At 39.5% G+C, this 106,385-nt stretch overlaps 9 protein-coding genes and 1 pseudogene across 13 annotated transcripts; 6 read left to right on the forward strand and 4 right to left on the reverse strand.

The window, feature by feature from the left end:
• Positions 1–1,809: 1,809 nt before the first annotated feature.
• LOC122786106 (1-phosphatidylinositol phosphodiesterase-like) lies at positions 1,810–4,836 on the forward strand. 2 transcript variants are annotated; one of them, XM_044052138.1, is made up of 4 exons: positions 1,810–2,111; positions 2,980–3,084; positions 3,655–4,225; positions 4,347–4,836. In XM_044052138.1, exons 2-4 carry the CDS (start codon positions 3,008–3,010, stop codon positions 4,683–4,685), a joined length of 987 nt encoding a protein of 328 aa, XP_043908073.1. In that variant the 5' UTR covers positions 1,810–2,111; positions 2,980–3,007; the 3' UTR covers positions 4,686–4,836. The 2 variants fall into 2 exon arrangements, with proteins under 2 accessions (XP_043908073.1, XP_043908072.1); XM_044052137.1 differs by having other exon boundaries at positions 1,811–2,095.
• A 1,261-nt stretch (positions 4,837–6,097) lies between these two features.
• LOC122786187 (transmembrane protein 272-like) lies at positions 6,098–8,490 on the forward strand. 2 transcript variants are annotated; one of them, XM_044052273.1, is made up of 5 exons: positions 6,098–6,182; positions 6,258–6,320; positions 6,405–6,455; positions 6,545–6,736; positions 7,824–8,490. In XM_044052273.1, the coding sequence occupies exons 2-5, from the start codon at positions 6,260–6,262 to the stop codon at positions 8,084–8,086; spliced, it is 567 nt and encodes a 188-aa protein (XP_043908208.1). In that variant the 5' UTR covers positions 6,098–6,182; positions 6,258–6,259; the 3' UTR covers positions 8,087–8,490. The 2 variants fall into 2 exon arrangements, with proteins under 2 accessions (XP_043908208.1, XP_043908209.1); XM_044052274.1 differs by having other exon boundaries at positions 6,101–6,182; positions 6,255–6,320.
• On the reverse strand, positions 8,491–10,957 carry LOC122786184 (annotated as a pseudogene).
• A 487-nt stretch (positions 10,958–11,444) lies between these two features.
• Positions 11,445–14,525, reverse strand: LOC122786183 (zinc finger protein OZF-like). The gene is made up of 2 exons (XM_044052270.1): positions 14,427–14,525; positions 11,445–13,662 (listed from the first exon to the last, which is right to left on the reverse strand). Exons 1-2 carry the CDS (start codon positions 14,509–14,511, stop codon positions 12,227–12,229), a joined length of 1,521 nt encoding a protein of 506 aa, XP_043908205.1. The 5' UTR covers positions 14,512–14,525; the 3' UTR covers positions 11,445–12,226.
• Positions 14,526–15,053: 528 nt separating this feature from the next.
• On the forward strand, positions 15,054–17,761 carry mrpl9 (mitochondrial ribosomal protein L9). The gene is made up of 7 exons (XM_044052272.1): positions 15,054–15,328; positions 15,936–16,095; positions 16,401–16,525; positions 16,621–16,674; positions 16,791–16,892; positions 16,977–17,060; positions 17,323–17,761. The coding sequence occupies exons 1-7, from the start codon at positions 15,242–15,244 to the stop codon at positions 17,617–17,619; spliced, it is 909 nt and encodes a 302-aa protein (XP_043908207.1). The 5' UTR covers positions 15,054–15,241; the 3' UTR covers positions 17,620–17,761.
• On the reverse strand, positions 17,659–22,562 carry prcc (proline rich mitotic checkpoint control factor). Its single transcript, XM_044052271.1, has 7 exons — positions 21,779–22,562; positions 21,644–21,691; positions 20,639–21,127; positions 20,199–20,294; positions 19,870–20,016; positions 19,536–19,601; positions 17,659–18,918 (listed from the first exon to the last, which is right to left on the reverse strand). Exons 1-7 carry the CDS (start codon positions 22,094–22,096, stop codon positions 18,832–18,834), a joined length of 1,251 nt encoding a protein of 416 aa, XP_043908206.1. The 5' UTR covers positions 22,097–22,562; the 3' UTR covers positions 17,659–18,831.
• Positions 22,563–24,574: 2,012 nt separating this feature from the next.
• LOC122786646 (hepatoma-derived growth factor-like) lies at positions 24,575–31,195 on the forward strand. The gene is made up of 6 exons (XM_044053096.1): positions 24,575–24,974; positions 27,434–27,510; positions 27,764–27,902; positions 27,986–28,144; positions 28,236–28,424; positions 29,406–31,195. The coding sequence occupies exons 1-6, from the start codon at positions 24,888–24,890 to the stop codon at positions 29,424–29,426; spliced, it is 672 nt and encodes a 223-aa protein (XP_043909031.1). The 5' UTR covers positions 24,575–24,887; the 3' UTR covers positions 29,427–31,195.
• A 1,207-nt stretch (positions 31,196–32,402) lies between these two features.
• mrpl24 (mitochondrial ribosomal protein L24) lies at positions 32,403–36,000 on the forward strand. The gene is made up of 6 exons (XM_044052010.1): positions 32,403–32,480; positions 32,734–32,920; positions 34,085–34,180; positions 34,585–34,688; positions 35,112–35,242; positions 35,579–36,000. The coding sequence occupies exons 2-6, from the start codon at positions 32,738–32,740 to the stop codon at positions 35,713–35,715; spliced, it is 651 nt and encodes a 216-aa protein (XP_043907945.1). The 5' UTR covers positions 32,403–32,480; positions 32,734–32,737; the 3' UTR covers positions 35,716–36,000.
• Positions 36,001–41,925: 5,925 nt separating this feature from the next.
• Positions 41,926–59,899, forward strand: LOC122786343 (brevican core protein-like). Its single transcript, XM_044052584.1, has 14 exons — positions 41,926–42,217; positions 49,722–49,795; positions 49,950–50,327; positions 51,112–51,286; positions 51,496–51,623; positions 51,718–52,011; positions 52,108–52,986; positions 53,531–55,063; positions 57,173–57,280; positions 57,396–57,554; positions 57,650–57,732; positions 58,189–58,333; positions 58,502–58,684; positions 59,128–59,899. Exons 1-14 carry the CDS (start codon positions 42,198–42,200, stop codon positions 59,250–59,252), a joined length of 4,284 nt encoding a protein of 1,427 aa, XP_043908519.1. The 5' UTR covers positions 41,926–42,197; the 3' UTR covers positions 59,253–59,899.
• A 16,000-nt stretch (positions 59,900–75,899) lies between these two features.
• Positions 75,900–106,379, reverse strand: LOC122786344 (rho GTPase-activating protein 9-like). 3 transcript variants are annotated; one of them, XM_044052585.1, is made up of 21 exons: positions 106,171–106,379; positions 99,511–99,578; positions 95,607–95,933; positions 94,712–94,907; positions 94,173–94,567; positions 91,388–91,642; positions 90,844–90,933; positions 87,077–87,142; positions 85,001–85,147; positions 84,720–84,818; positions 84,279–84,340; positions 84,072–84,159; positions 83,338–83,433; positions 82,883–82,981; positions 82,400–82,505; positions 81,888–82,007; positions 79,947–80,045; positions 79,265–79,342; positions 79,017–79,070; positions 78,163–78,297; positions 75,900–76,688 (listed from the first exon to the last, which is right to left on the reverse strand). In XM_044052585.1, exons 3-21 carry the CDS (start codon positions 95,826–95,828, stop codon positions 76,579–76,581), a joined length of 2,517 nt encoding a protein of 838 aa, XP_043908520.1. In that variant the 5' UTR covers positions 95,829–95,933; positions 99,511–99,578; positions 106,171–106,379; the 3' UTR covers positions 75,900–76,578. The 3 variants fall into 3 exon arrangements, with proteins under 3 accessions (XP_043908520.1, XP_043908522.1, XP_043908521.1); XM_044052587.1 differs by lacking the exon at positions 90,844–90,933; XM_044052586.1 differs by lacking the exon at positions 79,017–79,070.
• Positions 106,380–106,385: the final 6 nt, after the last annotated feature.

Consider the following 106,385-nt stretch of genomic DNA (forward strand, 5'->3'; position numbering starts at 1 on the left):
TTTTATAAACAAAGGACATAGATTTGATTTGGATGCATATTCATTTTACTGCTCATTTTATAACCAGCAATGGTTTTCATAATATTCCATGGTTTTGAAAAAGAGATCAATATTTGAAATAACACATTATGATATTATTGGTATCATGGACCATATATCGTGTATCATATCAAATTGTGACTGTGATTCTCCTACTGCAAAAATATAAAAATAAAAATGTAATTTGCCTTTATTTCTTATTTGGTCTGGAATCATCTCCTCCAACCTCTTCTAGGTGTCCTCCGCTCACTTGCTCCACTCCTGAATGTGGCCCCACAGGCACAGTTACCATGGCAACACAAGGTAAGCTGATTTATAGGCCACCTGTTAAATATGATTTAATTTAAATTCACATACCCAATATTTAATGCATCTGTTTAAGTATTTCCAAAGTAAATGTACTGTGTGTGTATAAAGACTTCAGCATCATCTAGTGGTAATTTTAAGAGTAACACTGTGGCAAACAGTAATGCATGCTCCCAAACTGTGCCTTTTTTTATTGTGTGTTTGTTCCTATTTGCAACTAATTAAATATTGATTATCGGGACAAGGACAAGCCTGTTGTGTAATGTTTGATTTCCAAGTTATTTGAGACAAAATGGGAAAACATCTGCAGCTTTTTCCATGTACTATATCTCTCTCTCTATCTCTCTCTCTCTCTCTCTCTCTCTCTCTCTCTCTCTCTCTCTCTCTCGGGGCCTTCGGCTTGTGTCTCAAACTGACACAAGGTGAATTAATCTGTGTCATGCTTATTCTAGACTGGATTCAAGAATGTTAATTTAATTCAAATTTGCAATTTGCAACAACACACAGTGTAGAATTCTGAGATGTGTTCCTCTCCTGCGTTTATTCTGATTCAGGAGGTGTTTGACATGCAGATGTTGTGACCTTTGACCCATTTGAATGATACATTATGTGTTTACATATTTTAATTTGTTACGTTTGCCTTTAATTAAAAACAATAAATGTGAGATTTGTGTGTGCCCTTATCCTTTTTGCATGACACAAGAAAGAACCCCAACCTTGTAACCAATGTAACTTTAAACAAGGTACTTTTTTACTTTAACTTGAGTACATTTTTAGACCAGTACTTTTACTTGTAAAGTAAAGTAAAATGTTATCAAAGTAGTGCTAATTTTACTTGAGTAGAATATTTCAGTACTCTTTCCACCTCTGTTGACCTGTGGATCACAGATGAAAGCTGTTCTCACAAGAGGTAAGGCAGTTTAATTTATAGAGCATTTAGCAAAATCTGTCTTTTATCAAAGACAGATTTAAGGAGCAGCATAGAAACATACATTTTAAAAAAAGATCTTCAGATTTTGTTTGATTCATTGAGTTTTGTAAACGTGTGTGAGTGTGTTCATGACCAAACCAATTGAATAGGAATGTCAGGACTAACTGGAACACTCTCAACGTCTTTGAGACACTTCATATTCTCAATGTTGGATGTTTCTGGTTTTTAGTTCATATAAATGTAGTATAGTCACAAATGTGTGAACCATGTTTTATGTCAACATTATATCTTACATGTGTCTTACATCATATTTATACTTAACCATGTCAATATTGAGCCTAATTTGGGACTTTTCACTGATAAGAAACACTGTGGGAAGTTGTTCAGCTGCAGTTGCGGTGTATTTTAGGCTGTGAGAAAGAAATGTCAGTGCATACCCTGAACAGATTCAGTTTTTATTTTAAATCATTTTTCACTTTATTTTGATTACATTATTATTTTTAATGTTTCCAGATTCCTTGATTTGATACAGGAAGACCCAGATACATTCTATAGAGCAACCCACGATGTATCAGAGAAGTGACCAGAGGAATGACCTCTCACACACAAACACACCCCTCTACCTGCACCCCAGTGTGATAACAGAGAGCTCAGCTCCTCTGTGGCGTTTCCCACAATAACATCCCAGTTCAACACACTCACTCTGTCATTTAGTCTCTGACCCTCGTTCTCCCTCTTTCTCTCTTGTCCGTCTCTCTCTGTCCATCATCCCCCGGATCTCCGGACCAGACTGAGGACAAACACCTCCAGGTTTTTCAGGTATGAACCAAAGCAGGTGAGAACTGCACATGAACAAATCAGCAGGTTTAACACAGAACCAGCAGATGGTTTGGTTCTGGTGTGGGATTAGAAAGTGCTGATCCTGCCATTGTATCAGCCTGGGCGTGTGAGCAGATGTCAGCCTCAGCCTGCGTTAGAAACGAAAATGTTTCCACTGTCTGTTTTCCCAAAAGGTCAGTGGTGCTAACGTCAAAGTCACGATAACAAGAGTAGAAGACTATACGCAATATGTTAACTTGAATACAAATCATTCTTTTTTTGTTAGTTTATTAGTTTTACAATGATTTCTAAGGTCAATGTTAAAATCTCTTTTGTTTTTTAGCAACATTTAAACTGATGTTGTGACCTTTGACCCATTTGAATGATACATTTTGTGTTTACATATTTTATTTTGACGGCACTTTAATTTGTAAAGGTTTGCCTTTAATTACAAACAATTAATGTGAAATAATGGAAAATAAAATTATCAGTCATTAGCTGCAGAACAAAGCTCATCAGGACAGGGTCAACGAAAAACTAACAAAGGACCTGTAATTTAAATAAAAAAGATGGTGATTACACCTGCCCCAAAAAGAGCTTTGCACCCACTCAGAAACAGATAAAAAGTAAAGCATGCATTAAAGTGTATGTATGGACCTGACATAAAAGTCTGAAACCCCAAATAATGTAAAAAAAAAGAAATTAGAAACTAGAAAACTAATTTGCTGAGTGTGCAAAGAAATTCCTCCCAATATTGAGTATTTTACTGAATAAAGTTATAAGGTGGATATTTGCTGTACTGCTCTTGGTTGTAAGACTATTAATAGATGTTTACAGTAATTTAATTATATTTTTCTTATCTTGTCTACCTCTGATGGTCACAGACCCTGTCATCAGAACTGAGAAATCGACATGACAAACATCAGATCGGATCGGAGATGCCTGGTGAAAAAGCAGGGAATGCTCAAGGAGCTGATTTTCCTGCTGGGGTGAGAATTTCACAGATGACTCGACACGAAATCCTGCCAAACTGATTCCCAGAGTATTTAATACTTCCACTGAAGGAAAAAAAACACCCATATCAACAAATACACACACTGAAGAGTGAAAAACACAAACATTCAAATATTTTGAGCTTAAAATATACATACACACATTTATAAACATGAGAAATCCAAAAATATTCAAGATAACTATAATTGCCAGTAAATAAGTGCTGCCAGTTTTCTTTACTCGGACAGACTATTATTACCATTTAACATGGTATCAGTGAAATTTAAAGGTACAGTGTGTGGGATTAAGCAACATCTGCTGCTTAAGTTAAGTTACACGTTGTAACTGAACATCCTTCTGAACATGTAGAACCTATGGTACCACTTCTGATGTAAATATAAAGCGCTCATTCTATAGTAATGAAAACAGCAATTCATAAATGCAGGTGATTGCGCAACAAAATAATATTAGTATCATTATTTTATGTCTCATTTCTGCCAAATTTTACCTACATTTAACACAGGCCTTTAAGACCAAATACAAAGCCAGCATCTCTATAATTTCAGATTGATTGGGTTGAGTTACGGTGCCATTCAGAGACCTGATTATGATGATACACCCAACCCAGCATTCCTAAACCCGTCCTGGATGGCCAGTATCTCTGATGATCAGCTGCTGTCTGAGGTCACCATGCCTGGGACCCACAATGCCATGGCCCTGTATGGCGGCGTGTACGCTGAGTGTCAGACCTGGAGCCTGGCCCTGCAGCTCCAGGCAGGTGTCCGCTTTCTGGACGTCCGTGTACGTCACGTGAACGGGAACCTCACCATCCATCATGGGGTGTCATACCAGCGGGCACACTTTGGCCAAGTGCTGAAGGGTGTTGCTGACTTCCTGCGAGAGTATCCCAGTGAGACTGTGCTGATGCGTGTGAAGGAGGAGTTCAGTGAGACGAATAACATCTATGGCGCTGTGGTCGATTTCATCCACCGCTACGCTCACTGGGACATGCTGTGGCACAGCCGGCTTGTACCAACCATGAAAGAGGCCAGAGGGAAACTCATTATCCTGCAGAACTTTTCTGGGCCAGATTTGGGGATGCGCTATGGATCCCTGGACATTGCAGATGACTGGAAGGTAAGGTGTTTAAATACAGTATTTTGTTGTTATTGATGTTATTATTCTGGAAATAATTTAACAATATTTGTATGCTGCATCCATTTCAATTCTTCAATTCAATGTTTGCCATTCCATATAGGTTCCTACACTTGGGCACTTGGAGGAGAAGTGGCGGAGTGTCTATGAACATCTGGAGGCTGCGCCTGGAGGGAACATGGCTCAGATCTTTCTCACCTACAGCAGTGGAGCTGGTGTGTTTGCACACCCCAGAGCCGTCGCTCAGCCCATCAATGCACAACTGTACGACTACCTGAGGGCCAAGACAGACCTGAACCAGCGCCTTGGGATCATATGCATGGACTTTCCTGCTGCTCCCATTATTCAAATGATCATAGACTTCCAGCTGAGAGATAGAGATAGACCTTTAATCCAGTTTGAAAAATACAGTTTCTTCACTGAGAAAGAAGATCAACAATAATGTCTGAGTAACCGTACCAATCCTCTATAACTCTTGTGATTTAAATTCAAATAACATTTGTTATAGTTTTATCAACCATAGATACTGGAGAAAAAATAGACGTGGCAACATGTGATGAATCTGTGCAGTAATAAACTGCTGTGAAAACCAATAAAGTGAATTATAATTCTTGTCCAGCATTAGTCAGGTAGATTTGAAGCTGTGTTGTGGCGCTCCTACAGTGACATGTGTTGGTATTTCCATCCTTTTCTGTCTTACTGGTGGCTAAGAGGAACATGAATGTGTCAGACTTTGCAACACAAACTCACTTCAACTGTCATACTGCTCTTGTCACTACGATTTCCTCAGATTGAGCCACATTAAAGCAGAAATCTAATTTCACTTTTAAGTAATTGTTCAGTATTTCTCTAAAGCGCCGGTGTGGAACCTCTATCGCCCCCCTGTGGACTTTGTTATGACCTAGTTTTTGCTCCCCCACTCATATCCACTCTCATACATAGAGTAGAGACAGAGAGAGAGAAGCAGTGCTGTCTCCTATTCTATATATCTGTCATCTAACGTAGCGTTTATCAAGACTGCATCAAAGACATTTAATGGGAACAGTTGTGATTGACACACGCAGTCAGGCAGCTGTTTTCAACATTTTTCAACTGCGATAGTGATTAAAATACAATTGTGAAGTAGGAAATAGGTTTAATCAGCAAAATATAAACTGTGAAGGAGGACATGAGGACAGTTGGTGTAACAGAAGAGGACATAACGGATAGGGCAAGATGGAGGCAGATGGTCTGAGGTGGCGATCCCTAAAGGGAGAAGCCGAAAGACGAAGTTTGAGTGTAGCAGACATTTATTTATATTTAAAAGTTACCCTCTACAACTTTAAAAAACATATTTGTATTAGTTAACACTCCTCAAGTGCAACAGCAGATGTGAACAGTGATATAAATCCTATAGTGTGGCACCAGAGGAAGGAGAAGCTCTGCACATTGTGATCAAATGTACTTAAGTAACCTCATTTGAGTCAATGCAGACTGTGACAGACTAATAAATACTATTACTACTAAATAAATAACAAATATGAATAAGAATAAAATAATAATAAGTGGTTTTAGTGTGCAGGTGCTGGACAGAAAACATCAGACGACATAGTTTGCGATAAAAATGCTCCCTATGTATTTACTGTCACAATGACGAGATCTGAGCCACGATGTTTAATGAACTGCAAAATGAAAATGTTCATAATATATCAGTTTTGAGTGATATCATATTAATAAGTTGTGGCTCAACACACACTTGCATGCATATTGCTTTTACCACACCACAGTAAACTGATTTTTATCACCATTTCCTCTCAGAGGGTTTTGCGAAACAGTTGAGACACTTTGGCTTATATCATTGTGTCTTCACATCCTGCAAGGTGTTTACTTCGGCAACAAGCGGTAGTGTTCCTCATTTATAGAACACTTGAAGAAGAAAAAGGGCTTTAAAGCTGGACAGGTACAGTAAAACACTTCTGCTGCTGCTCAGCTTGTTGATATTTTATGACATATGCCTCTTCTTTCTCTGCAGTAGATATGGAACCATCTCCGCAAGAGGAATTCACACCTCAAGTTGCTGTGGCTATTGCAGCACTTGGTTAGAACATTGTTGTCAGTCACATTCATACTTTTCTCTTGTATGTTTTTATGTTTGACTGTTGGCTCTCTCCCTCTTTCTTAGCTGTGTTGGCCATTATGTGGTGGATGGTGATGATTGCTGCCATCGGACTGGGTATGTTTGAAAATGTTGTTATTTTTGGCATTAAGAAGTATGATTTTGGTCCAAATTTGAGTATCTCACTCCGCACTGCTGCATCTTAGGGGCCATGCATCTGAGCTATTGTCCAGTACAACCCAACATCCCCATCTTCCTGATAGTGTTTGGAGCAGCCAGCCTCCTCACTCTTTGTCTCACCTCCACCAAACGCACCTGGAAAGATGGCGCTGTCTTCATGCTGTGGTCGACATTCACAACCTTGTTACACGTCTTCTGTTTCTGCTGGTTCATTGCAGGTGGGAGAAAATCAGACATCAGACAGATGTTTCAGTTTCAATTTTAACTGTTAAAATGATCAGACAAAGTTTTAGTTTTCAGTGTGGTCAAATGGTCAAAATAAAAACCCTTAAAAACGTGTTTTGAAATCATAAATTATCTTGTTGCTAGAGGAGATGATATTACATAATTTCCTCTGATAGCTAGCACAGGTGCCATCATTAAAAAGCTTGGTAAGATAAAGGTTTTCAGTGTCTTAGATTAATTAATTTCAAGTTCCAAGTTTTTTAACCGTAGTTGTAAGAGGTATTTGCACACAGTAAGTGCTGTGTGACGCTTGTTCTCACTGTAACCATAGGACAAGAGGATTTTCAAATCCGACTTGGTTTTAAAAACTTTAGAGACCAGACACAACGAACTTTGCAACCAATTTTCAATATTTTAATCCTGAGAAAGCACAGACTAGACGATGCAGTCAAGTCACAGGCCCACCCACTTGGTGTTAAATCAAATGATTTCAGGGAGGAGATTCCAGGGATTTGGGATCTCACAGAAACTCACATGATTTAACGTAACTTCAGAATATAAACAGACATGTCAGCATCGTCAGTTAATAGCTGTTGTGTGTGTGTGTGATGTTTTGTGCTGAGAAATGCAAAAAAAACTGCATTAAGTCGTGGCTGAGAACACAGAATCCACTTGATTTGTACAAGTTATGGTTCTTAACAAAAGTACCCAACATCCGTTATTGCGGGTTTTTTAGTTAGTTCATTGGTTATTCAATCGCTGTTCCGTCGTAAAGATGTAAATATCTAACTGATTTATACTCATGATCTGAAACCAGGAAGACTCTGATGCGTCTGCTGCATCAGAGTCTGTTAATCCCTCACACTACAGGATAATTTGGCCAGATAATCCGTTCAAACCAGCCTAAAAGTGTGTGTTAGTCCGACTTTATAAATCTGGTTTAAGTCTCACTAACACAATAAATGTTTGTTTTTCTAATATCATGTAAACGTACTGACTGTTGTTTATGTGCTAATACTTCTACAACCATACAACCAAACCTGAACTATCCCTTTAATATGTGCTATCTGTCTCCCGTAGGCTCCGTCTGGGTGTACTCTGTATACCCCCCCAGCTACACACCAGGAGAAGATCAATACTGTCACAAGATAACCTTCCAGTTTGCCTTTGCTGTTATTACCTTCACGTGGGTCTTTCTGTCTCTTGTAATTGTCTCTAGCTGCTGTGTCGCTGTACTGATGTGCTGTACAACCATAACGGCAAGTCAGCACCTCATACCCAACCGTAATTCTTCCTATGGTGCAACAAGTCATTCTGCAGAACCTGTCGCTGGTGATGTGTGATTTAAATCGTGGTCTGTGATCTTTCAGTGGATTTTAAAAGAGTGAAACTTGTCACTATTTATCACTGTGGTGATATGGATTCTGCTGTTGACGGTTACTTTAATGTCTGGTAGTAGATAAGTAGAACACGGTAGCTCTTAAAACTGCTCAAAGAAAGACGCAAGTGTAGCAGCTTGACTGAACATTAGCTTCTCAACACATTTGAAGCAGTAGAAGATAAAATGTGCAACAGTGAAAGCTAATATTCATCTAGTATTGAGAGGAATTCTACACAGATAGTATTCTTTGTATTTTTATTGCAGTTTGGTAATGTGTGAGATGTATCAAGTATTCTCTGGTCTTTACCACCAGTAATGTGCAGTAATGAGATGAACACAGCGTGAATAAAGAAATACTAGCTTAAATGTTTGTCTTAGTCTTTTGTTTTAATAGTGAGCAACTGCAAAACAATACTTAGCAGAAACAGTTTCAACCACAAATGTTAAACCTGATAGTCTTTTGGTCTCTGTTGTCTTGTCCACAGTAAGTAAGTTATAAATGTGTATCAAACATTGGGTTCTTGGTTCTTCTGGTCCACCTGAGTTCTCTCTGTGCTTTTTAAATCAGTTGTAAGGCGTTAACTTCAGAGAAATCTGGGTCCAGGTGTTTTCCATTCCCATATGGAAATCACAGTGGAAGAGCGTCTGAGTCAGACATGTTCCCAACAACAGGACAATGTCCAGAACATCCAGGATCACTGTGAATTAGGGCTGTTGGAACGAATTTCTGGAGTCGAATATAATTAGAATATTAAAAATAATAAGGAATGAAATTCGAATGGAAAATTGACAGCCCTACTATTAATTATTGTAAGCTTTGGATTTCATGCTACGTTTTCACATGGGCTTTTGTAACAACAATCTTTTACAAAATATCTTTTTGTTTTGTCTTTTAGTTCTGCCTCTTTTTTAAAAAAAGAATTTACTGTCATGCATGTACTAATTGTCACATGTCTAACCATTTCTTCTTTTGGATAATCCACATTTTGAGCAACTAAATGGTTTCTCCTCTGTGTGATCTTTTTTCATGTACCCTCAGAGTTTGCTTATGTGTAAAGCTTTTACCACACTCGGAGCAACTAAATGGTTTTTCTCCCGTATGAATTCTGACGTGTGCTTTCAGCAAGCGCCTAAAGCGATATCTCTTACCACATGCAACACAACTAAACGGTTTCTCCTCTGTATGACTTTTTTCATGTTCCTTAAGTTGGGACCTATCTTTAAATCTTTTGCCACACTCGGAGCAACTAAACGGCTTTTCTCCTGTATGAATTCTCACGTGTGACTTCAGCACATACTTAAAGAGGAAGCTCTTACCACACACAATGCAACTAAATGGTTTCTCTCCCGTATGACTTTTTTCATGCACCTTCAATTGAGAACTTTGTTTAAATTTTTTACCACACTTGGAGCAACTAAATGGTTTCTCTCCTGTGTGTGTTCTCATGTGTCTCTGCATATCTCCTATTCCACTGAATCTCTTCGTACACACTGTGCAACTATAGGGTTTCTCTCCTGTATGAGTTCTCATGTGTATCTTGAGAGGTGTTTTGGAAATAAATCCATGACCACACTCACAACAGATGTATGGTTTCTCTCCCGTATGAATTAGCATGTGTGTTTGCATGTCTTCCTTTCGGCTAAATCTTTTGCCACACTGTGAGCAACTAAAACGTTTCTCTCCCGTGTGAGTCCTCATGTGTCTGTACAGGTTGCCATTTTGGGTAAATCCTTTACCACACTCGTCACATTTGTAGGGTCTCTCGCCTGTATGAACTAACATATGTCTTAGCAGTTGTATCTCCCAGTTAAATCTTTTATCACACTCAAGGCAACTCAATGGTTTCTTGTGATTTTTTGCATTTAAACCAGTCGGCTGGTAACTGTTCTCATTCCAATCATCCTCTTTGACTTCAGTTTTAACTGCAACAGATTCAGAAGCATGGCCTAAACGTCTTTCACAGTCCTTTCTGTTCTTCTTAGTGCGACTTTGATGAAGTTGTGAAGATTCAGGCTCCTCTTCAACATCTTCATTCTTCACAGTGACAGGATTGAATGGAAACTTTATGACGTCAGCGTCCTCCAAACCTTGAAGCTTATATTCCTCCTGATTGGTCCATAGTTCTTCCTGTTCCTCTTTAATACAGAGGGACTCCGGGTTTTCACAGGAGCTCCTCTCCTGCTGCTCATGGGGGACGTCTTGTTTACTCACCAACTGTTGCTGAGCACCTGTGGGAGAGAGGAGACAGACTATCGTAGTATGGTTTATGGTTTTTGTCAAATCATTTATTTGTCGTTTATTCCGCAGAGGAAACAACAAAGGCCAAACAAACTCCTTCAGACGTCGCTTTATTTTTGTTTTGTTTGTTCTAAACCCCGCCTGTACATGTAACGCGAACTCCGGTTGCCGCAGTCAGAAATTCATCTCAAACGCGCCTTCAAATCATGGGCATTCATTTGCATAATCAAATGATGGCTCATATTCCCTTTTCAATGCTTGCATGTAAGCACGTCTCACATTACCGCACACGGTTTACATTTGATCACAACGTACTTTTGTATTTGTTGTAGGGATTGAATATTTCAATAAAGTTATTTAAAAAAGGTAGTAACAGCTAGCATCTATAGCTACCAAAGCCGTAGTCGGTTTCGGTCAGTTACACAAAGATGGATACGAGGGAGAGAGTTAAATACTGACCTGTGTCTTCGGGCTTCAGTCCAGTATTGAGCATCTTCCTCCGACCACAGATGTCCCGCTTTGACCGCTTCAAACTGTCCTCGCAACCCGCCATGTTTCCACAAAGCACCACTGTGAGGCCGCTTCCGGTACAGGGGAAAGTCACAGGACACGCCCCAAAGACTGTGACGTCAGACTGTTTTTTGTTTTTTAAAAACAAACTTTATTTCCGGACCCGGCACTCGAACACGGATTATAAAAATGCTTTGAAAAACAAATAAAAATATATACAATCTCTAGATTAACAAAACTAATATAATGGCAGAAAAAAGATAATTTACAAAGTAAAACATACAGTGAAACAAAAGAAACCCTTTCTTCTTCAGCTGTTGACATCCAGCTTTTGGTGCATTAGAGGAAAAATCCTGCTGAACAACCTTGTCTGACAGTAACTCAAGTTTGTGTTACTTTATAAACTACACATTCTCCTGCACCAGAGTCTATAGAGAATGTGTTTGTGTGACTTAGGTAAATCTGAATTAAGTATTTTAAAGTATCAAAATAACAGTTGACTTCACTAATGGAGAGAGCAGTGGATCAGAATCTCCTGTGTGATACATAAGTGCAAAAGAATAACACAAACTTCATTAAAAATGGCTGTTTAATGGCAAGATAATGCAAAGGACATTCATGATATAGCATACAATTAAACTGGGAGAGAGTTTATTGGGTGAGTATTTCTGTGTCTACAACATGTTTATTCTGGTTTCACAGCTGCCAGTCATGTATATTTCACTTTTGTTCCAATTTTATGACTCATACATTTTCTTTAACACTTTTAGATGTCAGTTTGTTTTTGAATAACTCAACCCCATGTAGTGTATCCAGCACAGAGTGGTTTGATGTTTTGGAAAAACTGACTTTACTCAGAGGTCTATTTCACAACAGAAATTAAGGAATTCAGGATTACAGAGAAAGCCAGACTTGACATAGTCACATCAGTCCATTCTGGTTCTATACATGACAAGTAGAAGTACAAGTAGAGCAAGCCAGGTTAGGACAAGCCGGGCTTAATTATTTCAGATGCACTTTTTTCACCACAGTTTTTTGTGTTATAGCACAAGCTACATTTTTGACGCTGTAATGTATTTAAAAAACCATAGCTCACTGATCATCCTCCATGTCATTTTGGTCTCATTACCTATTGTAAATATCAGTTAGAAACAGAGTTCCAATCTGGGTCTGGTCCTCTTCCCTCTCTGTTCTACTAAATTTCTTTTCAGACATGAACAATGGAAATTTGGCTGCAGACATATTGAAAATGGCTTGCTGTGAATAACCCATGGCTTTTCCTTCTGTGTTCTCACATGGACATTTGGAAAAAAACAATACATAAAAGAATTCATATTTTCTCTTCAGTATGACTCACCTGTTCATCCTCTCAGCTAAATCTTTCACCACATTTACTTTCTCTTCTGTATGAATTTTTTCATGTGCTCTCAGACAGTTCTTTTGTATAAAGCTTTTTCCACACTCAGAACAACTAAATGGCTTATCTCCTGTATGAATTCTTAAGTGTGACTTCAGCATGTACTTAAAGAAAAATCTCTTACCACATTCAATGCAACTAAATGGTTTGTCTCCTGTATGAAATTTCTCATGCACCTTCAGTTGTGCACTTTGCTTGAATCTTTTACCACACTCAGAGCAACGGAACGGTTTCTCACCTGTGTGAAGTCTCATATGTCTTTGCATATCTCCTATTCGATTGAACCTTTTACTACACACCGAGCAACTATATGGTTTCTCTCCTGTGTGCGTTCTCATGTGTATCTTCAGAAGGTTACTGTAGTTAAACCCTTGACCACACTCGTAACACATGAACGGTTTCTCATCTGTATGAATTAACATATGTCTCTGCACGTCTTCCTTTCGGCCAAATCTTTTGCCGCACTGTGAGCAACTAAAGGGCTTTTCTCCAGTGTGAGTTCTCGTATGTCTCTCTAAGTTGTTCTTTTGGGTGAATCGTTTACCACATTCAGCACATTTAAACGGTTTCTCTCCAGTATGAACTACCATGTGTCTCAGCAGTTCTCCTTTCAGGTTAAATCTATTGCCACATTCAGAGCAACTAAATGGTTTCTCTCCAGTGTGGTTTGTGACATGTCTCTTCAGAGTTTCCTTGCTGCTAAATTTTTTGCCACATGCAACACAATGAAATGGTTTCTCTCCTGTATGAGTCCTCTCATGTAACTTCAGATAAGCCTTTTGGCTGAACGTTTTACCACATACTGAGCAGCTGGGTTTCTCTCTTGTGTGAATTAACATGTGTCTGGTGAGTTGGAAATTGAAGCCAAATCTCTTATCACACTCAGAGCAACTAAATGGTTTCTTCTCGTTTGTACATGTCGTACCATTGACAGCAGGTAGGAGGTCCTTTTTCGTGTTTAAACCAGACTGAGGCTCACCTTTCTCCTTCCAATTACCCTCTTTGACTTCAGTTTTAACTGCAGACAATTCAGAAGCATGGCCTTCACTAAGTGGTCCTAAATGTCCATCTGGACATGAGTTCTTGGCTGATTCTGGTCCTCGACAGTCCTTTCTGTTCTCCCTGGTAAGACTTTGATGAGGGTGTGAAGATTCAGGCTCCTCTTCATCATCTTCATTCTTCACAGTGACAGGACTGAATATGAACTCAATAATATCACTGTCCTCCAGACCTTGAATCAGTGCCTCCTCCTGATTGGTGCACAGTTCTTCCTGTTCCTCTTTAATGTAGGTGGACTCCAGGTCTTCACCAGAGCTCCACTTCTGCTGCTGCACAGGAACCTCTTCTTTACTCACTGACAGCTGTCGGTTGCCTATGGATGAGAGTAGAGAAGACATAGATGTTTGTCTGTTTTTTTTTTTTAAAGATCTAGCTGTAGTGACATAGTCTGCTTCTTACATTTCGCTGACAGGGCTCTGCACGTGTGTTCGTCTGGCAGCTGTGTAATTTCTATTCCACTCTTTTATTTGAAATTCATAAAGTTCATAGTGGTCATAAAATGAAGAGTATCTTTCTTTTTCATTGGTTGGATGATGTTTTTATTTTTGTCTTTTCTTTAACCCATTTTAATGTAAGACAGGTAAGGGAGATATTAAATATGTGAGACCATGGAATAAGTGTAAAACATATTTTTGGTTGAAGTGGCAGATTGAATAGATAAGCCTGGTTTATGCATGTTAGCCTGGTCTCCATGGCAACATGTGCCACTGCTTCCATTAAATTGAGACATAACTAATCCAAGATAACTGGAAAATCACGGCTCAATCCACGTTTTGTGAAACAACGTTCATGTATGTTATATTGTGCATTTCCACAGAGGAAACAGTATGTGGTAGGACTGTTGACTGTTTAAGCCCCGCCCCTGCAGGCTACGGCAGGTCTAGTTGCCGCAGTAAGAGGATGAAATCCGTCTCGAATGTAACGGCATTCGTTGAATTAATATATACCTCCGTATGTTTCAGTGTTTGTCTGTAAAAAAATGTCCCGCATAGGTTATGTTTGTTTACTTAGTTCAAATATAGTTATTTTTATAACACGTATAGATCGATATGACGATACATAGAGAGAGACACTGACCGGTGCCTGTAGACTTCAGTCCAGAATCGAACAGCCTTCTCTGGACACAGATCTTCCGCTGCACTTTGTCCTCGTACTCCGCCATGTTTCGTTCCCCATCTCAGGCCACGCCCCCACAGACCTTAACGTCATACATTGAAAAAAAGAAAAAACTTTATTACAAGATGTTAACGTGTGAACAATGAAACTTAAGTGACTCGAATCAGTGTAGAAAAGATGTAAACCAACTAGAATAAAACCAGGGGAAAGATGCGATGTCCTTGCAATGCAATATGAATTTAACATTTAAATCCAACTTTTTATTTTGGTTTTGTTGATGTTTTTTATTTTTACAAGTGTGCTACAGTGTAAAGTGTTACATGTATGTGTTTGGTACACAAGTGTATTTAAAGGAAATGTAAAAGTAGTAGTAAACAACTAAACGAGGAAAAAGTAATCTAAAAAAGATGCGAAAGTAAAATCAAGATAATATATTTTTCTAAAATCTTCTTTCACTAACTCATCTCCAAATACAAAAAAACGGACAACACACTTTGAAACAAATCGTTGTATGATAGTGAAATCACTGCTTCCAACGTGATTATCTTTTAGTTCAGGCATCATGTTTTACCACTCTTGCAGCTGGTATGGTCCTTAGACGTCACTGCGACTCAGGTTAGCGTTAGCTAACATGCGTTTCCTCCAGCGGTGACCGAGGCTTTCAGAAATAAACTGTATTTTTTAGGTGTGCAGAGACCGTCTTTACGCCAGTGGACGTGGCGATTTGTTTGTACAAAGTACAGTTAAAGAGAATTTCAGTGGTGTTGTGTGTGAACATGTTGAGCTCAGGCCGGCGCGTCCTTCAAGATCTGCTGAAGCAGACTGCTGTCAACTGCAGGAGTTTGTCTCTGACTCCTACTCAGGTAACTACAGCCTCTGCCAATTAAACATTCATCACTCTTTAATGCTCTCATCCAAAACTGTTATTTATTAATACAGGATGTCGATGTCAGAGACGACACAGTTTAAGTTGTCTGATTTCCAGTATGGTAGTAGTCATAGATGTCATGAGCACAACCTAGTCAGTATTGTCCAGAACCTATGGACATTTTATTTGTTTTTATTGCATCTTACAGTGATTTAGAAAGTGGTAATATGAGACTTTTAATTCAAAAATGTTCTAATAATGTACAGTAAAAATGTCTATGTATGATAGTAGATATCAATGTGCTGAACACAACTTCATCACTCTTGTCCAGAACTTATAGATAATTATCTTAATACAGTTGCTTAAAGTCCAGTTATTCTCTGAAACTTATAGCTGTGAGGATTTTCATTATTCAAAGATGTTTGTAAATGATATTGTAAATGACTATCTAATTACTTGGAGATACACAATCCACTGCCAATTTATTAGACACACCTAGATACAGGGGTTGATTTGTACAGTGAGCCGTGTGTAAAGTTTATTGATTTTCTGTACAGTCTAGGAGCCTCTTTTGACTTTCTGGTTGCCTTTTATTTTCACAGAACACAGTTGTGGTGGAGCGATGGTGGCAGGTCCCTTTATCCAAAGAAGGTGAACCGCCAAAGCTTCACCCCCGAAGACACAGAATCTACAAGCTGGTTGAGGACACCAAACAGTCTCCCACAAAGAAAATGGAGCTCATCCTAACAGAGACAGTACCAAGTGAGAATGTTTTGTTGTGTTTAACATTTGAAACCAAACTAATTTTGTTGAAGGTGTTGGTGCACTGCTTCGTTCTTTCTTCTTCTACTCTTATCTCTTCACTTGCACTACTAGAACTGTCCTTTAATCTCGTACACTGTATAATGACAATAAAGGTGATTCTGATTCTGATTTACTTGCATCAGAATGTTTAGGGGCTAAAAATGGAGCTCCTGCTTTAGAGGGTGTAGTACAATGTATCGAACCACCACCTCGAATTATTGTCTCATTTCTCTGTGTGCCATTACATTTGTTTGTTCTGACAGAGCTTGGGGGGCGAGGAGACACTGTGTTTGTGAAAAAATCAGTTGGCCGGAACAAGCTGCTGCCCCTGGGTCTCGCAGTGTATCCGTCACCAGAAAACAAACAGATATTTGAGGAGGAGTTAAGAGTGTGTATCACACTATGTTTATCTGATATGTATGTTTAACTTCATATTACACAGCTGAGGTGAGCTATTTATTATTGTCACCTGTTTATTCACAGCTTTTGCGTGAGGGTAAGCCAGAGGATAGAATCCAAACCCGTACTGGACAACTAGTGAGTATTTGACTACTTTCAGCTTTCAAAGACTGCCCCTATTTCCAGACTTTTCCACCTTATTCAAATATGGAAGGAACTGCAGATGAACTGCCAGTTGTTGTTTTTTTTTACAGACTGTGGAGTTCCTTAAATGCTCCACACTAAAGATCCACAAAATGCCACCTAAAGAATTCCAGCTCACTAAAGAGGTTGTCTGTAGACAGTTTCTCAAGAAGGTTTGTCAGTTATCCTTTCCATCTGTGTTTACCCAACATGACAGCTGCTTCAGTAATCATTTCATTTCCATACATTTTTCTTAGCTGGGAGTTGTTGTGCCACCTCATGCACTGAGTCTTCCATTTGAGCCAATCAAGGATGTGGGTGACTATTGGTGTGACGTCACGGTAAGTGGTGTTTGTTCTGTGCATCACATGCATGTAGCTCCAAGCTGGAAGTGCCTTTTAGAATACTGAACAGCCAGTACTTGTGTTTGCAATAATATAGTAGCCAAAAATAAAACATTTTCTTTTGTAAACATGAGGATTCACTTTTTTTCATCACACTTGACTTAATCTGTATCTATCTAATATATAGAAAGCACACAAATCAGAAGCAAGTCTGGCCTTTGTTCAAGCAGAATGCCTATTGTCCATTTTTGTCTTGTAGATCAATGGAATAAACACAGTTCGAGTCCCAATGTCATTGTTGCCATATGAAGACCAGTCTGCAAGTTACCAGCGGCAGTTGAAAATACAAAAGCAACAGGCAGATGCTTGCATTTCAGAGGCAGTTGATAAAGATGCAGCTCTTGAGGAGGGAGTTTCCAGTGTAGAAACAGAGCCAGAGGCTGGTAAAGACTCAGTGAGTCTCTGTGGTGAAGTATCGGCTGCTAAGGACACATCCTCAGCTACACAAACACAAAACACAACAGCACCGCCAAGTGATGGCCCAAAAAAAGATTAAATGACTGCAAATCGAGACATCCACACAACTTCAGTTGACTATGTTTACCTGTAATACACATTTCACATGCATATACAGTTTATTGAAGTATTAAAATGTTGTACATCTGGCTTACAAAGAATAAATGTCATGTCATTTTGTCCTTCTGTTGGTTCAGGATGTACTATCAAACAAATGTAATATATACAATTGAAGGAGCACTTCAAGAGGTTATGTTGCCTCCAAGTATGGGTAAGGGAACTAAAAAAATGCATTGTGAATTTATTTATTTTTTACCATATGCAACAGCTGCATCATTATGATACAGGTGACAATTAAGAAAAACTCCTGTGGCATTAAAAGGTACCAAGTCAGAATAGGACCAGGTTTATTGATAATTTAAACTGCACCCATAACAAAAGAACAAGGTAAACAAAAGGTCTTTTTAAGCACTGCCCATATAATTAAACATTTCCCCTATTCAGCCATCCTAAAACATTCTGGCAACTGTAAGTGGGCAAACCACAAGCAGATTAGTATTCCTAATTCATTTTGACACCAGAAATTCCCTAAAACTGAAGCAACATGATAAGTGAAGTAACATAAAGAGATAAAATGAGCTATAATAAAACATCAGGATCTTGTGGCAGCACTGATTAAGAGTTAATTCAGGATACTGCCAAGTTGAGTTGTTGATTCTTAATGTATGTTATGTTTCACAGCTTTTTAATGACATCAGTTCCTATGTCTTACTAATATAAGAGACTGCTAGAAAGCCAAGTCTATTCTATAGGAACTTCAAAGTGAGTTGTACACTGATCAGATGAACAAGAAGCATACACATTTAAAAAGAAAATATGATTGGCCACTTCAGGGTCAAATTACACCCTCTCTACCACTGACCGACCAAAGGTAAATCAAAAACACTGTTGAACAGTTTGTAAATGAAGCAGCATTTTAGAAAATATTGAAATTGTTTATTTATAGTTACCTACTGTCAAAAGGAGAATGTCATGGCTGTAACTGGAGTTTAAATGTGGGAGTAACACATTACCAAACAGTTCAGATCAAAACAGCTATTAAATATTAACTGTTCAACACAAATGTAGGATGGAGAGCAAGAGGACAAATTTGTCTTACGTGTGTATATACTTATACTTCCCCTTTGTTTGGGAAATCTGCAAATCTCTACTTTCTGATCAGGTTTTTCTACACAAGTCCACACTGTGACAATCAGAAACCATATTTGGCCTGGGTCTGCCGGCGAGTTATCTTGTTTTCCGCCCAATTATTCTTCAGCTCCAGCTCACGTTCCTTGGCCTGTCAAGAAGACAATTTATAAAATAATGCCTTTCAAAAACATTCATATTTTTTAAATGTCACATCAATCCAGTGTTTAATCATGATTCAATTTGAAATGCTTGTCACCACTATGAGAGCTTATTCAAACACAGAATACTATTTATGGTGTGTATAAAAACATGTCACATTATTTGCTGAATAGTCAATGTATCTATAAAAGATACGCTGCTTTTTTAATGCTTAAAAGTTTTTGGAGCATATCTGGCAGAAGCAAAAGGGTTGTGGTTTACTCTGCACGAACCAAACATGAAGCTTGATGTGTTCAGACCTGTTGCAGAGCAGACTCCTGGTATATTGAGAGAAACTGACTGGCACCCTGCTCCAAATTAACTTTGAGACCATCTAAAGCTGAAAGTCAGCTCTGCACTTTAAGTGAAAATAAAGGAATTGTGTGGTTGTAGAAGAGTTTAGTAGCCATCACTGACTTCTGTTAATAGTGGCAGATAATTATCAGGCTAGAGAAATTAAATGATTGTGGTGGTATACCATTTACAAGATAATACTCCTTGAAATTCCTTGACAGACATGAGTTACATTACAGAGATGCAGACAGTATGAGGTTTAGCATCACTGACCTGATGAATGAGATATGTTATCTGGTGCTTGCGCCGCTGTTGTCCTGTAGGCTGTTCTCCCCTTTTCTGTAAAAGAGTAAAGACAAAATATTTACAACACAAAGCTATTGTTCCTGCTTATGCTGTAAGTATGTGAAGGTGTGTAGTAGCTTATATATTTAACCAGAGAAACCTATGTGCATGTTAGACCTGCATGACATTTTTAACAGCCTTGCTGCATTTTTTAGTTTGGCGTAAACTTCACAAGCCAAAAAACAATAAGTAATTTCTATCCTTGTAAATGCTCACATTAGAAAAACAAGTGTTGACAACAGTGACAGAGAGATCAGGTTACCTTGCTGAAGGACTGGCGGGTCTGCTTCTCCTCCGTCATGCTCTTTGTCATCCACTGCTGGTTACCACTCAGCTGGTCATCGCCCTTGATCTCCAGAAACTTGACTTCCTCTTTGCCTCTGTTCCTTTTCCCTTGCAGCCGCATGAACTAAATATAATGTAGGGAAAAAAATGATGAACTGATGAACTTGAACCACTGATATGAAACATATATACATGTGTATGAGAACTATGTAGGAGACAAACACAATGTTAACCATTTTAAGAAAACACACAGTTGTGAGACATAAACATGGAAGTATTAGAGAGAAAAGGCAGTGCACTTCTTACCGCTTCATCATCAAACATGGCAGATTGGCCAGGTTCTTCAGCCTCCTCTGACAATTCTGGGTTAGGATCTTGATAATATGACTCCTCATAATATTCCTGCCCAAGAAAACAGCATGGCTGTCATTTACGGATTATTCTCTTCAATATAAACTCTACAAAGTTATGAGGATAAAAAACATTCTTGTAGACCTGAATATGTCTTTTGTGAGCATTTTTGCATAAAAAGGGGCGCTTGTCATTTGAATGTATAACATTATCATCTGTGCAATGGGAATACATAAAAAGCAAGAAGTCAATGTTGCCACAAATGCACTCTATTCTTACACCAGTCTTATCAAAGACATGATTTGGTCTTGTTCTTAAAAGAAAAGCCTCAAAAGAAAGACTGATTTGACAAATCACATCATTAGATAATATGCAACTCTACAAGTTATGGTTACCTGAGGTAAAGCCTCTGGGCCCGTCATGGGCTGCTGATACTGAGACAATTGACCACCCCATGCTCCAGCTCCCTCTTGGTTGCCCCCAAAATCAAGGGGAGCGTCAGACAGACCAGGCTCATCAGCAGCTGTGATAGAAAGAGGCTCAGCAGGGGCTCTCGGCTCAGGATCTAAGCTTGGGAGTGTTGCAGGAAGGGGCGGGGAGCTTTCACCTAGGGAGAAGTAGTTCTGTGGGGTTATGTCCTCCTCATTATCTTGGTCATCAGCAGCTATTTGTTTAGCCAGCTGCAGAGCAGCTGATTTTGCTGCAGCTTTGATAGCAGAGGGAGATGCACTAGAACCAAGCCCAGACTGAGCAGGTGTTCCAGGCTTGGGTCCTTTAGGTTCTTGCCGTTTGGTGAGTGTGTGAGGAATCAGGACCCTGGCAGTCTCCTTCATTGTCAGGTTCCTGGGTTTTGGTAGAAGGGCAGACAGACCTGAACCTGCACCCTGGACGAGAAGAGATATGGACAGAAAGAGAAAGTGTGAATCCAGGGTATCACTTTAGAATGTTTCCTCTATTTTATGTTGTTGTTTTATGTTATTTTATTCTTGTTAATCGTCTTGTTAAAAGTGTGATCATTGTCAGTGCAGACATAAAAGAGGCAAATGTTTCACATTTCCATATGAAAAATGCACAGTAGGAGGATCTCCAGGATGATCCAGGTGTTGGGGTTGGCACCTGGATAGAAAATCCTGGAGGGAAGACAATCACTCATTCGCTCCCCGTGCATTACCCTGAGTTTCTCCAGCGGCACGTGCCATTTACTCCTAGTGTGTGTGACACTAGGGCTGCAACCCATGATCATTTTCTGTTGGTTATCAGTGAGCAGTGGTTCCTCAACCTTGAAATGAAGTCCTAAAATTCTCTGCTTTGTGACTGTGTTTAAAACAAGGGCAGGGACGACAGCTTAACACATGTGTAATATCTGAGTTACAGAATATTTCACACTCATTTTTTCTTACCTGGGGTGGTAATTTCTTCTTTGCTGGTTCATCGTCATCGGAGTCTGACTGAGGACAAGAATTGCGCAGATGTTTAATTACAAACTGACACACCACTGGACATATTATGGGTAAAAAAAAAATTAGTGGACTCACATCCTGTCTCTGGATCTGTGGTACAGTGATCCTGACAGGATCTGTTCGCTTTTTCGGCTTGGGCAGACTTGACAAAAACCCTCCTCTAGATGTTTTAAGATCGAGATCGTCGTTGGACGCGCTGTCTACCGCTGTTGAATGGCTTATTTTAGTCTCCTTGCCTGGTCCATCGTGTTTTCTGCCCCCAGCTCCTGTCTTTTTGGGAGCAGGTAGGCGTGAGAAAAGTCCTCCAGAGCTGAATTTGCTCTCCGGTGCAGCAGAGCGGGATGTTTCCTCGGTGTCGCTATCGTCACTGCTGCCATACGCGACTAAAGACATGACTGCTGATGTGATTAAGGATTGCTTTTCTGCAGTAGTTTGTGAACATGGACAACCACTTTAACTCGATGAGGTCTACAGGAGCAGGTCACACACTGGCGTCAATAACAGGTACGATAACCTTTCATTAACACAGCCGCTGATAACAATATGAATCCAGGTGAATGATGAGTAAGAACTGCTTACATCTATGGACTGTCCCAACTTAAAACAGTGTTAGCTGAAATGTTAGCTAGGCCGCGGCAGTGAACGGCATTGGCAAACCGACCTATTTTTTTCGTACGCTGAATAAATAAGGGTACAGTTGTCACTGCACGCTGGTTGTTGGTGCAGTGGGTGTATTTTCACGCCACAAAACAGCGACTTTCCTGTGTTGTTAGGTCAACAAATGTGTCCAGTTAGTCCCTCGACTCCATCAAAACATTCGCCTTCATAATTTATTCAAAGAGCCTACAACTGCGCATGTTTCTGCGCAGCATTTTCTTCTTTGTCTCTTTAACGGTAGTCAATAAGTATCTTCTTACCGCCCCCCAACGGAGCGTGCGTGTATCAAAATTATTAAAAAGGCCACTTGTTTCTGGAAAAAAATGCTGTCGTGCAGAGGTCTCAAACTAGTTCTCAAACTATGGCTTCATTGAAATTCATGTTTTTTTTGTTGTAGATTAATGTTGTATCATAAATAAAGTATTGCCCATATCAACACAGACACTTTTATTTTGAAATTATGCAAAATATTATGAAGCATTTCTGTGATATACAGTCATTTTAAGCACATATGAATAGTTTTTCACTTACTGGCCACACTCGAGTAAGGTGGAGTGGCTCAGTGGTTAAGACCGGTACCCTATGTGCGAAAAACATCATGGTCGCAATGGTCGCAAGTTCAAATCTACCCCTCGCTGACTGTATTCAATTCCATTGTAAGTCGCTTTGGATAAAAGCGTCTGCTAAATGACATGTAATGTAATGTAATGTAGATGTTTGGTGGCCTCAAGGTCATTTGAGTTTGAGACCCCTCTGCTGCAGTGTGTCATATTTGAATATAAACAAATGTCTCTTACATTCAAACTATTGTCAAATGAGTTCACACAATGGTCATTAAGCTTATCAGCTCCACACGGCTCTCTCTGCATTTGTCAGTGTCTCAATTTTCATGTCTGTGGTGACATTTCAGTGTTGCACACAGTGTTGTCGTCTTCTTGTCGACTTGTCATTGCTGTTTGCTGCGTGTTCTGCTGCTGAAGCTGTCCCCGTAAAAGGCAAATACACAGGATAAACCAAACAAGATAGCAGCTTCCATGATCCCACGCTGCTTCCCAACAAACTAGGTCTTTTGTTGACATTTTGATTGAGAGAACCCCAGCAGCAGAATATATCAAGTTGAATCAAGGAATAAAATATTTACATACTCATACATAAACACCTACACACCAATAATTACACACAATATAGTGTAAATATTTTAGAGATTGTAATATAAATTTAGCAAATATCTCTTTTATTATTTAATTACCTTTTACCAGATAGTGTTACAATCTTAGGGAATGTCAGTGTTGTAAACTGACCTTATTTTCGGCAAAAACATGTAAGTCTGCCATTATTTATGTGAGAGACTTCCGGTTTGGCATTTATGGTCAGTAATACAGTAATAGTGTAGCTTTACGCAGCAGACAGGACAACAACTTTGACAAATAATATTGCTTCTAGAAAAGAAGTAAGGTATCATGTGCAGTCAGGGCTTGCTATAACACCGGTTGAATGAGTGAAAGCCTATAAAGCAGAGGTCTCAAACATGCAGCCTGCCACTTAATATCAAGTTATAATGACTAATTTCTGTATGTTTATGTTTTATTAATAGACTAATTTTGTATCATAAATATGATTATATTGTGACATTTATCTTTCCACATCAAAACAAATAGTTTTATTTTTAAATACAATACATTTTATCTTTTTTTCACTTGATTGCCCCCCTACTGACCAAACCAGACACTCAGTGGTCATTTGAGTTTGAGACTCCTACTATAAAGAGTATTTGCACCATTGTCAAGAAAGTAGACTGCTCTATTGGCAGACACATGGAGGAAACTTGTAAGTACCACACATTAACAGGAAGTCAGACCCTTAGTTACTTCCTGCATTCAAAAATAAGGGGTAGATATTAATTTAGTTTACCTATTTTTTTATATACTTTTTTAGAAAAGCTTCCTAAATGTAGAACACTGAATCTGTTTCATGCTACTTTTATATGTTTAAAAAATGCATTGTCTCTACCAAAAACTACATACTGGGCATTTAAGGTGTAAAATTGTAGAGAAAAACTATATATTATTAGCCATTTGGACATAGGGTAAGCTATTGTCCAACTAAATTGTAATCGCAAATGTATTGACTGGTCCTTTAACACTGGCGTTGTACGTGAGACATTATGCCTTTAGGAGTCAACAGGGTGCGCTAAGTGTGTAACTCCATCAGGTGCTGGGGGCGCGTCCGCAGAGGGAAGCGGGTTACAATTTCAAACCCAAACAGTCAAAGAGGGACGAGCCAGTGCACGGCGGGATTATAACGTGTTGACCAAACAGTGTCGGTGTTTGATTTAGTACGTCGTTAGAACGTGCCGCGAAAAAAAGTCGCCCGCCGTTGCGTCTTTGCTCCAGTTCTCCGCGCCGTGCTGTATCTGGCAAACAGACGCTTGGCTTGTTTGTTACAAGTCTTCCCCAATTCGAACTCATTTGCAAATAAATTAAAAGCAGGCACTGCGTTTTAAATAGCAAACACTTTCTGCACGAAAATGCCCAGGACTAACAGGCAAAAGGAATACAAACCTGGTGATCTTGTGTTTGCTAAAATGAAGGGCTATCCACACTGGCCTGCGAGGGTAAGCACTCCAGTTAATGTTGCTTGTTTCGGTTTTACGCTTCTATTCGCTCCGAGTGTCTGCCCGCCTGTCACTGTTTACCTGAGAGGCCCAAACGCAGCTAGCTACCAAGAGTTAGCATAGCCCGCAATGTAGCCAAACCACTCAGCTAACCTGCTGTTGTTCTGTTGTCCTGTGAACAGTTAACAGTTAATTTTATTCCGCGTGGTTCATCGTAAAGGCAGACTCCTCATTACACTGAATTTGAATGTTTATACTAGATGCTCTGTTCACACCGGCATTGCTTTAATTCGCTGCTTCGGTGTCTGGATGCGGCCTGTTAACTGATGCTAATGGTAACTTTAAACGAAGCCGAGAGTGTTGTGGTCGGAGGATGTAGGTTCTCATGTCACTCAGAACCGTGAAGTCGCCCTGTAGCACACATCACTTAAACTATGCTACTTACAGGAAGCCATGTTATGACTTAGCTAAGGGTTAAGTTGTTGTTTTTTTTATGAATAAGCTGTTGCATTACGGCTACACATGGCTGCTTGTGTAGCTAATAAACAGTGGTTTACTCTGTAACATGTTTCCCCCACCTCCACACTCTCTGCGATAGATGACCGTGTGTGCGTTCCATTACTTCATTATTTGGCCCAGGCCAATTAAAACAGTGCTATAACTTAATAACGTCATGTCTGTCTCTTCCATTAACAGCACACAGGAGTCAACGTTTGTGTCAGTGTTTTCCTAATTCTTCGGGGTTGCATGTGCATCTTCAAGTATAGGTTGACCAGTAGCGTTCATTCTCATGGTCTGAGAATGGCCTATATCTGACAATGATTAGTTGTTTTTGTCTGTTTGTTTTCTTGAATAGCAAATATGCATAAAGTATTTTGTATCAGGTATTGGCACATTAGCAACCCTGATGTCACCATGTGCCACTTTTGTGAATCAGCCTGGGTTCTGGATGCTCGGTGACATGACTGCCAGCTGGGATAAAAGAAAAAGAGATATTGGTCAACTTACAAAAGGCCCACACATATATGTACATCTGATTAAGTCTTCAATATCTCTAGAATACGTGCCCCCACTTTTCAACTGTCTTTTCCTGTATTGAAACTGAAGTTGAGCTGCTCACCCTCCCCACCAAATCCATTGAGAAAATCAGCAATTTTACATTTGAGAACACAGGAGTTGCTAATGCTACTGCTGCTTCCATTTTAAATGTGTTATCTTGTGACATCAATATCAGAGATCATTTGTACAGATTTACCGAAGTAACACAAACATAACCAAAGGAGGCAGTTAGAAATGCAGATTTTCTCTATGGACTTCTATGGTGCAGAACAGTGACCAGTCAATGTGATGTAACAACACATTATACAAGAACTTTGCCAAACTTGAACTAAATCTGAATTCTGAAGGACTTAAAGTAGAGAAAAGCACTTACTGAGCACAACATCAACCAAGGCTGATCAGTTACAATAAAAGTTGAGTGCAAAAAATAACCAGAATTGTTTAAGAATTGCACTGAACCAAAATTACGACAGATAAATGTGGAAGCCAGGAAACAAATTTCCACCCTTGGCTGACCACCCCGAAAATGAAGCATTGGATTCCCTGCTAAGTCAGTGTTTAGTGTGCCTCTCAATGGCAACTACTGCATTTTTGCTATCATTCATAAATATTGAAGTGACCTTCAGCACCGGTCTGGGCTCTTTCCCTCCTTTTTGTCAGTATTATCAGCCTTGTCTCATCTCAGCTGGCTGCAGGCCGTGCCTCACCCATCCTGACACAGTTGCCCTATCTGGAAATGCCAAAAGCCCTGTCTGGCAGAGGCAAACATACGCCACACTTGGTCATCATAATAGTGCTTTCCTCTGCTTTCGTGCCCTTTTGTAATACAAATAAATGCATTCAGAGTGGTGGAGCCGAATGGTACACTACAAGGATGTTTCAAATGAAGGGAAGCGAAAAGCAGAGTGACTACTGCCCTCAATGGGCTCATTAGGAGTTAAAATAGAGTGGACTGAACAGGAGCCAGACAGATTTCATCAAGCTGAAATAACTGTTGGGCTGTGTGACTCCAGTTACACTGAGCTCAAAGATTGATTCATCAGTCATTTATGGAAAGTAATTGGCCAACGATTTTGACAATTAAGGAACAGTTTAAGTAATTTATTTAAGAAAAGTTCTAAATATTTTATGGTTCTAAGTATTTAAGTATATTTGCTGATCAGTCTTTTTTGTTATTGTAATTCTCTAACGCCTTTCCAATATTTCATATTTTCTTTATGATGGTGATCCTGATCTTCTGTACTTATCACTGTGTCTGTATTAGAATATAATTAAATTGTCATTTCACTGTCTAAAAGAGTTGGAAGGATTTGTGGATTCATTATTGCCTCGGGTACAAATAAAGTTTTTTGAATTGAATTAGCATCCCTTTTATAAGAGGCTATGTTTTTAATTCACAGATTGACGAGTTACCTGAAGGAGCAGTTAAGTCGACCTCTAACAAACTCCGGGTGTTCTTTTTTGGAACACACGAAACGTGAGTGTTTTAATTAATGGTGTGAACATCCTACTAGTTAGTTGTACATTTGTATAAAAATAAACCATAAGATGCTACAGTCACTTCAATTAATCGATAATGTAAGTAATCGATCAACATCTTTTGGTAACTATCGGCACAATTGCCATTGAATTCCTTATTGTAGAAGTAACTAGCTGGAATTGTCACAGAATAATTTTGTATGGTAAATATTAAGTAGATTAATTTATTTTTATTTTTAAACCTCCTAAAGGGCATTCCTGAGTGCCAAGGATTTGTTCTCCTATGATGAATATAAGGAGAAGTTTGGGAAACAGAACAAGAGGAAAGGCTTTGCTGAGGGACTGTGGGAGATTGAGAACAACCCCACTGTGACACATGAAGACTATGAGGTGGGTGAATTTTTAGAACTAAATTTAATGATCCGTCATTATTCTCTATTCATTTTCACTTCTCATTCATTATCTGCCTTAAGTCATCAAAGAAGGACAATGCTTCAGAAGGAGCAGGGGATACTGCTGGTTCAGAGAAAGCTGATGCAGAGGGCAGCAGTGATGAGGATGAAGGGGCCCTGGTCATCGACGAGAAGAACGAGAGGGGTGGCACCAAACGAAAAGCAGAGGAGTCCACAGAGGTGAGCTTGGAGCCTCTTATTTGTGTACACTTAAGGTGGACAGCTTCATTGTTGCTTCATTCTGGGCTGTCTGTCCTCATATATTTGGCAGGCATCTCCGAAGCGGCTGAAAGATACAGGAGCAGAAGCTGACTCTAAAGCAGACAACAATAAGTCTAACACAGACGCCAAGGTCAATGATGTGGCCGGACCCAAGGCAGTTGCTCTCTCTTCAGAGAGCGAGTCAAAACCAGAGGCCCAGGAAAATGCCCCAGCTGGAGGCCAACTAACAGCAGATAAGGTGATACAAAGCTCCCCTTTGTTGTGTATCATCAAAATGTTAGGACTTATTGGCTTAAAGCATCATGGTCTCCACTCACTGCATTACTTTTTTCGCTGGAGTAGCAAAATTATGTGGAAGTTTGTTTTAGATTAGTTAACGACACAGTGGATATTTCACAGGTTTGTGTGAAACCTTTGAGCATCATTAGAGCTGCAGTAGCTGACGTCACTCAGCCAAAGTAAGGGAAATGGTCAGCTACAACCTCCTTGTTTTCATCTTAACGAGCCGTCCTCTATGAACAGCAGGCTGCGATACGAGCTCACGGGGACCATCGACAAAACAAATGTCCAATATCTGTACAATAATACAGCGGTAGTGCCTTTTTAAAATGACCACACTAAGTCTAAATTATACTACAACACCTGTTTGGAAAAACATACTTTTTCATATTTTTTGCTAATTATTGGCTAAAATCATCACCATAATACAATGTAGCGTGTCCCTGTGTGCTCATGTCACAGCCAGCTGTTCATGCAGGACGACTTGTTCAGATAAAAACAAGGTTGTCACTGATTTTCTACCTTACTTTGGTAGGAAAAGTGTACCACTTGCGTCGCGATTGATTGCATGGTCATGAGTTGTGTATCTAGGTCCCTTGCGTTATTATTGGTCATATTTTTTTCCTCAATAGCTACGTTAAAACATCATACTGTAGAATTATAAAGGGAATGTATCTGCTACAATTTAATTGAAATGTTCTAATTTTTAAAATGGATGATGTGTGTTCATAAATTCAGTTTGGCCATTAATTTTATTTGTGAATAATTCAATATATTTACAGTGTATACTTGAAGGAGGCTTTGCTCAGACCCAATGGCAGAATGGATGTAGAGTTTGTAAAGAACGTGACAGCTGTAGATTGTTGAAGATCCTTAAATGCAACATTTTGACAGATTTTTATTCATTTCTAAATGTTATTCTTCACTCTTCTCTCTGCAGCCTGTGACAGATAGTGCTTAACATCAAATCACAGAAGAAACACAAGAAACTTTGACTCTTGGAACTGAAGTGTCACCATGGTTATCTGCAGGATGCCAGATTTCAACTGTTTAATTAATGAGAAAATTCAAAAAAAAAAAAAAAACCTTAAGTGTTTGTACTAAGAGAAAAGCAAATCTTCATTTGTCACTTTTGGGGTATCATATATCCCAGAAACAAAGTTTGCTAATCTGATTTCAAACAATTGAACTGAGCACTTTAGGGCTCATTTATATTGGGATTTTGGTGTATATATATTTTTTATTTCTAAGTGCAATTACATAATTACAAAGACTAAATGTTAGGTGTCAAAACATTTTTTTTTTCAGTTTAAAGGGAATAAACACTGAAAATATAGTAAAAAATAAATTTAAAAAATAAAACATTTAAGCAAAAAGATTTAAATTTATTTGACAAATGCTTCATTTTGATGGTTTTAAAACATGGATATTGTACAGGAAAAAAAAGAACAAAAATTCTCCCATGTTCTTAGCTTTAGTTCTTAAATGACAAGGTTTTACTTGCATTTGTTTCATCTAGCTTCTCATGTATTCACTCATAGAATGTGACTTGCACTTTCAGAGCCTTTTCTTCCCTGCCTAGTTCACGAGAATATTTTAATGCAGCAGGTTTGTTTGCATCGTAGAATGCTTATTTGCAGGTGACCAAATTACGTGATTAAATGCACATGATCCCAAATGTAGCCTGCTTGGCTTCTAAATTTATTGAATTAATGAAACCCATGTTTAATTGAACAGTTTTTAAGAAAACCCTCTGTAAATTTCGGTGTGTATTACAAAAAGCAGAAAGACATTCCTGAATGTTTTAGTGTGAAGTCAAGGTGGTGTAATGGCATTTTTTTTGAGAGGGAAATTAAAAAGTTAACTCTTTTGTCTGATGGATGTCTTTGGCAAACTCTAATCCATTAACTATGTTTCTTGTTGTGATTTCCAATTAAGGTCACATTAATCTGCCATTGCTTGATACTGGTGATGTAACTCCATTGAGCAAGTAATTGCATTCAGTAATGGATTGTACCAAAAACCTTTAAAATACATTGTTGACATTTTAATACCAACATGTGATAATCTCTTACTCATTATTTTTGTTTATATAAGAAAGAATCCACAGAGTGATCAGTCAGTTTTGTTTCTGCCCCTCCTAACTGGAATATGAGTCTGTTTTACTTCAGTGGTCTTATTTTTATTTTGGCTGTGAAGCAAAGTAGTGATGTTTTTAAAGATGTGTTTAATTCACATTTGTTGAATATGTTTGAACTTGATCATGTGTAAAGTGTGGTGTTGTCATTTTCTGCGCTATGTAATATCTAAGGTTCAAGTTTTTGTTGTTTCTTTTTAAAAAAAAAATACTTGACCGTGTCACAATGTTACTTGGATGTCCTTGTCATTGCTTCAGTGTTCTGTAATTGGCAACATGAGGCTACAGTTGATCAACTCAATAACCTTAGGGAAGTCACAACTCTTAAAAAAGAAAAGAAAAAAAAAAAAGTACTTTTGCTGTTGTGTCCAAGACGGTCACTTTCCCATCACCACACCACTGATTTCAAAATAACTACTTCAAATGTCCCTCTCAGACCTGTAGTTAATCCCAAGGGTATGATATGGTATTCAAGTGTAAATCTGGGGTTTAGCTTTCTGTGTTACTTTTGGAAGCTGCCACTCATCTTAATCTGCTGCTTAGTTTACTGTTGTAGTTGCCAGTCCATTTAATAAACCAGTTGATTACAAAAATCCATTGTTTCTGTCATGTTTCTAACCAATAAATCATTTATTTAAACACCTTAAGTAATCATGTCTTAGATTTTTGTTTGTGGTCAGTTTATAATTTAAAAAAGGGGAAAAACTAATACTGTTCAAACTAACCACTAATTCTACACATGCACTTTATCAAGTTCCCTTGTCTTGAATGATATGCTCCCAGGAGAAGCTTGCAGCACAGTTCGGGGCTCCAGGGTGTCGTAACTGAACTAGTTTTGGTGTTACACAATGTGTCCCGACATCTTTGACAATTTGTCATGGGGCTCAGTTGAGTTTTACACATGCAGTTTTTGAGCAGTGTCTGCTTGCTTATTTCCATGTTCTTAACATCCATGAGGAGATAAACTGGGTTTGTTGTGGTGATGGTAAATGCTCTCTGCTGCTGTTGGGATGTGTACTTCACAAGGTTACTAATCCCTTCTAATTTCATTAACGGTGACCTCTGAGTAAGGATTATATTAAATATCTTCCTGCTTTGTCACAGCACCAAAACAGTATTGTTATAACACTATATCACTGTATCTACCTCCATGAATGTCCAACCAGTTCACAGTTAAAGTGCATGCTGCCAGTATAACTCAAGATTTAACCAAGACAATGATTTCTAGGTAAAACTGCAAATGAGATTGAATTGGATTGTTATCAAAATGACAGCATTGATTAGCAGCATTAATCTTTTTGTGTTACAAATACAGCTTTCAGTGAGCTGGCTGTTTGGAAAGTAAATGAGAAAACCACAACACTATTCACACAGTGTCACTGTGAATTAAAGTATAATGCAAACTGTTGATATAACTAAGCATGTCTTTTTTTTCTCTAGTTGGGATTTCTTTTACAGGGTTTCAACATAACAGTGTGTATATCAAATTTCAGTGTTCCTTCTCCCTCTCTAAAGAGGCAGCATGTTGAATGCTATATACTTTATGTAACACACCCCCTGCTCAAAAAAACCTTGATGTTGTCCTTTCTATTTGTAAATGTATGTATTTTGAATTTAGACTGTGCCATTAACTGTACAAACGTTTAATGTTCCTCTGCTAATAACTTAATAAGATGTATACTGTATATATATAGATATTGTTACAGTTAGAGTGCAGCGAAAGCTGAATGTCATCGTTACCCTGCATTCTCTTTACAACTGCGCATGCGCTCATTCAGTACTGGCACTCCCGTCCAGCAGGGGGCACTGCCTGCTGTTGCTGAAGGTGGAAAGCGCAGCCAACTAAACTTCTGCATGTGACATTGACATCAACAGAGGGTAACATCGTTTTGCTTTTCTCTAACTCCGTTTTCTTTTAGTGATCTTATTTTCGTTAAAGATAAATATGTCTGTAATTTCTGTGTTTGTGCGCCAGGAAACAGTGGCGCATGTTTAGCTAAAGTTTCAGTGCGGTAATGAAAGCTCCTCCGCAAGTTAACGTTAGCATAGCCTAGCCTGGGCTGAGCGTTATCTGTGGAGACTGTGGCATCACTGACTAACCCACGAAACGTCATTCATTTTGTCCACGCAGCACCATGAGGCTGACCACTCTCCTGTCAATGGCAGTCAGGGTTATTATACCCAAGGACTACCGGTACGGCACCAACAGACCGTGGACTATGGCTGCTAAAAGGTTGAATCCAGCGGGGAAGAGGAGGAGAAAGGTGTTCGTGGAGCCTATGGCACCGGAAGACTGGACTGTCGTCAAAGGAGACAGGGTGAGAAACTCAGCTGCATCTTTTCTAAAATATGCATAGTGATTTTATTTAGATGTTAATTAGATGTTTGCTTTCATATTTATCAACACGTTGACAGTGTTGTTCTATAACGGTCTGCACCAACTTGTTAAATAATGATGTCCTAACATTAATTTAACTGTTTTGATAGTATGTACCAGCCACTTGTACTTAAAAAAAGTGTATTTTTCTTACTGTCCTTTATTTAAAGCTGTATTACTTGTAGGGGTGGGTCAAAATATCGATTTGGTTATATATCGTCATATTTACTTGTGCAATACTGGGGCAGAAGAAGAAGTTACCTGGCTGAAGAAGAGGGAGTTTACAGCGGGATACTGGCAGAGAAAGCTGCGTTAACAGATGCCCCATCCACGTTGAATACATAGAATTTATACACCTTACTATGTTGTGAATAAATCCTGTTTAGAGCTGTAACTAATGATATTTATTGAATCGATTAATCTGTCAATTATTTTCTCAATTTCATTTGGTCCATAAAATATAAGAAGACAATAAAAAATGTTGAGCGGTGTTCATCAAACCTGGAAATGATGATGTTCTCAAATGTCTTGTTTTGTCCACAAACCAAAATGATTCACTTTTAATGATTTCTTTGTTATCCAGAGCAAAGAAATTAAGAATATACTCAAATTTAAGAAGCGTAAACAATTGGAAATCTTGTTTTAATCATGAAAAAAGCTTTGAACAGATTTATCGATGATCTAAATAGTTGTTGATTAATTTAGTAATCGATTAATTTAGTAATCGATTAATAATCGATTAATTGATGAATTGTTTCAGCTCTAGTTTTGTTTTCATGATATTATTAGTATCTTGGACCGTGTATCGTGTATCGTATCATGTCGTGAGATATCTGTGATTCTCACCCTTAAGTCAAATGAGTTTACACAGTGCTGATTAAGCCTATCAGCTCCACACGACTCTGCTCGTTCTGTGCACTCCTTGTTGAGAGAGCGAAGGTAGCAATTGTAGTAATAGTAGCAACATACAATCTGATAATTGTTTCCCACCGATTGTGATAAAGCTGATGATAGTACTAGTATTGTATGTACAGTCAATTATGCATAGCCACAGCTGTGGTAATATCGTACAACATAAAGTTAAGTGTGTTTGTTTGTTTCTCAGGTAGAGATTCTTGCAGGGAAGGACAAAGGGAAGCAGGGAAAAGTGATCCAAGTCTTCAGACACAGAAACTGGGTTATCCTGGAGGGACTTAACATTGTAAGGAGGACATTTTTCTCTCAAACAGGACTCAACAGATATTGCCTTTTGAGTTTTTTTTACTTGGACATCACCCATGTCTAATGTTTTGTCAGTTTCTGATCAATGTACTCTTGTCTAATTAGAAGGTTAGATAAAGTTTTTGATACATTATTCAGTCTATGTGTTTTTGTTCTTCTATACAAATTATTGATGCTTCTACATCCATATTAAGGATCTCACATAGATGTCGTTGACACATTTTCATGATCCTTAATTATAATTACATGTATGAAATCCTATCCTTTTATGTATTTTTTTTAGCTCCACTAGATGGAGCCACATGTCTGTGGCCATGGTTGTTAGGGCACCAGGTTGCCACTGCTAAATTGGAGAACTGTTCCACTTATGTTTCTGTATGTTAGCATTACAGGTTCTTGGGACGAACTTCAGATTATCGTGGGACCTACATTGCCAGTGAGGCTCCCCTTCTGCTGCGCGATATCGCCCTCATTGACCCCTCCGACAGGTATGATAGTAATGCACAATTACAGGTCTTGACATTAGCAATAGCTAGAGGGCTAGACAGTCTTATCATTGTTCTCTGCAGCCCCTAAGTGCTGTTGGCTTGTGCTGTAGTTGTAGCTGTGATTAAATTATTTTGTTATTAAAAATCCAGGCCAACAATAAAACACAGTTTACATGTTTCAAAGTTTTGCATAACATCACTGTGTGCATCTGTGTTGATGTATGTTTGATTCTCTACATTACCTTTAAAACAGTCCAGTGTTAAGATAAATGCACCTGATGTTTGATATGTTTGAACCTGTGTGTCGCCTCATTTGTCCTCATTTCGTTTTTCCTTTCACAAACAGTCCAGTGTTAAGATAAATGCACCTGATGTTTGATATCTCAACGGACCACTTTTAACATACTGATGTTGATCCTCCAGGAAACCCACTGAAGTCGAGTGGAGATATACAGAAGAGGGTGAGAGAGTCAGAGTATCGGTGAGGACAAGTCGAATCATTCCTAAGCCTATCGTGGAGCGAAAAGACAGCATTGTGCCAGAGCAGTGGAAAGGTGTGTGCCATATGTGTTTTCATTAGACGCTTATTATTCTTACAGTGCAGTTTATTATGTGTATATGTAACAGTCAGCACATTAAACCATCTGTGTTTTTTTATTTAGTTTTTTCCCACCCTGTGCAGACCTACTTTCCAAAAATAGACTTCAGAGTGAGAGTTTTTGTGGGAAAAATATTATGAAGAACTTTTTCTTCCAACAACACATAATTTATGTTACTTATTGTGTCACATTCCTTTATCTTGACACGGCATAGAAGATATAAAATTGTTTTTACTTTTCATGATTTGTTCTGTTTTTAATTTGAGTTGTTTCCCCGCTCTACCCTCACAGATGGTCCCAAAGACACCAGTCCTTCAGACACTTTAGAAAAGACTTATGTACCATCTCTGAAAACACTGGAGGAAGAAGTCATGGAGAAGCTGGGTATTCAGGAGAACAGACGGCAAAGAACCTCATTCTGGTACTGAGCAGAGAAACACTCTGTCCCCTCGTTGATTCACAGAGTTTTCACAACATCACCGAAGATACCTTGTGTCAGCGAAAGTCGTGCTGAAGGACATTGTGTCAGAGTGGCATGAGTTAGACTTTTGGACAGTAAAATACTGGTGCAACACACAAAGTGTTGAGGAAACAGGTTTGTGAAAATCTCAGAGGTGAAACAGATGCAAACAAAGCTGACGACAAATGTGTAACTTAAATGTTTCTGAAAGTTGTGTCTTTACAATATAATAAATACATGTCACGTGAACCAATCATCCTACAGGTTTGTAGCCTCGTGGAGATACTTAGGGAATAACAAGCAAGAGCAATTGCAAACCTCACTTCCAAAGTGTTAATGCACTCAAAGTAATCACTGGATCACCACAAAAATCTGACAATTTTTTCCCTGGAACTTAAACTGTATCCCCAGAAAATATAATCTAAAAATGTTTCTAACTTACTGAGGTATGATGTCCAAAATCAGACAAACGGGACCAAACACAAAATCAATCATTATTGAGCTGCTGTGAAATGGTAGTATACAAGGAGTATGTGAGGATAACATGGACAAGTTGGATAATATAACTAACATCTGGAGAACATCAGTGAATTGTGGTTGACACTAATGTTCATGAACCAAAAAGAGAAGCTTCTGTCCCTGGGAGAGTGGATTACTTTGAAATGTTCAGTATTGTTTTAGAATACTGTAATACACGTACACACAGACCATAGGACAGCAAACTTATATGCTTTGTATTAGCAGGGATAAGAATGGCAATGGATGCAGTCTGTTTGAATCATTCATGAGGCTGAAAACACTGATTATTATTGTAAGAAACCCAGACTGAAAATCATTCGACAAATGAATCGTGTTTCCATGTCTGGGAAACAGTGAGCAGCAGCAAACGTCAGAGAGGGAGACTATACAGAAGGGATTGTTTCAACAAAGTTCTCATTGACCTCATCTGACTTTTTATACACTGGCACTTAGTCGCGTATTCCTGTGATCCTTAACTGGTTTTCACTGGGTTTCAAATATGAGCTCAGTGCTTATTTGAGGAAAAAGGCTTAATATGGGCAAAGGACATGGGAAATGAATATACATTTAGTAGGATTTAATATGTGTGATACAAAGTTATGATCCTTCAAACAGAAACGGGGTGGCAGTAGCTCATGACAGTGAATTCAATATAAAAGATTATGATAAAGAGTAGCACAATGTTGGTTGATGTAAACATAAGTCATTTGGTCATCATCAGTCAAGCCATAAGCCATTAGAGCTGAATGTCACACAAGTCACACAAGAAAAAATATGCACTGTTTTACAGAGTATGTAGACAAATACAATTTAAATCAGAAAGTACTCCTGGTAATGTGAAATAACATTGAGACAACCCAAGATTGGTGACTAAACTATATTTGGAAGATGGGATTCTACTGGAGGATTTGGATTCATTGGAGCCTCAGTATTTCCTAAATTTCTGATTAAATAGTCTTTTTTACTCAGTACAGCAAATCTCATTTCAAAAAAGCCACCACAGCCTTAAATATCTACTTTTATCTTCATCTTTTTAAAGCTCATTCTGTGCAGCTGTACTTTTATCAATGATATGTGATGGAGGCAGCCTGTGAGGTATATGAAGTCTCTTTTTCCTTGCTGGTTAACCACGGGTATTGATTTACATCACGTCTTAAGTTAACTCCAGATTTCCAGCTGCAGAAGCAACTACCCTCATTTCCAGACACTGACACAGAAAAAAATGATGTGTCACAATATAATTGAGTCAAAAATGCACAGTGGCTCTCCATACCCTAATTTCTGGTCAGCGCAGTAGCATCATGCAGAAAGCATGGCAGGCCGCTGGTTTGGTTGGTGAGCGGAGCAGCTTTCCCACACTCGCCTGTCCTCTGCCAGTTTGCCACTCTTCATCCAAAAGGGGCGAAAAAGCAGCCAGTCAGCGGAAACAGGCTTTTGAGGTTTTTACTTTTATAGGAGGAAAATGATTCAGAGGCTGTTCATCTTTCCTGTCGATGCCTGAATGTCGTATGGACTTCACTTCGGGATTTATTCCCAGGTGAAGTGTGATGCTGGGCGAAATGGAACCTGTGTGTCGCCTCATTTGTCCTGATTTCGTTTTTCCTTTCACACACAAAAAGCACAGAATTTATAGCCGTCTCAACGTGTGTGCAAGGTAGGCTAGGTTTTAAACACGTCTGCTTTGTGGCGAGTTGACAGTAATTGTGGTGATGCCATTAAACGGGACCACTGAACATGACTCAAGCAGAATTAAGACTGCATAAAAATAAAGTGCAGGCTGTGCTCTGTGTTTTAGCTGAGTCACGCTACGTGTCTCAGCCACGTGAACTAATGAATCCCACCTGGTGGTGTTGGCTGCATGTGTTAGTCACCTCAGCTCACAAAAGTGATATTGTTGAATTGTTGCACAAACATTCAAAAACATGATACCTGATGATAAGTGCCAAGTGTCATGTTCTCCGTGCACAAACGGAAGGATCTGTGACCCGTCAAATGTCTCCAGAGCATTTGAAGACACTTTAAACAAAATGTTTGGCGTTGCTCTCGTCTCAGTAAATGATCTAAGCTCAGCTACAATATAATGATAGTGCCTAATTATAGGCTGGTTGTTTGATGGCTGCTGGAAAATGTAACGTTAGCTTGTATGAAGGTCTGAGGCACGGCCTCCAAGCATGTTTTACTGTGTTTGGTCTAATTTAGTTGGCTCCCAACTGTTTTCTTATATAGACCTCAGTATGCTACATTTACAAGCTTAAAGGGACGAAACACTGCCCTGACTTATTCTACTGGGCTTTAATGTATTCACCCAAACATTTATGTTATGTTATGTTATAACATTGACATATAAATACATAGATGCCTCATGATCAGCAGCATCGGACATCATATTGTCTCTTAAAGGATAATGTACACGCTACATTATACATCGTCAGTGAGGCTTTTATTCTTGAATTGGTGTGAAAGTCAATCTTAAAATGTTTTATGAGAATACTGAACATGAAATTACAATTGTTTTCATGAAGATTAACTTGAAGGTACTTTCATATTTTTATAACTTGAAATCATATAGCAGTGAACAGCTGAATATATACAGTAGGCTATTAGGTATTTTCTGGATGTTGTTTGCTTTGGTCACAGCTGTATTGGGATTTTTGTTATTTGCCCATAGTTTTGTCCAGTGCATTATTTCGGCCCATCTCCGTGAGTACACCTTTTTTTTTATATTAAACAAGAACAATATTTATCATAAGTGTTTTGTCACTAATGTTAAGTCAGATTCACCGACTCCTTACCACATTTATGTCCAAGAGGAACAGCATAATCACAGGACACTAAATAAAATTAACTGTGTGCTTGATGTTGAAATCATTGTTGGAAATGTTAAAGATAATCTAAATATACAAGTTAGCATAATGTGTAAGAAGTTTCAAGTATAGGATTATGTTATGTGTGCACACACACACACACACACGCACACACACACAAACACAAGTTGGCACAGCTATCCATATTAGTATGCTGACCAACCAAATCATTATTCCTAACTTTAACCACAACCAGGTCATGTCTAATCCTAACCAGTACCTAACCACAATTCACACCTTGCTTCTTACCTCAACTAGGGCCACTTCCTCATTAGGACATGAAGTTGGACCCACACAAAGGTCCTCAATAGGCAATGTTGTAATATAACAAAGTACAAATACTTCATTACTGTACTTTACAGAATTCACGTATCTGTACTTTACTTTGTTATTTATTTTTCTTGCAACTTTTACTTTTACTCAACAACATTTCTTTGTTACTTGTTACAACAACAAATACAATCAGAAGAAGAAGAGTTGGTAATGTCTGTATTTATATAGAGCTTTTCTAATCTCGAGGAGCTGCTTGATTGACACGTCTTTCATACCCATTCACAAGCTGCAGCATGAGGTTAAGTGTCTTGCTCAAGGACACAGACTAGGAGAGCCAGGAATTGAACCCACAACTCACCCTACCACACTGAGCCACCATGGCTCAATCCATCACTCGTCACTTTCTTAATACTTTTATTTCTAAAAGACTGAAGTACGTTTTATATCAGAAAATTACTTTTGATATTTTGATACTTTTAAATTTCAAAGACTTTTACTTATGTAATATTATAAAAAGTGACTTCAACTTCTAACAAAGTCATTTTCCGGATACTTGTACACAAGTATCTCTTTAAAGTACTTTATATAAGACTGTCAATCGGTAGCAAAACTTTACACACACACACACACTGTACGTGTGTACTCAGTGACCTAATGCAGACCTGGACCTAACCCCATCTAAACCTAATTCTAATTCTAAGTCTGAAACAAATGCACCCACTTTGAATGGTCTATAATTCAAACTGGTCCTCACACAGATAAAAGTACAAGTACAGACACAGAGACATGGCACATAAATTATACACATTTACTATCGAAGTGTGACAGTTTAACCACAATGTCCATTCTGAAGCTGTTCCGCTGCCTTTCGTCGTAAAACACATCGTCTTCAGCAGCTGGAGTCTAGTTTTGTCTAGTCATTATGGAAATTTGGATGTTCAAATTTCCATGTTTTCATCCTGTGCATGTTAATGTCTTGTTGGACCCAAGTGAGACGACATCGGTTTGACTAAACAGGAGCAATTGGACGTAATTGCAGGTTCATGTCTTGAGCATTTGTGAGTCTGTTGCTTTAAAGATAGCATAGTGACATGATGGAGTCTTTAGAGGGAGGAACTTTGAAGACAAATGGCAGCAGGGAGGATGACGACGTCTTACAGTGAGCGAAACTGCTGACTGGACTTGATTCAATCACCATAGCTGCATGATGCTGGACCCGGAAAACACACGTCTGATCTCTGTCTACTTTGACGTTTCCTTCTCAGACAGTGCTGCTGGTATCTTGGTGTCAAATTCCTCAGGTGAGCAGCATCACCTGCTGCTGCCCGACCACAGGATGACGACTACAAAGCAGCATTCACTGTCTGCAGAGGCGCAGGGTCTTACTTCACTCAGCCTGGTCATCTTCTGTGTTTCTCTGTTGCATAGGACATTGCAGTTTTCACACTGAAATAATCATTCTCTGTTGTTCTTGTTGTGGCTTCTTTGAGTACAGAATCACACAGAGCTCCACATCTGTCTTTACATTCTTTGGCTTGATTATTCTCCATCGAACCTTGATCACTTTCTGTGGGCAACACCACATGCTGCCTCTGAGGAGACTGTCCAAAAGACTTATTCTGCTGCTCTGAAAGACGGCAGATTTCCTTTTGAAGGCGCTTTGTGTCACATCTACTGCAACATGGTGCATTTTTACTGAATGCTTTTTTTGTTCAGTGTCTTTTCTTGAAGATGACAGGACACATAAAGCCTGAAAATGGGGGGTGGAGGTGGGGCTAAAGCTCATTTTTGCAAAGGACAATCTGAACGTTTTCTTTTCAAATGCTTTCATATAAACCCGCCCCACCCCCACTTTAGATCACGTAAACTGGACAGTAACAAAAGCATAATGATAACTGATGTAGTAAACTTATATTTCTGTGTTTGTTGTTGTTTGGCACAGTCTGTGCTGGTAAATCAACGTTTGAGCCTTTTGAATTCCCTTGATTATTCCTGGATCAGCTGCAGTTGTAGTTCATGGATGTCAAATCGAATGTATGCATTAACATCATCAACACACCCTGCACAATAACTAAAGTTGTTGGTGATGAGCAGCTACTGTGTGGTCTGTCACACTGCAGGGCCTGGTCCTTTGATGCTGGAAACTGCTCATTACTCCAAACTTGTTCAGTGTTATTAAAAAAAAAGACCAAATGGAGTGATGTAGCAAGGAGAGAACTCCCTCCTCCTCCTCCTCATCCTCCTTCAGTGCAACTGCAAACACCAAGTCTGCAGCTGCAGCATCAGCAGCTCCTGCTGCTGCTGCACTGACTGTACTCAGGTTGACACTCACTACATTTGTCGTGTCCCTGCAGAGACACACAGGTCATCTTCTGGGTGCAGGCTTCACTCCGTAGCCTGTGTGACACTGTGTTTCTCCGGGTTCACCCTGCCCCCCCACCACCCCACCCCTCCCTTCTTTGACAGTCATGCGCCATTACTCCATCCCGGTAATTGGGTGAAAAAGTGGGCAGTTCAGGATTTCATATCTGCCTCCACTTTCTCTCAACTCCCTCTCTTTCTTTCCACGGAGCCTCGGAGTGAGTGTGTTGGGCCGGACTGCGCGCGCTCCCAGCCCCCACATACCTGCGCAGAGCATCCACGCCACAGACGCGTCTCCACTGACAGGACAGTCGCACTGCAGCAGCAAGCAGCGACAGACGAAAACAGAAATAAACATAAAGAGATAGTTAGATAAAGAAAATACTTTCCACAACCAAGAGGACCCCAGTCAGTCCGCCCTGCATCAGCTGAAATGCTGCTCAATAGAATCCGGTAGGTGTTAATCTATTTTTATTTACTTATTCATCAACAACGCAGTTTTTTTTATTATTATTATTATTTCAAAGATTTCAAATCATTAAGTCCTGTTATGTCATTTTCATGTAAGAGAGTGTCAATCATATAGTCAATCATTTTTCTTCAAAGTATATTTGAAGAAAAATGTTCTGTCCTCAAAGTCCTGGCATGTTATTAATGTTAATTTCATCAAAATGTTATTGTGTTAATTCAGTATAACTTTTTATCCTCATCTATATATCCATCGCTTTCACTTTTTCCTCTTCAGCCTCATCAGTGATCAATGAGGGGTGGGGTGTTTTTTTTACATGGGTGCATCAGCATTTCCATGGCAGTGACAAAAGTTTTGGAGTGGCTGCTGTTTCACATAGACAGCAGCTCTTTTACCGTCTTCTTTATGCTGCTGCTGCTGCTGCGTTTAAGCTCTGAAATGTCACTCATGTGCCCTGCAGGAGAAACAAGGAGTTGCTTTTGTCTTTTAAGTGCACATTAAGACTCTTCTCTTTCTTTTTTTTTTATCTCTGGGCTCATGTGGATGGATGGACAGGTGGAGGAATGACTGAGGGCAAACTGAATCATATCAGGTTCCTCTCTGTCCACTGGTCCTGTAAGGCTGTGACTACATGCAACATTTACAAAAAGAACATTAGAATGATTAGAAATGCCCATTATGATCCAACACTACCTGAAACTTGCTGCCCAGTGCAACAAAAGTAGACAGTAATTAAGTGTCACTTGGTTATTTGCTGCATCTTTGGCCACAACCTCATGCCTAAATTCACCCTGAATTTATAAAGAGCAAATCCTAGACCTCATACTTCCATCATATTGGTTATTTTGAGGTGTATAGATCCTTTCAGGGAAATCAATTGATTATAATAAGGGATATTGGGCTAATTTAAGAGTCAATACAATATGTGATATGTATATACATATGTATGTCACATATTGTTTTTGTTTGTTTGATTTGTTTGAAACAAAGTCCTGAAGTCAGCATCCACCTTTGCTTCTGGTGGGAGTATGAAGCAGATCTTTAATCTTTTACTGGGTTTATGATTGGTTTAGTAAATTAAAGAGTTTTTGACAGGAAAATAAAAAACTCAGAATTCAATTTATTGCCATGGTTTTATTGTCAACAACACATGACAGAGCTGTGGAGACAGGGACTTCACAAATGTCTCTGTGTGGTTTATGACAGGCTCATCATGGTCCTGCCATGGAGCTGTTGAGTCAGAACTAAGATCGGGGTTTTTGTTTGAAATGTCCTTTGACGCTGCTTTAGTTTCACTGGGTGGTGAAGCATCTGGTGGGTGGCTTTGCCAAAAGAGCTGTCATGTAATGGGAGACAGAACGTTGACTTGTTCGGTGACGATGTGGACTCGTTTGATGGTGAAGCTGTGTGTGGTGGGCGGAGTCTGAGGGGTGGTGCAAAGTGATGATTCTGACTCAGGGGGCTGACAGTGACAGACAAGATACTGAGGAGAATACTGCAGGTTCACCAGGTCCACAGAGCAGCTTGTTTCTCAACCACTTCCCTATAATCCCTCAACCTGTCGCACGTTTTAACTGCCGTGTCCATTAATGCAAAATCCATATGAACACTGCATTTATTTGACAGAGATGCAACTTGTGACAGAACAGATGAGAAAATGTGTTTTAGTTGGAAAATATTGGTAAAAGATGGGTAAATGGGATATTAAAAAGTGTAAATGTCCAGTGTCATGCCATCTTTCTTTTTTTTTGCCATAGCATGCAGCTCTACTCATTAGTCACTTTATTAGGTACAGAGGACATCAAATAATTCTCTGTTGTTGTCGATCTGTTTCAGGGTTTGATGGGTTGTGCTTTCAGAGATGAACCTCTGCACATCTTAGCTTTAATGAGTGGTTATTTGAATTACCATTATTTCAAACCAATCTGACCATTCTCTTCTGCCTGTGGCACCAATAAGCATACTGGATGTTTTCTGTAGTTGGTTAGCTGGTGGTCTTGACCATGTCATTGTGATTAGATATTTGCAGTGACAAGCAGTTGAACAAGTGTATCCAAAAAGTGGCAGATGAGTGTATAAAGGCGGTTTATACTACTTATCACAATCTTCTCTGGTCAATTCTCAGTTAAGAAGATGCATTTAATGGTTGACATATTCTTTTGTTTGACTCAGTGATCAGTTTGTCCACTGATTTAAGATCTGATGCCTAGATAATCAGGCAGTTATCATCAGCATATACTGTATGTGTGATTTTTTTGCTGATAATTGTGTAATCTGGTATTCATTGGTTTCATTTCTGCAGAAGTTGCTCAGGGTAATGGTAGTGCTGATCCTTGTGAGAGCCTGTTTTCTTATAATCTGTCAATGGCATTTTATTCACCAAAAATATGACACCATAATAACACGCGAGCAGAAATAACATGAAATGTGCTTTTTTTCCTTTAGCATTAGTCAGATTATACTGAAGAAAAGAAAACTAATTGTGGGTGATTTTCTTCTAAGAACAAAATAACAAACTTGACACTAATGTAAGTGGTTCGGTTGCAAAAAATGATCCAAGTTTGCCAGATGCTACATCAACCTCTGATTAGAATGTGCAATTGCCAATGTTATTATAGCAGCATAAGGTAAATGTTTGGTTTAAATTAAGTTCCCTATGAAGAACACTTCTTTTTATGCTGCACTGCATTCCTAGTATACTTTGTTTCAACTCGAGTCAACACATCTGAAATTTAAAAAAAAGATGAAAGGAGAGAGACAAAGCCACAATGAGAAACTTCGTCTACAGTATATTTTTTGCCTTGTAAAAACACAATTACTGTTCATTTCAGGAAACATCTGCTTTATTTTATCATAGAATCGTTGGTGCCAAAAGCTCAGCTCTCCACTCTTCACTTACATCTGTCATACCAGTGCTTCTGTAGGCTTGAACTGGCTGAACTGGAATCAGGAGTCTTTTTCCAGCTCACTGGTGGTAGAGGCGAGGTTTGCCTGAAGTGACCTCGAGGCAGTGCTGCTGCAGCGACCACCCACTGCTGTTAGTGCACCACTGATAGGGATATCTGCATCTGTCCTCACTACTATTACTACTATTTATATGCATAATTAAAGTATGCAATGTTATTTTTCATGTTTCTCTAAATATCGGTCGTCTCTTGCTCTCTTGTCAGTGTCTGCAGGGGGAGGAGACTGTATTAGTTCTGCTCGTGGATTATGCACCGGCTACAGTGTCTTGATGTGTAAATGCAGCGTGTGGAATTGATTTTAGCTTCACTTGCCTTCATTGTTAGCAATATTAAAAGGGAAGCTAAACTGCAGAACGCCTGGCTGTGGCAAGACCAGAGATCTTATACAGTGAAAATGTGATTTTATCTCCTCTGCACAAACTTATGTTGTAGGGCACACTAAAATGTAAACCAAATGTCTGAAAGTGGCCCTTCCCTTCCCTTTAAATGAAGCATGCTCATTCTTGGCGGTTTAAAACTTCCCTCCCTGAAAATAGAGTGTGTGTGTGTGTGTGTAAGGCACAGAGAGAAAGAGAAAAGCAAACGAGTGTGCCAGTGCCCTGGCCTTTAATTTCACTAGAAGCCTTTTGTAAGGGGGTCGGTGTGAAGTGAAAGCACAGTGTGCAGCTGCCCTCCTGGCCCACTGCTCCCTTTTGTGAGACATTTTCTTGTCAAGAATACTAATAGTGATACCAGCTCTGTGGAGTCCACCCAGCTGGTGAGGAAACAGACATCAATTATTCTTCCATCAAAGACAGCCATTTAATATGTCACAGTTTGGTGTGTTTGTGCGAACTCGTTACAAGAGAGATGTGTGATTTACAGATGCAGAAAAAAGTTTGACCTGCACTTCTTTCTCAGTCTAGAGGCTCTGACTGGGTCAGAATCAATAGCTGTCACATTACAGAAGAGGCAGCTACTATATTGTGGTGAACATATAATACAATACAATGCTAAATTTATGTAGGTGATACAGCTGCATTACTGTACTGTACCACATGGTGGGTACAAAGTTTTTATAAACAGTCTTCACCCTCAAGTCAAAATCCCACGTTTAAAGAATGCATTTTAGCAAATATGACAAATGCTGCAATGTAGGTTACACCTAGTCTAGTATAAAGTACCTTAAAGGGATACTTGAGTAAAAGTACAAGTATCTTATTGCAAAATGACTTTGGTGGAAGTTGAAGTCACTTTTTTCACAACATTACTTAAGTAAAAGTATATTTGCTGTGCTTAAGTGGTTATTTTAATGCAGGAGTCTCAAACTCAAATGACCTTGGGGCCACCGAGCATCTAGTCTGTCCAGTAGGTGGACGGTCAAGGGATAATCTATTGATGTGAGTTTAAAATTATATCACAAATGTCCTTCATGATATCACAGTGACAAAATAAAAGTGTCTGTGTTGATAAGGAGCAATATATAGTTTACAATAATGTTTTATTTATGATGCAACATTAATTTATTGCTAAAAACAACAAACCCACCACATGTATACAAATGTATACATCTGGTGGGCCACATGAAATGGGCTGGAGGGCTGCATGTGACCCACGGGCCACGATTTTGAGACCTCTGTTTTAATGGTATCTCATGTTGTAATGTCTATTACATTTTAAATCTATAATGCAGTGACTATTGAACTAAAGCTTGACTAAACAGTTGCAATGTTCAGCCCTTGTCCAGCCTTCACTTTCATATTTGAATTAACTGTCGGTACTGGTATTGTGTTTGTGGCAAATAAAGTACCTTTGTATATCCCTCAAATTCAGGAAAGAGGAACAGTCTTCTCCATAGACCATATTTAAGGAGTGGATGTAGTCTTCCTGTTCTCCCTACAAGACCAGTGCAAAAGTAAAAATATATATTGAATGGCCACCAGGGGGCCACTCTACCAGTTTGGGAAAAGAACTCTGAATGGAAGTCTATGGGAAAATGAGCCAACTCACTTGGTTTATGTCAGTAAACATTTTCAATTGCTATATTGAGGTCTTCTTCAAAGAACCTTTGGAAAATATAGTTGACACCAGCGTGTATAGTCTGTGAATTTCCTTGTGTTCCGTGTTGTTAAGATCATCTATTTGCATCTATTGGCGGCCTGTTTTCTTTCATGCTGTCTTCACAATCCTCGTCAGCTTGTTCCAGTCGATTAAAGTCAGGTGTCTTTCCTAAATAGAGACATTAGAAACAAGAACACACTCTAACAAACTAGTGTAGACTGATGCATCGTAGTGTGAGGTTCATAATGACACTGTGTGTGTTTTGTCTTGATACACACAGTGGCTCCTCTGTAGATTATCTTTTCAGCATTTGCACATCAAAAGTTTTGTTGTACTGTTGGTATCAGCAACAGGCAAACTCTGCTTTGTTACCAGTTTCTCTGGACACAGATACTGTATACCGACTCTGACAACAACACGAGCAAACCAGAAACCACTTTGTTGTATTCGCCGTCTCTTTCATTTGCTGTTCCACACACACACACACACACACAGCATTACACTCTCTCTGCTGTGTTCACACTGTGAAAGTGACAAATTATAGACAAAACTGTCAGCACGCAGATTAAAGAGCCTTCATTTTTGAGAGCGAGCGTTGCTTCATAATGCCATACATAAAGGAAATGGAGGCGTGGCTTTCAGCTGGAAGGAATTAAACGTAATTGCTCCGAGAGAACCAAGATCACCCCTGAAAAACAAAGGATCACTTTTATAATTTTGGGGTAACATTTTTAAGTATAACTGGTTACACTTGTCTATAATGGTAGATTAAGTAATACATGATGATGCCCATGTTTTTGGGACATAAGGGTAAAATGAATGTTAATGATTTTCTATATTAACTACAAAACTGTGTAATATGAAGTTTGTTTTGTAGCTCGGACAATGTGGTATATTCAAGGATGTAATATAGATTTACAGGTCAGATTCTAAAAATGTTCATTTTTGTCATAATTAGTTCATATGTAGAGGGTTTTCAATATTGTTGAACTCTAACAGCAACAGTTGATTGAATATAAAGGACGTGCTATAATAGCTGCGTTGTGGTGACAGTGGTTAAACGACCTGTGAAGAAATAAACACCTTAGTTACAAGTCAACATAGAAACTGTGCCACCGAAGAAAGACTCCTTAAACAGCCATGAAAAGTAACTTGGAGTACATGTTCTGCTTCCTAATGATTTGCAGCTTCATCACTGCTGCCTTGGAAGGTTGTGTGAGGTCAGTGCGAGCATCCTGCCATGCCTGCTGGGCTAATAACAGGGCCAGACTGATGACGGAGAGCTGGCTGGATGCCGCTGGGCCGAGACGCCGTGTCATTAGCTCCCGGATGTGATGAATGGCTTGTGGTCAGGAGTCTGTGCGCTCAGTTTCTCTTTTGAGAAGCAGAGCCGTTGGTCTTTTGTGCTGTATGAATGCGCTTTGAGAAACATTTTTCAGTACTTTGAGGGACCTGTATGTCAAAGTTTTACACAAAGATTGTGCTTCAGTGTTATTGAGCCTGTTTTGTCCAAGCCTGGAAGAGACTCCCTCTTTCCAACTCCCAAGAAACCACCATCAACACATTAAACAGACCATTTTAAAGGTTTAACATGCATGATGTCTGCCGGCATTCTGGCTCTGAGTGGTCCGAGGGAACTCCACTGCAGCTGGGATGGACCGGCCTCTTTTACTGGAACCTCCAGTGCAGGAATAATCAGCTCCCAGGATCCATCTACACACTCTGACACACACATTTATGCACATCCATCACGTACACATGAAGAGAGAGGGACACACACACACAGGTAAAGGAGAGCACAATCCTGCGGTCTTAACACCTATAAACGAATAACCCTCTTAGTAGTTTTTCTGCACTTGCTCAGTTGCCACTTTATTAGGAACAGCCACCCAAAACCATCACATCACAATTAAGGTTCTGCAAAGGTGTTGATTCACATTTCCTATCCTATATTCTTTTTTGGCATTATTTATGCAATTTCTTTAGACAAACCTTGATCTGTTAATGATTTCATCAATGAGAGTGGCCCCTTTCTTCGTTTTCACTGCATGTATCTTATGTATTCCCAGCTGTTAGATTCTTATCTTACTTCCAAAAGCCGCAAATCATGTTAAATGTGAATCATAATAAACAACTATGAGTCTAGCGGAGGTGACGTTTATTTATGCAGCACATTTCAAAAAGCCAGAAAACATAAATCATTAATGGATATGAGCTAAGCTATAAAACATATTTAAGTGTGATGCTGCATGGTCACATCTGTACACATGCCAGGAGGTGGATGCTGTAAAAGAAACTGGAATACAGATGTTTGCAGGTTCTGACCTTTAATGTTACTCTAATGGAACATGTTCCCCTGACCAGATACATGTGAGGAAATGAATTAATTCATCATTTTGGTTTCCATCCTCTTTACGAATTCATAATAAATCAGATTTTCTTGCTGTAATTTCTTTTGAATTTTAATTATTTTTCTCCACAGACATGTTCTTCCACTTCTCTGTGTAGTATGTCCCCTCACTCTGGCCTTCCCCACCCAAACACCATCACCACATGGTACGTTGACATTTTCCCACCATCTTTTTCTTTTCATGAAGATACTTGACTCTAAATATGGCACACACACACACACAAAAGCCCCTACAGTGAATTGACTTCTCTCTCTCTGCCCTCTCTATCACTCTCTATCTGTATGTTTTTCTCTCTGCAGATGATTTCCATTCCCTCCAGGTGAACATCCCCCACTCAGGCCCAGTTTCTGCTCTGCTGGGCAGCTCCATCTCCATCCCCTGCTTGGTGTCTCTCTCCTCCGCACCAACCACCGCTTCCTCTTCCCCCATCCTACCACGGGTCAAGTGGACCGTGGTGTCTGGTGGGGTGGAGACTCAGATCCTGGTGGCGCGCGGTCATAGAGTGAAGGTCAACGAGGCGTTCCGAAACCATGCCTCACTGTTGAACTACACATCGTCCCTCGATGACCTGTCACTGTGGCTCAGAAATTTGCGCTCCAGCGACTCGGGCCACTATCGCTGCGAGGTGCAGCAGGGGTTGGAGGACGCCAGTGATATTGTACAACTCAAGGTCAAAGGTAACAAATGACATGGGTCATCATAAAAGGCTTTTAAAGATTAAGAGAAATTAACCCACTCTTTAAAAATGGCAAGCTATTGTGACCAGTATAATGTTTTTGACTATTTTTATTGCCATTTCTTTAACATGACTACATTATCTTGAATAGGTATATATAAAATAATATTCACACATTAATAGCAACTTAACTTTTTTTTTAGGGATGTGATTTAAAACAAAAAAATATACATAGAGCTGGGCAATATGGCCAAAAACATTATCATATTAAAACATTTCAAATCAGTTGATTCAATTATTATTATGATAATATGACAGATAATTAAAGGTTTGGTCAGGAGTGAAAGTTGAAGTGAACCAGTTATCTGTTAATAAATATTTATGGTTAATAAAACACATTAAACGATATTTCAAAATGTGCCATGCATAACCATAATATTGATATATACTGAGTGTTTACTATATCAGTGTTGAGGAAAATTATATTTACCATACATATTGTTATTGATTTATTGCCCAGTCCTATATACACACATAAATCTTAAGTAAAGGGCCTCAGATTTGATTGGCAACTTAATAAATCTGCATGGAGCCAGTCCCAGGGTCCCAACCAAATATTGATTTTGTGTCACGATACAGTACAGTATACAATATAAACTCACAGTGGGCCTGTCATAATGTCACAGACAGTAAATTTGGTGACAAAGTCACATTTATTTTGTTATATTCTATTTTGAAACATAGTCATGATCTGCTGTCTGTGTGTCTGTGCTTATTGTGTGTAGGTGTCGTGTTTCACTACAGAGATGCGTTGGGTCGGTATCAGTTCTCCTTCCATCAGGCCCAAAGGGCTTGTGAGGCCATTGGAGCAGAAATGGCCACTGCTGACCAGCTGCTGGCAGCCTATTATAATGGATATGAGCAGTGTGACGCAGGCTGGCTGGCAGATCAGTCTGTCAGGTAAATAATTATCTCTCTATCTTCTGTAGGACACTCACACTCTGCCTCCACAAGCCCTGAGATTCTTGTATATAAGTCTACATACTGTGCATAGTTCCACCTGATGTATTTGCTGTTTATGAAATGAATAAATTGTAATTACTGACTTTTATCGTCGTACCAGCACAACCTGAAGGGGTAAAAACTGTAGATTGTTTCCATTCTTCTAGGTACCCAATTCAAACACCTCGTGAAGGTTGCTATGGAGACATGGATGGACAACCGGGAGTGAGAAACTACGGAACAATGGATGTAGATGATCTTTTTGATGTGTATTGTTATGTGGAACAAATTAATGGTATGAATAACTGATACTAGAAATATTTTAGGCCCATATACACAACTGTAAAATACTGTAAAATAAATGTATAATAATTGTCGTGTGTTTTTAGGAGAGGTGTTCCATGACTCCATCCCACAGCACTTATCATTTGCTGAAGCACAGACGTACTGCAGAGCTACAGGGGCAGAGCTGGCTACAACAGCACAGCTGTACTTAGCGTGGAGTGAAGGTCTGGATCGTTGCAGCCCCGGGTGGCTGTCTGATGGCAGTGTGCGCTTCCCAATCATAACCCCCAGAGAGCGCTGTGGAGGCCCTCAGGCAGGCGTTAAAACAATTTACCGCTTCAGCAACCAAACTGGATTCCCAGAGCCATCGAGCCTTCATGACGTATATTGTTTTAAAGGTTGGTGTTCTCTTATGAGCAAAAGAAAATTGTTGTGAATTGCTTTCTCACGTTACCTCTTTGGTCTGGTTTTTTATAACTGTGTGTCCTCTACAGATAACAGGAATGTTCCCACTGACTCACCTGTTGACCATGAAGCAACGGAGCCTGAAGATATTGGACAAGATGTTGTTATTCTTACAGAAAAAGACCAAGAGCTGCAGCTGAACCAATATGCAGAGCAAGTGGAGCGAGAGGCTCAAAGTCTGCTGGAATCTTTTGCCTATGTCTCACCTCTTTCCACTCAGAAAAATCTGTCTGATACTCAACCAACAAATGTATCAGACACAACAGAGTCTCCCCTCAACACCACATCTACACTGGACCTCCTTCAGCCATTTGATGAATCTTCATCCCCTACAGACATGAGCTCTCACTCCATGTACCCTTCAGAAGAACTGACATACAGCACAGCCAGCAGCAGAGAAACCTATGATGTCCCACAAAATACATCATTACTTCCCAGTGTTTACAATGAGACAGATTCCCCCCTGGACTTCAACCTCACCTCTCACCAATTTGAGCTTGAAAGAACCACTGAGTTTCCTGAAATATCAAATGAAACGTACAGCCATAACCAAACAGTTCCAGACTCTGACCCTGAAGAGCACACAGAACCATTAGAGACGCTGAAGGACTCCCAAGAAATTCAAGAGACTTACCTGGATGTTACCAGATCACAAGCTAATTACAGCGAAACAGACAGCAACTCTACACGAGGAGAGGAAAATGCTGTTGAGGCGAGTTCAGTAACCAGTGACAACATGCTCCAGGTGAAGTTTGAGGAGGCAACAGTCACAGGACCTGGACTAATGTCTCCATCAACTCAGTCACCAAGTGAGGAAGACGAGTTTAAAACACAAACTACCAAAGCTGGCAATGAAGACCTAACTACACCATGGCTCTCTATTGATGGATCTGGAGATATTTCTCAAGGTATGATTTAATATAATTAGAATCTTCTACAGCCATGCTAGAACATGTACTTACCTGAATACTAATGTCATCCTGACACATCAATGATGATGCTATGATAAGAAGTGGGTTTTAGTAATGTATTTATTTGAAAGAAATGCAGTATTAGTTTTAGAGGTCAAGTATTTGCTTACTTGTGTACTGGGTACATATAACTTCATAACTGTGCAATATTTTGTTGCAGTCTATCTAGTTGTGGTCTAGTTGCTAATATCCATAAATGTCAACCTCATGGTAAAATTAGAGGAAAAAACAGGAACTAATGAAAGCAAGTAATATTTGTAGTCTAAGGATCTGGAAGGTCAAAAAAATAAAAATCATCGTAATCCCTACAGTTTTTGAGATGTCAGTCAGTTGGTCCACTTTACTCCAACTGCAATGTGTGTCGAAAATGTTCAGTTTGTAACATTTATGTGGCTGTATTGGCAGAACTTGTTTCAGTTTAAGATACTTATACATTTACAGCTCCTAAAATCACGTGTCAATCTTTTTGTTTTTTCCTCAGAGAGGGATCTCGATGCTGAAACCGTCAGTTTCACCACCTCGTCCGATTCATCCGCCTCTGGGTTTACCACTCATCCATCCCCCCCTGCTTCAGCTAGCAGCGTTCCTGTTGAACCTTGGACTGGAATCCCACACCCGACGTCTTCGTCTGACACACAAAGCACTGAGAAACGTGCCTTCAGCATCGTCACCACGGTGGCACAGTTATGGGAGTCTTCCATTTCTAAACAGGAGGGAAGTACGAGCTTGGAATCAGAAGACTCAGTCACAATTGATACTGAGGAAGAACAACTGCATGTGACCAAGGCTGAAGACACCAGTTTTGCCACCACCAAGTCTTCAGAGAGGTCAAACAGTTCTCAGCTGCCTACTGATTCTACCACAGCACTGTATCGCACACCAGGGTCCAGAGGGTATTGGGGTACTGCGACTATTGCTTCTGAAGAGGCAAGTGGACTGGAACCTGGAACAGATACAGTTACTGCAGTCTTCGGAAAAGACAACAAAGTTGCTCCAACTGAGGAAATTAAAGTTTTTCCGACTGTTGAAGGTGAGGCTAAAGTTTCCTTTTCACTGGAACAGGGAGTTAAAGTTTCTCCAACTCCTGAAGAAGACATCGCAATTACTCTAACCTTTGAAGGGGAAATTTTACCAACCTTGGAAGAAGAGGCTAAAGGCTCCTTTTCACTGGACGAGGAAGTTACACTTTCCCCAGTGTATGAAAGAGAATTAAATGTTCACCCAACAACTGAAGAAAAAACTAATTTTTCCACTGCTATGAAAGAAGAAACGTACATTGCCAGAACACTTGATGTTAAAGTCACCCCAGTTCTTAAAGGGACAACTGTTTCCCCAACTTCAAAAGAAGAATATAATATTACTTCAACCATTGAAGATGATGTTGTCCCAATCCTTGAAAAGTTTGATGTTGGATCAACCATTGAAGAAGAAGCAAATGTTGTCCCAACCCCTGAACAACTTGATGTTGGTCTAACGTCTGGAGAACAAGCTAATGTTTCCCTACACTTAGAAGAGGAAGCTAATTTTACCACAGTCCTTGGAGAAGAATCTAAAATTGCTTCAACCTCAGAGGAAAATGTCAACTTTGCTCCTACAGTTGAGGAGGATTTCACCATCTATCCTCTCGATTCACAAAGTTCTAACTGGGCTCTGGTGACCACCACAACTGGACCCCAAGAATCTGTCAATGATCTCGAGTACAGCAGAAGAACCACTTCCCCCTCCTCAACAGCAGCTTCACGTTCCTCCACAAGTACAAAGCCCACCAGAGCTACAACAGGAACGACGAGCACCACCATCACAACCACCACACATTGGTCCAGACGCGCCTGGAGCCCGACCACATCGACGCCCAGAATTTTCCACAAGACAACAGGGCCTCAGAGGGTGACACACCACAAACCACCAGTGGATCAGGGTCTGGTGGATGTGGAGTTTAGTTCCACCCAGCCACCCACCCTGCTTATCTTGCCCAATGAGAGGGCAGCTGTAGGCAGTACAGGGAAAGCTTCAGGTAACGTTAAAGCCACTTTCTTCAGCTTAACAGTCCTCTTCTTGCTACTCGACGCAGTGATGCACTAAAATCCCCAAACCCACCTTTACCTCCATTTTCTGTAAAACTTTTCCCTTCCTTTTCAAACGATTACCTGTATTTGTTTCACTTGTCTCAAAAAGCCCACTCACCCCTTTGACTCCTTCCACCTCTCACTTCTGTCCTTGTGATTCCAATTCCCCTCAAGATACTCACACTGGGAAGTTTCCCGTTTGGCATTTGCCAACAATCCAGTCCTGCTGTGCATGACATTCTCCTCCCTATCCAAAGATTGACTTCTGTGAAGTACTGTGATATAGTGGTGTGCCTGAGTGAATGAGTGATTTAGTACTTCTTCTCATGAAGATTTTCTGCAAAAATCATGGTTAGCATTGGTTAACCTTCCACAGAACCATAATCAGTGGGTTTTGTTTTCTGAAAATTGAATCAAGTGCAAACTATTCACTACTCACTACTATTCTTTAACACTCACTGTGTGCCTTTTTTAATTTGCTTGTTTAAATGGACTCTTTGTTTCTCTTTTACAGCAATTGTGTAGAATGTAACAGCGCTAACAAGTGCAATCGCAATAATGTTTTATATTTAATCCATAACTGTCAGTTTACTAGTTCTATTGATATTTAAGACTACTACCAAAAGCACAGATTATTATTATGTTTATAAGCACAAATAATATCGTTGCACTTACTATCACATTAAGTGTCCTCTCTGGGTTGTTGTTTTCTGTTGTGTTTAGTCACTTCTTGTTCTGTTGCTTAATCTGTTGTTTTGTTATTTTTAGGTGTAATAATGATAAAGTCAATGTCATGTGTGTTAACTCCTCTTTCAGTCTCAAACATTACATTTTAGAATATTAAAGCCTCAGTTGTAAGGAAGCTGAAGAAAGAACTGCAATTAACTTAAGGATGCGGGTTCCATTTTATTATATTCTGTTTGATTGGGCACACTCTCAGTAGAAGATGTCTTAAGTTTGCCGAAAACGTTTTTTAACTTTTTTTAAAAGTTTAACTCTTTTACATTAGAGTTAAACTTTCCATGTTGAGCAGTTTATATTTGTTTTTTAACAAAACACATATGTAGATTAAATAAGTGAGAATTTGTGGTAGTAAGCAAACGGGGCAGCACGGCATCATTGTTTCATACTAAAAATGTGGTATGCCTGTGGTTCTGCCTGATCTAGATGTGGAATATTTAGCCAAACGGAATGATAGTTTTCCTTAGACTGCATATGATTCTCATTATGTGTAAGGCCGTTATTACCTTTTATACACACACTAACATAAAGAGAGCTCTCTAAATAAATAGCACTATATGAGTGCTTGGTATAATGACAGACACCACAGAGTTCCTGTTTATAGGGTGTCAAGGGAAACAAACCAGAGCCCTTGTAAAATGTTTAATTTTGGTCATGACACACATACCACCACTTTGCCTTCTTTCACAAATGTAGAAAATTAAAATGAAACTCCAATCCCTCGTTTTTCTTCAGGGCCTTGTGATGGTGACACACAAGAGAGAGATTCTTTTGTATGGTTTGATCATTCACAAAGGAGTTTGGCAACACGGCATCGGTTATCTTTTTTTTCCACAGTGTTTTGCTGTTTTCTTTCTCCTTTAGTTTAATTTAGTCCAACTCTGAATAGAATAGAGGTTTTTCGAGGCTGTTTGCGTAACAATTATACACCCTCGTGATTTACTTGTCATCAGAAGAAGGGTTTTCTCAATAGAGACCGAATGTCAGATGTCTCTTTAATGTGTCCTTTGGTGTATTTTTGTCCAGTGCACCATGTTTGTCGTCCTGCGAAACCCTAACATCTGAACAAAGCAGCATATACCACGTCACTGCTTTTTAACAAGAACATTGTTGGATCTTTTCCAAATAAATGTATGTGAACATGTACATTGATTCTTGTGCTTTACCATAGTTGTTATTCACCACCAAATACATCCTAATGTATCCTAATGTGTTCTTTTGTACCAGTAAAACACTGTAGGCTACCAGACTCTACCCTGAGTTCTCAGGTTAAAGCAACATTATAATCCACTAATAATTGGACCTTTGTGTTACAGACGCTTGTGTGGACAACCCTTGTCTCAATGGAGGCACCTGCACAGACCGAGACGGGCAGATTAAATGTCTCTGTTTGCCGACATATGGAGGCACCTTCTGTCAGACTGGTGAGTTCTCCTTTCTGTTGTGTGTTCTAAATAAGTTTTTCTAAATAAGTTGTACTTCACAGTTCACACTACTTCATTCCATTGTCCCCTTCTCGCCCTCTGTGTTTGCTGTCAGACATGGAGCGATGTGAACCAGGCTGGGACAAGTTCCACGGTTTCTGTTACCGACACTTCGGCCAGCGTCTGAGCTGGGAGGTGGCAGAGCAGCACTGTCGCATGCTGGGAGCTCACTTGGTGTCCATCATGACCCCAGAGGAACAGAGCTACATTAACAGTACGTCTACTGTGCCAGCTGCCTGCATACACAGGAAATTCACATGGTTTATTTATGCTTTCATTGAGACTCGTTGTTGTTATTCTCTTCCCCAGGTAACTATAAAGAATACCAGTGGACCGGTCTGAACGATAAGACAATTGAGGATGATTTCCGCTGGTCTGATGGGAACCCACTGGTGAGTGACCTTAGACATAAAGAGAAACAAATGCAAAAAAAATTGCAGTTTGGAACATTGCAGTTTGACAATAGCAAAGGCTACAATCTGTTTATTTGTTCTATTTTTGAATGGCCTGTGTGATAAGTAAATTAAAAATAAGTTGTCATCTTTGCATTAGAATCTAGAGTAGTTCATGTTTTCATTGTGTCATACATATATTAAGGCTCCATTATGTTTTAACTCTTATACTCTACCTATTATACAGTGCAATTGTAATTGAAATGAGACTTGACTACATTGCAAATCACAGTGTATGTTGGACGAGTTTTAAAATCTTCACAGAGTTTAGCTTTTGCCCTTTCAAGAGGAAGAAACATACAGAAACAAAGCAGAGATCTATTCTCTGTTACTCTCAGATATAGTTGTGAGATATAAACTGATAAAAACATGGACAGACATTTCTTTCTCTCACAGCTCTATGAGAACTGGTACAGAGGACAGCCAGACAGCTACTTCCTCTCTGGAGAAGACTGTGTGGTGATGGTGTGGCACGATGACGGACGCTGGAGTGACGTGCCCTGTAACTATCATCTGGCCTACACCTGCAAGAAAGGCACCTGTGAGTAATTAAAATGAGAATCACTATCCTTTAAAGCTCTTCATCAATGCACACGGCTCCCTCGTGTGGTTAATTCAGTCCATTACATAACCATACATCAGTGATATCATGCAATGATGCAAAGTTGTGAATAAAAATAAGATCTTCAGTGTTTGTCTCTTCCAACAGCCTCATGTGGTCCACCACCAAAGGTCCGAAACACCTCCATATTTGGAAAAGCTCGACAGCGATATGAAACCAATGCAGTTGTACGTTATCACTGTGCCAAAGGTTTCCAGCAGAGACTGAGTCCTCTGATCAGGTGTTTGCCTGGAGGCATGTGGGAGAGGCCGCAAATTATGTGCACCCCTGGTAAGATAATCCTGCCCTATAAGCCTGTCTTATGATAAAATTAACCATACTATGAAATTAAATGTTTTTATCAAATGCTTGACAGGCAGGACGATTATACCATCAAATTAGGAAAATATCAACTCTTAAGTGGCTTTCATGTGTATTTTTACTGCTACTTTTGTCAGTAGTAAGTGATATATTTTATCTGTTATTGGTGTAATTTCCATTACTATTGTCTGCACTATTGTCATTATCACATATTTACTTCACATACTTCAGAGCTGTATAATGTACAGCATATTTATTGATAGAACCATAATATTATTTATTAAAAATATGTAGTATATTTTAATGGTAAGTTTTGACAATAATAAAATGTAGGGGGTGTACGTTTATGCAATCTGTTCACATGGTTGAATAAAAATGAATCTAACAGTTGATATAAATCATTCATTTTTCAGAGGCTGGAGGTCCAACCCAGCAGCCCGAGCAGACGTCAGCAACCCACAACCTTGCAGCGATTCAAGATGAGTTTGAGGCTAAGGAAACTAAGAAGATGCCACAGTACTGGGACATCAAGTTTTAAGAGTCGGCTTTCCTTGTCTTGTTGTGTTTAACTCTGCTGCTGTGAGATGACACAAGAACTGAGTGCTTTTACCAATGACTGCTCAAACAGCACAGGACACACTGAACTCAACTTCCTCTTTTCCAAAGAACATGAGTGCACTTAAAGGCTCTGAATTCTTTTAAGGGGTACACTTTTTGCTAAAAAAACAAAACAACAACCAACATTTATATTTTACCAAGAATTTAAATGATAATGCAGTGACTGCCAGTAACAATAAGGCCAAGGTTAAAGTGATGACCTTACGAGTCACAGTAAATCTCTCTGCCAGCTTCAAATCTACATTAATAACTGTACTCTTTGTGGTTTTTGAAGAAACTATTTTTTTTAAATGGTGCTAATATTTTCAGATCTTTGTAGACAACAGAGATGTTTTTTTCCAGTGTCATGTAAAAGTGAGACACATCACTGCTTTTCCAATAATCTGCATCTCCAAAGCACAACGTCAGTAAATACTGTACATATGTTAGCGTTCACACCTGTGATTGCTGTCCGCATTCTGAAACCTCTGATTTTCCAGCCGACACAGTTTTGTTCGTCAGCTTTATGTTGTAATAAAGTTTTGTAGAACAAAGCAAAGAATAAATTGTTCTCTTATTTTACCCTCAGCACTGTTTTGTGGGCTTTATTTCACTATTTGATATTTGTTTCAACAGCACATGGAGTTTTTACAGATCATTGGGGTAAATGGATAGATAGATAGATAGATAGATAGATAGATAGATAGATAGATAGATAGATGGATGGATAGATAGATAGATAGATAGAGAGATGTGTAAAGGAGAATAAATTACATAAATTAAATATTAAGATGATATAAACAGCTAAACAAAGAACTCTCTTGCTTTTACTGCGTGTAGGCTACAAATATAAAAAAATATATAGAATGATTAAAGTTCACCGTAAAATAAATAAATAAAATAAAACAACATGTTTATGCCTTCATTAAAAGTTATGGCTACAACAGAACTAAAATCAAGGTGAGTTTGACCTCTCATTAAGCAGCTGTGCGCCCCGCCCACACACCTGTGCGCAATCAACAAACATTTTGCGTCACCTGTGTCGTCACTCCGTCGGAAGTGGAGGGTCACGAGGGAAAACAGAGCAACAGGAACATGACGTGAGTCAAAACATGTTTGTAAAAGTGTGTTTGTACAGAATGTTAAGGGACATGAATGTGAAAACATAATGAACATAACGCATTATAACACCTACGTAGGTGTTATAATGCGGACCTGGTGGAAGAACAAACACCTGGACACACGTGTGTCAGACAAGCTGCCGAAAACGTAAAAAACACGATCTGTTGTAACTGTTTATTGTTGTTTTTTTACTATTTACCGGAGAAAAATGTGTTTCTGTCTGAGGTGACCAGCAGGTGGTGTTATTTTATCCTCTCTGCAGTTTCAGAGCAGCGGTGTTTAATTCAACGACTCCAGATAGTTGACACACATTTCTGTCTGAGTGTTACTGCCTCCTCCACTAGGTGGCAGCATGATGACGTGAAAGTATTACCAAATCATGAGCAAACGCAGACATGTTTGATACCACAGCTGATCACCAATGTTATATATAAAATAAAAATAGAGAGACAGAAAAATTTAACTCAAAATATATAGTTTTGTTTGATTTGCTCACATTTGGTGCTGCATTTAGTCACGTCACTTAACAAGTGACCTATGCTAAATTTCCAATCTTTCTTGCTTAAAACCGAAGCACTGGGTGAAAGAGGAAATGCCTACAACCAACTGTGTTTATACCATGTAGAATCTGTTAAAAATATTGCACATTGATGAGTGAACATTGAAAGACAAATACTTCTAATCTTAAATTGTATTTATATGGTTTTAAATTATATATTTCTGTGATCACCTTTGGTTCTGGCAAGTCTTGACTCCTTAGTCTGTATAAGTCAAGACCCTGCATTCAAAGCTGTAACAAACGATATAACAAAGTATGAAAGTATGCATATTTTAAAGTGCCAAAGAAAAGGTTACACACAATTTTCGAATAATGTATGTCTGGATCCCACTGCATATGGAAAAGGTTTGTGTACTGAGGATTCCCCTGTGGATAAATGGATATGCTTTTAATCTGCTATAGATCATAATAATTTATTTGATTCAGAGATGTAAAGGTAGAAAGTGTGTTAGTACAATATTCACTAAATTTACTGATTTACAGTCCAGCAATTCTCAGATCTAATATTATATTTATGAACATGGTTAAACATGCCAAAAAACACACATTGCCAACATTTCCAGCATTATAATTTTGTCTGTGCATGTGAATGCGCCCATATGTGTGTTCTTACTAAACAATAATGATACAGGGATTTAGCCTGAAACAGATCCACATTAGTGCTGCTCAGTGGCCAAAAATACTGGCTTATAGTTGCACCCACAGCTCCCCCGGTGTGCAATATGTCGTGCAGTCCTCCTTCCTTGTGTTGCAGCTCAATTAAAAACACACATGCACATTATCAGGCCTGATGAAAGGGTGAAGTTGCATTGATGAAGCCGTGCGGATGTTCAGAGAAGGTGTGTGCCTGTGTGTCGGAGCAACTCTGCAGTTCTCAGGCCTTCAGTGGTGACACACAGTTCAGTGTGAATGCAGGGGGTTGGCGTCCGTCCCCTCCGTCACAGAGCTGATAACACGGTCCCAGATGGGAATGTATTGTGGCCCCATGACCCCGAGGTGACGGTGTCAGAGTGGAGTGAACAGAGGCCAGTCTTAAAGGACTCCTCGTGGAGTTCCTCTTTCTTCCAAAGGCGCGTGGCTCGCTAATTGAGGGCCCACCTCCCCAGACCCAGTGCGAGGTCCTTGACACTTGAAAATGACCAGTGGTGTGAACTGCAGGCCGAGGAGGGAACTGTAGGGAGTGAAAAGGCATGAGTAGTAATTATTTTTGGACGTGATGTTTGAGCTGCAGCCAGTGTTTCATTTTGTATTTATGATATAGTCTTTAGCCTTGTCAAAGATATTTTAGTCCATTAAATGTCAGCTGGGTTTGTTTGTTATCGATTATTCTACCTGAATTTTTTATTAATTAATCATGTAGTCTATAAAATGTAAGAAAACTGCATTTTAATCTCAATATTTGACACAAAACTCACAAAACTAAGACATTCTATAACTATAACATTTTTTAGGATATTTTCTTCATAAGTGATCTAAATAAAACATTTATCATCATATTGTTGGACATTAATCTTTCACCAACAGGCTAATTGGTCACTGCTTTTTGTTTTAGTACTGTGCCATTCCGTTTTCTAGCAAAGATACACTAATAACAAAACACATGCATTAAAGGTAGACTGCTGGTAGGTCCTCATAATTAGGAACATTTTTGGTCATTCTTAATAAGTGGCATCAGCCAATTGTTAATCTATGTAAATTACAACATTTTCAACTCAATAGATGCCAGTAAGTCTTTCACCTTTTTTTTTTCTGAATAGAGAATACATAATGGTTGACCTTTAATGAGCAGATAAAACTATTAGACACAACAATTATTTTACTCAGACTTAAGCAACTACAATTCTTTCCAGGTTGTCTGTCAGGCAGTTTTTCAATGTGAGCTGCCAGATTTTCAGAGGAATTGTGAAGACGAACATATTAGTAATATTTGAATAAATATTTCACGACTTCACCAGATTTGGTTCATGCGCACAATGAAAAGACAGACTGATGAGAAGTTGAAAAGATGTGCCAGGTCGGCTGGGAACCTCAGCAGTGAGCTTTACCCACAACCCTTCACCCCACCATCACTGCTCAGTGGGATACAAACAACCTTTGTGGGTTTTCTCTCTCTCTTTCTGTGCTGAATTCCAATTTGGATAAATGCAGAGTGTTTTTGTGATTTGGGGGTTGAAGCAGCATCCCCTTCTTCCTGTGGTATTACTACTACAATATTCAGGCTAACACTCAATTAAAATGTCTGTGTGCATACAGGCTTTTAGTCACAAAGTAAAATATTAGTTATTTCCCTTTAAAAAAAAAAGAAAAGGTAATGATATGCTAAATTATTTGAGTTTGAGAATTCCCCTTACTGTCACAAATCCCCTCACAGAGACTTATAAATACAAAAATCTGAACTTTAATAATGAAGTTATATCCTTTTGTCCTAGATCAGATTTTAAAATGTGGTTGGTTTAGTTTTCTTGGAGTGACAAATTTGGTCTGTGCTACGATGCCTGTGAAGATGAACATGTTCTGGTTTTACGTTCAAGTTTACTTTTAAAGATCTGCCCATTTTACAGTAATCAGTGTTCACATACTTTGAAGAGACACTAGGAAAAACCATACTGCTTAAATAATTTAAAGATGTACCCCAATGACCTTAGTTACTTTATTATTGATCGATAAATGTTAATATTCATGCTAATAACATGTTGAAAACACAATCAGTAACAATGCACCATTGTAATGCAATAGCTATATTCATCACATATAAGAATGGAACCATTTGGAAGCCATGATTATCCTGACTAGAATAATTGCGGCTCCCATTTTTTATTATTGTCATTGCAGTAATTGTAAAATATACTTTAATAATACATTTTAGATGATTGAATCTAAATTAACAGCCTTTTGTTCCTTATCTACCTTAATAGATATGTATGAACCAAAAAAGTGGAAAAATTATGAAACTAAATAAATCACTAGGAATGTATGCTGGCAAGCTAGACAGTCACTCACATGATTAACACTGACTAACAATTATCTCCTTTCACAATTATCTTATTAAAAAGTCTTCACAATCTGCTTGCTGTGAATGCTTATAGTGATGTGTGTCATAGCGTACATTGTCCATCGTTATAATTACAATATCTTATTGTGAACCGGGTTAAATGTCAAAGTATCTCATACTGATTAAGATTATTGTTTCTCGTGGTTCCTCAAACATTCTTGCTCTGCACTACAATTGCAAAAAAAAGAAGAAAGAAGCATTTTATGTGCAAACACTGCATCCATTCTGGGATCAAGTCATTAACAGGTTCATACACACTCTGTCAGGAGACGAGTGCTGTGCAAGAACTATCCTCGGAGAAGTGAGAGGACGAGGAAGCTGCGGCAGCTGAATGCAGCTCGGTTTCTCAGCAGGATAAAAAAAGTGTGGGCCGCCCGCAGTCAGCAACCCAGCTCTTAGATCAGCTCCACTGATATAATAGCTTCTTTAATCCGAGCCAATTAGACCCACTGGGTACAGGGAGTGGCTGTTTTCACACTGCACCAATTTGCGCTGGGGGTAGGAGGACTGATTGACAGGCAGTCGTGTGAAAATAGAGACAGAGAGACAAATAGGTTATAATTTGAACCCATAGAGAAGCAATATGGATGGTGCAGCCTGCATGGGCAGAGACGTGTAGTATCAATTAGTGATGGGCTTTCTCACTCTAGAATCCTTTAGTGGTGTTTGATCGAGAGCCATCACTGTGCTAGTTTGACCACACTTAGGTCCAACAGGAAGTAAACACACACTCACTCATTTTCAAATGTGTGTTCAAAGGACTGACGATACTGCATCTGACGTGTTTTCCCAGCACAATGATTCCCAACCTTCTAATCCTTTGTCTGTAAAAGCCAAGGGATTTTTAGACTGACAGATAGATAGATAGATACATGGATGGATTTACTTGGTATATCCCAGTAGTTAAGACATAAATAAACATCAACAATAAAAAAAACAACAACAGCAAGTCATTGGGCTAAAAACAGTTGGTATGCATTTGAATGATGACTCAGTGAACCAAAATGTACATATTTTACTTATTAGTTTGTTTAATTTCAATATGATCATGAGGATTGATGAGATTCTTTATCTATATTTTTTGTTATTTTTATGATCCCTCGGATTCAATGTGTTTTCATCTTAGGAGCACATGTTCTTACAGTTAGTAACATTAAAGCTGCAGGTCTTTTACAGATGATCGTTTAGAAATAGTCTTATACAGTATCTGTAGCTATTAGATTAGCTCTACCAAATTGTATTATTTTGAAACTGTGAAATTTGCTCTGTTTGAATGTGTGTAATGGCTGTCATAGCCAAGAGATGGGGACACAAGTTCCAAACTACAGGCTTAAGCATTAGCTCTAATTATAATATTGCATGTGTTAAGCTTGGATACAGCACTAGCTAACAATAATAATAATGATAATAACAATAATAATAACAATAATAATACATTGATGTTGATAATTTGAGGCACTCCTTTTGATAAATTAGCTTAGTTTATGTTAAATATCAGGGAGAAAATAGTCAGCTCAGCTTTAAGAAACATTTTGGACATATTTGAGGATCTGATCATCACAAACCCACAAGCCATTCTTTCTCACTGCAGTGCCACAAAACTCCAGCTGAGGGCACTGTGAGCTGCACTTGTGCTAACAATGTAACTGCATGGGAATCACTGCCTTTTCAATATTCCTCCTCTGTTTCAGTTTGTGTGATTGAACCATGTGGGAAAAAAGTCCTGAGGATGATTGTTGAGTGTGTGTGTTGGGCGGGCTTCTGTGAGTGCTGCCCTTGTTCTTCTCAGAGCTGTGTGTGTGTGTGTTCCTGGTATTACTCATGCTGTGGGGACATAAATCTCTGTCATATTATAGGAACTAGTTGTCCTTATGGGGACAAAAAGCAAGTCCCTATAATGTAAATTATTACATTTTATATGGTTACAAATGTGGTTAGAGAAAGTCTCCAGGAAATGAATGCATGGAAACAAGTCTGTGTGTGTGTGTGTGTGTGTGTCCAGGTCCATATTCCAACTGTTTTTGTCAACATTTGTTTCACCTCTCTCGCATTTCAGAGAACCACGGTTAATTCCTTGACCTAAAGTTTGCTGCCATCTCACTTTACTCGCGTAGCTGCTAATGCTTCCACCTTTCCTCCATCAGTTGTGATGTAAAATGTATCAGTCTGTGGTGATACCTGTGAGTGATGTCTGTCACATAGGGATGGGACGATAGCACGTTTTTGGAGTCCGATACAGCACCATGACTCAGCTAAAATGCTGATATTTATTTACATTTTTACAGTCATATAGACTTATGGGATTTTTGGATTGTATCGGATTTAACATTTTTATCTGTCCAATATCCGAGTCAGTGATTTTGAACTGGTATTGGATCGATACTGTTTCCCATCCTTGGTTTTACATGTCAGAGAGTCACGTTGAGCTGATAGGCTTAATCAGGATTATGTGACCTCTGTGACAATGGTTTGAATGTAGCTGATATTTGTTCATATTAAAAATATATGCACTACATATTTATTACTATTATTGTATGAACATTTCCAGTTTTGAACACCGGCATCCAAATATCCACCAGTTGAGTCGACGTGTCCGTCGAACATGAGCTTGTGACCGATTTGAATAAACTGCTTCCTAATAACGTTATGAGCACCTCTCCGTGATTTTCTCGTGCTGCACAGAAAAGCATTAACATGTGAAAGCCCTGAGTTCCTGTGAACTTATTTGACCTATGACCTTCTCTCTATGTGTCACAGACAACAAACAGCTGCAGCTGGCCTGGAGGTTTCCCGCACGGTTCTCACCCAAAGACTGCGGTTCAGATCGACTGCGACATGTCTGCTCGCAGGCAACAATGAGTGAGTCGGAATAAGTGATTATTATAAGTGGTTCTGACTTGTTTTCACCATTAATGACTTATTGAGAGACACATTCTTTTGCCTCTTTCATGCACTTGCATAGTTAAATCATGTTGGACGCCGGGTTGCTGTGAGAATCAGGATCATTTGCAAATACACGCATAGATTAACAGCACAAATTAACATTCAAAAAGCTTAAATCACATGTTGGTGGACAGATAGTTCTTTGAATTTTTGAATTGGATAAAAGTTTATAATCACATCGTATAATTCATAAGCTGCAAGAGGGAAAATATGACAACAAATTAACGGAAAAGACAGTAAATATTACTCACTGCATAAATTATGATTGAACATTGTTTCTTTTATGACTGCAACACTACAAACATGATATATTCACTTGCACGCATTCAATCATAGATTTGTCTTAATATCATACTGTATATTCTATATAATATCATACTTTACCCCCTGTAACAAGAGACCTACATTTCATTTATGTCATAGTTGTAGACCACACTAACCATAACTAAGTCATGCGTTACAAGTTTACGGATAGCATGACAAGATTTTAGGGACCAAGTCTGAGTCAAGACCAAGATGAGTGCACTATATACATGTAAATACAGTAGAACAGAATTTAATCTGTGTATTTGAACTCTAATCAAAACTAATTATGTCCCATCTGTTTACACTTTATGCCGTAAAATCTCAGGTTTTACAAATGTGCCAAGACTTTGGATTCGTACTCACGACCCCAATCACTGGGGGTGATGTGAGCCAGTTGTTATCAGTTTAACCAAAGAGTGATATTTCATATTATTCCATGAATAATTTGCAGATCAGTGTAATTATTTAGCAATGCTAATAAGATCATATATAAAATCTGGCAAATAATCAAAATGAGCATAATGTAATGGAGCAAATGTTTGTATTTTAATTTCTATTCTGTTAATCGTCTTGATCATCTTCACTCCAACTTGTAAAATGCTGGTCTTTATTGTGAAGGGACATGCATTGGAACATCATGTGTCCCTAAATTATTTTTTTACCATAGTTTGATAAGTGGTGTTTCAGCCAGAAAATTTCCCTGGAACAAGGACACTTTGCAGGGATAGCAGGGACTAAATTATATTTCAGGTTAAATTATTTTAAGCCAATAAAAGTCCTGAGTCAGATGTTAGTACTTTTCTAAAGCAGAGGGGTGGCGCTTGCAGTGTTGCAAGTCTGTTTGGGTCCAGCGTTTTCTTTGAGCCGTTTAATTTCAACAATACCTCATAAATTATCCTTCCACTAAAAGTCCAGATTTTCATGTATTTGACACATGTCTTTACTGATATTCATATTTTTTTGCAGGACTTTAATCTCCCCCTTGTTTACTCTTGTCATGTTCACAAACAAAAATGTTTCAGTTCCTTGAAAAAAAAGTCCCTCTAACTTTAAGTTCCAGGGACTTTTGGTCAAAATCATGTCTTTACACTAAAGCTAAACACAAACTTAAACTAAGCGCAGACAAGACTCAGACATGCAAACGACACAACACACACTTTCTCACATCACGGTCCAGACACACACACCCACAGTGTGACACAGACAGTTTGAAGGGTCTCATCTCGCCTGCCTTTCTTTGCTTGTCTGCTCTGTCTGACCCAGCCTTTTTACACGTCTAATTAAGAAGTCAGACCCTCCAGCGTGCCATGACATACCCACGGCTGATTTCTACCCATGTTTTGTGCGTGTGTCTTCATCTGGCTGGATCGGTTTTATTCTGTAAACTATAAGATATTGTTTTCCCCTTGAGCCCGGCGCCCCCTCTATCAATGGTCTGAGAAAAGTTGAGGAATAATTCACTATATCCACTAGAATGTTTTTGTGAGAAATCAGCGAGTGGGTGACTTTTAGACAGAGCAAGAAATTTCAGACAATGCCCGTTTGTGGAGCGAGGTTGAATAGAGCATTCTCATGTATGTGTGATCTGTGTCACACATTTAAGAGCTAAACAATATGTGGTAATGTGAGGAAAAAAAAGGAAAAGTCTAAAGATTCTGTATTGTTTTAGCAGCACGACATATTTTGCATCTCTGCCTGTGCGAGTGCATGTGTGCTGAAATAAGATTTCCACAGCCCACCGGGGACATACGACACACTTTGTCGTCCTGTCTGGCCATTCCGTGGAAGACTTCCCCTCGACCCCGCCTGACAGAGTCACGACCTCTGAGCTCTCATCAGAGAAGAGGCCAAGAGGTTAAACTCTGCAAACCAGTGAGGTCAACATCTTCTTTATCCAGTCTTGACCCCAATTCTCTGGTTTAGGAATGATTAAGGAGGATGTTATTGACATTTTATATTTCTTAAAACTGTGATTTTTTTTCTCAAATCAAATGGGATAAATTACCTTGGGTGGTTTGATGTACAGACAAAATTTTATTTGCACTATTCAAGTACAGTTTGAAAATGAGCTTCTATTAAACTGCTATTTCTCTACTTCTTTGAAAGTACTGCATACATACAGCACATTTTACAGTACCTAATATTTTACATAAAGCCCTATCAAACATAAGATTGACTGTATTGTAGTTTTCTGTTGGGGCAAGAGATGTTTCTTCTTATCCTCTAAAACTGTTAGATAATTTAGTTCCAATAAATGTTCAAACTTCTGAAGGTGAATAAAGGCAGCTCCACCCTCAACAGCTGTAAACTCATGGCTAATTATGATTTGGTCCAGATTTAAAGATACTATCATTTCACATCAATTTTATGCTGTAACTTGTGTAAGAAATTGATGAAACTGACCATGATGTGTCATCAGAGAGCAGCTGTTGTAGCTGCTACGTGTCGGACACTTAACTTTACTGTACCAAACCTTAAAAGCCTCAATACCCTTCTCAAAAACATCTTGACTCCAGTGGAGGGTCTGAAACAAGAGTCTGCAGTGGGAATGCTATATACACTGTGTGTGTGTGTATGTATATATGTACATATGTATGTATATATATATATATATATATATATATATATATATATATACAGTATATAATTTTTTTTTATATAGTCAACCCCTGGACAGCCTTTCCAACCTTTCCTTTAATACTGACTATTTTAATTATTTTGCGTCTCTGTTGATGTCATCACATTTGAATGAAAGGGGGCCAATTTTCCACAGAATGACTACCTTCATTTTTGGCACCTTTTTTGCTGTTCATTTTTGGTGAGCCACCATGAAAACTTAGCAGCGGGATATCACAGGTGTCTTTTATGAGAAGTCCTTGAGAGCTTGCATGGACACAGAGCAACAATCAAAGAGTTCAAAGGTCAAACAACTTGTGGATTTAAAGGCCATTGAAAAGGGTCATCCAGAGGGACCTCCACCCTGCGCACTCTGCCACCCGTGTGTCACACACATGCACATACACACATTAAAATAGTCAATTATGTGTAAAGAGGTGGTGAATTAGGGGAGGAAGTGACCATTGTCCATTTGCCTTGAGGTCAGAGCTCTTCATGTCAATTTGTGACCTCCAACAGGCCAAGGTCTTTAATTTATGTAGTGATTTATCCACAATTAAGTTTTAGTTAAGTTAGTCATTTAGCACAATATGTACAGTACATCCCATAATTAGAGTTTGTTAATGTTGTTGATGTTGTAGATGTTTTTGAATCTAATAGGTTTAAAGCATTTCCAATATTTTTTTGCAGTTTTATATCTTAATGTAGACACTGGATTTAGACTGAGGTTCGCAGTCGTACAAAATTCAGCTGGAGATACTTAGTTTGCACCTCAAAATGCAGATAAGGATTTGCAGATGAACTTGAACCCAGTTCCCTCACACTGCCGGATTTCTGGTGTGGCAACCTCATTCCCCCCCCCCCACACACACACACCACACACCCTTTCACACCCCCAGCACTATGCCTGTCTTTGTGAAGCTGTCTTCCTTGACTTTCCGTATCCCCCGTCTGGCCCTCTGCAACCTCTCCTCCATCTCTGCCCCCTCCCCTCCTGTGCAGCCATTCTTTACTTCTGGGTCGGGGGGCTCCAGGAGACGGGACTACAGGGACTCACAGTACAGAATGCTAATCAGGCCCTTGGTGGCACTTCCCACGATTTTGCTCCCAGACATGAGCTATTGTCTTGTTATTGATTCCATTACAATCAGACGGTCCCTGTAACTTTCGTGCCGTCTGGAGGCTGGTCTGCTGCTCTGACTGCAGCAGAGGGCCTACCTGTCATCTCACACTTTAAACCCAATCTCTGATTTGCTAATTCTCACATTTACTGAAGTGCTGTAGAGGTGCTGATGCTTAAACACGAGTACTGATCTTTGCCTAATGTTATACACTACCAGTTAATAGGATTTGGACAACCCAAGTGTTATAAATCTCAAGCGGGTTTATTTGAAATTCATTGCAGATGCCTTTACGTTAGCCTGAGTTATTGTAATAGAATTCGATCTTAAAATAGACAGAGTCCCAGTATAAATGATGCTGATCGCAGTTTCTCTTCGAGAACATCTTTCATTCCTAATTGAGCTGACATTTGCCTCCTGCGATGATTGCTTATTGTTTAACTGCCATTTAATTCTAACTTGCTTGTGAATTGTTAAGCTCTGAAATTGTACCTCGCTAAAGGTAGAAACAAGTGAAAGGTCAGTTAATTAATCCCATACTTTGGTAAAACATGGCGTGTTGTGGGTTTGGTATGATGAGTCACTCAGACACGAGGAAAGTGACACAAATGTCCAAACTGTGAAGCTTCACATTTACATTTCCAAAATGACCCAAATCTAAGTCATTATATGTTGTCCTTTATTGTGGCTTGAAGCCAGAGGAGTGGTGCATTACTGTATTCTAAGATGCAAACTGTGAGCTTATGGGAGCCGCTCTGTACAGATGCTGCATGCAGCACAGCAGCAGCAGCAGCTGCATCCACTGATCTGCTTCTCTTCAAGAGCAGCTGTGGCACGACGGCCAAACACAGCCCATCATCCAGATGAGACGTGGGTTTTTAACCCTACAAGTGTACACAGTGTGAAAACATCAATCAGTAACTGTGTTAATGCTCATATGAACATGATTTACAGTCTAATGAGTTCAGTGTTGCATATTCTATTTTTTTTTAGTTGTTCCGGAATTTATAAACAGACGATAAATCTCAGTGAAGCCATTTAAAATTTCAACTATCCAATCCTCTCAATCTTAATTCAGCCTAATAACGAATACTGGGTAATCCACCTCAAATTTCATAGAAGGGAAGTCTCAGTTAATGCATTATGTGTAAACTATACCAAGCTTTTGTAATCTAACAATCATGAGTCATACAGGAATCTCATCATGCTCCATCCTTACATGATAGATAATATATATACATTATAAATATATATAGACGTAGAGGTCCAATTTCCACAGAATAACTCTTCATCTGTCCATCAAACACAATGAATCGACTGAATAAGATCTTAACATAATGTGGTCTACTGTCGTCTGATACTGGGGCCAGAGTCACAAATATAGATGCCAAATAAAAAGTATTGTCCTCCCTTCTCATTCTGCCCAGAGACCTGAGGTTGCCAGGTAGTTTGATGAACCAATTCCACAAAGAATGGATCTCTGAGGAGCTACATCTAAACCCCTTTTCCACAACATAAACATAAACAGTCTTTGCACGCTGTAAATACAATGTTAAGCTGTGAATTAATTGTCTGGATCCTTGTAATCAGTGAAACTAGTGTTTTAGTTTAATCTTTGATGACATGTCATGCTTAACACTTCTTACCTGCAGTTTAAATGTGGATTATTATGTTTTATGGGTCTAATAAAATGAACTTGCACTGATGGACAGCAAGCGAGAAATATAATCCATGTCACATCTAAAATGTCCAAGAACCTTCAATGATGGCTTTTTTTCTGTTTTCATTTCTGTAAATAATCCCCCGCTCTCGTTTTATACATTGGCAATTCAATCCAACAAAGCCAACAAAGAAGATTAATCAATTCATCTTTGCAATATTTGGTCAGCAAATTTATATTTGAAGGTTCTTCATATTTTTTAAGTACAAACAAAGTCACAAGACAAGAAATAATACATCATAGAAGTAGACATAAATCCACATTTTTGTAAACAAGACTTTTATTGATTACATTAACTGTAAACAATTGCATAGTTCAAATACAGTAACTTGTGCAAATCACGCATATGTGACTCTTGAAACAGTAGGTCATACAGTGCAAAATAACGCCACCCGCTCAGTCCCTCTAAATATACTCACACAAATTACACAAATTCAGTTGCACATACAATGTTTCATGATTGCAGTTACATCGGTAAAATGCATTCATTCTGTTGCAGAACATTGTCAGAGGAACAGATTTGACAAATATGACGTGCAATAAAGGCAGCAAGTGATTAAATCATCATAATAGATCAACTAACCTCCACACACACACGCACACGCAAACACACACACACACACATTGCACCTGTGCTCGTACAGTGCACACGAGTAAAACATCACATTGCTCTCAGACCAAACCCATACATTTAGCTGTTAATGTGCAAACGCAAATACAAAAAAAGTGCAAACGTAAACACCTTCCTCTAGTTTTCTTTTGCATAGATTAAATGTAAAGATTAATTTCAAATCAGACTAAATATGCCCAGCTGTTCTCTGGTGCACTGAACAGGGAATAAACATTAATAAAGAGTGTAAGCATGAAGTATGAATTGTTACTAATAAAAGAATATTTGATGTACAACAACTATATTTACCAGTAATGCATTCATGTCAAATATTTTGTTTAAAAAAAGTTAAGAATTAACTGCTGTTAAAAAATATCTGCTATGTGGTTCATACTTAAATTGCACAAAAAATAATTTCAAATGTTTCAAGTAATAAAGTCACACAGATTGTCACCAAATATGATTGAAATACCAAATTTACACGAGGCAAAAACAATTAAAATATGTAAGACAGAAATATAATTCAATATGCAGACATATACATTTGAATTCTCTATTCTACATCGAGATTAAATTGTTGAACTAATTACACTAAAAACTTAAAACATGGACTACTGTAGTCATTCCCTAACATTTATTACATCCTATTTAAAATTACTTTCAACTGATCGCCTACATGCCGATGAAAGCGTGAGTGAATGGGTGTGAATGAGTGAATGGCAAAAAACTGTAGTGTAAAGCAGCTTTGAGTGGTCATCAAGACTAAAAAAGCGCTATATAAATACAGACCAATGCACAATAATACCTGTCAGGCTCTTTTAAACAGTTCACTTTTATGAACTAAAATTATTAGCAGTGAACTGAAAACACAAATTCGACCGAAAATTTAAGAATCACCACAAGCGTTATGGAAAAAAACAAAGAAATATCATACAGTGATTCTCTAACGTGAAAGTGAAGCTCGAGTGTGAACATTTTAAATATAAACGGTTACATTGAAGCCAGGGCCACACGGTGGTGTAGTGGTTAGCACTCTCGCCTTGCAGCGAGAAGACCCGGGTTCGAGCCCCGGTTGGAACAAGGGCCTTTCTGCATGGAGTTTGCATGTTCACCCCGTGTGTGTGTGGGTTCTCTCCGGGTACTCCGGCTTCCTCCCACAGTCCAAAAACATGCAGTGTGGGGATTAGGTAAATTGGACACTCTAAATTGACCATAGGAGTGAGTGTGAGAGTGAATGGTTGTTTGTCTCCAGCTGTGTGTGGCCCTGCGATGGACTGGCGAACTGTCCAGGGTGTACCCCGCCTATCGCCCGATGTAGCTGAGATTGGCACAGCACCCCCCGCGACCCTCTGGTGGAGGATAAAGCGGTTAGATGATGACTGACTGACTGACATTGAAGCCACTGTCAAGTGAGTTCACACACAATGCTGATCACCTGGCAACATTCCTGCACTACACACAGGAAGTGATTCTTTTCACCTCTAGAATGAAGGAGGCAAAGCAGCAGCACGGCATCGACAACACAAGCCATAGTTTAAAACAATGCCGCTCTAGCGGATCTCCCTTTATGCAAAGTGACACTGACACAGACGGTCCAGAAAGAGACACCGTGGCTGCTCTTTGATCAATCTATACAGGACTTGTGTCAATGTGGCGCTCATTGACTTCGGTGTCTTCAGAGTGACTTAGGTTTTGCACGTTTTTGACGCTGCATTTGTCTGTGGAGAATTGTCTGGCACACAAGACAGTTTCAGATGACAATATCCACATCTGTGCGGTCCCAATTAGAGCAGGGGCAATACCGTTCAGAATCTGAATATAAACGTATACTTTGAGGACTTGTTCACAGCGAACGCCATTATGATGTCAACGTTTTAATTTCCCGCAGGCTTTAAGGCAGTCTTATTCAAGTTAATGTTTGGGTTTGAAGGCACATACAGTAGATGTTAACTGGTGAGCATGTGACATCTGTATAGTCCTTACAAACTCAGGACAGCAACTGACAGAGACAATATTTGAACATCTTCCACGCACACATCTCGATTATGCATCTTCACGCCTATGTGCATTTTTAAAATGGAGATATATGCACGTAGGTGTCCACCGCCTGTATCAATCTATGTTGGTGTCTTTGAGCGTGTGTGTGTGTGTGTGTGTGTGTGTGTGAGATCTGGGGGGACTCAGGAATGGGTTAAAGCCACGGCATGAGGCATTCTTCTAAAAATGCCATTCCCACCAAGCCACAGAAGCAGCCAGCAATTGCTCAAAACTTCCACATTAAAAAGAGAGGAGGAAAAAGAGAGAGGGAAAGAGCAGAGGGAAGAGAAAAAAGGAGCAAGTAAGGGAGAGGGCGAGGAGAGAGAAAAGAGAGAGGTTCCAGTGGTGGCGGCGGTGGTGTTGGTATGCCTTCCAGCAGACGAACCACAAGGCTCCCATGGGACCTTCAAGGCAAGGAGGAGAGCGGGAGGGGGGCACGAAAAGGGAAGGGGAAGGATAAAGAAAAAGGAGTGAGGGATGGAAAGATGAGGAAGAAGGGAGGAAGAGGAAGGGTAGAACAAGAAAAGGGGGAAGAGGATAAAGAGGATGTAAGGAAACAATGGTTGTAAGCCAGCAACGGAGGAGGCGACAGACGTGATTGAGCAGGGAGAAAATAAATGATAAACAGAACTTGGGGGGGAAAAGCAATGACAGCAGGGAGAAAATGAGAGAAAGACACAGAGTTGACAAATTCATGGGGCCCACACCACACCCTGGCACAAACATCAGCCTCAGAACACGAACGCTCACCCCTGGAGTGGAAGGAAAACCCATACGCGGTAAAACTACACATTTTATGTACTGTAAAAAGGAACTGGCGCGCGGAACATTGTACACTATTCATCTTCCTCCAGCCTTTTCATCTCACACAGACCCAAGCTTAACAGTGTGATCCTGGTACGGTGCTGGCACGCTTCGAGACCCAAAGGATCCCTGACAAAAAATGACTGAAAACAACAAGGGAACTACCCCATCTTGTGGTCAAATTATACAACAAAAGTTAAAAGCAGGGCATTTTATTTTGCTACACGGTCATCTGGTTCACTTTTTCATGCTGCAACGTGCCAAGGGAATAATCCCGTGTTATGAAATGGCATTGAAACCATCAGATCTAAATGTAACCCAACAGGGCAGATAAAATAGCAGATATTTACTGCACATGGTTTTAATCCCACCCTCTCTCACCGTTTGAGATGGCGGCACATGAATAGAAGAGTATCATGGTTTGGAGGAGGCATGTTCAGCACCAGACACTTCAAACGGTCCACTTTGTCCATGTAGTCAGACATCTCTGCAACAGAGAGCAAGAGACATGTTGGATCATAATACTGTTATCATTAGCATTTTATCACGCTTTATCAGCATCCAACACTTGATTTACATCCATTAACTGGTGTCACATGTCGTTTATTGGCCTCCGCCGTCTGAGTGGATACAGCAGCAGCTTACAATTACAAACTATCATCACTGTGGTTTGAAGCGGAGAACACACAGATAACAATCAGGCTGATAAGAAAGGGATGGATTCATGTCAAGATTACATTTACATTTTTCCAACTTTTTTTTTTCCTAGTGTGCAAGTTTTCGTTCTGGTTGTCATTTCATTTCAATTTGCTAGATTATCGTCTGTTTTAGGATAAGTAAAAGTCACAAATACATTTTGGCTTATCGTAGTGGTTTAAGTTAAGTCAAAGAAAAGTTTGAACATATCAGATAATAAGTATTTTTAATGGGTAAAGTAACTGTAACCAGTACATTGCTTCAACTTAAATTGTTAAATGCAAGGCTTGTTGTTGTTGTTGTTGTTGTTGTTGTAAATGAGTGGAAAAAGACGCATTTATTAAAGGTCATGAGCAGGTAACTAGTTACTGAAGTTACTTACACCTCACATACTACATGATATAATATACTTTATTGTCCTAATGGGAAATTCATTTTGGGCTCAGTTGTGTGTACGGCATATATACGACAATTAAATACATTAAGTAGATAAACACACGAAAAACAACTGTTACAACTATTACATGCAGACACGTAGTAACAATAGTAAGATCCTGGCTTTTTCGTCTTCACATATTAATATTAAACACTAAACTCTGCCTACCTCAATCAAAGTAGATTTAAAACCCATGGCAACAAAATGATCACCATTAAATGCAATTTTCTGACATATAAAATATGAAACTCCTACTAAATCTGTTGCACTAATTTAAGGATTTACCTTTTTTTTTCTTCTTTTTTTTTAAATAAAGAGATTTATGTCTGTAGTAGGAGTGGAAAGGTTTGGGCTGAGTGCCACAGGCAGGGTAGAGAAGTCATAAAAGTACTGACAAACACATTGTCGGTTTTGTTCTTTTCTTGGGATTTGTTGACAATAAAAATAGAAATAGAAATACACCAGCCTCATCCTTTAAATAACGGAGTCAACTTTTATTTGCATTTTGAGTCGAGGAACATGGGAAATGATTTTTTTTTGTGCAGTGAAACTACTGTTCCATTTGAATTTGACAATACACTCAATAAATTACAGCTGTATTTTTTTTTGCATGTATATGTTTAGTTGTTGTCCTGGCTCTAATCCTATAATCCCTTTCTTTGGAAAATGTAAAAATATATATCATTTCATACGTGCTTTGTAGGCAGTGATGGGATAACTGAGGATGTTTATTTTTTAAATCTAAGATTGATCAAGTGTCACTGAGTGATGCTCAAATACAAGGAGAAGGTGTGAAGGAATCTGACAGAGACTGAAACTGGTCACTTACTGGCTGTCTCTACAATGTCTGTGAAGAAGCCATAGGGCACCAGAGGCTCGGGAAGCTCGCGAAAGAAAAGTTTCAAAGCTCCCGTGATGACATGGATGTCCTCCCACTCGCCGTCGCCCAAATTCAGCTTCTCCTCTGAGAGACGAGGAGGGAGGGGGGGAGGAGGAGGAGGACGAGGGGGCACAGAGACATTGAGACAGACAGGGTCAGAGAAGAAGTAAACGGTAAGTGAGGCAATATGAAAAAAAGAGAGAGACAAATGTGTGACAACAAACAAGTCATGGTGTCGTTTAGTGAAGAACTTGAACAGAACACAGTGCAAATTCACATTAGTGCTGAGGCGGAACATGAAGGCTTGTAGCTGCAGGACGGAGATAGCTGTGGTCACACACACACACACACACACAAACACTACATATCTCACACACCCTCACAATCAGAGGTACAGAGCACACATTGTTTAATCCCGGCCTGCTCATATTAGACCATATTATCAGCTTATTCTAGGTGCTGATTCCTGATTCTCCCGTTTCTGTCCACTTGATGGCAGCCATGGACTGTGTGGGAGCCTCTGTACAACCTGCTCTGTGTTATTACATCAGAAAACGTAAAGCAGAAGAGCCTAAGGGACAGACATACATTAAGCAAAGGGTAGCAAAAGCACCAAACTTTCAGCGTTTCAGTGCATCTGTGTGTGTGTGTGTGTGACACAGGTCTGTCAGTCTGTGGGTGGGAGTGTGTTTTTTTTTTATTTTTCTGGACTGCGGCGTTCACGTTGCGCAACACATAATGCACAAAACAAGCAGGCCGTGGACACATGAAAGCGACCGCTGTCCTCGTCTGTCTCAATCTACCTTGCACCAACTCCGCTGGGAACATGTAGCGGCCGTCAGTAGTCACCGCTCGCTCTGCAAACACCAGCAGTTACTCAGTAAGCTTTCCTCAGTGAGGAGGTGAAAGAGAGATGTGTCTTATATTAAGATTCAAACAGCATCAGTAGTCATTTGATTTCATTTGAAGAGGCTGGAAAAAGAGGATTAAGATTACAAATATATCAGCACTGATCATGACATTAAGTTTAGGTTCAACACTCCTCCCTCACCATGGTTCACTAGGTAGCGTAGTTTCTGAATCACTGCCAGGTTCCCTGATACTCTGTAGATGCCATCAGTCTCCAATCCTGCAACACACACACACACACACAGATAGCTTTAGTATGATTTATGAGTTTATCATAATCGGTCATTTCAGATTTGTAAAATACACACCTTTTAGAGAGAGTGACATTTCATGCATCCTACTGTACTGCTACTACTCCAGTTTATAGTCTATGTTTAATCAAACAATACTGATTATCCTCTACTGACTTATTTTGTGATAGAAAATGTAATATCTTTGGGCTTTTGACTGTTCCGTGTGCAAATGTTCCTTATTTTAAGTAAAGCTCATGGATTAATTCGAGTGCCAAATTAACTGAAAATGAATAAAATGTCAGATTTGAGGTACTTAATCGCTTTCTGTATTAAACATTTATTATTATTTACTGTCTTTCAACAGTTCTCAAATAACTAAATGTCCTCTCAACTGCCACAAGACTTCTTATTTGGGCGTTTGAGTCAACCTGCTTCTGCAATCAACAGCCCTTTTAGGTACATCTTCTCTTTGATGATTTATGCAACACAGCAGATAAGACGGCGCAGAGCTGCCATCGGGTGACTCAAAATGCTATTTACGCCGTTTCCTCATGTGTCCGCGCAGGAGTCGGCGGTCTGCAGTGACTGTACCTCTGCTCTCCACAGCCTCGGTGCAAAGTCTGACGAAACGAGGGACGGTGCTTTTCTCTCGGTTACAGAGCATCTCCAGACAACAACCAAATACCTGATCTGGAGAGAGAGAGAGAGAGAGAACACAAACACAGTCACACAAGTCGCTTCTCGTGTCTCTTTTCTCCTCGGGTAACATACATAATGTAAGAGCGACAAGATTGAGTGAATCTAGAGCGACATATACAGCTCATGATTTGAGGAAACCTATATGTTTGACTCTGCTCCCAAAGGAGACGTAGACTCACTAGTGATGATGAAACATAACCCCTGTACTGCATACTCTATAGGGTAAAAATAATTGTATGCAACCTTTTACTCCAGAGTATAGCACGATCATACTGTATTAAATCTGATAAAGACTGGAATGAACTTAGGTGTGAGGAAAATGGAATCAAAAACCACCTCACAGCAGTTTATTAGACAATACAGGAATATCATTTTATAGTAGCTGAAGTCTTTGGTTATAAATCTATTTAAAACAAAGTACTGTGTGTCTCGTGGAATATGGACAAAGAATAAAAGCTCAAACAAGCTTGAAAAACATAAAATAGATTGGTAGATCTTTGGTAGATAATTTACTGTACTATATGTATATATATATATATAAATATATACATATATACATGTATATATGTACATATATATACAGATATACATATATATATATACATACATATATATATCTATAAATACTGCATAGGTGTTGAACTGGGTTAAATACGGGAAGGCCACAGAATATGATTCTGATTATTTTCACACTTATTGTCACATGTCAGTGACCTCACTTGACCTGTGTTTGTGGTGCATTTCTTCACTCATTTACACAAGCTTTTCTGTTTAGTGGTCAACTTTGATGATGTGAAAGTGACCCAAAAAAAAAAAAGAAGAACACATTGTTCCATCCATTTATCCAATCCATCAGAGCCAACTGACAATGACATTTGGCATTTGCCGTAATTGTACATCTGGCTCATAAATAAGGGTCCAGTGCAATATCACCAGATACATGCAGCTGTTCAATGTTCTGTATATACTTCCCTCTTATATAAAAATCCCTATTTTTATATTTATTTTATATACTTCCTAGTGAGTCTGCATGTTATTGTCACTTCTTTTTGCTTAGTATTGTTCTATTGTTTTTGCACTGAATAGTGTTGCACTTAAATCATTGTACTGGTAATGACAATAAAGATTTTCTGATTTGTGATATCTGAGGAGACAGGCTACTACCTGGATTGGTCATCTGCCTTAACTGGGCAAACAAACAGCGACCACAACTCATTCACACTCAAAGACACACTTGTGGTCAATTTAGAGTCTCCAATTCACCTGTGAGGGGACGAGGAGGTGGAAAAACCTGGAGAAACCAATCGCAGTCAAACCAGGACTTGAACCAAGAATCCTCTTTTAGATGTATTGTGTAACAGATGCCATGGTACTGCTATAATTGGCAGACAAGGAAACATCTTTGGAGAATCCCTTCCTCAACAGACAAAGAGGGGGGGCGGATATCGATTCACATTCACTACAGGGTGAGGCATCACCACAGGTGGTTTCTCGCCTACTCTCACAACTGTGATGGTACTAAATTATAAAATCTCTACAACTTTACAACTCAAGTCCAGAGTTGACAGCTGTAATATTAACTAGAAAAATTTCATTCTGGGTGTCAATATCACCCGATAGAGACGCATTACCGTTAAGTAGTAGCATTTTAAAGATGAGCGAGTTTTAGATTTGAAGATTTCCCCCAGAACAAGACACGAAAAGCTGAATACTTCAGTCAGCATTCACATGACAAAGAAGAAGAAAACAAAAGCGATTTCTTTGCATTAAAGAGAGCGACTGCGCTGATAAATGAAAGGATGAACGCCTAAAAACCTCAAAAAGAAACCTCACCTTTAATGAGGCCTTTCTCCTGCAGAGCCTGCAGAGGAGGTCTCCTCATGATCAGCTTCTTCAGCCGCGTCTTTACCCTTTTCCTCTCTGTGTTTTCCAGGTTGGACGATGAGCGAGGGACTGTGGAGGAAGGAGAGGAGAAGGTGGAAGAAGAAGAGCGAGGAGAAGAAGAAGAAGAAGAAGAGGAGAAGGAGGAGGAGGTCAGTGCGGGGCATTCAGTGACGAGGCTGGAGAACAGGTGCGAGGGGAGCGTGGCGAGGATGAAAAGTGGCAGGGCCGGTCGATAGTGGAGGTGAGAGAATATCTGCCATGGAGGACGAGTGAAAATATAGGTGGGCTGAATGGAGGAGAGGATGGAGGGATGTGTGAGGCCTGTACGGAGGTTTGAACAAAAGAAAGTCACAGTGATGATGGTGATGATGGAGTGACAGTCTGCTGTAAACTGGAGTGGAGGATGTGTGTGAAGGAGGAGAGTCAGAATAAACTGGTGACATCGCGCGGCGCTGACTTACGAGACGTTCTCCTGTCCTCCTCGTCTCCACTGTGCTCCAGCATCTCCACGCTGCCCGCTCTCCTCAGAGAGTACAGGAGGACGTTGTCCAGTGGGTTTTCACGATCCTGAAAGGCAGGAGGAGTGAAACTGTCACACGAATCATCATACATGACACTGACTGTTATTATATCATTATTCAAGCTGGTTTCTCAGTATTCAAGAAAAATGTGTTTCATGTCATCGGGGGCTTTTTTAGTTACTGACAGTTCTGTTTTTTGGTGCAAAAACAGAAGCGAAAGATCATTTCATGATTGCTGTAAATACTTAGGAATTGTATTATTCATTTAGAATGATGACATAATGTCACCCACTGAACACTGATAATCGTAGCCACACTCATTATGTATCCCCAGACTGTGATCTTGACTAAAGTCATACATTTTCTTTTACTACTTTGTTTTGAATGACGGGGTAGAGAAGAAGGAGCAGCTCTGTGTCTCACCAGCCTGACGATGACGTTCTGAATGGTGTTAAACCACTCCTTTATCAGAGAGTCTGTCTCTGACTGCAGCAGGAACTCGTTGCCCGTTACTGTCCTCAGCTGAAACCAGAAAACATACATTAAACCATGTGAACGCTCAGCCACAGAGCAGTATTTCGCAATAGATTTTTTTCGTCCTTGTCCAAATGCACCACTTATGCTCAGTAGAAAATGTATTTTTACTACTTCCTTTATCTCTCTGAGGTCACAGCCCTCCAACTTGTGCTTCCTTTCTCTGATAAAGACACTGTTTCACTGTTATCTACTCATCAGTTCACAAACCTGATCAACAAAATCCCTCAATACTACTTATTACTGTTGAATTTCAGTAAACCTTAATGAACGAGAGTATACCGGTATACTCAAATGTTTTTTAAACATATCTTTGTGGGTTTCTACTTATTTCACTTGTTTACCTTGAAGACATTCTTCTTGCTGGACAAATCATTGGTCCATTGCAGCTGTGCGCCTCTTAAATCCACACTGCTCTCAGGGCGACTGTTTCCTGGTTTCTGTTGTTGACAAACGGGTACAAAAAAGATAATAGAATATCGATATTTCGAACAGTGTCAATATTGAGTTTGCTGAATTGGTGAATATGTGCTTAAAAAAAATGGGGGTTGGGTTTTTTTCTGCTGTGCAGAATTTGTGGAACACAGCTGGTGCTTGTCATTTTACTGCAAGGATCCACGAGGTGAGGTAAAGCAGACGAGTGATCAGAAACATCCAACTGTTGTGAAACCTTTTAGATGGGTGAGAATCTGCTCTAGGGTATGTTGCCTTCTTGTTAAAAAATGACAAATCATCTGTGCAGAAAACCCAACTTCTGCATTTATGAGGGGACTCATACCAAGTGTTAGCAGTCATGCAATAATTCAATCATACTCAATCATAAGTCCTCTACCGCTTTGGAGCGAGCGGCGGGGTCACACTCTGGACAGATCGCCAGTCCATCACAGGGCCACACATCGAGACAAACAACCATTCACTCTCACATTCACACCTATGGTCAATTTAGAGTGTCCAATTTACCTAATCCACATATTGCATGTATTTGGACTTCAGGAGAACCCGGAGATAATTTCAGCAAAACCCATTTAAGCGATGACTTTACTTCCCAATAAAACACGGTGTTCTTCTGAACTCTTACCCAGCTGGAAGGTGTCTGCGATTTCGGATCTTTGAAGAAAACCAGACTGTTCCCTACCAACACGACCCAGGACGGACTCCAGCTTTTCCTGCAACCCATCAAACGTGTGCATTGCTCAGTAAGTGCTTGGCTCAGGAAGCATGATTAAACATTTCCTTTTTTTTTTTGTCTGTCTTTAATGCCAGCGGCGGCTCCCGGATGCCTCACCTTAGCTTGCGGCCTCCCTCTGCAATTTTGGTCTTGTTCAAAAGGCCGGCTTTCTCCAGCTCCTGAGGAGAAGCATCAATATTAATAGTGTGTCAATATTTGTTATCACTTAATGATAAGGGTAAGCGAGGACAAGTTTCAGTGTGAACTGCAAGGTACAGCAGAAGACTTTTCCTCGGTGTAATACGCTGCATCCCGAGCAAACCCATTTAACTCTACTGTTGCATCATTCCCAAAAAAAAAAAATAGTGAGAGGAGAGCTGGTCTGAAATCTCCCACTGCGCTATGGCCCCATTTAAGGTGTTCAGGTGCAAGAGAACAACATGAATACAAGCTGTGGAGGTATAGTGAGTACAGTATATAAAGACAGCAGGGGACACAGTCTCTCTAACACACATGTGCAGGTAAACATTTAAGCAAAGGAGCAAGGCGTAGTCTCACTGGTGTGCAGCCGTCACTGTCTGGAGAGCTCTCAGGAGACGGAGGCTCCACGATGATGTTGGTCACATTACACGAGTAATCCATACATTTCTGGACCAGCTGAAAGACAGGAAGTGAGCCTTAGCTTTGTGGATTTGCCAGTGTATATGTAGTGGGGCTGGGCCGATCACAGTAAAAACTGTTTTAAGTTTGTTGATATTGAATTATTGCAGTGTTCTCTGTGTGTGTGTGTACAAACGCAGTTCATTAGCTTTTGTGTTATGTGCTCCGTAGGTAAGTACCTTGCCATTCTCAGGCAGGATCATAGATTGGGAGTGGATGAGCGGCTGCTTGGCATCGTGCACGGAGGCAGAGTTATGGCACCGGGCATCTGCACTGCTGAATGTCATCAAGCTGAGGGTATCAGAGGAGGCCGCACGCTGCATTTTCTTTAGCAGGGGTCAAAAAGTCAGGGTTACATTGTTGGGTCAGGTGTCAGAGGTGGAACTGACAAACAAGGGACAGGGAAAACACTGATTTATCTAATGCAACATACTTCCATGTCATTGTACTTGAATTGTCACGTGGACACTATTGAGGAACCGTTACATTTACAGTACAGTTTTTATATTATTATATATTATTGTATTCAGTTTTACTTTCTTGCCCCAATCAAACAGATTACAAGAAAACAATGAGGATAGAGAGCAAAATAAAGGTCAGATCATCAAATTCCATCATGCCGATTATTCGATTATTTCTACCGAGATATTGTCAAATGTACAAAGACACAATCTTCACTAGGAGTGGCTTTTGGTTGAAAAACAACAAAATAACAAAACAAAGTGATAAATGAACAAAAACAGGATAGAACACATTTCTGTTAACTGGAAGTGTTGACCCTCTGGTGACAAGACAAACAAGTGAGCAGGAAACCTTCAACCTGCCTTTATAACCTCCACTGAGGCTGATTGACCTCAGCTGTGGGCGAACACAGGTGCAACCAGTAATTTACAAAGACATCTGTGACTTGCCAGCACTCAACAGTAAGTGTCTTTCTTTGGTTCTTTTTGATTCGTTTTTGGACGTACGTTTTGGACACGCTTGCACTTTGAGGCTGCATGGTCGTTTCCTGGTCCTCTGACAGATTAGAATAATCTAGCCTTGTTTACAAAGTCAGGGAAACAACTGTTGGTTTGCAAATCTTTCAGATTCACATCGTTACTGACATTTGGTCAATGGCAGAACACAATGTCCCAGCATTAGCAGTTATTACAGAGACGTAGCTATCACAGAATCTGTCAGAGCGACTTTCACTGCAAACATTTTTCATTTTTACTCATTTCTCATTACGGGAAGAACAACACAGGCAGTGCAGCATTGTAACTTAATGTAACTTGTATGAAGCGCAAATAGGAACCGAAGCATTCGGGCACTTCAGGCATCGGTGCCCTTCATGAGGACGGCGCAGATAAGCAGATTGAGAGACACCGCGGTTTCAATAAAACGTCCATCTTGTTTCGCCTCACTTCACAGGAAAGGCTGATGGCACAGATTGTCAGAGACACAATGACGCACGCATGCACAGCTGCAGTATTACATGCATTACATGCAAAACACTTCAGGTCTTCAATCCCATGCACGTATTGTAAGTACACACCATTATTCACACATCTTCAACTTTTGGAACAACAGCCATGACGAATCCCTGTAACCTAGTTTCAACAATCAGACTAAATGTCCCTCCTAATGTTTGCCATCTCCTCATGCAAGGCGGCTTAGCACTAAGAGCCAAATCTGCTCCTTTGCTAAGATGAGGCCTTTAAAAGGGCTTTAAACCAAATGCACCCACACCCCGCTGTGATGCAACATGTTACACTGAAAACTGCTTGGATAACAGTCTTTATTTTATTTTTTTTTACACCATGAGTTGCTATTTCACCACCTTAATATACATAAATGCTGATCTCTGAGAATCTAAAGAGCAAAGCTGGCAGTATTAGAACACATTCTGCAGTAATACAGTGGATATGCGGTTTTTGCAATTCGAAAAGACCCTGAGTTCATTGATTATCATTAAGCACTGACAAAACACGCAGGATTACCATCACAGTCAGTCACGCAAACAACAACACACACACACACGTGTGCGAGCATAACATGAAACAATGTCGAGGTGGCAAAACAAAACCAGCAGAGTTCTATGGCGTCCCATTTTGTTAAGCAAATGCATCGTGCTGTGTCGTCAGAACATGCAAGTCTAGCTGGTAAAATTCTTTAATTTAGTCTCTTTTTTTTTTACAAGATGAAAGTCAAGGTGAAGTGCATTAGATGCCCTCTGGCAACGAAAGAGTTCAGCAGGAAGACGAGGATTTTACCTGTTTCATCTGCCAGCCACAGTCGGTATTCCTCTGGTGGCTTCCAAAAATAAAATCAGGTGACAGCTAGAGAGGGAGAGAAGAGAGAGGCAGGAAGACAAACACAGATGTGAAACAGTTACTATTTATATTTCATTTACATTTAAAACACAAGTCTACTCCATTTCATGCGCAACAGACCGGAACGTAAAAATCTAACGCTGTTTCACTCGGGGGGTCTTCTCTAGCAGTTTTTGGGGAAACTGGAGTCACCACCATTCGTAGAGCAAATGGTCTGAACCACAAAACGACAGCAATTATAAGTGAAATCAATCATCACCCACACGAAAAACAGGATGCTGTCAGTTTTTTCAGTTGTATTTTGCCGATGACGCCCAGGCTTAACGCTCACACCAGTATCAAAACTACCCTTTTCCTGCATGTGCTCCAATCCCAACATCTAGAAACACTCTTTGATTCACCGCCACAGCACAGAGGTACACACTCAAAGACCCACACTCACACACACACACACACATGTGTCTGCATTCAACTGAAACTGATGAGAGAAAGTTGCAGCCGTTGTTCTGTGAGAGTGAAACATTCACTGCATAGTATGTTGTTTGACTCAATCTTGATGATTTTCATTTAATGAAAACATCACAGTTAAAAAAAAACAGTATCAGTGAACTGTATTAGCATGAAAGTCAAACAAATCCTATTCCGTTCCGTTAACATACAGAACACCTCGACACGTGCTGCTAGAAATCAAACACGGAATGAAAATATCAATTACTAAAAAATGACATTGTGTAGGAAACTAAAAGCCAACTTACAGCGTAGGTGCTCATTATAACTTATCCCCCAGTTATAAACTCCAAGTCTTGTTCCTGAGCGCCTGTTATCTGTCAAATTTAAATCCTCAACCTTCTGTCGCCTCACGTTACCCCACTTTTTCTTCTCAGTGTGAAAATGTGAAAACCATTCATCCCTCCCTCTTGTTTCAGCCCACGACTACTTCCCTATTCTAGAGAGAAGCTGCTTCACCTCGTGCAGTGACGCTCATGCACAGCAGCTCAACCAGGAAGGTGTGCTCAACTCCAACCATTACAACAGACCTTTTCTGACACATTCTCCACAATCCAACAGCTTTTGTTACGAGTCCTTCAGGTAAGAAAGAGTGAGAGTAGACACATTTTGATATAGAATAATCATAATGTAAAGATATCAAAGGGCTTGGCTTTCAACAACACATTTAGAGCACATGTTCTTCTACTGTTATTACAACAGTAAGCAGCATTTTGATAAAGTCATGACACTTTTTCTTCTGTATATTTATTGTCTATAATAACTAACCAGCTATGACTGGACCACTGAGAGGCCACTTCCTACAACCTGAGTGAGATTTAACACCTTGACACAAAGAGGTGAAGTTGACAGCTTGATAAAAAATAAAGAGGAAGTACCCAGAGACAGCGAAGTACAATGGTTAACGGTGAAGTACAAATAGTGGCAGATAGAAAGGTGCAGCTTTTGCCACTTCAAATGCAAATTAAATGAGGCCTGGGTTTTCCCCTAAGTCTGGATACATCGTTTCATCCAGCCTCTCCAACATGCTGTGCAGGAACAATCAACTCCCAGGATCCACCTGAGGACTCACACGCATCAATCAGTCGATTGTGCACACCTGCAAACTCTCTCTCTCACACACACACACACACACACACACACACACACGCAAGGAAAGAGATACAACGAGCAACGGTAGAACGTCTGACTCCAGATCAGAAGGTTGTGTGTTTGAACCTAATTCTTGGGCAATGTGTGTTATCGTATTGAAAACCAAGTGAAGTGGGATTCAACATAATGTCTTAACATAATGAACTGTTTACATGAGCAAACTATTGTTTTTGGGTTTGTTTGGGTTTTTTTTAAATCTAAAACTGACTTGGAAAAATGTGAGAATTGTTCATCGCTATTTTCCAAAAGCCCATTGCGGATGTTGTCAAATGTCGTTGTTTGTTCAACTTACAGTTAAACAAAAAATCACAGACAGGGAGGAACCAACACTGGAAACATGCGATTGTTTTGTTGAAGATAATCGTTGGTTGATTATGATACTGATGCAGTGGTAGTTTCAAATATAGAAAAGAGGTAGAAATGTATACATTAATAAAATCAAAAGAACAGGGTTAAGGGTGAAACATGTCGCAGAGTTTTAAAGTTCAAAATGTTCATGCATTCAACAGCGATATGGTAACAAACACCTGGCATGTAGTATGCATTATAAAAATATATATATATGTATATGTATATATATATACATATATATATATATATATATATATACATATATATATATATATATATATATGAGTGCTCAAGTTCCTGTTTGGTAACACATGTTCCACCGTATAAAAACTGACACATGTAGGTCAACAGAATTTACCTCAAACCGACTTGAGAGCACATCGCTGCTTTGATCACGCTGGTGCGTTTTTGATGAGCAACATTAAATTTGAAACACTGATGCAACACTGAGGCAACGCAACCTTGAGATGCAAAATGCTTATCCCTGACAATCTGGATCATACAGGGTTTTTTGTTTTGTGTTTTTTTAGTCACTTTACTCCATCGATGGCATCACTGAATAAATATGTGGACAGGTCAGTGATGCCTGTTGTAAAACCTTTACATGTGACACAACAGGTGGACTTCCTCAATTCAAAAAAGGGCAAATCCACTCTTGTAAAATCAGGTTTTACACAAAAGTTGAAATAAATGATAGAGTGTGATTTTTTTTTTTTTCACGATGACAGTATCAGCAAGGTCAGGGAGGGGTTGATGGGAAGCTACAGTTACATTTAATGCCGTTTTGTAATGTTTTGGTTTTTCAGATCTTCTACTCAGCTACGTCAATTTGAGAGGCAATACTTTGTTATTAACATTTGTGTGTTGGTCAATAAACAATATGATGTAATATGGTCCACTTTTTACTTAGTCGCCGCTTACTGCTCTGCGCAATCTGGGCAAACAAGGCTGACTACAGCTAAGAGAGAGTCAGGAAGAGTGTGTTTTCCCCATGTCTGTGTTTACAGACACCAGATGCACATTATTGCATGTAATACCTAAAGCTGGAGTCCGTAATTTCTTTTTTTTAAAACATTTCATGTTTTCTGCTAAAATCCCATTCATGTCCAGATTGCCATCAATAAATAAAGTAAAATAAAATAAACAAAGCTCCACCCACGAAACGTTAAAACATGACCATGTCACGTCTGAATCAGCCGTAATAAAACAGGACACATTATCATAACGAGCTGTACTGCAGGTGGGTCACTTAGTTGTATGCCAGTGAATCGATCCACACTGTCCACATCGAGTCACTGCTTCAGTCTGGATCCATTTTGATTGGTAGTGTTTATCAGATTATTACAAGGCTAGAGACACTGGATTATTTTATGAAGATAAAATAAAAGTGCTTCAGTAACACATGATGGACTATTGCTTTAAAGCTTATCAGCCGTTCTGGAGAATAAAACGAATGCTCATTAAAAAAAAGAAGAAGCTGCAGTTTCATTGTATGTTTGTCTGATTTATGTACATTTAAAAATTGCCTGCTGGGGACAAATTAAGTTTGAGTTAAAAAGTCAAGCTTGATTATATAAGAACATTTTCAATACCACATTTTCCCCAAATCGTTTACCCTTAACACAAACCTATTCACAGACTTGGCAAACAGGATTATAAAAAGCCTGAAGTTTCCCATCCCTGTACAACAGCCTTACCCTATGCACAGTTCTATTGCCAGCTTCTGAAAGTGTCAGTGACAGTTGGCTGGTTTCTCTGGGTAATGTCTGAGTTTGCATTGGAGTGGCCTGCCAAAAAAAAACAAAAGGCTATTGTAAGTGTGCAATACACTGTCAAGTTTTAATTATTTTGTCTACTTTCCACAGCTTTGTAGGTGCTGTCACAATCCTTTGCCTCATGTTTGTATTGTAAAATACGACGAGAAAACAGTCATAAACATTATGTTTGTCGGTTTTGGTGCTTTTTTCATCAGTTGGTGTACAACTGCCGAATGTAATTTTTCCACTTTGACTTTTGTTAAGATCACACAAACGAGATCTCTGATATACCCTGATATACCTTTTCTTTTCAGACCTAATGGTCGTACATGACAGACGGATGTCAGAATAATTTCAGAAGGAAGCGGATGAGCATATTTCCTAAAAGTTTGAAGTATTCCGGAGGAAGCTGTAGGTCACTGACCTTAGTTAGGTTGCTGAGTAAATGTTCAACAACACTCCTCGTGTTGTGTGCAGCATGTACCTTGTTGTCAGTGCATCCACGGGCCCGGCGAGGGGGTTTCCAGGACCTCTCCTTGGTGATGGTGTTGACATAGTAGAATCTTCCTGTAGCTGGGTCTGAGTACTGTTCCCACAGGTCCTTGAGCTGAAGCGGCTGCTGACCTGGAGCAGGACAGGGTGGAACTGCTGGCAACGTCTGTCTCCCTGGCTGCATGTTATCAGTGTAAAGAGGAGAGTCTTGCCAGGACAGTTGTGACAGGTAGGACTCTGTTGGGACCTTGTAGGTAGACAGAGAAAAACGGGACAGGGGGCATATTGTAAATCTATTAAGTAAAATAAGTTTTCACTCACAGTATGAATACACTTGACTAAACACAAGACAAAAACCAACACAACTAGCTCTTTGAGCAAACAAAAAAACAAATGAATTCCACCACCTCTCAGTGCAGATTAAGACTTTGGATTAAGACGGGGTTTACAGAGATGCATGTGCTCCCTCCACTGAGAAAGGACTAAAGTAACAACTACAAGAGAGGAAACATTCAAATCCAATCAGATTAACTGAAAGGAAATGTGTGGAAGATCATCTTTCCACAAAACAAACTGTAGCTGAGATATAATTCAAATGATTGACTGGTCTGTTGCTGATTGATCCTTGTTATGTAACTCAGCACTGTTGTTGATAATAACTCATGGGATGTGTGTGTGTTGTGCATGGATTTGCATGTGCAACACTGTAGGACTATGTGTAGTTTGGATTGCATACGTTCATATCAACCGTTTGATAAAATACATAGTCCCCCACTTGTTTAACTCAAACACACATGCTGGCCATGATGCTTTTCCCATGACTCTTTATTGTTTTTTTTACTAAGAATAAAATCTTTGATCTTATCCTTTTTATGCACTTCCTCATCAACCCCTTCTTCTTTTTCTTCTACTTCTTCTTCTACCTTGGTATTCTCATTCTTATTAGCTCCCTGATTCATCATGTATTACTTGTGTGGTTTGGAGGCTACTGAAGAATGACATGTGCAGCAAACACAAAAAACAAACAGGGCAGCTTTATTTATGTGCCAACTACAGCAGCACTCACTCTACTAATCCACGTATATTGTTCAGTCCATGTTGTGTCTTTTAAAGGACCAGCGTGTAAGAACTGCAACTGCACTCCTCCACTAACCCTTCCCTTTCCTCAGTGCATTAGGGAACTATGGTGGCAAGTGCAAAACACACTTTGGCTAGTTTGGCTGTTCGAGGTGATGTAGACACATGGTGACACAAGATGGCGGCCTTTAACTGAAGTACACATACAAGGCCACTAAGGCTACAGAGACAAATTATTTTTATTTTAAAAGGGAGGCCCTAATTAGAATGTAATTCGGGCCTGAAACGGCTTCCTGGCACAAATGTATACAAACACACTTATGGTTGGTTATGCAATTTCTACCAATAAAACTTTAAGTCTACACTCAACCTTATCTATTCATTTTCTATAAAAAATCAAGCCCATAATCAAGGCATTTGTTGTGGAGGAAAAAAATAAAACAGGCGGGGAAAAAAAACAGTGGGAGTGCTCTTAACGTGCGGCTGAATGGGTACAAATCCCTGCAGCCATGGCTCCACAATGTTGGACCAAGTCATCCCACACAAGTCAAGTAAGAGTGAGAAATGCTGACTATGTGAAGATTCACTCACTACTCAGGTGTTCCTATACCTTCTGCTCAAACAGTGCACAAACACTGAGGGCAGAAATGTCCATAAAAACAATAGTTTGAACAAAATTCAAGAGGAAGAAAAGATGCATATTAATCTCCCGACATTCAAGTCAAATTTCACCCCCTTGAGGTAAAAGATTCCATCAGTTTGGCTGCACTTTGTGAAAAACTCACAAAAATATATGGGGGTAGGGAGAGAGAAAGAGAGAGAGCGCAAATCAGAGCATCTCTTTGTGTTTTCTGAACAAAAAATGGTTAGTTATGACCTGAATGTGGCTACAATAATCCTACTTAATGGGATCTAAGGCTTGAAAAAGAGAATACACAGAGAGAGAGAGAAGTCACATAGAAATGGACAGTGAGAGAATGAGAGAGAGAAGGATGTGAAAAAAACCCACTGTCATTTCCATTGAAATCATGTCACTTGCGGCTGCTCCGTGAAGTGGAGAAGGAAAGCCCTAAAGTACTTGGAGACACAGTTTGGATACCCAGCTGAGGGAGCGTCCTTCAGCTGACACAGATAAATTTGAGTATTCCTCTCACCAACGGTGCCTTGTATAATCCCCTCTGATGTAATACGGGGAAGCTCTGACGTCATGACAATGTGAACTTAATTGCTGCTCGAGGAGGATTACTGAGGTCGAGTACAGACAGAAATCAAATACGACTTGTGATCTCTGACGTCTGGTGGGATTCAAACAAAAAAAAAAACTACAGCTTTATTTATTGTGTTCAACAGTTTTTGTCGGCCTTAACCTTGATTACAACACGCATTTGCAGTAGCATTGTTTTGATAAGCTTATGCAATGTCTCAGCATTTATTTCAATCCACAGTTGCAGTCAATTCTGCCATTACACCATGGTTGGAAACCCCAAATCTACACCCAAACCCATTCGTTTGCTTCATTTCAGGTTGATGTAGGCCCACCCTGGATCGTTTTTGTCAAGGGTCCCCTAAGACTCTTGAAATGCCCCTACAGGAGAACATTACCCTGGTTGATAAACACCAGAACTTCCATTTAAGTCATATTGTGACTCTGTAGTGTGTGATTTAAGTTCTGTGTGAGGTTTGGTTCAGCCTCTTCCTACCTGCAGATGGTTGTTCTTGCCGGAGGCCCCCACCATGTCCCACTGGCTACAGGACTTCTTCGGGACCCTGTGGTTGGTGCGACTGCTGAAGCTACCACCCACCTCATCATACGGGTTCTCCAACAGATTTTCTGCCAGGTTGCTGGAACTCTGGCTGCGTGTGATCATGGGAACCACCCTGGGGTTCTGCTGTGTCATTTGGGCCATAGAGGTTGTGGGTGACCCTGGGACCACTAAGCGGCCTGACAGTGAAGTGGGAGAGTTGTTGGTAAATGTGAACCCAGAAAGGGGCAGAGTGGGGAAGTGCCCCCTCCCAGCGGTGGTGTTGTTGTCCAGCCCCTGGAAGGCACTACTGGAGTTGAGATTTCCCATTGAGCGGTAAATGGGTTTGCGCACTGTAGGGGGAAAATTAAGAAAAACTTCTTCAACACAAACAATTCTTAACTTATTTTCCTTCTGTAATCAGGAGAGACATCAATGCACAGAACGGAACTGTTATTCTTACATTCTTAATTAACAAATTCTGTCATTGCCTTTACCTTGATGCTGTCCATTAAAGGTCTCTGTTGGGCTGGGGCTGAGGGACACCCTTGGCAATACCCCGAGGTTGGAGTTCAGCGATGTGGACATAGCCAGGCGCTGTGGCGAGGGCATGGGTGCAATAGGCACCTCCGTCACATATGTAGCAGGTACATACAGTGGCTTTGTTTTATTAGCTGCCCCAATCCGCCGTACCTGTCACAAAACAAAACATTACCAGATGCTTTTGTTTGTTCAACAGGCACAGCAGAGGAATTAAGCCAGTGCAGAAAAATTCGAACACAGAAGCAGGAGAAAATCTATGAAATCTCAGTCAATATTTTTCTCCACATAACTTTATGGGGCTATTCTCATGTCCTCTAGTGTGATTCCTGGTCTTAATTTTATCATATATATATATATATATATATATATATATATATATATATACAATGTCAATTACAATTTGTTAACAATATTCTATTATTGTGAAATTAAATGTTTAAAAGAAGAATTGATCCATATCAGCCATGAATAATCAAGAATCTGTGTACTTTATTATTCATAGCTTTCAAGGGTGGTTACACAACTAAAATGGTCATAAAGTATTCTGCTGATATTTATTATTTTACTTATTTTCACCAAATCACAAGAAAAAAAAAACAGAAATTGCATTTCCTGTATTTCTGCACACTGCATCGGCAAATATTCACAAACTAGCACAACAGATGTTTGGCTGAAAATAGCCACCTACAAATGTGAGAGAACCTTCTGTCTGGGTAATTCTCACAAAAAAGTACCTGTTTGTTTTGGCAACATAATATGTGAAATTATATATTTGTGAGCAGCGTGTCATCATAGTGTTTGTGGTTGACAAAATAATTTACAAGATAAACGAATGAGCCGTTTTCTCACCTGCCACCAATCAGTGTTGGTCTTCTTCAGGAGAATAAATCGTTCCCCCTCCCTTATTGAGACCTGGCGTCCGTCGGCACCTCGGTAGTTGTAGTCATACTGGGCCTCGAGGACCACCGTACCACTGGGAACCCCACACACTGTCATCCCCCGAGTGTTCACTACAGCTCCAGCAGTGGGCTGCTGATGCCCCACAGAGCGCCTCCAAGTGCCCGACAGCATGGCTGACAATGCAGTCCTGTTTAGCAGCCTTCACTCAAATCTTATGAATGTCTGATAATTGAGATACTTGGACGACTGAGACTGAAGCCGGTTCAGTGCCATTATCTGAAAGAATCACGGAGGGAAAAATGGACACAGAGAGACAGAGAGAGGCAGAGCGGGAGGGAAAGAGATTACTGAAGCTGTCAAGGAACAATTGATAATTGCAGGTTCAAACAAAGAGAGCATGAATTATGTGGTGGTTTGGATTATTCTGGTGAAAATCAATGAGCTATCCTGTATGCAAATGATTTAGCTTTTAGCCCCCCATGCTTATAAAATATACTGTACAGCACGTAGTAGGGGTGGGAATAACCAAAGACACCATGATACGATATTATAATGACGTTTAAGTCACTTTACGATATTCTCATGATATTGCGATATACTGAGTAGTATGTGAAATCATACATCACAATATTGTAAAATCAGTGTATGTAAGTGTGGTGATGTATTATTGCTCCGATATAATATTGGAGCAATGTGGAGGATAGAGCTAGGTAGTGTTAATGAATAAAAATATTACATTGGATTCAGCTCCTCAAATGGTTTTTCTGTTTCCATGATTTTTACATAGTTTTTGGTTTGTTGGCCTTTTGTTTTTTATTATTAAATTCCCATCAGTATCACCGAGTACTACTACCATCACATATAACTACACTAATGGGTTAAAAAGTAGCTTCTATCCCAGAACCAAAATTGTTTCACTCAGTTTCGCATTAATGCCACAGAATAAAGATCTATCTATGAATGTATTAAAAGTATAAAATTCACTGACATTCAACATTTCCAATTGCTCTATTCTTGACAGACATGGTTGAGGGTGAAATGTCATTGCAGTAATTGGTACACAATATTTCTCTTGTTGTCATATCCTAGTAATACTAGGAAACACGTGAGTAACATAACCTGTGTTTGCAGTTTTCTGTCTCTCTACCTGAGCCAGCATCCCCTCAACACTACGCAGCCAAGACCTGCCACATAGTAATATAGCTTTAGACAGCACATGCACCCACCTACTCACATATGCACACACTATAAATACACACAAGCATACACAGAATGCAAAACATCTTAGGATCCTAGCGAGTCAGCTTCAGTCACACTCAGACCCAACCCAACTTAGTCTAGTGATTAGAGGAGATGCAGCGAACATGAGCGATTCCAGAGAATTAATATAAACATGCATGCCATCACCGAGGCTGGAATTAGACACTGCACAGGAAAGAGGAATCTGAATGCCTTTGGCATATCAAACAGTGCCAAAACACCATATAGTTAGAGTATATGAGACTAGAATAAAAAAATTAATCAAAATAAGGAACATGAGCAACAGAAGAATGTATGAAGTTGTATGACGCTGTGGACCAATGACATTGGAAGCGAGGGCTGGGTTAGCTGGCTGAACCTTGATAATCCCACTGTTATTAAAGCAAAGGAGTGAATCTGTGACCCACAGCTACAGAGAATTACAGTAAAACCCCTTCTGACCAGCATATGGCCTGGTCAGGAGGGGGGTCTGCCTGCCTGTGAAGATCACTGCGAGGCATACAGAAACATTTCCAGTGTTTGTTAACAGATGACAGTAGCCACATGAGCTACATAGTATCTCTCAAGACAGCATGTTAATTCTAATAAATTATTATTTTTCACTAACACGCTGATAAAGGCCATGCTGATATTCAAATTAGCACCGCCCCTGTTCCCACCTTCCTCCATCCACTGTCCCGCACCGATAGACAGAAAATAAAAAGTGGACGTAGCCTTCCCGATTTCCTTGGTGAAGTCAATCAAGAGGTGAGAATCAAGAGGCGACTGTTGGTTTCAAAAAGAACATTTTTTGAATGGGAAAATCAGTCTACCGCTCATTTTGTTTATAACCTACTGTACACAGTGGTACACAGTGTACTAGTTGTCTTATAAATACACAAATGACTCAAAAGAAGAAGGAAATCAATAAATATCGGGTGGCCGACAAATAAACATATCGCATGCATCAGTTTTCTGCTGCTTATCTGGGGTTGAGCAGGTGATGCAGACATCCCCATTCCCAGCAATGTTTTCCAGCTCCTCCTGTGGGATCCCAAGGTATTTTAAGGCCACAAAGCCAAATAAATAATGGTCTGTGTCTACCCCAGAGCCTCCACAAATACAGTTGTTTAGGGTGTGCCAGAAAAATCTTGTTGGACAAGTAACACTGTAGCTATCTCTGTTTGCTCATTTATTTGAGCTTGTTTTTCCAGTTTAATCTAATCTAATCTTAGCTCATCTTAAATACATGACACAGAATTTATTGTAATAAAAACATAATAATAAAATAATGAAACTTTTTTTTTCTATTAATGAGCTGATGTAGGATAATCTTGTGATTCCAGTGCACAAATACATTCCTCTGTAAATGACAGAGGTACAAGGTGAGCATGCAAGCAGGAAACCGCAGTGAGTTATGATGTTCAACCATAGTTTGGGTCATATCCTCTCCATCTTGTCATTTGTTTTTCCTGACTTGAAACGGTTCAGTTAGAGACTGCAACGGCTAATGTAGCCTGTTTTTTTTTGCTGTGAACAACAATTAATGAGGTGAAGCTCTGCTGACATGTGACTGCAGCATCTGTGAGTCATTCTTACAAAGCTGCAGAGTCCTGAAACAGAAAGTTATCACTCCAGTGTCACTCCATGGCTACATCAGTCATGAATTGCAACATACCCCAGGTCAAATAGAATAATGAGCTTTCATATGACCAGTTTCATTGGTCAGTTCTTCCTGTCCTCCCACAGACAGGAAGAGCTCTTCTGACACTGCAAGTTTCTTTTCATGTGTCTTAACTGTTCAAAAACAAAGGCACATTAACTAATAGTGGTAATAACTAAAATAACTATTATTAGGATCTGCTGTATTTAACCGACAATTTGAAAGTAGCTGGGTATCACCAACAAGGCACATAATCCCTTCTTAGACACAGAATGCCTCATTGTGTCAAATTAGGTTGTTAGAGCAAGTTTAATCCTAGGTTGTATTATTCAGCACTTGGACATTTTAATCATGACCCAAAAAGGAAAACATCTCACACTGCTTACCAAGTGTTAACAGATAAAGACAAATCTGGCAACTACTTTTAACAATGGTACATGTGTCTGTCCAAAATGGTAATTTGAATTAAAAAAACAACAACAATTCATTACATATTTGCATCCTGCATTTCCCCTAGGAGGAGGATAAATGGATGGATGGATACATATATATGCATTTCTTTTTATTTTTTACTGCAACTGACTACTGCAAAAGAACAAATTATCTAACACGTAACATAAAAAATAGGCTGGACCATGTTTGTATTTGCAGGTGAGATGGCACAGAAGAGGACATTCATACATCCAAACACACAGAGAGGCCCATATGGTGTCAGAGACTGGTACAGACTTACTGTTACTGCTGCTGATAGGCAGTTTGTGCCAATGGCTGGGGGCACAGGGCTCATGGCATTGTACCAACAACACAATAACAAAAACAAAGTGGAAATGAAGTAGATTGAACGCAATGAACGATTTGCCTGTCTGCCTTTGCTTGAGTGCAGCCTGTGTGTGTGTGTGTGTGTGTGTGTATGCAAGTGACATAAAAAGAGAAGGAACAAGAGTGACTCACCTTGGTCCTGCAGAGAGTCAACAAGGCCACCAGCTCACTCTACAGTCAGATCCATGTATGTGATGAGCCTGAAACACAAATGAGAAAACCCTTTAAACAACTGCCTTCAAGCACAAATGGAAGAGGCACTGCTGACTTTGATCAAATTTAGAGCACAAAAACAGACGGGATATGAAGAAGGTGGGGCAGAAAACCATTAAAATGAACCCAAGCTAGAAGCTCCCTCCTGCAGAAAAAACACTCACAACAATCTCTCTCTCTCGCTCTCTTGCGCACACACACACACACACACACACACACACACACAGAGTTAATCCCATGCTCCAAATGATTCTGCCTCTACTCCCTGAACCCCATCTGACCCACCTTCCTCCATTTAGCCAGCATTTTGTCCAAGAGATAAGAGGGAGTGACAGTGACGGCAAGAGCTTCAGCTGGCTGTTGCTCATTCATACTAATGAACCAACATTTGCAATATTTGCACAGAGAGTAATAATTGCTACAGAGAATAAGAGGGAGCACTTGTGTGCAGACAAAACAAAAGCAACAGCAGCCCATGTGATTATTGAGCTATTGATCCATACACAGGGCTGGCTGGTCAACAGTGTCACTGGACGTCCAAATATCCACCACACAGTTATATAATCCACAGCGTGGGACGCTTTAGTTTATCAGCATTTCATATTTTCACACAACATTTCACATGTTTCACTTTTTCAATATCATGCATCAATTTGTTTAAATAGACGGATGTGGGCTCTTCCCTGGCCCATTGCCCATACCTCCGACAAATGTGGCACATATAGTTTAGTGCTTTTTGAAAGCACTCAGGGAGAGCGCAAAACCTCTGCCATGGCCACTCAGTTACCAGCAGTCTGAATACACTCGCATATGTCACAAGGTTGACAAAAATGTTTTGAAAAAATAAACCAGAATGCCTTTATTGTCATAATATAGTGCACAACAAGATTTAAAGGAGATTTAATAGAGTAGATCGTCATCATTTGTACCATTCCGGGTCTGTACGCAGCCCAGATCGCCACCTAAAGTGAATCCGTGCACCACCAGAAAATTCCAAATATGCTGCTCACAAACAAACAAACAAACAAACAAACACAGCTGAAAACAGAACCTCTTTGGCAGACTTCAATAAGCCTGAGTTCCAGTGAAGGACCAGCTCGGCTCCCACAGAGAGAGTTTTGAGATCACTGAACTTTTCAGACTTCACCACACAGAAGTGCCAGACTTGGGCGGGAGTGAAGGGTGTTGGTGCAAAATTTAGTGTCATATCATATCCATATTCAGCCCATATGTTTGAAGTTGAAAGAGAGCAGCTTTAAAAATGATAGTTACATCTTCAAAGAGAGATGAAACATGGGGAACCTCGGTATAGGGTGAATGAGGAACTTCAAAAGGGTCTCTGCATGCTCTTCCACATCCGTATACACGAACACGCATGTGCACGGAAACTGTACGGCGTTCACATATGTACGTCTATTACCAAAGGGAAACAAAAGAGGAGAGGACGTATCTTAACTTTAGGCATGACCAACATGTTTAAAGTAACCAGGACAGCAGTTTTAAACACTCAGCCAAACATCTGCAGCTCATGTTGAAGTTCTTCTCTGTGACATGAGCCATGCTGCTTGTGCATAATCTCCAGTGCAAACAAGCATCATATTTTGTCTGCTCAGTGGGTTCATCCTGCTGCTTGAATCCCAGCTTGTAGTATAAGTGTGAGATGAAGTATTGCATCACATCACACAGTCATACATTATGGGTAAAGGAGTTGTAACCCAGTGGTATAAAATAGTTTGGCATTGGCACAGAAGTGCCTTGAGATTTTAAGAAAATCTTAGTTTAGTTATTTATTTATTTATTTATTTATTTATTTATTCAACCGACTACACCAAAAGTCACAGATATAGTAAATACAATGTATTATATCTTGTATTTATTGACAGCATACATGCTATAAAAGCATCTGTCCTTAGATCTTCAGTTCAGACAACAACTGTGAAAAACAAAAAAACACTTTCTTCTTTCTGCATATACCAATTATTCTATCAATTAGTCTGAAATCAGTCCAGCACCAGACCGAGGACTGAGGACAGGCATGTGAAGGAACCCCTTACTTTGTCTGTGGATGTACACTTATAACTACCAGCGCTGATGTCTCTCTCTCCCCATATGAGACACATGCCTCAAGCCAAAACAGCCTTTCATCCTCCCAAAGCCATGCATTATTGATGATTAGGATAGAGAGAGAGAGACACTGAAACACACACTGTTTCCCTGTGTGATGCTGCCTTTGTTAGTGTGTGTGTGAAGAGTGTTTTTTTCTTGTATTTGTTACCTCTTCAGGACATTTTTTCTGGCATAAACACTGACCTTGTCAGGACCAGTAGTCCTCAAGGAGAGCAAAACCTGGACCTAACGAGGGAGAACCTAATTTCTGAGGAACTGGTTAAGTTTAGGGGTTTCGGTTTTAATAGTAGGTTAAGGTTAAATTTAAGGGTTAGACATAACCTAGTTTGGATTAAATGAGGCTGTCCAAATGAGGGTCAATGCAATTTCCTAAGAAGAATAGCTGCATTAACATCTGGCTCTCTCTCTCTCTCTCACTCACTCGCTCACACACAGAGAGTGAGAGAGAGGGAGAGAGAGAGAGAGAGAGAGCGACAAAAGCAGGTGGGCTGGATTCTCTCAGCAATTAGCTGTGTCAATTGTCAGGGACCCAATCAAACAGCAGATGACGACAGAAAAGCAGCCATTGGCTCATTCTCGCCCGCTATCATTATGTCAACAACATCCCGTGACCAGCTACCATCTCCAGCGTCTCAAGTATGTGTGTGTTGCTGTTTTTTTATGTTGCGTATAACAATATTTCATGTGTGTGATGCCATCATTTCAAGTGTTTGCTGATGCAATACTTGTGTTTACAATGAACCCTGCAGCCTTCATCGACATAGCAAACTTCCTCAGAGAGCTCACTTCTCAGAAGCAGTGTCTGGCACTTAGGCAAAGTAGTGTGGGATTGCTCAGGGGCCATTTTAAAACACTTGAAAGAATTCATTCAAACATCGTATTTCATAATTAGCTTGTGCATTTTATCCAAAACATTAAAAGTGGAAAAACATGCAGCCACGTTCGTTTTAGTTTAAGAATAATGTGCTTTCTTTTAGCAAGAGAAATAAGCTGATGAGAAAAGCTTGTTCCAAAACACAACATAAAATGGGATTTTTACTTTTTTGTGAATTGACTTTTGAAATTACAAATAGGAATCTGTCCCATCTATCCATCTTCTACCACTTTATCCTCCACATGAGGGTTAGCAGGGACACTGGTGCCAATCCCAGCTGACATAGAGCAAAAGGTGGGGTACGACCTGGACAGGTCGCCAGTCCATCACAGGGCCACATAGAGACAAACAACCATCCACTCTCACGATCCCACCTACGGTCAATTTAGAGTGTCCAATTTGTCTAATCTCCTAATCCGACTGTGGGAGGAAACTGGAGAACCTGGAGAAAACCCACGCACACATGGGTAGAACATGCAAAATCCACACAGAAAGGCCCTTGTTCCGACCGGGTCACAAATCCAGGTCTTCTTGCTGCAAGAGTGCTAATCATTACACCAACCATGTGGCCCAAATAGGAATCATTAAAACAGATTTTTCCAGAGCCCAAGATGATGCTTAATTGTTTTCTCTGATAGGCAGTAAAGCTGAAAATCTGCCCATCTGGAAAGCTGTAACAAATGAAACAAGATAATTGATAAATCAACTACTCCTTTAAACCCAGCATGGATATTTCAAAAGTCTACCTTTCATACTTTTATCTAAAGAATACCCTACAACAATAACTTGTTTTCTTGCTAAAACAGAATATTTGACTATGGTTGCTGAGATACGGATTTTGCAGTGCATTGATTTTTGTCTGGAGCAGTCAGAAAGAAAAAGATGTATTACCATTATTTGCTATTACATGTGATATAAATCAAAATCAATGTCATACTTTATTCACATGCAAAGTTATGTTTGAATGTTGTGCATTGCACTGCTTAAACTCATATATGCCATACCAGTTCATGACAATAGTCATCTCTCACTGTACATTGAAATCAAGAAAAATCTTTTTGTGAATAAAAGTAAAAAATCCTTCCACTCTCTGACCGGGCTCTAGTGGATTACTGCTGAACCTGTGGGAATGTGCCGTACATTGATGTTTCTGATGAAGAGTGCTGAGCTCCATTGATCCACCAGGGATGAGAGTGAGCCGTCAATAGCTATCAGGCAAGTCAAAGCCCCACTTTTAGCCCTGCACAGCTAAAGTGAGCAGCTAAACCTCTGGAGGCAGACGCTATAGAGAAGAGGCACACATGCAGACACAGCTCTGATGCCTGCAGAGGGTTAAAGTGGTTATTTGTTCAATGACGGAACATTAATTAAAAATACAGGTTTGGTGCATGTCAAACACTGAAGGAGTGTTTAACTATTTACAAATGTTATTCTCAGGTTGTCCTTCACTGCATGAGATCTCTAGTATCTCTAACAAGTTTTAGGTAAAAGAAGACTCACTTTTATCAATCAAAACTCCTAAATCTACATAAATTCAAATCACAGTGACATTTATTAAAGAACTGAGGCTAGAAAACCATTTTAAAGGTTGTTTGCCTGTAACTTTTCCATCGATTGATGAACTACTCAGTTCATTGACTGTTTTACTTGTAATGTAAACTGAGTTTCCTCAGTTGGTTATTTAAAGTGACATGTTATATTATACAAACAGAAACAATTACGTTTTTACATTTGTTCCAACCATTGATCGATCTCCATAAAGGAATATTTCCACACAGAAATGCATACTATGCATATCACAACCTTGTGAAATCATTGCACAAATAAATTAAATGCAGGATTAAAGTGGATTACAACAGAGCTCAGATGGGGGAGGGTGTGGTATAATGTAAACACAGCAGGAGGCCTGCTTTGTTGTAATAGGAGTAATTCAGCTATAATGGCCTGTGGAATATTCTTTACTCAATCATGTAACTTTACATAAATGTGATAATTATGCCGGCACATCAAACCACAGTTGTCAAATGAACGTGAACTATGAATGTATTTTAAATATGCGTGTTTAAATAAGTGTTGCAGCCAGTCCCTGCTCTAAAAAGTGTTCCTTGTAAAGTCATTGTGATTATCTCAGCGTCATGAGAATTGTTTAAGTCAGAGAAATGCGGTCACAGGTGGAGAAACCTTGTAGTGAGACCATATTTTCAGTAAACTGTGTTACACAACTCACAATCGGAAAAAGGTATATCACACAGGTATTTCACACAGAGCAGGAAAACTAATATGACTAATAATAACAACAAACCACAATGTGAAAGGCCCATTCTCTCAGTCTCACTTTAACAGTGCATCCACAACAGCGATCTGTGGAACACAGCAGTAATTACAGCCACCTCGTAACCCTCCTGCTAATACTGCACATGGTACAAAGCACATTTAATCAGAAAACTTGCAACGGGAGAATAATCTTCCAAGCTTGTGTCATCACAGGCTGGTGAAAAGGGGAGCAAATCTCCTGCTTTGCATGGACTTAAGACAGATTATGAAAAAGCAAAAATGCAATGCGTCAGTCAAACTGTTTCCGTCACACACACATCTGTGGTTAACCCATGCATCCACTTTCTGTGAAGCATGGTACAGGGCCAACTCGCCTGCAGAAGCACGCAAATATTTCCGCACGTAGAGAGGTTTGTCAAATGCAAAGTGTTAAGATAAGCAATGTTTAATCAACTTGACATTCACAGTGATGACAACAATGAGGTCATTGAGTCAGCATCGCTGCAGTGATGATTTTTTGTGAGTGGATTATAGTCAAGGTGGAATATCTAAAGTCTGCCCAAACTTATTGGAAGATGTAGAAGAGAGAATCCAAAGGATTCAAAGGCTTTATATCCCTGCAAGGAAATTATTCTTTCTCTGGTACTGTGTATATGAACATATATATGCTGTATAACCTGAACGTTACATTGATTTGTTCCACAGGAAATAGTAGGTTGAGTCTAAACGTTTCCTATTTGTCGCTCTCTTGAGGTGCTCTAACTGAGTTGTGGTTGTGACATAAATAGGTTACATATAGTTTGACACTACGATGTGGAAAAAAACATGTTGTTTTGTCAAAGATGGGCTTCTAATTTTAGTAAATACATAATGCACCACCACCCTTTTGTATCTGCAAACCAAATGTAAAGTGCTTTATAAATGGAATACATCGTTATCATGACTATTATATTGCCAACTATACAAATGAAGGAGTTGCAATCAGCACACAGCCTGCAACTTTTGATACATAAACTTTTTAAATAGTTCATATCATATGTATCTATATACATATAGATATGTAGATATATGTGTGTACATATACATATATTTATATATACATATATCAATCACACGTACATGTATGTAGATCTAATGATCTACCTTTATCTTTCAATATGGTATCTTTCAATACCATTTTATGAGCATCGTATTTGTCCTGCGCTGCTTTTTAATATTAGTGCAGGAGAACGAACAGGAGATAACCTCACTGACAGGTCAGACGAGCTGAAGTATTTGTACACGAGGGCCACAGCATCACTTACCTTGCAGCGATGAGATGACAGCTCAGTTGCGTTTCTGAAGTGTTTTTGAGTTGCGTCTCGCTGAGTTTGAAGAGTTACAACTTCACATACTTTGAAGAAAGTAAAGAACATAGTAATAATAAAACAACTCTACCGTGGACTTTTGCAAATTAACAGTCATACAATGGCATTAGGTTGCTCGACAACAGTCCAGGTTGGCGGTACCTCCGGTCTCT

This window comes from Solea senegalensis, linkage group LG20, assembly GCF_019176455.1.
Source record: "Solea senegalensis isolate Sse05_10M linkage group LG20, IFAPA_SoseM_1, whole genome shotgun sequence".
Taxonomy (NCBI): Eukaryota; Metazoa; Chordata; class Actinopteri; order Pleuronectiformes; family Soleidae; genus Solea; species Solea senegalensis.

Bases quoted from the DNA above. Each gene is read 5' to 3' on its own strand.
- mrpl24 (XM_044052010.1), top strand. From the start codon at position 32,738: ATGAGGCTGACCACTCTCCTGTCAATGGCAGTCAGGGTTATTATACCC. The intron at 32,921-34,084 runs GTGAGAAACTCA...TTTGTTTCTCAG, and splicing joins CTGTCGTCAAAGGAGACAGG to GTAGAGATTCTTGCAGGGAA. The intron at 34,181-34,584 runs GTAAGGAGGACA...TCTGTATGTTAG, and splicing joins TCCTGGAGGGACTTAACATT to CATTACAGGTTCTTGGGACG.
- LOC122786106 (XM_044052138.1), top strand. From the start codon at position 3,008: ATGACAAACATCAGATCGGATCGGAGATGCCTGGTGAAAAAGCAGGGA. The intron at 3,085-3,654 runs GTGAGAATTTCA...CTATAATTTCAG, and splicing joins GAGCTGATTTTCCTGCTGGG to ATTGATTGGGTTGAGTTACG. The intron at 4,226-4,346 runs GTAAGGTGTTTA...CATTCCATATAG, and splicing joins ACATTGCAGATGACTGGAAG to GTTCCTACACTTGGGCACTT.
- LOC122786344 (XM_044052585.1), bottom strand. From the start codon at position 95,828: ATGCTGTCGGGCACTTGGAGGCGCTCTGTGGGGCATCAGCAGCCCACT. The intron at 84,341-84,719 runs GTGAGACTACGC...GCTTCTCCTCAG, and splicing joins ACAGTGACGGCTGCACACCA to GAGCTGGAGAAAGCCGGCCT. The intron at 80,046-81,887 runs GTGAGGTTTCTT...CTCTCTCTCCAG, and splicing joins GGAGAAAGGCCTCATTAAAG to ATCAGGTATTTGGTTGTTGT.
- LOC122786343 (XM_044052584.1), top strand. From the start codon at position 42,198: ATGCTGCTCAATAGAATCCG. The intron at 50,328-51,111 runs GTAACAAATGAC...TATTGTGTGTAG, and splicing joins TGTACAACTCAAGGTCAAAG to GTGTCGTGTTTCACTACAGA. The intron at 58,334-58,501 runs GTGAGTAATTAA...CTCTTCCAACAG, and splicing joins CACCTGCAAGAAAGGCACCT to CCTCATGTGGTCCACCACCA.
- mrpl9 (XM_044052272.1), top strand. From the start codon at position 15,242: ATGTTGAGCTCAGGCCGGCGCGTCCTTCAAGATCTGCTGAAGCAGACT. The intron at 16,096-16,400 runs GTGAGAATGTTT...TTGTTCTGACAG, and splicing joins CCTAACAGAGACAGTACCAA to AGCTTGGGGGGCGAGGAGAC. The intron at 16,675-16,790 runs GTGAGTATTTGA...TTTTTTTTACAG, and splicing joins AAACCCGTACTGGACAACTA to ACTGTGGAGTTCCTTAAATG.
- LOC122786646 (XM_044053096.1), top strand. From the start codon at position 24,888: ATGCCCAGGACTAACAGGCAAAAGGAATACAAACCTGGTGATCTTGTG. The intron at 24,975-27,433 runs GTAAGCACTCCA...TTTAATTCACAG, and splicing joins ATCCACACTGGCCTGCGAGG to ATTGACGAGTTACCTGAAGG. The intron at 28,145-28,235 runs GTGAGCTTGGAG...TATATTTGGCAG, and splicing joins AAGCAGAGGAGTCCACAGAG to GCATCTCCGAAGCGGCTGAA.
- prcc (XM_044052271.1), bottom strand. From the start codon at position 22,096: ATGTCTTTAGTCGCGTATGGCAGCAGTGACGATAGCGACACCGAGGAA. The intron at 21,692-21,778 runs GTGAGTCCACTA...TCTTGTCCTCAG, and splicing joins CACAGATCCAGAGACAGGAT to TCAGACTCCGATGACGATGA. The intron at 19,602-19,869 runs GTAACCTGATCT...ACTCTTTTACAG, and splicing joins CCCGCCAGTCCTTCAGCAAG to AAAAGGGGAGAACAGCCTAC.
- LOC122786187 (XM_044052273.1), top strand. From the start codon at position 6,260: ATGGAACCATCTCCGCAAGAGGAATTCACACCTCAAGTTGCTGTGGCT. The intron at 6,456-6,544 runs GTATGTTTGAAA...GCTGCATCTTAG, and splicing joins GATTGCTGCCATCGGACTGG to GGGCCATGCATCTGAGCTAT. The intron at 6,737-7,823 runs GTGGGAGAAAAT...TGTCTCCCGTAG, and splicing joins TTTCTGCTGGTTCATTGCAG to GCTCCGTCTGGGTGTACTCT.
- LOC122786183 (XM_044052270.1), bottom strand. From the start codon at position 14,511: ATGGCGGAGTACGAGGACAAAGTGCAGCGGAAGATCTGTGTCCAGAGA. The intron at 13,663-14,426 runs GTCAGTGTCTCT...TCTCATCCATAG, and splicing joins ACTGAAGTCTACAGGCACCG to GCAACCGACAGCTGTCAGTG.